Genomic DNA, 144,179 nt, shown 5'->3' with positions numbered 1-144,179 from the left:
GAGGGGCCTGAATGGGCCGGTGAAGAGGGCTCGAGTGTTTGCGCACTTAAAGGGACTGAAGGCGGACGTGGCCATGCTCCAAGAGACACACCTGAAAGTGGCGGACCAGGTCAGGCTAAGAAAGGGATGGGTAGGACAGGTATTCCACTCGGGACTGGACGCGAAGAATAGAGCGGTGGCAATATTGGTGGGAAAGCGGGTGTCATTTGAGGCCAAGACTATTGTAGCGGATAATGGAGGGTGATATGTAATGGTGAGCGGTAGGCTGCAAGGAACGTGGGTGGTGTTGGTAAACGTATACGCCCCGAACTGGGATGATGCAGGATTCATGAAGCGCATGTTGGGGCGCATTCCGGACCTGGAGATAGGAGGCCTGATAATGGGAGGGGGCTTCAATACAGTGTTGTATTGAATACCGCTCCAAATCAAGGACTGGAAAGAGGCCGGTGGCGGCCAAGGTACTTAGGGGGTTTATGGATCAGATGGGGGGAGTGGACCCATGCCGATTTGCAAGGCCGCAGGCCAGGGAATTTTCTTTCTTCTCCCATGTACACAAAGCCTACTCCTGGATAGATTTCTTTGTTCTGGGTAGGGAGCTCATCCCGAGGGTGGAGGGGACGGAATATTCGGCTATAGCCATTTTGGACCATGCCCCGCACTGGGTGGAACTGGAGCTGGGAGAGGAGAGGGACCAATGCCCGTTGTGGCGGCTGGATGTGGGACTGCTGGCGGATGGGGTGGTGTGTGGGAAGGTGAGGGGGTGTATCGAAAGGCACTAGGAGGCCAACGACAACGGGGAGGTGCGGGTGGGGGTGGTATGGGAGGCGTTGAGGGCGGTGATCAGGGGAGAGCTAATATCCATTAGGGCTCATAGGAAGAAGACAGAGGGTATGGAAAGGGAGAGGTTAGTGGGGGAGATTTTGAGAGTGGACAGGAGAAACGCAGAGGCCCCGGAGGAAAGATTACTTGGGGAAAGACGACGGCTCCAGACGGAGTTTGACCTGTTGACCACAGGGAAGGCGGAGGCACAGTGGAGGAAAGCGCAGGGGGTGACCTACGAGTATGGGGAAAAGGCTAGTTAGATGCTGGCACACCAGTTCCGTAAGATGGCAGCGAGGGAAATAGGGGGAGTCAAAGATGGAAGGGGAGCCACCGTTCGGAGTGCGACGAAAATAAACGAGGTATTCAAGGCCTTTTATGAAGAGCTGTACAGATCACAGCCCCCAGCGGGGGAAGAGGGGATGAGACGATTCCTAGATCAGCTGAGATTCCCGAGGGTGGAGGAGCAAGAGGTGGCTGGTTTGGGGGCACCAATTGGGTTGGAGGAGCTGAGCAAGGGTTTGGGGAGCATGCAGGCGGGGAAGGCCCCGGGACCGGACGGAGTCCCGGTGGAGTTCTACAGGAAGTACACAGACCTGTTGGCCCCGCTACTGGTGAGGACCTTTAATGAGGCAAGAGAGGAGGGGACCCTGCCCCCGACAATGTTGGAAGTGACAATTTCTTTGATCCTAAAGCGGGACAGGGACCCACTGCAATGTGGATCGTACAGGCCGATCTCGCTCCTCAATGTGGATGCAAAGTTGCTGGCAAATGTGCTGGCCACGAGGATCGAGGACTGTGTCCCGGGGGTAATCCACGAGGACCAAACGGGATTTGTAAAGGGCAGGCAACTAAACACCAATGTGCGGCGGCTCTTAAACGTGACAATGATGCCATCGGAGGAGGGAGAGGCGGAGATAGTGGCAGCTATGGACGCGGAGAAGGCCTTTGACCGAGTAGAGTGGGAGTACCTCTGGGAGGTGCTGCGTAGGTTTGGGTTCGGGGTAGGGTTTATCAATTGGGTTAAGCTCCTTTACAGAGCCCCGATGGCGAGTGTAGTGACGAACCGGCGGAGGTCGGAGTACTTTCGACTGTACCGAGGGATGAGGCAGGGATGCCCCCTGTCCCCCCTGTTGTCCGCATTGGCGATCGAACCATTGGCCATGTCATTGAGGGAGTCTAATAAATGGAGGGGGGTGGTCCGAGGGGGAGAAGAGCATCGGGTGTCGCTATATGCGGATGACCTGTTGCTGTACGTGGCGGATCCAATGGAGGGGATGGTGGAGGTCATGCAGACTCTAAGGGAGTTTGGGGAGTTTTCGGGCTATAAGTTCAATGTAGGGAAGAGTGAGCTCTTTGTATTACAGGTGGGGGACCAAGAAAGAGGGATAGGGGACCTACCGCTGAGGAGGGCGGAGGGGAGCTTTCAGTATCTGGGGATCCAGATAGCCAGGAGTTGGGGGACCCTACATAAACTGAATCTGACGAGGTTGGTGGAGCAAATGGAGGAGGATTTCAAAAGATGGGACATGTTACCGCTCTCGCTGGCGGGTAGAGTGCAGTCGGTCAAAATGGTGGTCCTTCCGAGGTTTCTGTTTGTGTTTCAGTGCCTTCCCATCGTGATCACTAAGGCCTTTTTTAAGAGAGTAGGCAGGAGTATTATGGGGTTTGTGTGGGCGAATAAGACCCCGAGAGTAAGGAGAGGGTTCCTGGAACGCAGTAGGGACCGAGGAGGGTTGGCGCTGCCAAACCTGGGGAGCTACTACTGGGCAGCAAATGTGGTGATGATCCGCAAGTGGGTTATGGAGGGAGAGGGGGCGGCATGGAAGAGGATGGAGATGGCGTCCTGTAAAGGAACGAGCCTGGGGGCGTTGGTGACGGCACCGCTGCCGCTCTCGCCGACAAAGTATACCACGAGCCCGGTGGTGGCGGCAACGCTAAGGATCTGGGGCCAGTGGAGACGGCACCGGGGTGCAATGGGAGCATCGGTGTGGTCCCCGATCAGGGGTAACCACCAGTTTGTCCCGGGGAAGATGGACGGGGGGTTCCAGAGCTGGCATCGGGCGGGGATTGGAAGAATGGGGGACCTGTTAATCGACGGGACGCTTGCGAGCCGAGGGGCACTGGAGGAGAAGTTCGAGTTACCCCTGGGAAATGCCTTTAGATATATGCAGGTGAGGGCTTTTGTGAGGCGACAGGTGAGGGAATTCCCGTTGCTCCCGGCACAAGAAGTTCAAGATAGGGTGATCTCGGGTGTGTGGGTCGGGGAGGGCAAGGTGTCGGAAATACACCAGGAGTTGAAAGAAGAGGGGGAAGCGCTGGTAGAAGAGTTAAAGGGTAAATGGGAGGAGGAGCTAGGGGAGGAGATCGATGAAGGTCTGTGGGCTGATGCCCTAGGTAGGGTTAATTCCTCCTCCTCATGTGCCAGGCTCAGCCTGATACAATTTAAGGTGGTCCACAGAGCACACTTGATGGGAGCGAGGTTGAGTAGGTTTTTTGGGGTAGAGGACAGGTGTGGAAGGTGCTCAGGGAGTCCGGCGAACCATGTCCATATGTTTTGGTCGTGCCCGGCACTGGAGGGGTTCTGGAGAGGAGTGGCGGGAGCAATATCTCAGGTGGTGAAAGTCCGGGTCAAGCCAAGCTGGGGGCTAGCAATATTTGGAGTAGTGGACGAACCGGGAGTGGCAGGAGGCGAAAGAGGCTGGCTTCCTGGCCTTTGCGTCCCTAGTAGCCCGGCGAAGGATCTTGCTAATGTGGAAGGAGGCGAAGCCCCCCAGCCTGGAGGCCTGGATAAATGATATGGCTGGGTTCATAAAGTTGGAGAGGATTAAGTTCGCCTTGAGAGGGTCTGCACAGGGGTTCTACAGGCGGTGGCAACCGTTCCTAGACTATCTCGCAGAGCGTTAGAGGAAGGTCGGTCAGCGGCAGCAGCAACCCGGGGGGGGCGTGGAGGGGGGGGGGGGGGGGGGGGGTGGTGGAGGGGACGTCCTGGGAGGGGGTGGGGGGGAGGGGGGACTGCCTGGGAGGGTGGATGAGCAAGAGATAACATGAAGGGTTGGGGAAACTGGCACGTACGGGTGAGGGCCAGTGTACAAAGCTGTGTAAATATATCATTTTGCCATGTATGTATCTTGCTCTGCGCGATTTCTCGTTTTTTTTGTTACAGGGGGGGGGGGGAGGTGTTATTGTTTGTAAGGGAGAAAAATTGTGTTAAAAAACTTTAATAAATATATTTTTTTAAAAGTCTTTCTCCAAATGGCAGGCAGTGACTGGTAGGGCATAGCAGAGATTGGTGCCGGAACCCCAGCTCTTCACAATGGGTGTGATCTAACGGAAAGCTATGTAAGTGTCATTTGTGGCGAGTTTTGTGGGGGGTTTCACCCTGGCTCTGTCAGGGGGTTCCCCACTGCTATCTAACAATACTTAGACACTTTTTTGACCCTGGGGAGTGAACTCACGCTTATTTTCATCACTGGGGAGCTGAACCCGCTGGTCAGACCGGCTCCTCCGAGATCTTCAGAGATCAGACCATCATTTTGAAAGGGTGCCCCAAGTGAGCTTGTGTGTCCTCCACACACCCCACCCACGGGCAATGTCATCCCCGCCCCACTCACATGAGCATTACCCCACTACCCTCCCAAATGATGACACCCTTCTATGAGGTTGCTGAGAGCCCTCTTTTCAGGCCTTCCCATGTCCACGTTTGGCATCCCCCTTCCAGGAACCCCACCCTTCACCCCTCCAACCTTCCGGAGGTCCCTTCAAACCCAAGCTGCAACCCCGCCCATCAAAATCGCGCCCCCCCCCTTCCCCCTCCTTTCATGGGCATGGGGCGGGATTCTGCGATCCTGGGGCGTTTTACGACGGCGTCATCTGGCCCCTAGGAGCAGCAATCCTACGCCGCACAGGGGACCAGCATGGCACTGGAGCACCTCACGCAGCTCTAGCTGCCGATATGGGCATCAGCACGGCCGGCGCGCGTCTGCGCATGTGCGTGGGTTGCCTTCTCCACGCGGGCCCCCGGGCAACATGGCGGAGCATGACAGGGGCCCGCATGGCGGAACATAGGCCCCCCCCCACCGGGATAAGCCTGCCCGCCGATTGGTAGGCCCCGATCGTGGGCCTGGCCACCGTGGAGGCCCCCCCGCCCCCCGGAGTCGGATCCCCCCTCCCCCACACCAGGACGGTCCCCACAGCATGAACGCCGAGGTCCCGCCGGGTAGGGCCACATGCGAACGGCGCCGGTGGGACTCGGCCGAACTCCGCAGGTATTCGGCCTGTCGAGCGTGGAGAATCGGTGGGGTTGGGCGCGTTTAATGGCCCCCGACTGGCGCCGCGCCGGCGCCATTGCCTCCGATTCTTCGGTCACCAGAGAATCGGCAGATGGGCGCCGGAGCGGCGTTGCGGCATTAGTGGGCAGCACGGTAGCACAGGTGGATAGCACTTTGGCTTCACAGCGCTAGGGTCCCAGGTTCGATTCCCCGCTGGGTCACTGTCTGTGCAGAGTCTGCACGTTCTCCCCGTGTCTGCGTGGGTTTCCTCTGGGTTCTCCGGTTTCCTCCCACAGTCCAAAGACGTGCAGGTTAGGTGGATTGGCCATGATAAATTGCCCTTAGTGACCAAAATGGTGAGGCTGGGTTATTGGGTTTCGGGGATAGGGTGGAAGTGAGGGCTTAAGTGGGTCGGTGCAGACTCAATGGGCCGAATGGCCTCCTTCTGCACTGTATGTTCTATGTTCTATGATTCGCGCCGGGGCAGGGTCGCAGAATCCCGCCCATGGTTCCCCTTCAGGCCCTAACCCTGGCACCCTGGCACCTGAGCACCCTGGCATCTGGCAGTGTGCCTATTGGCTTTGCAGCACCAGACGGGCACCTTGGCTGTGCCAGCATGGCAGTGCCAAGGTGCTGCGTTTAAGGGGGAGGGCCAGCAGGCCACCCTGCCCTGTCCCATGTGTCTCCAATGGCCCAGGAAATCCCCCTGGGTCCTGTTCCACCTGGTCCACATTTGTGCAGACCAGTACTAAACGGCACCTGGTTGGAGTCTCCGTGTGCGGCAGGTAAATGCCGGGGCTCTGATAGATCCTGGGTGAGGTTAACAAAGTGGGTTTTAATCTTACTTAGGAGTGCGAGGCTTAGTCCAGCCCATTGTGGGAAGGATCCTGATCGCAACGCCTCGCGAGAGATCTCATGGCTGTCGGGAAGCCTGTGGGAGGCCTCTCCTGGCACCTATCGTCTGTATCGTGCTCCCGTTTGGGCACAATGTGGCTGGTAGATCGCGCCCAATATATATTAATGATTTAAATGAGGGAACAAAATATATCTCCAAATTTGCAGATGGCATAATATTGGGTGGGGGGATGAGCAGTGAGGAGGATGCAGAGATCCTTCAGTGTGATTTGGACAAGTTGAGTGAGTGGGCAAATGAATGGCAAATGCAGTTTAATTTGGATAAATGTGAGGTTCTCCACTTTGGTAGCAAAAATGAGAAGACAGATTATTATCAGAGTGGCCATAAATAGGAGAGGGGCATGTGCAACGAGACCTGGGTGTCCTCCCACATCATCTGCTGAAGGTAAACTTACAGGTGCAGCAGGTGGTAACGAACGCAAATGGCATTCATAGCGCGAGGATTTGAGTACTGCAGCAGCGATGTCTTGCTGCAATTATATAGGGCCTTGGTGAGGCCACAACTAGAATATTGTGTGCAGTTTTGGTCTCTTTACCTGAGGAAGGTTGTTCTTGCTATAGCAGGAGTACAGAGAAGGTTAACCAGACTGATACCTGGGATAGCAGGACTGATTTATGAAGAGACTTTGAGTCGGTTAGTATTATAATTGCTGGAGTTCAGAAGAATGAGGGGCGGTCTCGTAGAAACCTACAAAATTCTAACAGGGCTAGACAGAGTAGATGCAAGAAGGATAGGCCCGATGGTGACAGAGTCCTGAACCAGGGGTCACAGTCTGAGGAAATGGAGCAGATCATTTAGGGCTGGGATGAGGACAAATTTCTTTACCCACAGAATGGTGAGCCTGTGGAATTCATTGCCACAGAAAGTAGTTGAGGCCAAAAACACTGGGCTAGATTCTCTGCACCCCGACGCCAAAATCGTGTTCGGCCACGTGGCAGAGAATCCGTTTTCCCGCATGAAATAGGGACCGGCGCCGGTTCCGCTATTCTCCACACCTCCACAGGGCGCGCCGAGTATCTACCACCTCAGGCCAGTGCCTGAGTCCCACCCCTCTATTCTCCGTCCCCGAACGGCCGAATTCCCAACAGCGCGTTTCTAATGTGGTCCTGCCGTTTGGGAAACCCGCGAGGTGGCTGCGGGCTCAGTCCGGGGCTGCCACAGTCGTGGGGCCTCATTCGGGACTGAGGCTATGTGTGCGGGCAGTACGGGTCGAACGAGCAGTTGATAGGGGGCACTATTGTCCACGGGCTGAGTCCGCCATGGAGCACGGTGCGGCGCGGGAGGTTGCCACCCTGCGCATGCGCGGCCTCTGACCTGAAAGTGCGGGGGGCCGTATCGGCAGCTGGAGCTGCAAGCCTTTTGTGGCCTTTTGGCGCCAGTTGTCCTGGCATAGAAGACCATAGTTTTCATGATGCCGTGGGGACATAGTCCCGAAAACGGAGAATCCAACCCACTATGTTTTCAAGGAACAGGTAGGTACAGCACTTAGGAAGAAGGGGCTTTCTGGATAAGGGGGGAAGGCGGAATCAGGCTATTGAGCTGGATCATCAACTATGATCCTAATTAATGGCGGAGCAAGCTCAAAGGGCCGAATGGCCTCCGTCTGCTCCCATTTTCCATGTTTCTATGCTTAGAATAATAGAATCATAGAATCTCGACTGTGCAGAAGGAGGCAATTTAGCCAATCAAGTTTGCAACGACTCTCCGAAAGAGCACCTTAGTCAGGCCCATTCCCCCACCCTGTCCCTGTAAACCCACCCGAACCTTTGGACACTAAGGGGCAATTTAGCATGGCCAATCCACCAACCTGCACATCTTTGGACTGTGTGAGGAAACTGGGGTACACGGGGAGAACGTGCTGATTCCACACAGACAGTCATCCAAGGTCAGAATCGAACCCAGCTCCCTGGCGCTGTGAGGCAGCAATGCTAACCACTGTGCCACCGTTCCACCATATTGCTTCTTTAATTTTCATATATACTTACTGTTGTCTCTCATCCAACAGAGGAATCATCACTCAAACCAAATAGTAACACAGATGGCCCACCATTAACAGCAGAGAAAGATTTGTCAGATGCTGCTGCATCATACCCTTGCCCCGCACCTCGCAACACCTCACACTGGCAGTGACCTCAGCAGGGCACTGCCAGTTTGAGAGATGGATGAGCCAGCTGTGTGTCTGCTTGTTGCTCGTCCATTTATGGTGAGCAGGGATGTCCAAAGAAGCCTGGTGTTGGTGGATGAGCAGCAGCTGTCTGCATCTGGGGTCTTCTCTCAGGGCCCTCCTGATGACAGAGGTTCCTCTGCTCCTCTACCAGTGACAGTACTATCATCAAAATTAACCTGATGCATATAAATATAGAGCAACAGTCACTTTGAGTGCCACAGGCAAAGGACCCCCCCCCGCCCCCCCCCCCCCCCCCCCCCCAACTCCCCACCCATCAGCCCCAACAAAATTGGATACGATCTCAAGGCCGACCATTCCGCAGATGGCTAGTGCTGCCTGACTTGAGAGGCGCATCTTTCTTCTGCACTGCACCTCCGTTGTGTCCGGGTTGTTGGATCTTACTGGGTTGATTCTGCCAGCAGGGTAATGGTGCCTGTATTGGCCCCTTCTCCTTTTCAACCCCTGGCGTCCAATCCCTTCAGGGTGTGCTACTTGCTGTTGTGGGAAGATATGTTGATGCTGATCCTTACCAGCTGGTCTCCTGTCCCTCCTTCGCCTCTCCTTCTCACCTGAGGAGGAACCTCCAGCTGATGGAATAAACCTCATCGTAAATCAATTGGATTGCTGAGGTGCAGAATGGCTGGTTTTATGGCCTGCCTGTTGGTGGCTCTTTAAAGACAGATGCCATGTAACCGCCCAAATAATTGAACAAAATGGCTCAGAAAGCATTCTAGAAGTCAATGCTTCAGCCATATATATGATCTCCCACCTCCTCACTCTTTGGTCCGTCCGCAGTCACGAAGGCGTTGGTGGTACAGTGATATTGTCACTGGACTAGTAATCCAGAGACCTGTGGTAATGTTCTGGGAATGGTGGAATTGGAAAGTGAAGTCAAATGACAACTATGAGAATATTGTTGATTGTCGCAAAAAACAACTTGGTTGACTAGTGCCCTTCAGAGAAGGAAATCTGCCACCCTCACCTGGTCTGGCCTACATGTGATTCCTTGCATTGGAAAGGACAACAGCAAACCCAGCCCTGTCGACATTGTAAAGTCCTCCTTACTAACATCTGGGGGCTTATGCCAAAATTAGGAGTGCTGTTTCATAGACAAGCAACAGTTTGATATAGTCAGATAATGTTCCAGATGCAATCATCACCATCCCTGGGTATGTCCTGTAACACCAACAGGACAGACTTAGCAAAGGTAGTTGCACAGTGGTATATAGTCGGGAGGGAGTTGCCGGGGAGTCCTCAACATTGACTTGGGACCTCATGAAGACTCATGGTATCACGTCCAACATGGACAAAGAAATTGAATGTGATTACAACGCACTGTCCCCCCCCCCCCCCTGTCGTCCCCCCCACCCCCCCCGCCCCGCCCATCCCACACACACACTCAGTTGAACACTACTTTGAGGGTGGTATGGCTGCAGAGTGTATTCCGGGTGAGAGACTTTAATGTCCACCACAACTGGCCGAGTCCTAAAGGACGTAACTGCTGGACAGGATCTGCGGCAGGTGGTAAAGGAACCAACAAGAGGGAAAAATATACTAGACCCCAACCTCACCAACCTGCTTTCCGCAGATGCATTCATTCATGACAGTATCGGAAGCAGTGACCACCACACAGTCCTTGTGGGGACTAAGTTTTGTCCTTACATTGAGGATACGCTCCATCTTGCTAAATGGGGTGGACCTCGAACAGATCGAGCAATTCAAGATTGGACAACCATGAGTCTACTCACCGACAATTTGTAACCTCATAGCCTGGCATATCCTCCACTCTACAATTACCACCAAGCCAGAGATCAACCCTGGTTCAATGAAGAGTGCAGGAGGACATGACAGGAGCAGCACCGGCATACCTAAAAATGGAGCATCAACCTGGTGGAACTACGACACAGGACTACTTGTGTGTCAAACAAAATAAGCAGAAAGTGAAAATAAAGAGTGCTACGTGATCCACAACCAATGGATCAGATCAAAGCTCTGTAGCCCTGCCACATCCAGCCACGAATGGTGGTGGGCAATCAACCAACACACTGGAGGAGGAGGCTCCACAATTATCCTTATTCTCAATTATGAGGGAACCTAGCAGATTAGTGCAAAAGATAAGGCTGAAGCAATTACAGAAACCTTCAGCCAGAAGTGCCGAGTGGATGACCAATCTCCATCTCCTCCGGAGGTCCCCAACATCACAGGTGCCAGCTTTCAGCCAAATCGATTCACTCCATGTGGTGTCAAGAAATGGCAGCTGGCACTGGATACTGCAAAGGCTACGGGCCCTGACAATATTCCGGCAATAGTACTGAAGACTTGTGCCGCATCCCTAGCCAAGCTGTTCCAGTGCAGCTACAACACTGGCTCTAATGTGGAAAATCGCCCAGGTATGTCTTGTCCACAAAAATAAGAAAAACATCCAACCTGGCCAATTACCACCCCATCAGTCTCTGCTCGATTATCAGTAAAGTGATGGAAGGGGTCATCAACAGTTGTATCAAGCAGCACTTGTTTAGCAATAACCTGCTCAATGACACTCAGTTTGGATTCCACCAGGGTCACTCAACTGAAGCAGTGACAAAAAGAGCTGAATTCCAGAGGGGAGAGGAGAGTGACTGCCCTTGACATCAAAGTAGCATTTGACTGCGTGTGACATTAATGAGCCCTTGCAAAACTGGAGTCAATGGGAATCAGAGGGAAAACCTTCTACTCTTTGGAGTCCTGCCGAGCACAAAGGAAAATGGTTGTTGTTGTTGAAGGACAATCATCTCAGCTCCAGGTTATTGACCACCGATGCACAGTGGCAGCAGTGTGTACCATCTGCAAGATGCACCTCAGGGTAGCGGCCTAACCATCTGCAGCTGCTTCATCAATGATCCTCCCTGCACATAAGGTCAGAAGTGGGTATGTTCACTGATGATTGCATGATGTGCAGCACCGCTCATAACACCTCAGTTATTAAAGAAGTCCATGTCACAGTGCAACGAGATCTGGACAATATTCAGACATGGGAGACAAATGGCAAGTGACATTGGCGCCATACAAGTGATAGGCGGTGACTATGTCCAGCAAGAGAGAATATAACCATTCCATGGCATTACCTCGCTGAATGCCCCACTATCAACATCCTAGGGGTTACAATTAACCAGAAACTGAACTGGACTAGCCATATAAATACTGTGGTTATAAGAGCAGGTTAGAGTCTAGGAATCCTGTCACCTCCTGACTCCCCAAAGCCTGTCCAGATTCTACAAGACATAAGTCAGGAGTGTAATGGAATACTCTCCACTTGCCTGGATGAGTGAAGCTCCAACAACACTCATGAAACTTGACACCATCCAGGACAAAGCAACCCACTTGATTGGTACCCCATCCACAAATATTCACTCTGCTCCGATGAACCATGACAGCAGTGGGTACCTTCTACAAGATGCACTTCAGCAACTCACCAAGGTTCCTTTGACTGCACCTTCCAACCCCACAACTGCTATCTTTTAGAAGGACAAGAGCAGCAGACACACCGGACAACCACCATCTAGAATTTCCTCTCCAAGCCAGTCACCATCCTGACTTGAAAATCTATCGCCATTCCTTAACTGTCACTAGGATTGTGGAATGCCCTCTCTAACAGCACTGTGGATGTTCCGACACCACATGGATGGCAGCGATTCAAGAAGGCAGCTCACCAACCATATTGTCAAGGGCAATTAGGGATAGACAATAAATACTGGCCTAGCCAACCACATCCCTATTCCATGAATAAAAGAACAAGACCCCCGCTTTGGATTAAGAAAGTTCTCATTTTGAGGTCTTGCCTGCCCATGCAGCAAATGCACCAACCATAAAATAGTGCACACGACTTAAAATTGCATGCATTGCCTTTTCTATTACTCCGATTGCCACTTTAAGTGACGTTGGGCAAGCTACCAACCTTTGGGTTATCTGCCTCCCAAAATATTGCAATGCAGTGTTATGATGTTGAGACTCCTTCTCAAAGTCTTCATAATCTATTTTACACTGTGTCAGGAGTATTGTGTACCTGCTCCTGCACCATGAAACTCAGATCTATTGTTTTGGTAACTATGGATGTTTATTTCACATTTCGTATTATTTGCTACATGTTGCTTTGATCACATTTGTCTGTTGCCTGAGAACGTAACACCTATTTAAACCAATCACAACCTTTTGTCCTTTGGATTTATTCACTTTGGTGGTGTGATACCTCTGAGGCCACACTTTTAAGGGTAACATCACTGAAAGATGTAACAGCAAGAACGTGTGCTAAAAGCTAAACTTTTAATTATTTAAGAATGTTGCAATATCATCTTCCCAGAGAGAACTGGATCGGTTGGACTCAAATTATTGGAACTGGGGATTTTAAAACATTTTCTTATTTAAATAGCTGAAGGTTATTACAAAGTTGCTGTGTTTTTCACCCAAGTTTAAACATAGCTTAAACATATTGACCCAGAGTTTGTGATCAGATTTGACTGAATGGTGCTCACATCTCATTTTGTTTGACCTACCTACAGACGTTTGTGGCATTTTGCATGGCAACTTACAGTCATTGAGTATCTGAAACAGTGTGGCATCCTCCACATGGGATCTGGGACTTACATGAATAGGGTAAGCAACAATACTCAGATTGAAGAAACTTTACAGAGGAATGCAAAGTCAAAACCAGGAAGTGTAAATTTGACTATTTAATTCAATGTAAAACCATGTTCAGAAGATAAAATAAAGACAATGAAGGAGAGATGGGATTGGTTTTAAATCTTCAACAGTAATAGAAATCTGAAAGAATAAGATTTCGCATTTATAAAAGTTAATTTGCTGTGCCAGAGAGGTTGTTTGGCAGTAATCAGGACTAAACACACCATTAAAATGGATTTACAGTTGAATGGACAAGCCCTAAAATTATCTGGTGTGTTTAATGGGTATTTAATGGGAAAGTACCACAAATCAATGGCATTACATATATTTCAATGCTGCATCTATCAGCGAAGGACTGGTGTAACGTGTTGGGCTGTTTTCTTGTCCAATTCTTACTTGTTACCTAACAAATCATACACAGGTACATTTTCAATAATGTCAAATCAGTTCTTTATTGTGAAACTATATTCACAATTATTGATTGAGTGATTCAGGCACGTTATTAATCATTTTTTTATTTTGATCACTACATTGCATGCATACCACTACATTGCATCAATAAAGCATTCTAAGCCAAGATACTTACAAGCGGCAACAGAATAAAATACTTGGACCTAGTTAAAATGCACACAGCCCTTATGATCTTTTCCATGACCAGGGTCATATTGTCTTTGTAAATTCAGCGTTATTCCCTCTAATCACAAATGATTAAGTTGATAAATTCCAGACTCTGGCTGGACTTTGCAATAGAAATACCAGTGAAACTATCAGCACTCACTGGTATAATGGAGTAAATTGAACAACAAATTCTGGAATGCACAAATGTTCAGTTAAATAACCAGGAAGTTGCTGTCAAATTACCTTGTTCCTCTAGAAGCTGTACTACCTGAGTACCTCAATGTCCTGGACAAGCTATGGAGCCAATTCATGTTGAGTGAAAACAGTTCCCTGATTAGTATGAGCTTGGAAGCAATGCAGTGTGTTAGTGGCTTTAAGACCTATGTATCGCCACAGATAAGGCAGGTGATGGAATGTGTGAAAGTCACTCAGTCATATCTGTAAGTTTATTACCATGATTCCCCGAATGGGGAGGAACTCAGCAACAGTTAACAAGTCTGGCATTTTAGCAGCTGGTGCAGAAATCTGTTTCTCCGAATAATTTTGTGATTTTGAAATACATAATGAGATTAGCAACTACAACGTCAGATAGCTGAATTTAATCTTTGAAATTAGCCACTGGATCTTGAAGCATATACCAAACACCTGTTCTGGGTGCCTGATGTGCAACACTGTCACAGCTGCAGTCAAGTGGAAGACAAAGGAGATGGCAGCAGGGATGTTGCAGGAAGCCATTCTTCTTTCCTGAAGCCTTCTTTGATATCTACATGCATTGACATTCTAAAGGTTCATGCATGCTTGACTGGACAATGATTGTATGGATAATTAGTAATCTGCCAACTCAGACCAGGAGCCATATGAACTTTGAAAAGAGGGGACTTAAGTGGTAATTATAGCTTACACATGAAATGGCTGATGGTATAATCTTCTTGATGTGCAAAACTGGAACGCAATTCTATGAGGGTACTTATGCATGAACACAATTTATACACATCTTATTTACTATGATGGTTTGTTAAAGGAACATCATCTCTGTGAAAAGTGTTTGGAAAACATTGAGGAGGGTCTAAAAATTGACTTATTTGGTTTTTCATGCTTGGGGAGTCACTGTTTACGACTTGCCTGTGCTGATGCCGTTTGAGGTGAACAGCGTGTCAATTTGGTGAGATGCATGTAGCATGGTGCTGAGTGGTGCACTGTACTGCTACTGCACGTCACCAACTGTCTCTGCATCAGCTGGGAGTTTAACACCATACATGGTGAAGCCAACCTTCTGTTCTTCAAGGCAGGCTGTCTCCCTTGGAAGGGAGTTGCTTTGAATAATATTGCTGCAGTTTAAAATATGGAAAATGGAACACCTGGGCAGAGAGAGGATTCCAGGGTAATGGATACAGAACTGGACATATTAGTGCTGGAGGTGGGCAGGAGGGTGGATGCCAGAATTTTGCTCGTGGGGGGCCAGGATGCCCTCAAGGATAATCCTCAAAAGGAAATGGTGGCCAGGGAAGTTGATTTCTAGCATCTGGCCACAAGAACCTGGCAGCAGTGTCCAAGAAATCTTTCTCTTCTCCCAGCTTGCCAGTCTGCTGCTATCTGGCATGATGATAAAGCAAATAGTGTGACTATGGACCACTTATTTTTCACCTTCACCTTCCCTCGCTCACTACCTTGATTTTCTACATTTAGGCACCCAAGAATTGCCACCTGTGAATCACAGCAGCTTAAGGAGGAAGAGAGAGAAAGCAGCAACAAAGCACTGGCACTGCCACTTGGGCAGGATTTTTAGGCCTCGATGGCAGTGAATACAGATGCAGGCAGGCAAAAAGATTTGTACCGCTGGCTGACATGCTATTTTGCTGGCTCTATCCCATCCTGGACCATATTCCCAGCAGCGAGATCAGATTCGGCATGGTTACCCACGAGCAAGCGGCTGGCAGTCAATTAATGGCAACTAAAGGCCTATTGTCAGGGACCTTATGGGATTTTCTGGTTAGTCTCTGGCATTAGGCCAGCTGCCTACAAGGTGACTTTGTAACAGCGACAAGGAGTATATCACTCCAGGCGTGGTTTGAAGCCGTTCTCAACTGTCTGGCTACACAATTGTGGACATGCTGCTGAAAATAAATTAAAAATCCGCAGTTTAAAATGAGAGAGGCGCCCCTCAAAATGATGGCGCTCACTCTCTCCTACTTGGACTGCAGCCTGCTCCTCTTTCCAATAGGAGGTCCTCCTATTAGCCCTCCAGTTTTGAGAGCCTGTCCACCCACCTGCAATTTGACATTGAGCCTGCCCCCTGGCCACCAATTAGCTAATTCAGGGAAAATCACTGCCTGGCGATTCTTCCCCGCACAGTGCAGGGTTCAGATCCCTATTTGACCTTGATGTCAGGGTTCTGCCCCAAAACACAAAATTCTGCCCTTCAGCACATACACCACGAAGAGTGCAGGAGAGCATGCCAGGAGCAACACCAAGCATACCTGAAAAAGAGGTGTCAACCTGGTGAGTCTACAGGACATCCCTACTTGTGTGCCAAATAGCATAAGCAGCAAGTAATAGACAGAGTTAAAAGATTCTACAACTAATGCACCGGATCCAAGCTCTGCAGTCCTCCCACATCCAGTCGTGAATGGTGGTGGACAGTTAAACATCTCATAGGAGGAGGAGACTCCTGTGCCATCTTCAATGATGGAGGAGCCCAGCACATTAGTGCAAAAGACAAGGCTGAAACATTTTCAGGTCCTCAGCATCCCAGATGTCAGTCTTCAGCCAATACGAATCACTCCACGTGGAATCAAGAAACAGCTGAAGACACTATAGACTGCAAAGGCTATGGGCTCTGACAATATCCCGGCAATAGTACTGAAGACTTGTGCTCCAGAACTTGCCGCACCACTAGCTAAGCTATTCCAATACAGCTACAACACTGACATCTACCCGGCAATGTGGAAAATTTCCCATGTGTCCTGTACACAAGAGACAGGACAAATCCAACCCACCAATTACCACCCTCGCAGTCTACTCTCCATCATCAGTAAAGTGATGGAAGGAGTCCTCAACAGTGCTGTTAAATGACACTTACTCTGCAATAACCTGCTCACAGATGCTCTATTTGGTTTCCGCCAAAGTCACTCAACTCCTGACCTCATTGTTGTGAGGCCGGAGTGGGCAGGAGCCCAGAGGGAATCCTGTCCATGCAATTTCATGCAGCCCCCCACCTCAGAATGTCCTGGGGCAGGGAGGGTAAAATTCAGGTTATTATCTATATTCTAATGAAGTAGCATATCTAAGGCATATGATTTGGGAGGTACAGAGTTGCATGGTGATGCGCTGCATTCAGTCTTTCCTGAAGGAGAAATATAAAAAGCCATTAAAGCCATTATGATGCATTCATGCTGTGCATTACTTATCCACGTAAGTGAGCCACAGAGTAGTGTAATGTAGTTTTGCACTCGTGATTCCCCAGATACTGCTGGTTCTTAGGATAAAGTAAAAATGCGTCGCGGCAAGGTGGCACAGTGGTTAACACTGCTGCCTCACAGTGCCAGGGACCTAGGTTCAACTCCGGCCTCGGGTTACTGTCTGCGTGGAGTTTGCACATTCTCTCCCTGCCTGCGCAGGTTTCCTCCGTGTGCTCTAGTTTCCTTCCACAGTCCAAAGATATGTAGGTTAGGTGGATTGGCCATGCTAAATTGCCCCTTCATGTCCAAAGATATACAGGTTAACTGGGATTATGGGGATAGGGCAGGGGAGTGGGCATAGGTAGGGTATTCTTTCAGAGGGTCGATGCAGATCTGATGGGCAGAATGGCCTCCTTCTGCACTGCCCAGATTCTACGGAAATAAAGTAGTTTGAAGTGGCACAGAGTGAAATCCGGTAGCACAGTGGCTTCACAGCGCCAGGGTCCCGGGTTCGATTCCCCGCTGGGTCACTGTCTGTGCGGATTTTGCACGTTCTCTCCTTGTCTGTGTGAGTTTCCTCCGGGTGCTCTGGTTTCCTCTCACAGTCCATAGACGTGCACGTTAGGTGGATTGGCCATGCTAAATTGTCCTTACTGTCCAAAATAAGGTTAGGAGGGGTTATTGGGTTACAGGGATAGGGTGGAAGCAAGGGCATAAGTGGGTCGATGCAGACTCGATGGGCCGAATGGCCTCCTTCTGCGCTGTATGTTCTATGAAAACTGGTGGAGAGTCACCATGATTGCTCTTGCACACATCCTGGAGTCCAGTCAGTAGGAAATACTGGTAGAGGACTGGGATATGACTGCTAACCTGGTTTGCTAGGTAGGTGCGATGGTGTGTGTAATGATATTCAGATATCAATATACATGATCAATGTATGTAAATGTAGTACAATCATTTCAACACTAGATGGCTCACAGTCAAATACTATAAGAACTGATTTCCCACCTTTTCTAAGTCAGATGATGCAGATGATGATGTGATTCAGAGCAGTGAACAAGCAAGACAGAATAGCTAGCGTGAGAGAAGTTAGAAATAGTTTGTTATAATAGTGTATAGTTTTCTGTATTGTACTTTAATTCTTCATTGTTAGTTTAGTATTCAGTAAAATAACTCACAGTTTATTATTTTATTACTCATTAAATAGTTAATCTTTCAACAAGAAGACTATTGGTCATTCTATCATCCTGGTGGATTCAAGAGTAATATATATATTTTAGATAAGTCATTATTTAAAATATAACAACGTGCACACATAAATGTGGGGCTGAAGAGTCAACCCTGTGTGCAGCTACCAATATGGCCATGATTCTCCATTTTGTAGGTTCCTGTTAATTCTCTGGAGAAGATTATAACCAACAACAGGAAGGTAGAAAAATAAATAATCAGAACCGTCATCCCACGCTGCTGTTACACAGCTCCTAGCTGTTGCTTACAGAACAACAAAAGGGGAAAGTCAGCTTCTAATTACTTACAAAAAAGGAAGGAATATATGATTAACTTTAAAAATACCCTACCAATTGTACCGTCATTCATTCAAAGATTTTATATGTGCCAGGTACAGATACCCAAATCTCAGATGTTCATATATTTGTCAAAGCTTATCACAGTATGATCTCATTCTCGCTTCGGGTGGATGATTTGTTGCTTTGGCAACAAGCTTTGCCAATCCCTCATCAATCAACAGGAGGCAAATATTGGGTTTACATGAACTGTATATCCTCTGCTCTCCTATGTGGGGTGCTGTTGGCAGATTAATCAGTGGCAAGAACGGTATGACTATCATGGACGTCAAACAGATTGTACCAGTAGCACAGTAAGCCTCAAGATCTGCATTTCACTCCTATAAAATCATCCTGATGAATTCACAAAGAATTTAGCCAATATTGTTCAAATTTCACTGACTCGATATTATATGACATCTGTAGCGTTTCTTGTTACTTCATAACCTTAATAAAATATCTTTATTTTCATGTAGTTAATACCCTGCTGTTGTGAGATAAATTTGTTCTCATCCAAGACGCTGATTTAAAGTACAATTAAAGGAGAAGGGAAATTGGGCGTCACGGTGGCACAGTTGTTAGTACTGCTGTTTCATTGCTCCGTGGGCCCGGGTTCAATCTGGTTTAGCACAGGGCTAAATCGCTGGCTTTGAAAGCAGACCAAGGCAGGCATGCAGCACGGTTTAATTCCCATACCAGCCTCCCTGAACAGGCGCCAGAATGTGGCGACTAGGGACATTTCACAGTAACTTCATTTGAAGCCTACTTGTGACAATAAACAATTTCTTCTTCTTCTTTTTCTTCTTCAATCCTGGCCCCCAGTCACCGTTTGTATGGGGTTTTCACATTCTCCCCGTGTCTGCATGAATTTCACCCCCACAATCCAAAGATCTGCAGGGTGGGTGGATTGGCCTCGCTAAATTGCCCCTTAATTAAAAAAGATAAGGGAAATCTAGGAGGGAATATTTTTTATTCAAAGTATTGCACCATTTTATGGTGAAAGTAGATGGACTTAACCAAATCAGGGACGGGATTCTCCGGTATCCAGCGGGCGGGCCGTACTGGCGGCAAAGAGTGAATCACCCCGGCGTTGGGCCGCCTGGAAAGCGCGGAATACTCCGCACCTTCGGGGGCTAGGCCAGCGCTGGAGTGATTGGCGCCGCGCCAACCGGCGCCGAAGGGCCTCCGCTGGCCCGGCGCAAGTTGCCGCATGCGCAGGAGCGCCAGCGTGTTCCCAGAACAGCTGGCGGGATTCCCGCGCATGCGCAGGGGGTTCCTTTTCTGCACCGGCCATGGCGGAGCTTTACACAGGCCGGCACAGAGGGAAAGAGTGCCCCCACGCACAGGCCCGCCCGCAGATCGGTGGGCGCCGATCGCGGGCCAGGTCACCACAATGCTATCGTGCTGCCCTTGTAGGTTCCTGTTAATTCTCTGGAGAATTCCGGCCCCCCACCCCCCCACGCCCCGGGGCTGGATGCCCCCCCCCCCGAGGGCTCCGCATGCCGCCCTCAGAGCCAAGTCCCACTGGCATTTGATAAGGTTCCCCATGGTAGGCTTCTGCAGAAAGGATGGAGGCTTGGGATAGTGGGAAATTTGGCCAGTTGGATAACGAACTGGCTAACTGATAGAAGTCAGAGAGTGGTGGTGGATGGCAAATATTCAGCCTGGATCCCAGTTACCAGTGGCGTACCGCAGGGATCAGTTCTGGGTCCTCTGCTGTTTGTGATTTTCATTAATGACTTGGATGAGGGAGTTGAAGGGTGGGTCAGTAAATGTGCAGAGGATACGAAGATTGGTGGAGTTGTGGATAGTAAGAAGGGCTGTTGTCGGCTGCAAAGAGACATAGATAGGATGCAGAGCTGGGCTGAGAAGTGGCAGATGGAGTTTAACCCTGAAAAGTGTGATGTTGTCCATTTTGGAAGGACAAATATGAATGCGGAATACAGGGTTAACGGTAGAGTTCTTGGCAATGTGGAGGAGCAGAGAGATCTTGGGGTCTATGTTCATACATCTTTGAAAGTTGCCACTCAAGTGGATAGAGCTGTGAAGAAGGCCTATGGTGTGCTAGCGTTCATTAACAGAGGGATTGAATTTAAGAGCCGTGAGGTGATGATGCAGCTGGTCAAAACTTTGGTAAGGCCACATTTGGAGTACTGTGTACAGTTCTGGTCGCCTCATTTTAGGAAGGATGTGGAAGCTTTGGAAAAGGTGCAAAGGAGATTTAACAGGATGTTGCCTGGAATGGAGAGTAGGTCTTACGAGGAAAGGTTGAGGGTGCTAGGCCTTTTCTCATTAGAACGGAGAAGGATGAGGGGCGACTTGATAGAGGTTTATAAGATGATCAGGGGAATGGATAGAGTAGACAGTCAGAGACCTTTTTCCCCGGGTGGAACAAACCATTACAAGGAGACATAAATTTAAGGTGAATGGTGGGAGATATAGGGGGGATGTCAGAGGTAGGTTCTTTACCCAGAGAGTAGTGGGGGCATGGAATGCACTGCCTGTGGAAGTAGTTGAGTCGAAAACATTAGGGACCTTTAAGCAGCTATTGGATAGGTACATGGATTACGGTAAAATAATATAGTGTAGATTTATTTGTTCTTAAGGGCAGCACGGTAGCATTGTGGATAGCTCAATTGCTTCCCAGCTCCAGGGTCCCAGGTTCGATTCCGGCTTGGGTCACTGTCTGTGCGGAGTCTGCACATCCTCCCCGTGTCTGCGTGGGTTTCCTCCAGGTTCTCCGGTTTTCTCCCACAGTCCAAAGATGTGCAAGTTAGGTGGATTGGCCATGATAAATTGCCCTTAGTGTCCAAAATTGCCCTTAGTGTTGGGTGGAGGTGTTGACTATGGATAGGGTGCTCTTTCCAAGAGCCGGTGCAGACTCAATGTGCCGAATGGCCTCCTTCTGCACTGTAAATTCAATGATAATCTATGATTAATCTAGGACAAAGGTTCGGCACAACATCGTGGGCCGAAGGGCCTGTTCTGTGCTGTATTTTTCTATGTTCTATGTTCTATGGTACAGACCTTGTGTAATTCACGCCGGCGAGACTGGCCGAAAACGGGTGGCCGCCCGGCCCATCGGGGACCGGAGAATCGCCGTGGGGGGACGGGACATTGCCAACCGCCCCCAACCGGCACAACGCGATCCCCGCCCCAGCCAAAAAAACGGCGCCGGAGAATTCGGCAGCCGGCGTCGGAGCGGCAGGCTGGGATTCACGCCGCCCCCGGCGATTCTCCGACCCGGCGGGGGGTCGGAGAATCCCGCCCTGGTCTACCATATTTTAATTAAAAGCAATTTCATATGTCTCTCCTTCTAGAGCACTTCATGATGCCATGAAGGAGGACTATCCTGGAAAAGTTCAATATTAAACAACTAAAGATGTGAATGGCCTGAAAAATAACTAGAAAACTCGAGTAACTCTTTCGAGCTTTTCCTTTATAAAATAAGGAAATATTTTGTATATCCTATGTAATCCTATGTATGTCATCCTTTTCTGTGGTTTACTTTCCCTTTAAATAATAAAGTCATTACTATGAAGTGCTTGGATGTTGGCATATTTAGGTTCACTTTCACACAGAAATTGAGTACAGCAGTGAATTTCTCATGAATAGTTTATCTTAGTTACTATCCAAGAGGGACATAGTGGTAACTGGAGCAGAACGTTTCAGGTTCTTAGTGCTGGTGTGTAAGTGAAATCTGTATTTTTTTATACATGTGTGATATATGCTTTGATGGAAAATGTCTGGAGACTTAAATTTAACATGCGTTTTCATAATTTTTGACCGATAATTGGTCTGAATTTACAATAGCAAGTGAATGAACAGCATCTGCCATTAATAAAACTTTTGCTTGCCATTTAACTTGTAAGACCTCAATGGGGCAAATTTCTCAAAATGGGAGACCAAAACAGTGAGTGTCCTCAACAGGGAATCTGGGTCCTGTATGAATGGGGCAAGCAAGATCTCCTTGCCCAATCAAGTTGAAGAATCTGGTACAGAAAGCAAAATGAAGGAAGGTATTGTAATCAATGAGGAGTCCCGAAAACATGAGTCAAAAGTAGTTTATTTCCTACTCACAACTAGGAAATGCAGCAACTAAGCAGCAGTCCAAGTCCCAGCCAGGACCTTCCAGGGCTGGCTTTTATCTTGGGGAATTACAAGCCTGCTACTGGGCCTCCGCCACTCAGCAGGATAGCTCGTACATCCCCCATGAGGAGATCAATTGGGTTGTCTCCGTGGGTCTTGTGGGAGGTTATAACATCCCTCCCACCTAAAGTCCGTAAGTCCCTCTGTTGTAGGGAATGCAGGAGGTTTTCTTCTCCTCTTTTCACTCGGTTGTACCTCTGGCTGTTGTGGGGCTGGGTCGGGGGGCATTTTGTGTGTCAGGGAACGTCGATTTCACATCAATCGTCTGTGGGGGACACCATCGGTGACTGTTCCCTGGTGAGGCCATTGTCTGAGAACGTCTGGTGTCTGAGTCTCCATGTCAGGTCCTGAATCCTCCACTTTACTCATCTTAGTGTCGGGGCCCCCAGGGGGATGTCCCCAGGCCGCCTTGTGCTGGGCTGGAAGGGCTGGAAGATGGTTCCTCTGGTTTATTCTGACGCTGGCCCCCTGCTCCGAAGGTGGTCTAGGTGCTTCTGCACCATCCGTTCCTGTGTTCTTACTGAGTACAATACTCGTCCAATCTGTTTCACCATGGTCCCTGGAATCCACTGAGCACCATCTTCAAAGTTTCGGACGTATACTGCGTTCTGCGATCGCAAACCTCTGTCCTGTGTCCGTCTGCTTCGATGCTGCCTCTAAAGGTCCTGTCTTCATTCTACCTTTCTGCTAGTATCGGCGAACATTAGTCTAAGGCGGATTCTAAACCTTCGGCCCATTAGCAGTTCAGCCGGTGAACTGTTCGTAATGTGTGTTGTGGCCCGGTAGCTGAACAAGTGGTGCGACAGCCTCATTTCCACGGTTCCCGTGGTCTGTTTCTTCATACCTTTCTTGAAAGTCGGCACTGCTCTTTCAGCCGACCATTTGAGGAAGGGTGGTATGGGGCAGCCCAGATCTGCTTTACCTTATTTGTCTTCATGAAGCGTGCAAATTCCTCGTCAGTGAATGGGGTACCGTTTTCCAAGGCTAATACCTCTGGGAGGCTAATACCTCTGGGATGCCAAGGGTACTGAAGGAGATGGTGCCCTTTACAGTGGTGGATGGCATTCGATGGAAGCCTAGCCATTTGGAATGCATGTCCACTATCAGCAAGAACATTGAGCCTTAAAATGGTAAAATTTGCATCTAGGCAAATGGTCCGGCCATTCCCGTGGGTGGAGTGATGCAGCTGGCGGGACCTTCTGATGTTCCTGGCACACAGTGCTATTCTGGGCGTGTCGCCCGATCTCGCTATCCAGGCATTTTCATCTTTGATGCCCCCATAGTATCCATTGTGTAGATCTTGGAGTATGGCCTGTCTGCCCTGGCTCGGGATCACAACACAAACTCCCCACAGGAGGATGCTATCCTCCATGCTGAGCTTTTGCTGCTTGGTCTCAAAAGCCTGCAGATCCTGAGGCGGTTTCCCTTGCTGGGCCCATTGAAGACGACATGGCGTAACTTTGCCAATACGGGGTTCTTCTGTGTCGGATTGCATATTCGTGGGGCGGTGACTGGCAAGGTGTTCGTAAAATTTAAGGTCGATACGACCTTGTCAGTCATTGGTGCAGATGCGGGCGCGTGTCTGTTATATTACTATTTTGTAATATATATATTACTCTTTTTGTCGAGCCGAGTTGTTGAAATATAGACATAGTCTTCCAGGAGATGACAAAATAATTTAATGACCAATATGAAATAAACTAGTGAGTTCTTTTTACTTCAATACTGAACTAGTAAACAAACAAATAACTATAGATTAACCTATTAAATAAGATAATGCTATATACTAAGATCTGTTAATTTCCTCTCTCTAGCTATTCCCTTCTGTACTCTCCACGCCCCTAACACACTCTCCTCTAGGAAAGAGAGGGGAAACCTTTTTATAGGTCTTGGTAGTGTGGCCATCTAGTGACCATTTGCCTATACTTGTTGAACATTACTTGATCATGCATTACTATATACAAAGACCATTACAGTGTCTTCAATGGGAGCCAGCTCAGAGCTTCCGCATTTGCAATCTGCGTACCCGGGAAATGCTCAAACATGTACTCTCATGCCGCTAACAATAACACATCGTTGCACCCGGGAAGGTGCTATTGGTGGAATTGACTTGTCCTCTTTCAACAATCCGAGCAAATGCTTGTCGTCCATTTAGATGGTGAACTGACAACCATATATGTACCGATGAAATTTCTTCACCGCAAAGATGACGGCCAGCCTTTCTTTCTAAATCTGGACATAGTTGCGCTCCACAGCAGTCAAAGTCTGCAATGCATAAGCTATCAGTCTCTCCTGTTTGTCGCCCATACAACGAGATAACACTGCCCCAATTCCATGCAGAAAGGCATCACAAGTGGCCAAACAGGGCCTTGAAGGGTTGTTATGGGTCAACAACATTGATTACAACAACCGCCGCTTCACCCTGGTGACGGTACTCTCCACACCTATTCTTGATGTTTCTTCAGTTGCATGTGCAGTGGTGTGATGATGGTCACCAGGTTTGGGATAAATTCACCATAATAATTCACGAGTCTGAAGAGCGCCCGCAATTCGGTCGGGTTCTTTGGCATAGGGGGTGTGGTTAATTGCTTGCACCTTCTCCTCTATTGGGTGCAGGCAGTCTTGGTTGGCACAATGCCCTAAGTCCGTGATTACTTTGGCGTAGAAAATGCATTTTCCTCTCTTAAAGTAGACTCCTGTCTTGGGAAACCAAGTTGCTCGGGTGCTTCTTTTCAGTGGCTCTGGTGACCAGGCTATCATCCAAGTAGACTGCCACTCACGGTAGTCCTTGGAGGGTGTCCTCTGGAAAATGCAGCAGGTTGATTACACTCCGAATGACAACCTTATATATTTATAGAGGCCACTGTGGATATTAATGGTCATGAATTTCTGGAACCCACATCTAGTTCCAATTGGAGGTGTACGTGACTCATATCGAGATTATAAAAAGAGTGTCCTCCAGCCAAATTTGCAAAGAGGTCCTTTGTTCGCGGCATAGGATATCTGTCCAAACGAGAAATCTTGTTCACTGTTTGCTTGTAATCCCCGTTCAGGAGGACGGTTTTGTCTGGTTTCTGTATCTTGGTCATGGCACCTTTGATCTTACCCAGGGCCTCCTGGAAAACCTCCAGGTATTTACCCACCACAAAAAAAATCAATCCAAGAGTGCACCCTTCGCCTTCGGCCTCCTAAACCTCCACCAACTGCCCTCCCACCCTTCTTCTCGACCTACTTCTGGTCTGTGGATCCATCCACCAGCCCCACCAGTGGAGTCAAACTTTTCTCTACTCAGCCTGCATCTTTTTTCTGCAAAACACATTTTAAGAAAAAAGCAAAAGTTTTGGTATTTTGAGCGAGGGTTCCATTCTGGGATCTTCCCGACCAGTTACAACATCAACTAGGATCATAACACTGGACATTCGGCCCATCCACCAAATGGAAAAGCATTCAATTAGCCCCTTAATGGGCTGCTTGATCATTGATGGGCACTACTGACTCTTGCGTGTTTCCCCCCCAATCAAAATATTATGTGGGTGTGCAATGACATCGGGTTGCATGCCTGACACTTCCTTGCATGATATTACACGTTTCCAAGTTGAATGTGCACCAACCCCAGCAACGTAAAATTCTGGTCATGGCTGCCAATGGTGAGGTGAAGGGCGGGATGGGAGGCGAGAGTTAGAGGAACAGAAAGTTTTGGTGGGTTTTCGGACAAGGTGATGTTACAGAGATAATGATGACAAGTCCACAGGGGGATTTAAACATGAAGATGAGAAATTTAGATTTAAGGCATTAGCAGCCAGGAGCCAATACAGATTATTAAGCCTCGCGGAGATAAACCAAAGAAATTTGGTTTGGGATAGGATATGGTCAGCAGAGATTTGGATGAGTTGAAGTTGACAGAATGTGGAGTATAAATAAACAGCAGATATACTCAATGAAAATTGAAAATGATAGATTGGTCGACAGGATTTGCCAAAAGATTGTTCCTTAACTTGGTAACAAAGGGCAAAGTTTATGATTAGGTTATCTCTCTCACCAGCCTCTACAAAATAAACTTTCCACTCAATATAAAGATCAATTGGAGCATTGGAGCATTGTTCAGTATTGCAAACATTGTTATGAGAGGGACAATATGTGGAATTAATGGCAGGGAACATAAATTGAGCTGCAACATGAGACCTAGATAATATATTGTACCTTTTGCGAATGCAGATATCAGTGGAATTTTGGTGGACGGGATCACAATTGGCATATGCTGCTGTGCCCTCACTAATATTTGCCCACAGGCACTGACAGACAGGTAGAGTGAGTAGAAGCAAAATACTGCGGTTTCTGGAAATCTGAAATAAAAACAGAAAGCGATGGAAAAGCTCTGCAGGCCTGTCAGCATCTGTCGAGAGAGAGATAAAGTTAACGTTTCGACTCCAAACTCTGTCGTTCCGTTTTTAGTTCTGTAGAGTAAGCAGCACTCACAGGCTCCCCAGCTTCAATGGGTAAATAAGAGAGTAATGATGGAAAGACATCTCATATTACAAATTATAATGTTCATTTGGTAGTACAGAACTTGAGTTTTATTGAAAAAATACATTATGTTGACACTTTTTGTCTTGCACTCAGCAGGACTATCGCAAGAACACCATTGTCAGGGAAACATCAACTTTATAGTGTATGAGAAGAGGGTGCTGATTGTTTGGCAAGTGAACTCTGATTAGTGGAGACATTGCCATAGTGATTGTGCCAGTTGATGGTGACTGATAGTTAACTGCCAAGCATTTTTTGAAATTTAAGCCAGGCAGCTTGACTTTAATTGGTTACGGCAGTACCCTGTGGAATAAACCAGTGAATGGTTATCAATTAATTTGTTTCGCTGAAATAGATAAAATTTGTCGACATGTTCCTTCTGACTGCAAAGAACAGGGCCCTGTGTATTAATATATGTAGCTTCTGGTACGCGCAAATACACCACACTATGAGCCCGACTGGCAATCTTAAATTGGTTGTCAGCGTCATTTTCGTCCACTGGAAATTATGCTGACAACCAATTTAATATTGTCAGCTGGTGCATTTTCCATGGCAATGCCTCTACTAACCACAGTCCACTTGACAACCAAGCAGCATCTTCTTATTATACAGTGTAAATTTGCCATTTCCTCTCAGATTAATATTCTTGTGATTGCCCTAATGGCTGCAAGATGAAAGACTTCGACAAAATGTCTCTTATCAAGCAATATTTACATTTTTATATGATCAAGCTTTATAAAACAGCAACACATTTGTACTGGATAATTTTGGCAAGACAGAATTGATTTCTTCTTGCCAAATCGGACAGGATTCTCCGTTTGGGAGGCTAAGTGTTGACACTGGGATTGAGTTGCGTACGGTTCATGTACCCGTTGGGGCAGCTATTCAGGGAGCAATTCAGCATATGCTATTGGGATAGCACTTTGCCCATGGAAATCAAGAGCAATTCTCATTCCCGCTGGCGTCTGATTCACTGGGACTGGAATTGCTGCTGGAGAGCTTGACAAGCTGGAGCTGCTTATAAGCACTCCATTCCCCACACAACTCTCGTTCCAACCAAGAAGATAGTTGGTTGGGGGTGGAGTGAAAAACTGGAAAAGCGGGTCGGGTGCCAGGCTGGCAGCGGGGTGAGTGGGGAGTTTGTTGGGGGGTGGGTGATGCACGATCAATTAAAGTCAAAGACGAGGTTGTAACATAACTGAAGGCTTTAATCAACTAGAACTGTTCCCCAGCAGCTTCGGTACAGAAAGTGAAGGCTGCTGGGACGGCACCGGTTCTGATACCCCGCCTGTCAAGGCGGAGCTACGTACCAACAGCCTATGGTAAACTCCTAGATTTAACCAATGGTCTTCAGCCTCTTGGGTATTGTAATACCTGATAATACCACATTCAGCCCCTGTTAAAAAAAGAGTCCAGCGGGGGTGGTGGCCAGTGGTTACAATTGCATCTACATGGTATGATCAGATATGGAGGTACCGTGATACCTCTTTACAGAGTTGTCGAGAATATTTTACAAGCGTGGAAGATATATACATTCAGTGTTCAATTACAGTTACAGTTACAGTGAAACAATCAGTCGGTCGGGTGGCCTGGTCGTCCTCCTGGATCGTCTGGGCTCCGGTGGCAATTCTGGTGGGGTTCCGGCCGTCTGCGACTCCGGGAGCATGGCGTCGATCTCCATGGCAGCTTTGTCACCCCTAGACGGCGCTAGTGGGGCCAACGGTTGGGCCGAGAGGGGGGCACCTGTAGGGGGCATCGGTGGGTGGGATGGCCTAGGTAGGAGTGGCAGGAGGACTGACCCTCCAGTGAGGTGCTGTGGGGGGGGGGGGGGGAGGGGTAATGGTTCGGGTGAGCGTGGGGTTCCGGCAGGCGCCATGTCCCGGAGGGAGACTGTATCTTGCCGGCCGTCAGGGCCGTAGGCATACTAGGGGTTAGCGTGCAGCAGGTGGACCCTCTCGACCAACGGGTCTGACTTGTTCGCCTGCATGTGCTTCCGAAGCAGGATGGGTGCGGGTGTCGCTAGCCAGGCTGGGAGCGAGGTCCCGGAGGAGGACTTCCTGGGGAAGACAAGGAGACGTTCATGAGGTGTCTGATTGGTAGTTGTACAGAGCAGCAACCGGATGGCGGGGAGGGCCTCCAGGAGGAGTTCTAGCCAGCGGGAGATGGGGAGATTCCTGGACCGTAGGGCCAGTAGAACGGTCTTCCAGACCGTTCCGTTCTCCCTCTCTACTTGCCCGTTTCCCCGGGGGTTGTAACTGGTCGTCCTGCTTGAGGCGATGCCCTTGCTGAGCAGGAATTGACGCAGTTCGTCGCTCATAAAGGAGGACCCCCTTTCACTGTGTATGTACACGGGGAACCCGAACAGTGTAAAGATACCCTGGAGGGCCTTGATGACGGTGTTTGCGGTCATGTCGGGGCAAGGGATGGCGAATGGGAACTGGGAGTACTCGTCAACCACGTTCAGGAAATACGTGTTGCGGTCGGTGGAGGGGAGGGGGCCTTTGAAGTCCATACTGAGGCGCTCAAAGGGACGGGAAGCCTTTATCACGTGCGCCCTCTCTAGAGTGCAGTTTGCACTCCGCGCAGATTTGGCAGTCCCTGGTGACTGTCCTGACCTCCTCGATGGAGTAGGGCAAGTTGCGGGTCTTAATGAAGTGGAAAAAACGGGTAACCCCCTGGTGGCAGAGGTCCTCGTGGAGGGCTCGGAGGCGGTCCACTTGTGCGGTGGCACACATGCCGCGGGACAGGGCATCGGAAGGCTTGTTTAGCTTCCCAGGACGGTACAAGATCTCGTAGTTGTCGGTGGAGAGTTCTATCCTCCACCGTAAGATCTTGTCATTCCTTATCTTGCCCCGCTGTGCATTATCAAACCTGAACGCCACCGACCGTTTGTCAGTGAGGAGAGTGAATCTCCTGCCGGCCAGGTAATGCCGCCAATGTCACACAGCTTCTACTGTGGCTTGCGCCTCTTTTTCAACCGAGGAATGGCGAATTTCTGAAGCATGGAGGGTACGGGAGAAGAAGGCCACGGGTCTGCCCGCTTGGTTGAGGGTGGCGGCCAGAGCTACGACGGACGCATCGCACTCGACCTAGAAGGGGAGGGACTCGTCGATGGCACGCATTGTGGCCTTTGCAATGTCTGCTTTGATGCGGCAGAAGACCTGGCGGTTCTCCGTCAACAGGGGGAAGGTTGTGGATTGGATATGGGGTCGGGCTTTGTCTGCGTTGTTGGGGACCCACTGTGCGTAATAACTGAAAAAGCCGAGGCAACGCGTCAGGGCCTTGGAGCAGTGAGGGAGGGGGAACTCCATAAGGGGGCGCATGCATTCAAGGTCGGGGCCTATAACTCCATTTCGCACTACGTAGCCGAGGATGGCTAGGCGGTCGGTGCTAAATGCGCATTTATCCTTATTATACGTTAAGTTAAGGATTTTGCGGTCTGGAGAAATTTCCGGAGGTTAGTGTCGTGGTCCTGCTTGTCATGGCCGCAGATGGTGACGTTATCCAGATACGGGAACGTTGCGCGTAAGCCTTACCAGTAAATCATTCGGTCCATCTCACGTTGGAAGACCGAGATCCCATTCGTGAATCCAAAGGGAACCCTTAAAAATTGGTAGAGCCGCCCATCTGCTTCGAAGGCAGTGTACTTGCGGTCACTAGTGCGGAGGGGTAGCTGATGGTAAGCGGACTTGAGGTCCACCGTGGAGAAGACCTTGTATTGCGCGATCCTGTTCACCAGGTCAGATATGCGGAGGAGAGGGTACGCATCCAGCTGCGTAAACCTGTTGATGGTCTGACTGTAGTCAATGACCATCCTATGTTTCTCCCCGGTCTTCACCACCACTACTTGAGCTCTTCAGGGACTGTTGCTAGCTTCAATGACCCCTTCCCTCAGATGCCTGGTCCTGGGCACTGTACCGTCTGCTCCTGGTGGCGACGGGTTTGCAATCCGGGGTGAGGTTGGCAAACAGGGAAGGCGGGTCGACCTTAAGGGTCGCGAGGCCGCAGACAGTAAGGGGAGGTATAGGGCCGCCAAATTTAAAGGTCAGGATGGACAAAATGGCGGCGTCCATCCGTCCAGCGTGGTGTCCGAGGGGCAAGATGGCCGGGCCCGTGAGACGGACGTGGCCCTAGGATATGGGGGTGGCGGTGAGTGCTGGCCGCCTGGGGCCTGAGGGGAAGATTGCTGCGGCGGTCCAGAGTCGTTAGAGACCGTGGCCACGGCTCGTGCTTGGCAGACCCCCACAAAATGGCCCTTCTTGCCGCATCCTTTGCAGGTGGTGGTGCGGGCTGGACAGCGCGTGCGGGGATGCTTCGCCTGCCCGCAGAAGAAACAGCAGGGCCCGACGGATTTAGCGGGCCGTCTTACAGTGCAGGCCTGCGGGGACATGGGGAATGTCAGTGGGGCTGCCGCTGCGGGATGCCATGCAGCCCAGGGGGCCGCTGCGCGGTCGGGCGCATAGGACTGCGCGTTTCTGGAGGCAACATCCATGTTCCCTGCCAGGGCCCGTGCCTCTCTCAGTCCCAGTGTGTCCTTTTCTAAGAGTCTTTGGCGGATCTCTGAGGAGCTCATACCTGCTACAAAGGCATCCCGGATTAGAAGCTCCGTGTGCTCGCTGCCCGAAACTTGCGGGCAGCCAATGTTTCTGCCCAGCACCAGTAGCGCACGATAGATGTCCTCCAGCGATTCCCCGGGGCTTTGCAGTCTAGTTGTGAGCAGTTGTGACGTGCGTAGACCTGGTTTACAGGGCGGATATAATGTCCTTTAAAAAGTTCGATCGCAGCATCGTAGTCCTCCGCCTCCTCGATGAGGGTGAAGATTCCAGGGCTTACACTCGAGTGTAGGAAATGCAGTTTCTGTTCTCCTGAGGGGGTGCCTCCGGCCGTCTCGAGGTAGCCTTTAAAGCACGCCAGCCAGCGCTTAAATATCACTGCCGATTTCTCCGCGTGGGGGCTGAGTTGTAGACACTCCGGCTTGATTCGGAGATCCATTCTTTCAGCTAAAGTGTAGTCGATTAAATTGATGCACAATCAATTAAACTCAAAGACAAGGTTGCAACATAACTGAAGGCTTTAATCGACTAGAACTGTTCCCCAGCAGCTTCGGTACAGGAAGTGAAGGCTGCTGGGACGGCACCGGTTCTGATACCCCGCCTGTCAAGGCGGAGCTACGTACCAACAGCCAATGGTAAACTCCTAGATTTAACCAATGGTCTTCAGCCTCTCGGGTACTGTAATACCTGATAATACCACAGTGTGCAGGGATTTGTTTCCTGTTGCCACGGTTGGCTTCTTTATTTCTTGGTTATGTTTATATTGAAAATGCCTTCAATAAAATGTTTTTTTTAAAAAAAGGGGCCTAAACTGACAAATGCACCAAGATGTAAGAATCGGCCGCGTTACCTAGATGTCGGGCACGGACCTGCATGATGTGCAGCTGGTGGTCACACCCCAACTGCACATTCAGGGAGTGGAAGCCCTTCCGATTGATGAAGGATATCCCCTGCACATGGGCGACATACGTGCAGTCGATCATCCTAGCGGCAAATCCTGCTGCCTGGGTATCCTGGTGTACCTGATCCGGATTGAAGCTTATATAGTCTACTGCCTGGGTGCATAGGGCAACCATCATAGAGCGAATGCTCCTGTGTATGGATGTCTGAGAGATTCCAGACAGGTGCCCGCTCACCCCCTGGAAAGGCTGTGAGGCATAAATGTTCAGGGCAACCATCACCTTGATGGCCATCGGGAGTGGGTGTCCCCCTCCATAACCCCGTGGCACTATTTAGCATAGATAGTACATGGCTCCCTGCTGAGCTAGAGTTGGAGGCGGAACACCCAGCCCGGCAGCTCCTCGAAGGACAGGCGCCGACAGTATACACGTGGCCTTTGCACCTCCTACTTGGCCTCTTGGATGGACGGCAGTCGAACCTCACCGGATGACCCCTGTTCTTCCGGGGAAGGCTTCTCTTGTGCAGGGTCCTCCCTCAACAGGTCCTATTCCTCCAGCCTTTGTGCATCTGCAACGGCAGCTGCTACCAGGTACATGGTGAGAATTCCTGGCTGTACTCCAAAATTTATTCTCTGTAGATCGGAAAAAGAGAAGACATGTCAGTAAAATGGGTATTCCCTTGCCCATCCAAATCTAACAGGCTACATGGTGACTCTGAGTTGCACTTCAGCTCCACCCTCCACATATCCCCCCAAACTCCATCCCCACCTCTTCACTATTCCATGCCGATATGTTGCCTTCCACATTGCACCCCTGTCCCCATCAGTGAGTGGCACCAGGCCTGTGATGTGGGGAGTCTCTAACCTCACCATTCTTCTCATCAACAAGGGTACAAGTGGCTGACGAAACCCATGACAGCGATAGGTTTTGTGGCCCCTGTCCTATTTTCCCAGTGCGGTCTACTGAGGATGTCCTCACTGAGTGGGCTGTGCATTGTCCGCCAGCAGAGTGGCATCTGGTTGTGCAGTGGAGAGGGTTACTGTGTACCACCAATCACCTTCATGATTAGAGACTTGTGTGTGGGCAGGTCCTACAGATGGGGGTAAGCGAGGGAAGTGTGTATCTTCTGGGAGCTTAGGTGTAGTGTGATGTGGGTCCTGGGTGTGACACATAAGTTGTGACAACCTGTAGGGGGGCAGGATGGATGAGAGCAGGAGTGTGGAGGGCAGGCAGGTCTTGGAGGTAGCTGGTAGCCCTGAGAGTTTGGCTAGTTTATAGTATCGCTGGTGAGGCCTCTGCCCTGAGAGGGGCAGTTTGCCAGAGAGGGTACCAAAGCCTACTGTGCATGTGTCCTTTGTTTAGGGTGAGCTCTGCTATTATCCTGCTTCCCCTGCAGTGGGGCTGTGCTTCTGATGAGTGAACTGAGGAGTAGCAGCACCTGGTGGGCCACTGATTGAGCTTGGCCACACTCATCAGTTGAGTCAGCAGAGTTAGCTGGTGTCTGAGGGTTTCCAGAGGGGTGGCCTGAGTGGGCTCCAAAATGACCAGAGGTTATGTGAACATTTACAGGACACAGTGAGCAGTCAGCAGTGTGAGCAGCCAAGGTTCTGCAACTTGCTCCAAATAGGTGCATTTAAAACACATTCTGCAGCAATGACGGCCTGAGCCAGGCCATCCCGATCCCGGGGCGGACACCCCAGATCCACATGTCACCAAGTCGCTCCCCGCTGTTCCCCCCTGGCCCAGGCAGGCATCCCTGTCGCAAGTGCTACAATTTTGAACACTACTTAAAAGTTTGCTTACCTTCTCTCTCCCCCTCAGTAGCCATGCACCTCGTGTCCCCTTTTGTAAATACTTGTAGTAAATCGTTCCTGTGTGACTTCCGCCTGAGAGGGGAAGAGCATCGTGGATGGGCAGAAAATACTGGGCAGGATTCTCCACTCCCATGCCTGCAGCCCGCGAAACTCGACCGGGTCGTTCCCGCCGCTTGGGAGAATCGCGGGAGGGCGTCGGACCGGCGTCCCCGGAAATTTTGGCGGCCCAGGCGATTCTCCCAACCGGCGTGGGAGTGGAGAATCGCGCCCAACTGTGTCCAACCTGCCAAGTAGATTTAAATACATGCAAATGCTGCTTTTGCATGCCTCCACCGGCGCAGGACGCAAATTTTGTTTTCGCCACCGGGATGGGGCCGGAGCGTGGCAGTGGATTCAGAGCTGGGTGCAAATCTTGATTTTTGTCAGACCCGATTCTCCGCCCGATTGCGATTCACGTTTCTGGAGTCACTAGGCAGAGAATCCAGGCTGTCGTACAATAATGTACTCAGTCCCGTTTCTTCTCCTCATCCTTTCCTTGTTTTGACAGTTCTTGCAGTTTAACAACAGTTGCAAAATATTCGCAGTGCTGACTATCCTGAACATTCGATGCCCACCTCTGCCCCACCCCATAACCACCACTCACACCCTCTCCACTCTACCTTCCCATGCAATCAGCCTCACTCCCCTCTATCTGGATGCAACTGAGGACTAGGCCCCTTGGTAAAACATAATTTGTATGCCTGTCAGATTGAAGGCAGCCTCATTGGGGACAGCTTCTTTTGAAGATCATCAATCAGTTCCTGAAGCACAACGTAACCTTTTCATCAATATCTTCCATCCAAAAAGCCCAATTAATCTTTGTCAATATCATCTCATAATAAAAACTTGTCACAGACATTCTACACTCTGTTCAAATCACGTTTGTGACTGTATGTGCTGTGATATCAGCAGGCAAAGGTGGACATGTTGCCATCACACTTAGCTGTAGGCTTGTAGGGTAAGGTCAATATCTGTGGCTATGTGTTGAAAAGCTGTAGGAATTAGAAAGTTGAAAAAAAGACTTGCATTTAAATAGCACCTTTCATGACCACAGGATTCCAAAAATGCTTCACTGCCAATGAAGTGCGTTTGAAGTGTAATTACTGCTGTCCTGGAGCAACACATCAACCAACTTGAACACAGCAGGAACTAGATACTCTGTTTTTGTGACAATGATTGAGTGATGATCGACAAGGGATAACTCCACTGCTTTTCTTTGATATAGCGATGGGAACTTGTACATCTGAATGGGCAAATAGGGCCTCGGTTTAATATATCATCCATAAATCAGTGCCTCCACGAATACAGCACTCCCTTAGTGCTGCTCTGATGTATTACTGACACCCGCAAGTCATGAAACCTCAAGGGACCGATGGCACTAACAAATGCTTTGTCTTTTGCAGTGAAGCCTTGGAGTGGGATTTGAATCCACAGTGCTTTGAATCGTAGGTAAGATTGTTGCCATCAGTGCCATGGTCGGTTGTCGGGAAATGTGGCATGGACTGTAGCATGTTTGAAAGAATGCTGGGGAAATAGGTAGCATGGTATCCAAGTTTTCTGATGAGTTTCAGGTGACATCCTATGGCCAGGACTCTCTGTTCAGGAACCTATGTGCTTCCGCCAGCAAAGAATCAGGATTGATCTCCACTGGCGCGTGGAGCACCCCCAACGTGCCATTCCATGGCACTTGGAAATTTCTTCTTTGCAAATCGATTTTCCATACCATGGAATGGCATTCCGGGGTCTGTGCTGCAACAAGAAAGGGTCGAGGCCTAATCGCTCTGATCGGTCCCACACCTCTGAGGTCGGAGCGCCCTTTTAAAAGCTTGTCAGTGTGCCAATTATAAAGGTCTGTCTGATGAAGGTGAAAGTTTTGCCTTTAAAATGGTGGAAACCTTTGAACTGGTTTTCACACAGTCAATTTCATTGCCTTTTTAAGTTTTGAAGGCGGTATGGCTAGGAGGCTAAGTGCTTTGAACTGGATTGGTTACTGTCCTGCCCGCCAATAATGTGCAAAATAGCTCCAATGAGCTACTTGCATGGTCCTGCTGGGTTGGTGCAGGAAGCCCAGCTGGGCCGTCGGGAAACCCGCTATGGCCAGCAGGGTGGGCATGGAAACTCGAGACTAGTTTGCCACCTGCTGTGAATCCTGATTTTTTTTTTCCCACCGCGGGATTCTCCCTCCCAATTCGGGATTCATGATCTTAGTGGCGGCGAACAGAGAATCCCGGCCTTATATCCCACTGATTCTCATGAAGTAATTGTATATTGCTTTGCACTTCAGTCGTGGTGGTGGAACTACCAGCCAAAGCTACTGTCGAACACTTGAGTATCACTGTTCCTTTGGATGGTCTGCCTCTTGGCGAACCAAAAAGCTCTCTGCTCCATCCTCTGAATTTTTATGAACGTGTCTGTAGTTCACTCTGGAATTTGTTCTTCTTTCCAAATTTAATTTAATTTACATTTTCATTTCAAATGAGCCAAATATCTTTAATATCTAAGCCTTTCAACTGCTGCAGAATTTGAATTTGTACAGCAACACAATCCCTTCCTGTTTTTCTCACTACTACAGAGACAGCACTGAAGCAGGAGAAACCTGGTTCAGTATAATTAAATAAACTGATCCCAGAAATTAGGGTTGGGTCAATAACACCAGCATCTGGTGGGTGGAAGAATTAATTTCCCACTCCAAGCATCACCAGCATAAATTTTTTTAAAAAGAAGAAAAATTCAACCCGCCACTTGCACAGTGTTTAGAATTGTGCATCTTTACTCCATCCATCGCGTTAGCCAGTACTGGAACTGTTAATTTCCATTATGTTGAAATATACTTGAGCAAAATACATTCAGTTTTAAATATTCTTTTGCTTACAAAGATAACAGCCTTGCAAGAAACATAATCATCTTCAAGTGACCCATGTAAGATTGTGAATACAAACACATTGTAAATGTGATGGTGAATGAACATTTAAGGATGAATTCACAGTCCAGCTGTAATGTCAGTGTGAAGCAGTTTGGCTTTGCACCAACATTGCAGTCGCAGTATAATTGCAAATTGAATTGGGCATCAGAGCTTAAGATGACAGTGGAAGGAAGCTGCTTAAGAGTGTTTGGAGGCAGTAGTCTCAATCTGCTTTGTCTGTGAATCAGTTTGTGTTTTAGCACCTAAGTTACACTTCTCGTTCAGCAATAATATAAAGTAATTTTGGCCTTGCGTTGATGGGAAGCTTATGGAGATGCATGTACAATAACAAAAAAATGGATAAAATAAACATTTGACAGTAAATCAGGAGTCTCTTGAGTAAATTTATTTCAGTGGTGGGATACAAAGATGATGATTATGTCATTCATGACCTAAAATGTTAACACTGTTTCTCTCTCCATAGATGCTCCTTGACCTGCCGAGTATTTCACCATGCTCTGTTACTATTTCAGATTTTCAGCTCCCATGGTATTCTGCTTTCGCTTTTTTGATCTTTGACTCAATCTGACACAATTGCCACTCCACCAGAAGTCCCAGGCCATGATCTCAATGTACTGCTCTGCATTGAGCAGTGTGAAGTTCTTGAACTTGAATGATGGAAATGAAATAAATTCAGGTCACTTCAGTCCAAGCACCTATTTTTGTGACATGCTAAGTGTTCATTACTGTCAGTTAATGCATTTGGCACTGAAAATTAGCAACTGCAAGTGTGGAGTCTCATTCCTCCAGCTTTTAATTGTTGGAGATTTTTTTTAAATTCAGATTTTGCAATTGTAATAATGGTGAAACTTGTAATGATGGTGAGGCTGTCATAATCATTACAACTGTGGAACTGACAGCAACTTCTGGCATTTACCCAAGCGCAGTTTAATTATGGAAACGCAAAAGCTGCTCCTCCTGAGGGTGTACTGTTGAAGTCTCCACACATGAAAATCCTTAGAAGCCATTTGATTTGACATGAACTTCCATTTCCATGCTATTTGTCTAACGGAGAACACTTTGAAGATGTCACACTTTGTTGAATGATGTAAATTAGGTTTTTAATCGCGAACAAAGCCTTAGTTACAGCTGTGCAATCTCTCTGGCTCTGTGGGTTCCTCCATTTTTATGAAAATTCCCACTGATTTAATACATTTTCCAAAGTTTGTTTATGTTATTTTAGCTTCTATCTTAATCGCATGTGTCGTCACAGCACCCTGGGTTAGTCATCAATTCCATCTCCACTTGACCCGGATTCGCAAAACATGTGTAATAAGATTTTATTTAAAATACTGAAGGTCCTTGGCTGAGCCCAATAAACTACAGCCACCAGATTTGTAACTTTAATACAAGTAGCCTTTAATTATGTAGAGTATCATAATTAAATGGACAGAAAATGTAACTATCTAGTACCCCTTTCCCAACCTCCCTCTCCTAACTACCCCAGTCTCTAAAGACACACAGACAAACACTGGAACAGATGAAAGGGTAGTAGAAAGGGAAAGACAATATTAATAAAAATAAAAGGATAAGGATCTTTGATGCTTCTTCCTTCTAGGCTTGAGATAGACTTTTTCTGACAAGGTTGTATATCTTCTTTGCAGACTCCACATTATTTCAGGTTCACAGCAAAGATTGTGCCAGGAACTCACTGTTAGCACAACAATAAAATGGTCCTTTCACTTCAACAAGCAGGCGACAGAGAGAGGGTGTTCTTTCACTTCCAAGGTCTAAATGCTTCTGCACAGTTCTCTCAGAAAGTACCATGCAGGAACCAAGCACTGACTGTTGTCAGGCAGAACTCTGTCCCTGACCAACCCACCAGTTGCCAGTTTAAGCAATCAATCCAACTCCCTCTGAACCTGCTTCCATAGATACATTTGGTGCCAAGGAGTCCGACTTCTCCTCTCAAAAAACAAAACCTGGGAACACAGCATCCTGACAAGCGGGCTGCTTCAATTTTGAATCTTCTGCTTAAAAGCACATACCGATTATGGCCCCAAGGGCCACAGTAATAAAAAACATAAAAGAAATGGGAAGAAGAGAAATAAACAGGAAAGACACTGTACATCAGAATTTATCATTTGCTCTATGTAAAAGGGTCCAGTAGTTATAAGGATTTGTTTGATGTTAGTGATAATTTTTCGGTTTGATTGACTGATTAATCTGCTTGGTGACATCGCTGTTGTTGAATGCCAAAGATCCCCTTGGGCTGACACAGAGTGAAATTAACATTGGGAAAGGTGAAATACACACTTCAGAGACTTTCGAGGGCAGCCTTCAAAGGTCAGTGGCAAGCCTCGTTTCACCACTGGCCACAAAATGGATCGATGCAGTTTTTGACATTTTATTTCTCTTTTGTTCTCACTCAGTTAATCCAGTATCTGTTTCCTCTCTTTATTTCTCTTCCTGCACTTGATTTGACGTTGAATTTACCTACTCTAATTTACACTTCCTTGTTCGAACATTGCACTGGTCATTTTACAATCCTTCAATCTGATTGGTTAAGGAGCAACACAGTCGCTTGCCATATTCGCTTAGGTCACGGATGTTCTGTAGAGGGCGCTGCACTATTTCCCTATCACATTGACAGCAACTTGCAGTGAAATATAACATGAAGTTTGAGCAACCAAGTGCAAGTCTAACTAACAATGTTAACAGTGTTACACTAAGTCCTGATCCAGAAAGATGAATCTGAGATGTTCTTACGAAATTCTTTTGTCTCCCATTTTAATGAAGGCACTTACTGAATTATTTGGGAACTGGTTAATGGCATCATTAAAATAATAAAGAGAGAAGTTCAATACCTGTATGGCACCAACAGTGGAAAGAATAGCTTTAACCACCTTGTTTCACTAATTTTAAAAGATTCACTTCATTAAGGACATAAACCTACTCTGTTCATTACTGCCAGAACAAGTATTAATTGTACATTAAGCAATTTTGTTTTTGCTTCACCATTATAGAAAAGGCCACTAACCTTTGCCAATCCTTCTCAAATTTGGTGGGAATTTCCATTTCTGAGACTAAGTGTTGACAGCAGCCCAGATTGATTCTGGGCTGTCGAACTTTCACGACAGCAAATTCTGGCGTCGAACCTGGATCGATTCAGAAACTGTGGAGGGGCTAGCACTGGCGCCACATGGAACACAATTGATTCCAATGAAAAACCGTGCGGGATTCGCCGGGTCCATGATTGACACTCGTGAGTCTGACAAGCTGCAGCCACATATACACGTTATAATCCCCACACACACTCATCCCAGCCAACACAATGGCACTCACTTGTGCTGGAGCATGCCTATGCTGATGGGTCAGCTGGGGTTAGAGGGCACCTGCGGGGGTGGGGTGGAGGGGGGGGGGGGAGCTTGGGGGGCCACCTAAATGGCCCGTGGCCCTAGATTCACAGTGGCGTGCACAGCTCCCTTTCCGGCTGTGGAAATGGTGTTCCATGTCTGCCCACCTCCTGGCCACCCCCTGCTACTCCCCCTGGCCCTGGCAGAGGCCCCCCAATCAGCGAAACAACTGTCAGTAAATTATGGTGAAGTTGGACACTTTCCATACATCCTCTCCGTCTATTGCCACGACGCCGGTTTGATGATTTTTAAAAACACAAGTGAACCGCGCCATCGGGAACTCGGCCCATCGGAGGCGGAGAATCGTGTAGGCCCCGGAGAATACTGGGTCAGGTCTGCTAATGATATGCAAACGGTGTTTACTGTATGTGCATTCCGGAATGCATTGACGTTGCCGTCGCGGTGACGTAGAATTGCGATTTGATGTCAAATCGGTGCCTGCCGCGATTCTGCCATTGGAACCTATTCTCCGCCCATTTGCGTTTCCCGATTTCGGTGACAGCCAACGGAGTAATCCGCCCATTCTTCTTTACAACAAACTGACCTAACAAATCGACCCAGTGCTGTTTTTTTTTAAAAATTGTTCGTTAACAATAATTTTCCTGGTGAAATTAATCCAATTCCGCTGTCTGGAGGCCTCCTGGGAAGAGAAATGATGCAGGAAAGCAAGTTCCAATTAAGAGAAATAAACTGACTGTGGCGATATGCATATGCACAGTAATGTATGTAGTTATCTATACAAACTCTGACCAGCAGGTGGCGATAGAGATCCACCATGTGACTCCAGAGATCCGGGAGTTGGTAGTAAGTCATATCAGAGGACAGTCGCATTAGAAGTAGCTCCAAGAGAATTCACTTATCGTTAACGTTTGTATTATAGTTCATTAGTTATCTTTCCACGTGTTCATTTTGTCAATAAACTATCTTACTAGTAAAGGACTAGACGTTCTGTGTGCATCTTTACCATGGCCGCAACACAAACATAACATGGTATCAAGTGTGTTGAATAATTGAAGATAACGATGGAGAAGACGGGATGAAACAGACTGAAGAAAGAAAAAAGAAAACTCTTCCACCTACCTGGTAAACTATTGGAAACTGGACCACGGAAAGACTGTGAAGCTCGAGATGGGAGGTCTAAAGGCACCTCGGCAGCTTCAAGTCACCTGTAATGTCGATGAGAATAGGCGTTTTTTTAACCAGCAATTCAAACTCTATGTTGGAGCCCTTGGCCGACAGGCACAGCCTGACTAGTGGTGTATTACGTTGCTGCTTACGGTAGCAAGTCGTCCAGCCATTGAAATATATAATATATTCATGTTCGACAGCGAGGCGGGCAACAAGAGTTTCGATGAAGTAACAAAATACTTTGATCGACATTGTTTCCCCAAAGAAAAATGAAACGTTTGAGCGGTATATCTTTCACACGGGTACTCAGAATGCAGGCGAATCGCAGACTGTGCGGTTGAAGGCACAGTCGTGCAATTTTAATACCTTAAAGCCGTCAATGATCTGCGATCAGAGTATCTTCGGCATGTCATATGACAATGTGCTTGAGAAGCTATTGAGTGAAGGTGAGCTGCAACTTCACAGCAGAATAACGCGCTCAATCTGAAACATTTTGGCACCAATGTAGCAAAAGATGCCAGTGTCATAAGCATAGTGATGCAGTGAGATAAGAAATGTGGTCTCAGTGCGGGTGGCCATTTTAAGCAGCCAACTAGATTGCCATTTTATGCCAAAGATGCGGCAATCGACATTTGCCACAATAATGTCCTGCCTTTGGGAACGAGTGTTCCAAGTGTGGAAGGACAAATCATTTTGCTAGGCAATGTTTTTCACGTCCAACAGTGGACCAAACAAGACCAGTTAACTTAATTAATAAGATATGCATCGAAGACCTGGCTTCTGAGTAGTCTGAACAGGCAAAATGTCAAATTCTTCCTCACAATTTCCAGCAATAGTGATGCTGATACGAATACCATAGAAGATAGATGGACAATTCCTTTGATGGTTAATAGCATATTAATCAAATGCAAGCTCGACACGGGAGCGAAGGCCAACCTTATCACTTTGTCAGCTTCAAAAGGGCTGAAAACTAAACAGAAAATAGTTCATTGATCAGTACTACCAAAGAACTATAATGGTCATCAGATCACAATGCTAGGAGCATGTGAGCTTGCAGTAACTGTCAAAGACAGAACTTGTATCATTGCATTTCCCATAGTGGAAACAGAGGGCAAATCTCTCATATGCGTGGAAGCATGTGAGGTGCTTGGGCTCATTAAGCGGGTTTACAGTGCAGAAAGCATGATACTCCACAAACATGTATCCATAGAAACATCATAAAGGACTTTCCGTAGATATTTCAAGTCTTTAGCATTCTGCCGTTCACGTACCGCACCCAATTGAAGGAGAATGCGAAGCCAGTCATACACCCGTTGAGACGTGTACCAGCTCCTTTGAAGGAAAAGTTGAAGGCCAAGTTAGACTGAATGACAGCTCTAGAAGTTCTCAAATGCATAGAGAACCTACAAACTGAGTTAACTCTATGGTGTGCATCAAGAAGACGAATAATGACATCCGAATATGCATGGACACCAAAGAGATAAAGAGAGAGCACGACCCGATTTTGGAGAGGGAGGAAATAACATGCGAGATGGCTGGAGCGACATGTATCAGCAAGTGAGACGCATCACAAGGTTTTTTTGCAGCTTAAACTGGACAAAGCGAGCACAAAGCTGTGTACGTTTAACATATCCTTTTGGGCGCTATTGTTTCCTTCGGATACCATTTGGCATAATTTCCGCATCGGAAATTTTCCATGTTGCCATGGAGAACATAGTTGAAGGGTTACCAGGCATCTGAGTCTATGTGGATGACATAAAAATTTTGGGGTCCACACGTGACGAGCATGCCAGAAGGTTTCTCAGGGTCTTAAAAAGTTCAAAGAAGAATGGCCTAAATTGACAGCATCACCTTCTTGTGGGATAGGCTCTCTGCACAAGGTGTGCACACAGATCAAGCAAAGATAAAGGCAATTTTGACAATGCCACATCCCACAGATAAAAAAGGCACCCTACGGATGTTAGGGATGATCTAGTTTGTCGGAAAATTCATTCCCAACCTGGCATCAAAAATGTCTCAAATCTGAGACATGATCAAAAAGGACGCAGTGTTCCAATAGTCCCCCAGACATTAGCAGGAATAGCAAGCATTGTAAGTCTCTTTGACTACAGCGCTAGTTCTAACTTTTTTTGACCCTGTGAAACGAAACAAAATTTTAACGGATGCACCTAAGGATGACCTGGGAGCAGTGTTACTGTGGCAGAATGCAGAAGACAGCTGGCTGACTATGGCATACGCATCCAGAGCAATGTCAGGGATGGAGCGCAGGTATGCGCAAATTGAAAAAGCATGCCTTGGGTTAATCAATGGTTTAGCCAAGTTCCATGATTATGACTATGGTCTCCTGATGTTTCTTGTGCCAACTGACCACAGGCCACTCGTCCCAATTTTACAGAAGAATTTGAGTGAAATGTCCCTGAGGATCCAGCGCATGATGATGAAACTCCAGCGCTACAATTTCGACCTGATCTACGCACCAGGCAAGGATATCATTGTTACTGACGCCCTTTCTGTACCCATGGGCATTAAAGAGATACACCTGGTTAATGAGGACGTGCAAGTCGATGTTAATCTCGTCACTGCGTCTCTTCCAGGCTATGATGAGAAGTTGCGACTAATAAAGGAACAAACAGCCAGGGACATAGTCCTACAAAAAGTAATAAAGTATCTCCAGAAGGAATGGCCTCTAGGTTCCTACTCGGGCTCTTACAATGTGAGATGAATGGATTTCTACTGTGACAGCACAGGATTGTGATTCTGCATTACTTGAGGTCACTCATTCTCAAGAAGCCCCATAAAGGGCACCTGGGCATTGAGAAGTGCAAGCGCAGGGCCAGGCATACAGTATATAGGCCAGCCATCCCCCAAGACATTGTAGTCATTGTTGATAATTGTGACACTTGTCAGAAGTTCCAGTGCAAGCAGAGCAAAGAGCCGATGCACATGGGTGAATTCATCCCAACTCCTTGGCAGAGGTGGGCATGGATCCTTTTCACTTCAATCGAAAAGAATATCTTTTGGTCCTCGACTATTTCTCTAATTACCCGGAAGTAGCACAGTTAGCGAGCTCGACTGCTCGGTGTGTTATCCAACATGTTTAGAAATTTTTGCCCGGCATGGGATACAAAACATTGTTATGACTGACAATTGTCCCTTCTTCAAGAACTATGAGTGGACTGAGTTCGCCGTTGTTATGACTTTAAGCACATTACTTCAAGTCCTTTATATCCTCAGTTGAATGGGAAGGCAGAAAATGGTGTGCACACAGTTAAACAGCTGCTGAAAAAAGCCATCGACAGCCAAGAAGACATGTATCTGACATTTTTGAGCTACCGTTCAGCACCACTAATCAATGGGCGTCACCATCACAGTTGCTGATGAACAGGCAGCTACGAACGGCCTCGCCTTCCATTACAACTGACCCTGTGGATCGAGGACTGGAGAGGAAACTACTTCTTCAGAAAAGGAGGCAGAAAGTGTTCTACGATAGATCCACAAGGAAGCTCCAGCCACTGCATCCAGGTGACACGGTTAGACTAGAGCGAAACAGATGGTCAAGGCTGGCAAAGATACTGCAACAGGCAGGTCCACATTTGTTTCTCATCATCACTGAGGATGGCTCAGTCTTGCGGAGAAACTAAAGAGATCTGTTGAAACTTTAACCTGCCTTCATTTTGAGTCCAACAGAAGAGTTGGTATATAATCCCAAAACACTCAAAGAGGATACAGACTGACAATTAGACCCAGCACTCAGAGAAACATCCACACATCCACAGCAACAAATACAGAACAAGCAGGAACACCAACAGTAAAACACAACTGCCTATTCAGCCATTGCTCAAGAGATCAACCAGACTACATCGTAAACCTGAGAGACTGAATTTGGCGTGAATTGTGTACAGTTACATGTTTGAAATTGTTATGCATAGCATGTTTGGTGAAGCACAGTTACATTTGTAAATGTTAACATTTCCAAAGGAAGGGGGATGTGGTGATATGCATATGCACAGTAATGTGTATAGTTATCTATACGGCCTCTGACTAACAGGTGGTGATAGAGATCCACCATGTGACTCCAGAGATCCGGCAGTCGGTAGTAAGTCGTATCAGAGGACAGTCGCATTAGACGTAGCTGCAGGAGAATTCACTTATCGTTACCGTTTGTAGTATAGGTTTTAATTATTTTTCCCCCCGCCCCGCCGGCCCCCCCCCGCCCCGCCGCCCCCCCCCGCCCCGCCGCCCCCCCCCCCGCCCCGCCGCCCCCCCCCCGCCCCGCCGCCCCCCCCCGCCCCGCCGGCCCCCCCCCCGCCCCGCCGGCCCCCCCCCGCCCCGCCGGCCCCCCCCCCGCCCCGCCGGCCCCCCCCACACCCCGCCCCTCTCCCGCCCCCCCCGCCCCGCCTACTTGTGACAATAAGTGATTTTCATTTTTTCATCAAGCCAGATTGCCTGCAGCTCGATCCACAATCAGGCAACGCCAAAAAGGACTTTGAACATTTACTAGCCTGTTTCAAAGTTTACATCAGGTCTGCACCAGACCCAATTCCGGAAGCTCAGAAGATTCAGACCCTCTACACGTGGCTGAGCTCCAACGTCTTTCCACTTATCCAGGACGCGCCGACCTACGAAGACGCCATGGCGCTACTGAAGGAAAACTACGCTCAGTGGACTAACACGCTCTTCGTCAGACATATCCTCTCCACTCGTAGTCAACTTCCTGGTGAGTCAGTGGAAGATTTCTGGCATGCTCTAATTCCCCTAGTCAGAGACTGTGACCGTCAAGCCGTCACGGCCTTGGAACACTCGAACTTGCTCATGAGACGCTTTTGTTATGGGGATAGGGTCGGATTACATCCGCCAGCGCCTCTCAGAAGGGCCACGCTCGACCTCGAGGCAACCAAAAAGCTAGAGCTCTCGCTGACGGTCGCTTCACGCAACATCCAGGCCTACACCCCCGGCCGCGCGGCCCACCCCTCCTACGCATCGTGGACTCCGTAGACGGCCGCCCCATCAGGGACCCCACTCAGCCAACCCCATGCCTGTGCCGTGCGGCAGCCAACCAACCCCGGGGGCCCCAAATGTTACTTCTGTGGGCAGCCAAAACACCCCCGACAACGCTGCCTGGCCCAGAGCGCCCTTTGCAAGGCCTGCGGCAAGAAGGGACACTACGCTACGGTGTGCCAGAGCCGCGCATTCGCCGCTATTGTTCTGACCCCTCCCCCACGTGCGGCCCGTGGGTGCCGCCATCTTTCGACCCCATCACGTGCGGCCCATGGGCGCAGCCATCTTGTCCTCCCCAGGATCATCAGGCGCCGCCACCTTGTTTCCCCCACGACACATGCGGCCCGTGGGCGCCGCCATTGTACCAGGACCCATGCCCCCCGGGCACCTCATCGTCTGCCACCATCGACGACCAGCTGCGTCTTGCCTTGGTCACAATTGACCAGTCCCGCCCACGCAACCTAGCATCGTCCTCTACCAACGTGAAAATCGATGGGCATGAGATCTCCTGCCTGCTGGACTCTGGGAGCGCCGAGAGCTTCATCCATCCCGATACGGTAAGGCGCTGCTCCCTCGCGTTACACCCCGGCAACCAGAGAATCTCCCTGGCCTCCAGGTCCCACTCCGTGGCGATCCGGGGGTACTGTATAGCCACTCTCACTGTCTAGGACGTGGAGATCAGTGGCTTCCATCTCTACGTCCTCCCCAACCTCTGCGCTGCCTTGCTACTCGCTCTGGACTTCCAGTGCAACCTCCAGAGCCTAACATTGAAATTCGGCGGGCCCCTACCACCCCTTACTGTGTGCGGCCTCGCGACCCTAAAGGTCGACCCACCTTCCATATTTGCAAACTTAACCCCAGATTGCAAACCTGTCGCCACCTGGAGCAGAAGGCACAGCGCCCAGGACAGGACCTTCATCAGGTCCAAAGTCCAGCGACTGTTTCGGGAAGGCATCATCGAGGCCAGCAACAGCCCCTGGAGAGCCCAAGTGGTAGTAACTGGGGAGAAACAGAGAATGGTCATGGACTACAGTCAGACAATCAATAGGTACACGCAGCTCGATGCGAACTCCTGCCCACGCATGTCTGATATGGTCAATCAGATTGCACAGTACCGGGTCTTCTCAACTTTCGACCTAAAATCCGTCTACCAACAGCTCCCCATCCGTAAGGCGGACCGCCCAGACACTGCCTTCGAGGCACATGGCCGCCTTTACCACTTTCTTAGGGTTCCCTTTGGCGTCACCAACGGGGTCTCGGTTTTCCAACGGGAAATGGACCGAATGCTTGACCGGTACGGGCTGCGGGACACTTTCCTATACCTAGACAATGTCACCATCTGCGGCCATGATCAGCAGAACCATGACGCCAACCTTGCCAAATTTCTCCACACCGCCACTCTCCTCAACCTAACTTATAACAAGGAGAAGTGCGTGTTCAGCATGAACTGCTTAGCCATCCTCGGCTATGTGGTCCAGAACGGAGTACTGGGGCCCGATCCCGACCGCATGCGCCCCCTCATGGAACTCCCCCTCCCCCACTGCCCCAAGGAACCTCAAACGTTGCCTGGGGTTCTTTTCTTACTACGCCCAGTGGGTCCCAAATTATGCGGACAAGGCCCGCCCACTCATTAAATCCACTCTTTTTCCCGTAACGGCCGAGGCTCACCAGGCCTTCAACCGTATTAAGGCTGACATCGCCAAGCCGCGATGCACGCAGTCGATGAGACGTTACCATTTCAAGTTGAGAGCGACGCATCATACGTCGCTCTAGCTGCCGCCCTCAACCAGGCAGGCAGGCCTGTGGCATTCTTTTCACGAACCCTTCATGCCTCCGAAATTCGACATTCCTCTGTCGAAAAAGAGGCCCAAGCCAACGTTGAAGCTGTGCGGCATTGGAAGCATTATCTGGCCGGCAGGAGATTCACTCTCCTCACTGACCAACGGTCGGTAGCCTTCATGTTTAACAACACACAGTGGGGCAAGATCAAGAACGATAAAATCTTGAGGTGGAGGATCGAGCTCTCCACCTACAACTACAAGATTTTGTATCGCCCCAGTAAGCTCAGCGAGCCCCCCGATGCCCTATCCCGAGGTACATGTGCCAGCGCACAGGTGGACCGACTCCGGACTCTGCACGACAACCTTTGTCACCCGGGAGTCACACGTTTGTACCACTTCATCATGGCCCACAATCTGCCCTACTCCGTCGAGGAAGTCAAAGCAATCACCAGAGATTGCCAGGTCTGCGCGGAGTGCAAACCGCACTTCTACCAGCCAGACCGTTCGCGCCTGCTGAAGGCCTCCCGCCCCTTTGAACACCTCAGCGTGGACTTCAAAGGGCCCCTCCCCTCCACCAACTGTAACACCTACTTCCTCAGTGTGGTTGATGAATATTCCAGATTCCCCTTCGCCATCCCATGCCCCGACATGACGTCTGCCACCATCATCAAAGCCTTCAACACCATTTTCGCTCTGTTCGGCTTCCCCGCCTACATCCACAGTGACAGGGGATCCTCATTCATGAGCGATGAGCTGCGACAGTTCCTGCTCAACAAGGGTATTGCCTCGAGCAGGTTGACCAGCTATAAGCCCGGGGAAATGGACAGGTGGAGAGGGAGAATGGGACAGTCTGGCGGGCCGTCCAGCTGGCCCTACGGTCCAGAAATCTCCCGGCCTCATGCTGGCAGGAGGTCCTCCCCGACGCACTGCACTCCATTCGGTCACTCCTATGCACTGCGACTAATGACACACCCCATGAATGTCTCTTTGCCTTCCCCAGGAAGTCCACCTCCGGGGTGTCGCTCCCGACTTGGTTCTCAGCTCCAGGACCCGTACTCCTCCGTAAGCACGTACGACTCCACAAGGCGGACCCGTTGGTTGAGAGGGTACAGCTACTCCACGCCAATCCACAGTACGCCTACGTAGCGTACTCCGACGGCCGCCAAGATATTGTCTCCCTCAGGAACCTGGCACCAGCTGGTTTCATACACACACACCCCTCCGGCATGGCACCACCCTCCCCTCACCCGGTGCACCCAGCCACAACCCCCGCCCCAGGACAATCCGTCCTCCCCCTACCCACGCCCGAGGATGAAGAGGATTTCAGCACGTTCCCGGAGTCACCGAAGACCAGACCGACACCGGAATCTCTGCGGCACTCTCGGGCAGCACGGTAGCATTGTGGATAGCACAAATGCTTCACAGCTCCAGGGTCCCAAGTTCGATTCCGGCTTGGGTCACTGTCTGTGCGGAGTCTGCACATCCTCCCCGTGTGTGCGTGGGTTTCCTCCGGGTGCTCCGGTTTCCTCCCACAGTCCAAAGATGTGCGGGGGTTAGGTGGATTGGCCATGATAAATTGCCCTTAGTATCCAAAATTGCCCTTCGTGTTGGGTGGGGTTACTGGGTTATGGGGATAGGGTGGAGGTGTGGACCTTGGGCAGGGTGCTCTTTCCAAGAGCCGGTGCAGACTCGATGGGCCGAATGGCCTCCTTCTGCACTGTAAATTCTATTCTATGACAGCAGACCAAGGCTCTGGACCGACTGAACCTGTAACTTAATTGGGACTCTTAAAAAAAAACATCATCCTTCTGTATAACTCTCCTCCACCCCCGCTGGACTCAATTTTTAAAAAAACTTTAAAACATCTACTTGTATATTGTTCTCCACCACCCCCGCCGGACTCAATTTTAACAGGGGGTGAATGTGGTAGTCACCACTGATGTATATATTAGGTACTTTGTGGTAAGGCCCTGTACGACAGATACTGGGGTAGTTCCCTGCCTGCTGGCTCCGCCCAGTAGGCGGAGTATAAATATGTGTGCTCCTCATACAGCAGCCATTTCGCCAGCTGTTGTAGGAGGCCACCCATCTTAGTGTAATAAAGCCTTGATTGCATTCAACTCTCGTCTTTGTGTAATTGATCATGCATCAGCGTGCAGCACCTGTAGACGCAGGCCGAAACTGCACAGGTGGCGTCGCGGTGGAGGCAATGGGTGCAACGGTGTCGGACATGGGTCACAGTATGCAAGGCCTGGGGCTTTCCGTGCAGGCGGCGTCCGTGGCCCAGGACATGGCTGCCCTCTCACAGGAAGCCATGAGCCAGAGCCAGCTGCAGATCGCAGTGGCGCTCAACGGTGTGGCCCAGTCTCAGCAGGCGATTGGTGAGGGCATCGGCGCCATTACCCAGGTGCTGGCCGGCGTCGCCCAGGATGGCCAACTCCCTGAGCTCCATGGCTGCAAACTTGCAGACCCTCGTCGATACCAGGGTGGGCATCCAGGACTGGCACTGCCAGGTGCCTAGGGTGCCACGGGTGCTGGATCCATTTACACCCCCGACCCATGGAGAGGCCCAGGGGCCACTGGGCACCCCGAGGGAGGAGGTGGTGCTGGGGCCCGATCCAGGTCCCCCTCCAGGGGAGGTCTCAGAACATTGCGACGCCTCAGAGTACCCCCCCCCCTTCCCTCCCAGGTGCATCTGGTGGGAAACGGGCAGAACAGGCTGGCACCACGCCATCCCCCGGTCGCCGAGCCGCAGCCTGGTCCATCCAAGCCGGGCCGCCCCAGGAAACAGCTGCCAAAGGGGTCCCAAGTCACTGGGCAGGAATCACAGGCGTCCACATCCAGTTCTGCTGTACCATCTGGGGAACCACCTAGACGTAGTCATAGGGCCTGTAAGGCCAGAAAATTAGACACTGAGTAAGTTGGCACGGGTGCTAGGCACAGACTAGTTATAGGGGCTAGGGCACGTGTATGAACTGTTTGTAATTAAAGTCACTTTTACACGTCCAGAAGCTGCCTCTGTGCTCTGTCCGATGCGTGCGGGGGTGGGGTGTGAGGTGAGCGCCAGTGTGTGTGAGGGGTGGTAGGACGTCGAGCTCAGGTGAGTGTGGCATGCGCCCCCCACCCCCCCCCCGGGCCGTCCTTGTCATCCCGCTCCCAGGCAGACGACGGGACAGAGTGTCCAGGCCGCATGCAGGGACCTCCCAGGTGGAGCGTGTTACTGTGGCCATGAGTCAGACATTGTCTAAGGATGTAGATCCCAGAGCTCATCGCAGAGCGGGTTGTCATCATCCTCCATGCCATGCAATAGACCCGCTTCCACTTGAGAGCGTGAGACCCGTGCCTGTTGTGCTGCGGATGGATGTTTCATGGAAGGGTGGTGTGCATGCGGGTGGTCGGTGGTGGGTGGGGTGAGGGTAGTCTGTGGTGGGTGGGGTGAGGATGGTGGGGTGGTGCCATACTGTGCTGTCCATGCCCATGCTCAGCGAATTTACCCCCCCCCCCACCTCGTCTGTGAACCGTATGGGTATCAACTGTCCCTGTGCCCGCTGGCCAAGCAGGTATCAGTGGGCAGCCTCCTGTCTCTGTCCAGCCCATCTGTCCCGTACATTACCCACCCACGCCACATCCTCCTCATCTGGGGAGACGTGCCCTTTGTTGTGTTGCTCCCCCTCCCCCTCCAGCACATCGCCCCTCTGCTGGGCTATATTTTCCAGGACCCAGCAGACCACAACGATGCGGCTGACTCTATCCGACGGGTACTGGATGGCCCCTCCAGAGAATTCCAAGCACCTGAAGCGCACCTTCAGCAGCCCAAAGCACCTCACGAATGCATGGTCGCTGCATGGGCATCGTTGTAGCGGTTCTCCGTGTCTGTCTGTGGCCCCCGTGTAGGCGTCATCAGCACGACGACAATGGGTAACCCTTGACACCCAGCAACCAGCCCCGCAGCTGGGGGGTGGGTGGATGGGGGTGTCCCTCGAACATGGCGGGGCCGAATGATTGGGCCAATATGAATGAGTCATGCATACTGCCCATGTACCGGCCGCAGACGTGCAGGATCTTCATCCGGTGGTCACAGATCACCTGAATATTCATGGAGTAGGGCCCCTTCCTGTTCATGAACACGGCCCTGTTATCCGCTGGTGGCCGTGCACCGCATCGATCATCCCCTGTACCATGGAGATCCTGGCAACCACGGCAAAGCCCGCTGCCCGTGCATCCTGGTGGGCACGGTCCACAGGGAACTGGATGTAGCGCTCCGCAATGTCGTACAGGGCATCAGTCACTGCACGGATGCACCGATACACCGATGCCTGGGAAATGCCGGACAGGTCCCCACTCGGCGACTGGAACGACTCCATGACATAAAAGTTCAGGGCGACCTTGATGGCCACAGGGAGAGGGTGTCCCCCTCCAGTTCCACGCACTGCCAGGTGTGCCATTCAGGTGGCAGATATGGCAGACGGTTTCCAGGCTCATCCTGAGTCTCCTCCTGCATGCCCAGTGCGTGAGGTCCTGGTACAACGTGCGGCACCGGGATACACGGGGCCTTCATCGGGCGCCTCCGTCGCCGTGGCACCACCACCACCTCCTCCTCATCCTCCTCCTCCTCATCCTGTCGGGCGAGCAGCCTGCCAGCCTGGGCGGCTGCCACCTGCCCCTCTGCAGCATGGTCCTCTGCGGCAGCCTCCGCCGCCTCTCTGGCACGTCCCTGCTCCAGGTCCCATAGGGCTACATGCAGGACAGCGGCCCCCGCCACGGCGGCCAACATTGCTGGGTGATGGCCAAATAAAACGGTCTGTATAGGGTGGGGGTAGACGACATATCATCATTGTACACCCCCCTCCGCAGCCTCAGGGTCGGAGAATCCCGACCATAGAGTTTACAACTTAGTTTTTCTGTTATTTAAATGATTTCTGTCACTGCTTACCTGTTTGATTTGCTTTTATTATCCAATTTATGTAGAATTTAATTTTTATTTATTGTTTCATGTGTCATGACACCCTGGACTAGTTCATGGTTAATTCCAGTCCCACTTGACCCAAAGCCGCAACACAGATGAAATTTGATTTTTTATTAATATCCATCCGTGGCTTTGGTAAACTCGCTTTTGGCAAAACACATGACTAAATCGGCCAACTGCAGTTGCTTAAATAACTCATCCAATTGTTCTACATGCTCATTCCATGTGTCACTGCAAACTACCACATTGTCCAAATAGAACACACAGTTAGGCACCCCAACTGCTACTTGGTACACAAGTCGCTGAAATGTAACTGCCGCATTTTGATATCTGAACGGCATCACTTTAAACTGATACAATCCCTTGGAGTCACAAAGCCCTGGGCATTAAAGGAACCTGCCAATACCCTACTAATAGATTGATTTTCAAAAAGAATGAGGTACTGCCTATCCTAGCGATACAGATCTGCAACCTGTGAATCCGTTTTGGTGATGGTATTGACTTCGCAGTAGTCGATATAGTTCAGGGTTATCCCATCCGGCTTACGTACTAACACGATCAATGAACTCCAGCTATTCTTACTCGGCTCAATTAAATGGTTCTCCAACAAGTATTGGATTTCCGCTTCTAGCTGAACTCATTTCCGTGGTTTCAGTCGATATGGATGCTGTTTTATCAGGTTGGAGTGACCTACGTCTACATCATGTTCAGTGAATGTAGTGCACCCTCATGTGCTCCTACAAATCCTCTTATGCATTAGGAGATATTTTTGTTGCTTTTCTTCTAAGTATGCAAACTCAGTATCTAATAGTTCTAGTATTGCAGTATTTGTTAAGTCATACCACAGGAGGGTCATTCTGTGAACTGTCGATCTCTTCCCCTACCTCACTCTTACTATCTGTCCTATTCCACTACTTCTTCACACTGGTACTTCCCATGTTCTTTCCTATGAGATATTTCTTCAACAAATCTATGTGGCAAATCGGTCCTTCTTCCTATAGTCTGGAATATCTATTTGGTTAAATCACCTTACTCATCATCCTAACTACTTTATAGGGGCCTCTGAATTTCGCTTTTAGAGGTTCACCCTGCAAAGGCAACAATACCAGGACCTCACCTCCAGCTTAGAATGTTCTGGACCTGGCATGTTTGTCTGCCCACATTTTCATTCTTACGCTCGAAACCTTTGAATGCTTTTGGGATACTAGTCGAGTTCCTGTGAGTCTTTACAGAAATGTGGGCGTGTAATCCAACATTGCGGATTTGTCCTTTTATTTTATAAACTTCTCTTTCATCAACTTTAATGGACCCCATACTTCACAGCCATAAACCGATTCAAATAGACTAAACACAGTAGATTATTTCGAAGAATCCATGGATAATCTAGCAATACCCAACTAAATGGTTCTTCAAACACTGGCATGCAGACTTACTTTTGTAGACTAATCCCATGTTGCGGTTTACCTATTACCTGACAGGTATGACATTTTCTACCGAATTGATCTATATCCTTATGCAACCCTGGCCAGGAAAAGTGTCTGTTGACTGATTCCTGAGTTTTCCGAATTCCCACATGTCCTGCCATTGGTAGCTCATGTGCTACTCGCACTATTTCCCTGTGATAGTTGGGCGATACTACAATCTGATGAACAAGCACCCACTCCTCGTCCACAGGTTTATGAGGATGTCTCCACTTCCTTATCAGAACTCGGTTCTTAATGTAAAAGTACTCTGGAATCCCTTCAGCCTCAACGTCTGTAAGAATCGACTTTACTATTCGAAGTAACTATGGGTCTTCCTCCTGGGCCTCAATTACGAAACTCCTACCAAATACATCCTCAGAATTATCCTCATCCACAAGGATAGTTTCGGCTATTCTACCATCTGAAAGTGGTGTGACTTCAATCTCTGGTGGTGGTGGGCTTTGTTTAGTCACTGCCCTGGTCACCACACATGATGGAAAAATATCTGGAAACTGTTCCAGTAACTGCCCTGTCTTCTTATCTTCCCTCGGACTCTGTAATCATGGGTGAAGCTACAACTTTCACTCCTGTCAAACCATTCCCTAAAAGTAAGTCTACTCCGTCTACTGGTAACTTCTTAACTGCTGCGACAGCTACTGGATTTGATAATAAATCATATTCCAATTGCACTTTACATAATGGAACTGGGATAAAATCTCCACTTCTCCCATTCATTAACACCTTAGCTTTCATTGAACTCTCCATAGGGAAAACCAAATCCCTCTCCAATAAGAGAGTTTGCGTAGCACCTGCATCCCTCAAAATAATTATGGTTTGACTACATAATTTGCTGAAAATGGGGTGATCTCCCCTTCGACAAAAACCTGTTTACTTCAGGTCTAGTCCTAGTCTTAGTTAGAGCTGCAGTTTGCCTTGTAGTATTCTCCCCTTTGTTCCCTTTGTGGAATCCTCTATGAACCACAACCAGTCTCATGGGCTTTCCGCATAACTTCCAACATGCTGAAAAAAATGTGTCCGACTTTATTGCAAAGGTAACACCTTTTGAGCCTCACCTCCACGCTCAACATTGTCCTTCCATGTCTGAGTAAGAGATCTCAGGACATTCCCATCTATCCATTCCTTACTTTGGCTACCTGCCTTCCTTTCACTCTCCCACTTCCTATTCTTTTCAAAATGATGAGTGACAGAGCAAAGGGATCAGCTCATATTCATCATCTCTTTTTGCTGCTTGTCTAGTGGCTATAATCCTTTGGTCTTCAACATGGGTTTTTATCATAGAAGGTAAGTGAATTCTTAAAGTCTTCCAACAGATGATTTCTCTCAGAGCCTCATAGGTTGTTTCAACTCCCAGTGCTCATATCCGTCTATTACATTTTTTTGCTTAACCCTGTCAAATTGAACATAAGTCTGTCCCAGTTGTTTCCTTAAATTCTAAAACGTTTGCCTATATGCCTCCAGAACTAATTTGTATGCACCTAGAATAGCCTTTTTTACCTCATCATAATCCTTAGACAACCCTTCTGACAAGGAAGTATAGGCTTCCTGTGCCTGCCCCATCAATTTACTTTGTATGGAAAATGTCCACTTTTCTTTTAGCCACTCCATTTGAGTTGCTATTTTCTCAAATGCCATGAAGAATGTCTCTACATCCCTTTCCTCAAATGTTGGTAGGGCCTGTTCATATTTAAACATATCCCCACTAGGATTTGGACTGGGAAGGGTTACTCCTCCCTCTTGACTTTCCTCATCTTCTGTCTTTATCTCAAACCTTTTAAGTTGATATTCTCTCTTCCCCTTTCCCTTATTAAACTTTCAATTTCCACATCAAATTTCAAATTTCCTGATTTCAATTACCTTTTGAAAAGCTCTTCCTCTTTTTCTCACATATCCATTTTTAATAATTCCCTCTCATGTTCAAATTGCAACCAAATTCTCTCCATATTGTTTTCCCTACCAAAAAGTACATCTAATGCTACATTAACTGGACAACTTGCTCATGGGTTCTCCTGTGTTTCTAACAGACCCAATCATTCAACTAATTTATCATGTATAGCTTTAACCAACACTCCAACTTTTAATTCATGTGCCAATTCAATTAACTTGTCTTTTCAAAGCCCTTCTAACTAAACCAAAGACAAGTCCTTCACCTAACGAAAGGCCTTAGCAGCTTCCAAAGTCATCATGTTATGCTATTAAAAATCTGGTTCCTCTTTAATACATTCTGTACCCCAAATTGTCACTGTCGACCATTCCAAAGATCCCTGGACGATGCCCCCAACTATGTTATGACACCCTGCTCTAGTGCTCGGTCAATTTCAGCCCCACTTCACCTGGAGTCACAACACAGGGGAAATTAGATTTTATAATAACACCCGTGGCTTTGGTTTTATTAAATAGTCCACAGTCTTAGCATTGTTGCCTCATAGCGCTGAGGTCCCAGGTTCGATCTCGGTCCTGGGTCACTGTGTGGAGTTTGCACATTTTCCCCGTGTCTGCGTGAGTTTCACCCTCCAAACACAAAAAGATGTGCAGGGTAGGTGGATTGGCCACTCTTTTGAGGTCCACCAACAAAACATAAGAAAGGGAAACTAACTGAGGGACAAAGCAAAAAAGGGCCGTTCCTGTTAGGGGCACTGCCCGAACATAACAAAGATCAACGGAAACTTAAAAAACATCAAATAAGAGTGCAGTTAAAGGGGTCAATAAAGTACCCCAACCACTGCGGTGCCCACCGGGCACGGAAGGCCTCGATGGTGCCCGTGGATGTCATGCTCCCTTTCCAGGGACACCCGGCCGCGAATGCAGCCGTGGAAGAGAGGCAGACAGTCTGGCCGGACGACCCCCTTGGTTGCCCGCTGTCTGGACCGTCAAATGGCGCGCTTTGCCAGGCCCAGGAGCAGGTTCACAAGGAGGTCCTCCGCCTTCCCCGTCCATCTCCGCACCGGGTGCCCATAGATTAGGAGCATGGGGCTGAAGTGCAAACAAAACTCCAGCAAAACATTGGTTAGGAAACTAAAAAGGGAGTGCAGCCTAATACATGTAACATAGACATGGTCCACAGACTCCACAAGAATGCAAAAATGGCAGGCTTCTTGGGGAGTCCGTGAACAGGTGCAGTCAGTGATTGTACGGCACTGCTGCATGCAACACCCTCCACCCCAGGTCCCCAAGATTGAGGATGAGGACTCCTCCATAAAGGGACCTCCGCCGCTGGATGGTAACAAGGCATGCCATGGCGTGTCCGGACGACTGGCGAGGGTAAGGAGGTGAAGGATGTGCAGCAGCAGCCAGTACAGGAAACGCCTCCACACAGTGCGAAAAGGCACGGAGGGTATTTCCGCGAGGCGGCTAGGATTGTGGGGCACCAGCCCCCGAGGGAGGTTTTGGGGCCTGGGACCAATGTGGAATTCCGTCTGGGCAGTGGCTCGTCCAGACGGGATACCACCACACAACTGCATGGCCTCCAAACCACGAGTGCCATCGGGTCAGAGCACGACCGTTTTGAGGTCTCGAATGGCATTGGCTGCGAGCCGGATGTCCACCGCTGCACATTGTGCTAACCCATGTGGTGTCACCCAGCCCACTCCTCCACCACCCAGCACGTCCTCAACCCTGGTCACCCCGGCAGTCACAGCTCGCTCCTCCGCCAGCCACTCAAAATGGTATTAGTGGAAGTGCGGATTCCTGAGCAGCGTCTCCCTGACGACAGCCACCACTCCTGACGGGGAAGGAGCTGCGGTGTGAGGCAACCATGTTCCAGACTTTGAACAGGTCATGGTAAAAGACAGGCAGCGCCTGCAGAGGGTAAAGAAGACTCTGCAGATCTATGAACATGAGCTGTACGTCATAATTCAGGCTGTGCAGCTGGCGGAAGAAATGCGTCGCCAGGGCACCCCATCGTGGAGGGGGCTCAACGTAAAGGTATTGTTGCAGGGTCTGAAGGCTGAAGGTCGCCACCTGGGTGTGAAGGCACACCAGCGCCTCGCCGCTGATGCACAATCAATTGCACAAAGACTAAAGTTGGGTACAACTGCGGCTTTCTTACAGTCGGATGCGTGGCCTCCTGCTGCAGCTGGCGAAATGGCAGGGTACTGGAGGTCATGCATATTTATACAGTTCTCCGTAGGTGGAGCCAGCCGGCAGGAGGTACCGGCGAAACTGTAGTGCAGGTCCTACCTTACATCTCCTATTACAGTGGTTCACCACATTCACCCCCTGTTAAAAATGAGTCCTGCGGGGGTGACGTGAAACTATATACAATTCGTGGAATTATGTACAGTGGTAGGGAAAGAAAAGTCCATGTTGGCCGTCCGGAGTCCGTCAAAGGTTCAGCCGGTCTGGTGCTTTGGTGCTTCGTTGGGATCGGCGTAACGGTGGCGGCGAAGTCTGTCCTGGCGGTGGTGGAGGTGGCACCGATGACGGTGGTGGCAGTGCTGATGCTGGCCAGTCATCGGGGAACTCCGGGAGCGTGCAGAAGTCCTCTTCGTCCTCTTGTGCGGAAAAGGGGAGGGGGGGGTGCTCTGGTGGGGTCAATATTGGCGGCGCGGTGGGAGGTGGGGGGGGGGGGGGCGGTGCATTGGTGGGGTGGTGTGTTGGGGTGGAACCTGACGGTGCTAGGTCCCTGAGTGAGACAGTATCTTGGCGGCCAACGGGGAACTCAACATAGGCATATTGAGGGTTAGCGTGGAGCAGGTGAAGCATGTCCACCAAGGGGTCCGCCTTGGTGCCTACGGAGAAGGACCAGTCCTGGAGCAGCGAGCCAAGTCGGGAGCGACATCCCAGATGTGGACTTCCTGGGGAAGGTAAAAACACGTTCATGGGGTGTGTTATTAGTGGCGGTGCACAATAGTGACCGGATGGAGTGTAGAGCGTCAGGGTGGACCTCCTGCCAGCGAGAGGCTGGGAGGTTCATGGACCGTAGGGCCAGCTGGGCGGCCCTCCAAACCGTCCCATTCTCCCGTTCTACTTGCTCGTTTCCCCGGGGATTAGGCTGTCCTGCTGGAGGCTATATCCCTGCTGAGCAGGAACTGACACAGCTCATCGCTCATGAATGAGGATCCCCTGTCACTGTGGATGTAGGCAGGGAAACCGAACAGAGCGAAGATGGTGCTGAGGGCCTTGATGACGGTGGCAGACATCATATCGGGGCATGGGATGGTGAAGGGGAATCTGGAGTACTCATCGACCACACTGAGAATGTACGTGTTACGGTCGGTGGAGGGGAGGGGCCCTTTGAAATCCACGCTGAGGCGTTCAAAGGGGAGGGAAGCCTTCACCAGGCGCGCACGGTCTGGCCGGTAGAAGTGCAGCTTTCACTCCGCACAGACCTGGCAGTCCCTGGTGATTGTCCGTACTTCCTCGACGGAGTAGGGCAGATTGCGAGCTGTGACCAGATGGTACAATCAAGTGACCCCCGGGTGACAAAGGCTGTCGTGTAGGGCCCGGAGTTGGTCCACTTGTGTGCTGGCACATGCACCTTGGGAGAGGGCGTCTGGGGGCTCGTTGAGTTTACCGGGGCAATACAAGATCTCGTAATTATAGGTGGAGAGCTCGATTCTCCACCGCAAGTTTTTATAATTTTTGATCTTGCCCCGCTGTGTGTTATTGAACATGAAGGCTACCGACCGTTGGTCCGTAAGGAGAGTGAATCTCTTACCGGCCAGGTAATGCCTCCAATGCTGCACAGCTTCAACGATCGCTTGGGCCTCCTTTTCGATGGATGAGTGTCGAATTTCAGAGGCATGAAGGGTGCGGGAAAAGAATGCCACGGGTCTGCCTGCCTGGTTTAGAGTGGCGGCAAGGGCGACGTCTGAAGCATCGCTCTCCACTTGGAAAGGCAGTGACTCATCCACTGCACGCATCCCGGCCTTGGCGATGTCTGCTCTGACGTGGGCAAAAGCGTGTTGTGCCTCGGCCGCGAAGGGGAATTGGGTGGATTAGATGAGTGGACGGGCCTTGTCCGTATAGTTTGTGACCCACTGAGCGTAGTAGGAAAAGAGCCCCAGGCAGTGTTTGAGGGCCTTGGGGCAGTGGGGGAGGAGAGGTTCCATGAGGGGGCACATGCGGTCGGGGTCGGGCCCGAGAAGTCCGTTTTGGACTATATAGCCGAGAATGGCTAACCGGGTCGTGCTGAACACACACCTCTCTTTGTTGTAGGTCAGGTTGAGAAGAGTGGCAGTGCAGAGGAATTTATTGAGGTTGGCATCGTGGTCCTGCTGGTCATGGCCGCAGATGGTGACATTATCTAAGTACGGAAAGGTGGCCCTCAAACCGTACTGGTCAACCATTCGGTCCATCTCTCTTTGGAAGACCAAGATCCCATTTGTGACACCGAAAGAGACCCTAAGGAACTGGTAGAGAGACCGTCCACCTCGAAGGCAGTGTATGGCCGGTCCGACTTCCGGATGGGGAGCTGGTGGTAGGCGGATTTCAGGTCAATTGTTGAGAAGACCCGGTACTGCGCAATCTGTTTGACCATATCAGATATGCGTGGGAGGGGGTACGCGTCGAGCTGCGTGTACCGATTGTTGGTCTGGCTGTAGTCCACGACCATCCTGTGTTTCTCCCCAGTTTTAACCACTACCACTTGGGCTCTCCAGGGGCTGTTATTGGCCTTGATAATACCCTCCTTAAGCAGCTGCTGGACTTCGGACCTGATGAAGGTCTTGTCCTCAGTGCTGTAACGTCTGCTCCTAGTGGCAATGGGCTTGCAATCCGCAGTTAGATTGGCAAAAAGGGAGGGGGGGATCGACCTTGAGGGTCGTGAGGCCGCATACGGTAAGGGGGGGTAAGGGCCCGCCGAATGAGAGGGTGAGGCTCTGGAGATTGCACTGGAAGTCCGGGCCCAACAGGAGTGCAGCGCAGAGATTAGGAAGGACATAGAAGCGGAAGTTACTAAATTCTACGCCCTGGACCGTGAAGGTGACTGTACAAAAGCCTCGGCGTGGGATCCGGATGCGAGGGAGATCCTTTGATTGGCAGGGTGGACCGCGAGGGAGCAGCGCTTTACCGTATCAGGGTGAACAAAGCTTTCGGTGCTCCCGGAGTCCAGCAGGCACGAGGTCGCGTGGCCGTTGAGTTTAACCGTCGTCAACGCGGTGGCCAGGTTGTGCGGGCGAGATTGGTCCAGCGTCATCGAAGCGAGCAGCGGGTAGCGTGTGCAGTCCCAATGTCGGGATGTCCGGAGACCCTGTGGGGGACAAGATGGCGGCGCCCCTGGTGCGCACATTGCGGGGTCGGGACAAGATGACTGTAATAAATTGATGCACAATCAATTGCACAAAGACTAAAGTTGGGTACAACTGTGGCTTTATTACAGTCAGATGCGTGGCCTCCTGCTGCAACTGGCGAAATGGCAGGGCACTGGAGGTCATGTATATTTATACAGTTCTCCGTGGGCGGAGCCAGCCGGCAGGAGCTACCGGCGAATCTATAGTGCAGGTCCTACCTTACATCTCCTATTACAGTGGACCACCACAGCCGCCCTCCCTAAGCGGGAGAGTCAGAACCTCAGCAGTGACCCAGTGCAGGCTCTTGTCCCAGAAGAACTCGACAAACATTCTCTGGATCTTCTTGACAAAGTCAGGGGGAGGGGTCAAAGTGACCAGCCGGTACCACAACATGGAGGCTATCAGCTGATTTATGACGAGAACTCGACCCCTGTAAGACAGCACTCGGAGCAGTCCTGTCCAGCGTCTCAAGCGGGCGGTGACCTTAGTCGCCAGCTCCTGCCAGCTAGCCGGCCAGGATTCCTCAGCCAGGCAAAGATGGACTCCCAAATAGAGGAGGCTGGTCCTGCTCCAGGTGAAAGACCTGAGCTCCTCTGGGAGGGGGTCCGTCTGCCACGGACTGACCAGGAGTTCGGAATATTTGGCCCAGTTGATCCTGGCAGAGGACGCATTGGAGGACACAGCCTGGCACTCTCGCATCCTCCACAGGTCAGCAGGGTCAGTGAACATGAGGAGCACGTCATCAGGGTAGGCCGAAAGGACCACCCCAATGCCCGAACCACGCAGAAACAGTCCCGATTGCCCCCTCCGCAGGAGACGCAGGAAAGGTTCCACGCAAAAAGAATAAAGTTGGCCATACAAAGGGCAGCCCTGGCGCACTCCTCTCTCAAAGCGAAGGGGCTCCGTCAGTGACCCGTTAACCTTATCAAAACATTCTGCGGCAGTGTACAGAAGTCGGATCCGGGCGACAATTTGCATCCCGAACCCGAATGCTTGCAGAGTCCCGAATAAATATTTGTGATCCACCCTGTCGAATGCCTTCTCCTGATCAAGGGACAGGAATGCGCTCGACATACCAGCCCTCTAGGAATAATGGATCAGGTCTCGGGCCAGATGAATGTTGTCATGGATTGTGCGGCCCGGGACCGTGTAGGACTGGTCAGGGTGGATCATGTGGTCCAGTACGGTGCCAAGGCGCAAACTCATTGCCTTGGCCAAAATCTTGTAATCCGTGCTGAGGATGGAGACCCGACGGTAGTTTAAGGTGGCGGAGATCCCCCCTCTTTGGCAGCAAGGTAATGGTGGCTGCGCGATGAGAGGGGCATCTCCCCGGTTGCGTAACCTTCCCCCAGGACCCCTGCATAGTCGCTCCCCAGGACGTCCCAGAATGCTCTGATGAACTCCACGGTCAGCCTGGCCAGCCCTGGTGTTTTGCCCCTGGACAGGCTGTTGAGAGTGCCGGTCTGCTCCCCCAGGCTTATAGGGGTATCAAGCCTACCGGCGCCCTCCGGGCGATAGCGGCAGGTCCTCCCACAAAACTCTGCAAGCATCCTCGCTGGACGGATCCGGAGAGAAGAGAGCACTGTTGTAGAAGCTTCAGATTTGGGCCCGAACCTCCTCCGGATCCAAGATGAGGGACCTGTCGTTGGCCAGCAGCGTAAGGAGCTGCTGACGGACCCGGCGTCTTTTTTCCAGTGAGGCCGCGGCCCATGTCCGTAAGGATCTGGATCTGCGACCTCACATATGCACCCCGGGACCCGACAAGTTGCAGGTCCCGCAGCGTGCTCTTCTTCTCTCTGTACAGCAGCCACAGGGCTGGGTCTTCATCGGGCTGACCGAGACGTGACTCCAGGTCGAGCACCTCCTTTTCCAACTCCTCGACCGTGGACTTCCACCTCTTTATCGACCCCCTCGCATACTCCTGACAAAAGGTACGCACATGAGTCTTGCCCACGTCCCACCATAGCCTCAAAGAGGGTAAGCCTCCCACATCCTTCTCCAGCCGGTCCAGACATGACGTAACGAGCCCAGGAACCGTTCGTCCTCCAGCAGCAGGTTGTTACGATGCCAGTACGCGGACCGCAACTGAGCGTGAGACAGGGTGAGCCCCGCCCATACGAGACGGTGGTCCGAGCACGGCACCTGCTGCACAGAGGCCGTCGGGACACGGGGCAGGTACGCCCTGGAAATGTAGAGGCGGTCGATTCTGGACGCTCCAACCCCAGGCCTCACAAAAGTGAAGACGCTGGAGTCAGGATAGAGAGTCCGCCAGACGCCCACCAAGTCAAAGAACCCGACCAGGTTCCTTAACTTCACCACTGCACGAGAGCTGCACTGGGTACCAAGGCGGTCCTTTGTCCCGAGGGTGCAATTATAATCCCCCATTAGGACGATGCACACGCCCGCGGTGTTGGTGCTAAGATGAGTGGATGCTCATTTGAAGAAAGTCATCTGCTGCTGGCCAGCCTGGGGAGCGTAGACATTCACAAAGTGAAGTACCTCGACCCCCTCGCGGACTGTCAAGTGCAGCAGCCGGCCTGGCACTGGCTCCTTGACCCCCAAGGTCTCTGGCCGACAATGTGGGGCCAACAAGATAGCCACATCGCCTAAACGTGAGATTAGATGACTCATGTAGAAGCCCCCTCACCACTCCAGGAGACATGTGACTTTGTCTCCTGGAGCGGTGAGGGTTTCTTGCAGGACGCATGCCGCATACTTCCCATCCTGGAGGACCGAGAGGTTCTGGAACCTGCAGAGCGCGTCCTTGCTGCCGTTAATGTTGAGGCTGGCTTTGGTCACCTCCATGTCAGTAGTAAAGTGCTACCTTCACCTTTTCAGTGCTCATAAAGAGCAGAGGAGCGCAGGCTCCTCTGCTCCCTCAGGAGTCCGGCGAGGAAAGATTTCTGCCAGCGCTGCTCAGAAGCGTCCGCGTCTCCCGCCTCTTTAATGTAGGAAGACCGAATGAGCAGCGCCAAGTCCGGCCACCGGTCGAGGGCCAGCTGCACTCGGTTTTGGTGACCGCGGTTTGCACGCAGAAATCTGGAGTTCCCCTCAGGGGATGAGGGGTGACTCGGTGTCAGCCACGAGGGAGTCCACCATCGCGCTGCTGGACCCAAAATCATCCCCCGTGACCTCAACCAAGCAACCGTCCTCCTCCGTCCGGGCAGTCGCCGTCTGGGACCGAGTCCTCTGCCACATGGAGTGTGGCGGACGGCACGGTCCCACCAACCAGTCCTGGGTCTGCCTAGTTCTCAGCCCCCGGTTCGCCGACAGACGGGTTCCTCGCAGACACCTCTAATTGTATCAGGCCAGAGGGCGTGTTGTAATGTCAAGGGGCACGGGTCGGGCGCCACCTGCTCCGTTACAGGGGAGGGGGGGGTTCTCTCCCTCCGTCCAAGGAGTGGCACCGCTTGCAGGGGGTGTCCTGCGCTGAATAAATCTCCATTCTCGCAATGCCCCCCCCTTTCCTCAATACTTTGTCCCCGGGTTAGAGATGTTGCCGTCTTTTGTGCCGGCCTGGGAGCACGCGCATCACCCGCCCCCTTGCTGACCCGTGGCAAAACGACGACGGGCCCAGTACCCGACGCTGAGGCGTCAATGGGCCCGGGATGAGCTTGAGTGTCTGCGGTGGCCCCCAGGCCTGAGTCCTGGGGCGCAGGGGTCTCTGGGGTGATGGGGTTGGGGTTATTTGCAGTCAATCCTCGCCTTCTTTCGGGTCTTGCGGCCTGGTGGATGCCCTCCCTACTACACTCCGGCAGCCGACTAGCCAGTCTGCGCCAGCATGGTATCCGCCTGTAGGGTTGGGGTGGTAATGCCATGGAGGGGGAGGGGCCGGCGGTGCCACTCGCAGCCACCTTGATGTCAATGGTGGCTTTGGAAGCGGGGCAGTTCTTCCGCATATGCCCCTCCTTCTTGTAGGCGTGGCACCGCATGCCATCTGCAGACCAGAAGATGCGGAAGGTCTCCCCTAGATGGGAGAACTCGAATCCCCCCTCGAATACATCCTCCTGGGCAAAGCGGGTGAAAGTCTGCTGCCGGAAGGAATAGATGTGCCTGAGGGGGGCGTCCTTCCGAGAGGGAGCGGCGCCACCTCAGAACGAACCTCCCCCAGTAGTTGGAGGTGGGGGAGAAGGAGCTCGGTAGGGTGGTAAGGCGGGACATTGGACAATATGACCAGCTCTGCAGGGTCCTCAAGAGGGTCCACTGCCACATAGGTCCCGCCCACCACGAGCCCCTTTTCAAGGACGAGGTGAACCGCTCTCTCAGCCCTCAGGAAGAACACGACTTTCCCATACATTCGAGAGCCAGCCACAATGGCCGAAGGGCCAACGACCTCGGCCATTGCGCGAACCATCGCCTCCATGGTGACGGTGGGGTGAGCGTAGCACTTTACGCCCAGCTTTCGGGTCAGCAACCGGAAAGATGGCGGGGCTGCGAGAGCAGTGGAGGCCGAGGAGGCTACCACCCCCGCATAGGTGGCTCTGGTCGGCCCCGCCACTGGCGTAGGTGGAGTGGCCATCAGGGCAAGTGCCACGCCCACCCCAATGTGGACTTTGTCACGTTGGAATTTAATTGACAAAATAGATAGTGGGAAGGGGGTTGTCAGGGGAAGAGCGAGGTGGAATGACATACTCTCCCCCTTGGAAGGTATACAGGGGAGCAAAGCAGGGAAGGGAAGAGAAGAGAGAACAAGGAGCACTGTTGGAGGAGGTCAGCAACACAGGAGGGTGGGGCACCGTGGATGGAATGTAGCGCGAGGTGAGAGACTCCTGATACTCCGGGTGAAACTGGAGGGTAGGAGGATTGGGGATCTTCAACCCAGGAGGGGGCCCAGCAAAAAAAAAAACAACACAGTCCATGCTCCCACCCTAGGTCACCACACTGAGGTAAATGACACTGGTTTAAAGAAGTCTTCGGCCCAAGTAGGGCTCAGCAAAATACAGTGTGTGCTGCACCCTGGAACGATCACCTAATGGAACCGATCTCCTCCCTGCTGGTGTAAGGGATCTTCAGCCCGGGAGGCGCCCAGCAACCACTCAATTTCCACATCCCGGAACAGGCACACTAGATGGAATGAGGAAGGCCTGACAGTTGGAAGAACTGGGCCGTGCCCTCAGCCCAGGAGGGGCCCAGCAAAAAAACAGTACAAAGCGGCTTTACTCCCACCTTGTTTTTGCAGCCACCTTCTTGTTGTTATTGTTTCCTCTCTCCTTCCTCTCCCCTTCTGCTCTCCTCCCTCTCTCCTTCCTGCAGGCAAGTCAGCAACAGCCAGCACTCTGCGACAGAGAGCAGCTGCAGCCACTCAAGATGGATTGGCCATGCTAAATTGCCCTTTAATTGAAAAAAATGAACTGGGTATTCTAAATTTATTTATTTTTTAAAATTGTTTCCAGTCAGCAGGTTTGTAAAATTTAAGCACAAGTTACCTTTTATTATTAACAGTAATTATAATTAAATGGGCAAAAAATACATTTGACTGTACTTCTGACTTCCAACCCCACCCTGCCCTTTCTAACCATCCACTCTCTTCATACACACACAGACAAATATCACAGAGGGAAAAGGGTGGCTTTGAGGTAAATAATATATACTAAAATAAAAGGATTGGATCTTTGATTCAGATGGATGCTTGCAGTTACTTTCTTTCTGAAGGTTGAGCCTTTATTTGGATGCTTTCTTTTCCTTCAGCTTGTAATGATCTTCATTGCAGATGCACGGAGACAGCAGGCAACCAGCAGCAGGGAAGGGAGAAAACACAGCTCCTCTTCCTTCGAGTGTCGCAAGGTTTCTGGCAGGTTCTGTCTGAAAAAAACATCCGGCAGGAACCAATTGCTGACTGTTGTCAGGCAGAATACTGTCCCTGGACAACCCACCGCTGCCAGTTGGTCGATCCAAAATCGTTCCTAAGTTTCACCCAGCGCCGACAAGTCAGGGTTCTCCTCTCCAAAATACAAAGCTAGGAACACACTGTCCTGACAAATACTCTTCTGCTTAAAGGTACATCCGAATATGGGTCCACGTGCCAAAATAATAAAACGAAATAAATGAGAACAAAGGAAATAAACAGGAAAACACATGGCATGTGAGCATAACTGGCAAGGCCAGCATTTGTTCTCCACTAATTGCCTTGCTGGACCATTTCAGAGAGAAGTTAAGTTAACCACATTACTTGGATCCCAAGTCACTTGAATAAGGGTAGCAGATTTCCTTCCTTAAAGTTCTTTAGTTTTTACAGCAATCAATGATAGTTTCATGGTCACTATTACTGAGCCTAGCTTTATGTTCCAGATTTTATTAACTGAACTTAAATTCCACCAGCTGACGTGGTGGGATTTGAACCCCTGCCCCCAGAGCATTAGCCTGGGTGTCTGGATCACTTGTTCAGTAACAGGACCACTACACCACCCTCTCCAATCTTCCTGGGCATATTCTGATAAATTGCATCTTCAGAATCTTGGGCCTGTTTTCTTCTTTCTGTTAAGGAAAGGAAAAAAATCAGCTTATATCTCCTTTGTATCATTATTTACCAGATATGATCACAAGATGTAATACCCAAAACAAATTAATTCAACCACCACTGGAAATGCAACATACTGATGACACGTTGCTACTGCAAACATCATTACATTTCATCGATAAACAAGCTTTGAGCTGTTGACTTTATGACACGGAATGAGAGCTCTAGGTACAGCCCCCTGATAAAAGACAAGAAAGAGATGTTCAGGGCTTGCACTTGCATATGCAAATCAGGGGCGAGACTCTCCGAGCTTCCACGCCGAAATCACGATCGGCACGGGGGCATAGAATGGGCGTCAAACCCGATCTCGGGTCCGACACCTCTCCTACGATTCTCCGGTCCCCAGAGAATCGCCACCAATCGCGGGCGTGTGGTTGGCGTGGCGCCGGTCAGGGGCCATTGAAAGAGGTCCCCGCGGCGATTCACCGAGTGCAGCTGGCCGAGTTGCCAATGGCGTGGTTCTCTCATGGTCCCACCCGCCAGGAACTCGGAGTGGCGGCTGCGGACTGAGTCCGCAGCCACCCTGGTGGGGGGCAGGGGGATCCTTCACCGGGGGGGGGCCTCCAGGACGGCCAGTCTACCGGTCAGGGGCCACCGATCCGCGGGTGCGCGCTAACTCGGGGGGGGGGGGGGGCTATCTTCTTGGTGCCGGTCCGCGGTGTGGATCCGCCATGTTGCGCGGAGCGACCAACGCAGGCCGCCGCCGTGAGCATGCACGGACCCCCGACCAGAAGTGCAGGGCCCCGTATCGGCAGCCAAAGCTGCAAGGAGCACTCCGGGGCCCTGCTAGCCCCCTCCAGGTAAGTGAATCGTACCGGACTTTCTTCAGGAATGGGACATTGCCCTATTATTGGAGAATCCCGCCCCAAATGTCTAATGCCTGTTTGAGGACCTCTTCTCAGGTTTGGGTTTCCTTGTAGGTAGCTATTGCTGGGCTTGCAGCATTCAACAAAATTTCATATTATGTAACTTAACCTGGGTTCCTTAAAGGGACCACTAGAGGTTGTCACCAAAAAGATAAGCTGGTTGTAAGAGACTTTCTGGAATTTGGAACCAGAAAGTGTCTCAGTTGTCAGATAAAACAAAAACATCGCAGGTTGGTGCAAAGCAACCTTCAGACCGGAGACATTTTCTTTTTCAATTTATTGGAGGAAATTATATTCATAAACAACAGACAGATGATATGAGAGCTGCAAGAGTTCTCACATTGCATTTCTGATGAAAGGTCATCAACCTGAAATGCTATCTCTGGGCGTGATTTAACAGCCTCGTCGCATTAGACTTGGTGGCGTGACGAGGCCGTTGAAGATTTGCGAAGCTCGAGGCATCTCGCGATGTCAGTGCTGGGGGAGACCTCACGAGATGTCGCGATCTGGATCTCGCCTGCACTGGGCAAGATCCAGATCAGTATATTTTAATGGGCTAGGGAGTTCCGCTCTCCATTGCTGAAAAATCTTTAAGTGTGGCCTTGACCGGGGAGAAACTCCCTAAGGCCCAAGAAAATGACCAAGGGTGGTACGTAATTTCAAGCAGAGCCTTGCTGTGGGCGGGTTTAGCAGGGCGGGTGTTCTCCGCAAACGACCCTGCCCTCGAACAGGACTCTGCTATTTGTTCGGGGCTTGGCGGGGAAGGCTCCCCAGAATTTGCATTTACCTTCATTTCCTGCACTGAGGATCTCCGCCCGCCAGTGCAGAAAGAGATGGGGGAGCCATTTTTAAATGCCGCCCAGATCTCTTGATCCCTCAGCATGACCCCCAGATTCCGCCAAAGCCCCAATTTAGCTGTTGGGGGGCCCTCAAGCCACCCACACTCGACCTCATAATGGCAGATCACCCATGGTGCCGATCCCCAGAGTGGGCAAAGTACCACCTTGGCACTGCCACCCTGGCACCCTGGCAGTGCCATTTGGGAGTGCCTGGGTTGCACCCAGCTGGGACTGCCAAAATACTCAGCTGGCAGTGCAAAGGTACCTGGATGGCATCAGCAGTGTCAGTGTGCCACCCTGATCAGAGGTTGACCACCCAGGGGCCTCCGATCGCCTGGGAGACTCCCCAAGTACCATTCCACCTGGTGCCCATTTGTGGAGACCAGTGCTAAATGGCACCCAGATGGGGTCTCCTCATCGAGCGGATTCGAGCCCAGGTGCTGATTAGATCCGGCCATACTGCACACTTAAATATGCATATTTAGGCCCCACAATTGTCGGCGGGATCCAGATCACGATGTCTCGCGAGATCCCGTTAGATTTCGTGAGGAGTACTGAGCTGGGTAAATCTTGTGAGAGGCCTCTCATGGGGCGGGATTCTCCGACTCCCCACCGGGCCGGAGAATCGCCGGGAGGCGGCGTGAATCCCGCCCCGCCGCCCCGACGTTGGCTGCCAGATTCTCCGGCGTGGGTTTTTCGGCGGGGGCGGGAATTGCGCCGTGCCGGTCGGGGGCCATTGGCAGCAGCCTGCCCAGCGATTCTCCGGCCCGCGATGGACTGAGTGGCCGCCCGTTTTCGGCGGGTCCCGTCGGCATGAAATACATCAGGTCCGTACCGACGGGACCTGGCTCTGCGGGCAGCCTGCGGAGTACTCAAGGGGCGCAGGGGGATCTGGCCCCGGGGGGCCCCAGCAGTGGCCTGGCCCACGATCGGGGCCCACTGATCCGCGGGCGGACACGTGAAGTGCAGACACTCTTTCCCTCCACGTCGGCCGGTGTAACGGTCCGCCATGGCCGGCGTGGAGAAGAACCCCCCTGCGCATGCGCTGGGATGATGCCAGCACACGCTGGCGCTCCGGCACATGCAGCAACACGCGCCGGCTGGCGGAGGCTCTTCGGCGGCGGTTGTGCGGCGCCAAGGCCTTCCGCACCTTCAGGGCGGCCCGACACTGGAGTGGTTCACACCACTCCTCGGCGCCGGTACGGCCCGCCCCGCCGGTTAGGGGAGAATCCTGCCCATGGGATTTACCGGCCGCATCACGTCCGGAGTCGGGCGCGGTGCAGGCGTTAGATTTCGCTCGAAGTTAGGGTGAATACCGGTTTGGATCTCACCCAAAAAGGCTGTGAGAAACATTCCACCAAACATGTCCAAAATGACACTTAGAAATGTTTTGGTTGAATCGCGCCCTCTGTTTCTCTCTCTAGAGATGTTGTCTGACCTGCTCAGTGTTTCCAGCATTTTCTGTTTGTGGCTTATGTTACAATTTTCGAGGTCAGGGGCGTCATTCTCCGACCCCCTACCGGGTCGGAGAATGGCCGTTGGCCGCCGTGAATCCCGCCCCCGCACCCACCGAAGTCTCCGGTACCGGAGTTTGGGCATGGGCGGGAATCGGGCCGCACCAGTTGGCGGGACCCCCCCCCCGCTCAATTCTCCGGCTCGGATGGGCCGAAGTCCCACCCAGAAATTGCCTGTCCCGCCGACGTAAATCAAAGCTGGTATTTACCCGGCGGCGTGGGCGGGCTCCGGGGTCCTGGGGGGGGGGGGGGGGGCGCGGGGCGATCTGACCCCGGGGGGTGCCCCCACGGTGGCCTGGCCCGCGATCGGGGCCCACTGATCCGCGGGCGGGCCTGTGCCATGGGGGCACTCTTTCCCTTCCGCCTCCGCCACGGTCTCCACCATGGCGGAGGAGGAAGTGACTCTCCCCACTGCGCATGCGCGGGAATCTGTCGGCGGCCGCTGACGGTCCCGCGCATGCGCCGCATTTCCGCGCCAGCTGGCGGGGCAACAAACGCCATTTCCACCAGCTGGCGGGGCGGAAGTCCCTCCGGCGCCGGCCTAGCCCCTCAATGTTGGGGCTCGGCCCCCAAAGATGCGGAGCATTCCGCACCTTTGGGCCGGCGCGATGCCCGTCTGATTGCCGTCGTTTTTGGCGCCAGTCGGCGGACATCGCGCCGTTGGGGGAGAATTTCACCCCAGGTGCTGAACCATTAACTCTGGGTCTTCCCTAACTTCCTGTGACACTAGCCGCATTTTATTCTCGAGCTGACAGTCTATTACATTATGCTGTGCTTTTTATGACATTTAATTCTGGTTTACATTAACTTACATCAGCTCAGCATTCCAAACTAATTAACTTCTATGTTATCAGTGGGTGAAAGTGATTGGCCTTACTCATCCAACGTTATTGTGGCCTTAAGACAGTAATATAGATAAGCTTATCGAGAAGGATGCTTCAGCAACTCAAATAACAGGCATCTACCCTCAAGACTCTGGCTGTACCAGCTACAATAGCCTTAAATATCTGAGTGGAATTTTGGACATTTTTGAGGATGCTTTTGTCAGCATATTCTGGAAAAGCAATCTGCTTATTATGAAATTGAGCCTTTAATTAAAAATGGATTCTTCATTCGACTTTTGGTGCCTACTTCCACAGTGTCTGCGATTTCTGACAAATTCCACAGAATGTTAGAGGTTTTATGCTCATGTCTAATTACAAATCTACACATTGACACTTAAAGATTCAAAAATAGTGCTCTCTGCAGATAAGTGACAATGACATGGCTTGCGCAGATTAGACCGTTATCAAATACATTAATCCATGCTGAGTTGCTTCAGTGATCGGAATGTTATTTTGGGAGTCAAAATTCATGGACGAGGAAAATAGAAAACATATTCCTGGAAAATTTAAATCTGGGCATCAGCAGAGGACAAGATCAGCTTGGGGCCAAATAAGTTTACACATGTAGAATGGTCATAGGTGTAAAGTAGCAGGAAGTTACAGATCTGTGTTATAGCATTGTAACTGACTTGAAGAAAGAAAAGATGAGAAAACCCGCAACTTCCAGGGGTGTCAAATTGGGCTGGGCACCCCAAGGATGCGCTGAGGAACCCCTCTGGAAGGTTCCTAGGTAAGATTTGCTCAGCAATCACCAGAAGCGAAAACTTCCCCTGCCCTGGACTGGGAACCATCCGGAAAATATGATTTAAATCGCAAACTTTGGATAGCTTTGATTGGGTTACATCAATAGTTACCCAGAAAAGGTCAAAAGAATTAAAACTTCAGCTAACTTCTGGGTAACTATGCACAGATCCATGGAACTGTCAAACACTCCTGACTACTTCTCTCCTACCCCCGAACAGGGCTTCCCACCACCCTGTCCCCCCAGGGGTCTCCCCACAACCCCCAGGCTACAGCACCACATGGCTCACCAAACTTGGAAGGTACTACACCCCAAGACAGGACCACGCCAACCCACAGGATTCCCCCATCCCTACGGGGAGTCTTTCCTCACCCTTTCCACCCCAAAGGCTAACACAACCCAATCCTACCCAAATCTCACCGCTAACCCCTACAGGTCTGACCCCGACCCGATTCTCATCCCAACTCCTATCCCCACTTCAGGCCCCACCCAACCTGAATCTCACCCCTTACACCCCCAGGCCTGACCTGACGTGACTTTCATCCCCAACCCCCCATCAGGTGACCCCTGACCCTGTCTCCTGCCCCATTACCCCACCCAAACCTGACCCCCACCCCACAGATATCTAAAACCCACTCTCTGAGGCCAGACCTGACCTGACACTGTGCTGAGGCCTGACACCCACCCCAACATCCTGAGACTTGACAATCACCCATCCACCCCGAGGTCCAACACTCATTTACCTTACGCACATACTTTCTCCCCGGCCTGAGTCAGAAGGTTGGGTGACTCAAAATGGAAGAACAATTAAGGTAAAAAAACGAAGAAGTTCAGGCAGATTTTCCTGTCAGAATTTTCCAGAAATGCAGTGTGCTGGAACAGGTCAGAACAATCTTTGTCATCGTCCCCACCCCCATTTCCTATCGGCAAAAATGTTGTATTCTGGGTGTGTTCCCAATAGATATTGTTGTTGATATCTGATTCCATTACTCATGTGTCTTAGTGGAATGACTTATGATTGTATGAATGTAACTTTTAGGTTGGAGATTGAAGTGTCAAATGTAAGTTAAATGAAAACACTTCATTTAGAATCTAATAAACAACAGTGAAGTGAATTGTATTTTAAAAGTTATTTTGTTCAATGAACAAAGAAAATTACAGCACAGGAACAGGCCCTACTGCCCTCCCAGCCTGCGCCGATCCAGATCCTTTATCTAAACCTGTCACCTATTTTTCAAGGATCTACTTCCCTCTGTTCCCCACCTGTTCATATATCTGTCTAGATGCATCTTAAATTATGCTATTGTGCCCGCCTCTAGCACCTCCGCTAGCAAAGCGTTCCAGGCACCCACCACCCTCTGCGTAATAAACTTTCCACTCACATCTCCCTTAAACTTTCCCCCTCTCACCTTGAAATCGTGACCCCTTGTAATTGACACCCCCACTCTTGGAAAAAGCTTGTTGTTATCCACCCCGTCCATACCTCTCATAATTTTGTAGACCTCAATCAGGTCCCCCCTCAATCTCCGTCTTTCCAACGAAAACAATCCTAATCTACTCAAATCAAATAAATTTGTGTTAATTATGTTGAAAAAGGTAATTTATGTTTATCTTTCATGATCAGCGTTAGAAGTGTGAAAACACTGAAAAATGTTTGACCCATCTCTGGACCTCTTGGTAGAGCCAAGCAGTCTGTAGAGGGGGCACTTATATCCACTAGAGATATAAATTATTCATATGGGTCACAGAATCAATTAGGTTGTTTTGAAGGTAAGATAATTAGTTTACGTTTCTGCCACATTGTCAGGGAGAATGGGGATGCAGGGGTTAGAGGATGGGTGGAAGTTTTCTACAAAATGGCAAAGTGTCAGGTTCTGACTAAACATTGATGTGTTTCTTTCCAGAAACACAGCCAGGTTTCAACTTCAGATCTTCTGACATTTTGTCAAACAAAAGCAGGAGGGGAACATGTTTTGCATGTCATCATTCCGGTGAAGTGGGGCCTCATAGAGCCAGCAAGCCTGGCTCCACAAGATCAGGGTGCAATATTTAACGGGTGCCTGATTTCAAAGTCAAAGTTTCATGGGCAAAATCATTTTTAACTAAACTGCTTTGAGAAAAACTGTTAGTCTGTCCATAGACATAGGAACATAGGAACAGGAATAGGCCATTCAGCTCCTCAAGCCTGTCCCACCATTTAATGAGATCATGACTGATCTGTGAACTAACTCCCTCTACCTGTCTTGGGCCCATACCCCTTAATATAATAATAATATTCTTTATTGTCACAAGTAGACTTACATTAACACTGCAATGAAGTTACTGTGAAAATCCCCTAGTCACCACATTCAAGCGCCTGTTCGGGTATACAGAGGGAGAATTCGGAATGTCCAAATTACCTAATAGCACATCTTTCAGGACTTATGGGAGAAAACCGGTGAACTCTGCACAGACAGTGACCCAAGCCGGGAATCGAACCTAGGACCGTGGAGTTGTGAAGCCATAGTGCTAACCACTGTGCTACACTGCTGCCCATACCATGGCTTAACAAAAATCTATCTTTCTCTGAGTTAAAATTAACAACTGATCTAACTTCAACTGCTGTTGGTGGAAAGAGTTCCATCTCTCCTGAATGGTCTAGCCCTAATTTTTAGACTATAATGACTCTGGTTTTAGAATCTCCAACCAGTGGAAATAGTTTATCTTTATCTACCCTGTCTTTCCCTGTTAATATCTTCAATACTTACATCAGATCACCCTTTAACCTTCTAAATTCTAGCGAAAACAGGTCTAATTTGAGTAATCTCCCCTGATAACTTCACCCATGTAGTCCAGAAATCATTTTTGTAAACCTATGTTTAACTATAAACACAGAGGCAAAGTAATTGTTCAAATGTCTGCCATTTCCCTATTATCACTGACAATATCTCAATTTTCAGCTTTTAGTTCTTGACCCCCCACTTTCCCTTTTCTATAACTATGAAATTTCTTCTTGTTAATTTTGATGCCCTTTGCAAGTTTCCTTTCATAATCCATTTCAATAGATCTAATAAGCTGCTTTGTGACCCTTTATTAGTCTTTGTATCTATCTCATTCATCCAGATCTATGTTAAGTTTTACATTTTTGCAAGCCTTTTCTTTTAGCTTTACGCTGTCTCTCACCTCTTTAGTTGTCCATGGCTTTTCGTTTATTGAAGTGGAGCCTTTTCCTCTCAGGAATATACACTTGCTCTGTATCTCATTAAATATTTCTTTAAATGTTCTCCACAATCTTCAATCGTTTGACCCATTTTACCGTGGACAGTCTTTGTCTCATCCTATTAAAGTCAGCATTAACCATGTCTAAAATTTTAGTCTCTGAGTCGTGCATTTCACCTTCAAATGCTACACTGAACTCAATCACGTTGTGATCACTATTTGATAAATGTTCGTGCACATTTAGGCTATTAATTAAATTTGGCTCATTACTCATAACTAAATCTAATATTGCCTGTACCTTTGTTGCATCTGGAACATATTGCTTCAGGAAACGACCTCACTTACATTCCAGAACTTCACGACCTTTCTGACAGGTGCTTGTCTGCCTCTTCCAATCTATGTGTAAGTTGAAATTCTCCATTAATACTACTCTGCTTTGCTACACACTTGCTTAATTTCTGCATTTATGCAATCTAACACCTCAGAACTGATATTAGGAGGTCGATGCACAACACCCATTACAGTTTTATACCCTTTTTTGTTCCTCAGTTCCATCCATGTGGTCTCAACTGGATGCTTTCCCCTCATTGTATCCTCCCTCACCATTGAGGTGATAGTATTTCTAATCAGTAAGGCGACTCCACCCCCTGTGCCATCTTCCCTGTCCCTCCTGTAAACTTTATAACCAAGTATAGTCCCCAGTCCCAATAATCCTGCAGTCATGTCTCTGTAATAGCTACTATATCATAATCTTCAATTTGCATTTACGTCTGCAATTCAATTAGTTTATTCCTTACACTCCGTGCGTTAATATATAGAACACTTAATTGGGCTAGTTCCACTAACTTATCCCTCAGCACTGATGTTTTATTTGCCTGTTTATTATTTTTCACTTTTGGTTTAACCAGTATATTTCTTGTAGTTTGCCATTAGTTGCACTTGCATCTTACGAAAGCTACACACAATGAGTGGGATTTTCCGGTCCGCCAGCCGTGTTTTCCTCAGCGGCATGCTCTTGCCAACGGTGGGACTCTCCATTCCCGTCACCTGCCAATGGGATTTCCCATTGTGGCCACCACACACCTCCGGGAAACCTGCGGGCGTGGGTGCACTGCCGGCAGAACGGAGAATCCCTCCGGCGGAGAATCTCGCTCCATGTCTCGAATTATCTGGTCCCCAGGGGACCTTCTTTATATAAACAACATTTCATTAGCCCTACTTCAGGTAAACAATATACATTGTTGGAATGGACGATGATGTATTTTTTACAATACTTTAATTATACCTCTGTAGCCAAAGTGTCTGCTGGTCTTGTACAATAGGATTTTTGAAAACATTACTGCAGTCGTCATGCAAAAACTAACCTGGGCTTTTAACCCTTACAACACCAAATACAGAGAATATAATATACATCTGAATGTCCTACAGTCATCATACAAATGCTAATTGAAGGATCCCCATAAAACCATGTGCCTCAGAAGAGGAACTGGAACACTGAGGAACACTGAGGAAAAATCAAAGGAAATTCTGGAGGACTATGCCATCTCTTTGGTTTGGTCACAGGAAATGTGAATGAACCTTCAAGATTTCATTTTTTTTCTTTTAAATAAATATAGAGTACCCAATTTATTTTTTCCAATTGAGGGGCAATTTAGCATGGCCAAACCACCTACCCTGTACATCTTTGGGTTGTGGAGGTGAAACCCACGTAAACACGGGGAGAATGTTCAAACTCCACACGGATAGTGACCCAGAGCCAGGATCGAACCTGGGACCTCGGTGCCATGAGGCAGCAATGCTAACCACTGCGCCACCGTGCTGCCCCCTTCAAGATTTCACAATGTATAAGGGAACGCTTGGTGAGGGTGTGCGGCAGGAAGTCAAATGTGAATTATAATACTGATAAGTCTTGATAAACTAGTGTTAAATTAGTGGTGTTTGCTTTATTTAATTTTTTTCAATACAATTTTTATTTTCTAATGTGAAAAATTATGGCATAGTTTTTAATTAATGGGTGTTTGGATTTCTTAACATTAAAAGTCACTACTGGGATTGTAAAATTATGGCAGCCTACAATTGGGTTTAAACTTACAGGGTGGACGGAATCCAGTGCCTCTGTAGCCTTTCGTGCAGCAGCTAATTAGCAGGAAAATAAACTGTTTCCACACAATTTCCATGCATGCTTCTGTCATTGGGCCTCGAGGTGCATTGGGAACCCAATAATAGGAGCTTGTCCAAAACTGTGTCAAAACAGTGTATTTGTTGGTTATTGGAAGCAGGTGAGGTATTTTATTAGAATCATCACATTTAAAGTTGAAGGAGCTTAACTTTAGTGCTGCAGTTATGAGATTATGCTGTCCTCTTCTTTGTTCTTGTTTTGTTATTGATGTGCATTTACCTATGTTTCAGGACCAGTCTTTCAACTCGAATTGTACTTTAAAAGTTATATTGTTCAAAGAACAAAGAACAAAGAAAATTACTGCACAGGAACAGGCCCTTTGGCCCTCCCAGCCTGCGCCGATCCAGATCCTTTATCTAAACCTGTCACCTATTTTCCAAGGACCAACTTCCCTCTGTTCCCCACCTGTTCATATATCTGTCTAGATGCATCTTAAATTATGCTATTGTGCCCGCCTCCAGCACCTCCGCTTGCAAAGCATTCCAGGCACCCACCACCCTCTGCGTAAAAAAATTTCCACGCACATCTCCCTTAAAATTTCCCCCTCTCACCTTCAAATCGTGACCCCGTGTAATTGACACCCCCACTCTTGGAAAAAGCTTGTTGCTATCCACCCTGTCCATACCTTTCATAATTTTGTAGACCTCAATCAGGTCCCCCCTCAATCTCCGTCTTTCCAACGAAAACAATCCTAATCTACTCAACCTTTCTTCATAGCTAGCACCCTCCACACCAGGCAACATCCTGGTGAACCTTCTCTGCACCCTCTCGAAAGCATCCACATCCTTCTGGTAATGTGGCGACCAGAACTGCACGCAGTATTCCAAATGTGGCCTAACCAAAGTCCTATACAACTGTAACATGACCTGCCGACTCTTGTACTCAATACCCCGTCCGATGAAGGCAAGCATGCTGTATGCCTTCTTGACCACTCTATCAACCTGCGTTGCCACCTTCAGGGTACAATGGACCTGAACTCCCAGATCTCTCTGTACATCAATTTTCCCAGGACTCTTCCATTGACCGTATAGTCCGCTCTTGAATTAGATCTTCCAAAATGCATCAACTCGCATTTGCCTGGATTGAACTCCATCTGCCATTTCTCTGCCCAACTCTCCAATCTATTTATAATTTGCTGTATTCCCTGACAGTCCTCCTCGTTATCTGCAACTCCATAAATCTTAGTATCATCTGCAAACTTGCTAATCAGACCACCTATACCTTCGTCCAGATCATTTATGTATATCACAAACAACAGTGGTCCGAGCACGGATCCCTGTGGAACACCACCAGTCACCTTTCTCCTTTTGAGACACTCCCTTCCACCACTACTCTCTGTCTCCTGTTGCCCAGCCAGTTCTTTATCCATCTAGCTAGTACACCCTGAACCCCATACGACTTCACTTTTTCCATCAACCTGCCATGGGAAACTTTATTAAACACCTTACTGAAGTCCATGTATATGACATCTACAGCCCTTCCCTCATCAATTAACGTTGTCAGTCCCTCAAAGAATTCTATTAGGTTTGTAAGACATGACCTTCCCTGCACAAAACCATGCTGCCTATCACTGATAAGTCTATTTTCTTCCAAATGTGAATAGATCCTATCCCTCAGTATCTTCTCCAACAGTTTGCCTACCACTGACGTCAAGCTCACAGGTCTATAATTCCCTGGATTTTCCCTGCTATCCTTCTTAAACAAAGGGACAACATTAGCAATTCTCCAGTCCTCTGGGACCTCACCCGTGCTCAAGGATGCTGCAAAGATATCTGTTAAGGCCCCAGCTATTTCTTCCCTCGCTTCCCTCAGTAACCTGGGATAGGTCCCATCTGGACCTGGGGACTTGTCCACCTTAATGCCTTTTAGAATACCCAAACCTACCCCCTTCCTTATGCCGACTTGACCTAGAGTATTAAGAATCGCACCCATTTCCTCTGACTCCACGCATAAATTCCCTCTTTTGTCTTTGAGTGGGCAAATCCTTTCTCTAGTTACCCTCTTGCTCCTTATATATGAATAAAAGGCTTTGGGATTTTCCTTAACCCTGTTAGCCAAAGATATTTCATGACCCCTTTTAGCCCTCTTTATTGCACGTTTGAGATTTGTCCTACTTTCCCGATATTCCTCCAAAGCTTCATCAGATTTAAGTCGCCTAGATCTTATTTATGCTTCCTTTTTCATCTTAGCTAGTCTCACAATTCCACCCGTCATCTATGGTTCCCTAATCTTGCCATTTCTATCCCTCATTTTCACAGGGACATGTCTGTCCTGCACTCTAATCAACCTCTCCTGAAAAGACTCCCACATTTCAAATGTGGATTTACCCTTAAAGAGCTGCTCCCAATCCACATTCCCTAGCTCCTGCCGAATTTTGTTATACTTGGCCTTTCCCCAATTTAGCACTCTTTCTTTAGGACCACTCTTGTCTTTGTCAATGAGTATTCTAAAACTTACGGAATTGTGATCGCTATTCCCAAAGTAATCACCGACTGAAACTTTAACCAGCTGGTCGGGATCATTCCCCAATACCAGGTCCAGTATGGCCCCTTCCCGAGTTGGACTATTTACATACTGCTCTAAAAAACTCTCCTGGATGCTCCTTACAAATTCTGCTCCATCAACGCCTCCAACACTACATGAGTCACATTCAATGTTTCGGAAGTTAAAATCTCCCATCACGACCACCCTATTGCTCCTACATTTTTCTATAATCTGTCTACATATTTGTACCTCTACTTCACGCTCGCTTTTGGGAGGCCTGTAGTAAAGTCCCAACAATGTTACTGCACCCTTCCTATTTCTTAGCTCTACCCATATTGCCTCAGTGCTCAAAACCTCCATCATGCTCTCCTTAATCATAGCTGTGATATCATCGCTGACCAGTAATGCAACTCCTCCACCCCTTTTACCTCCCTCTCTATCCCTCCTGAAGAATCTATACCCTGGGATATTTAGTTGCCAGTCTTGCCCTTCCCTCAACCAAGTCTCCGTAATACCAATAACATCATATTCCCAGGTACTAATCCAAGCCCTAAGTTCATCTGCCTTACCTGCTACACTTCTCGCATTGAAACAAATGCACCTCAGACCACCTGTCCCTTTGCGTTCATCATCTCTTCCCTGTCTACTCTTCCCTTAGTCACATTGAGTTTATTATCTAGTACCTTACTGGCTTTAGTTGCTGCCTCTTTACTGACCTCTAACTTCCTAATCTGGTTCCCATCCCCCTGCCACATTTGTTTAAAACCTCCCCAACAGTGTTAACAAAAGCACCCCCTAGGACATTGGTTCCAGTCCTGCCCAGCTGTAGACCATCCCGATTTGTAATGGTCCCACCGCCCCCAGAACCAGTTCCAATGCCCCAAAAATCTGAACCCCTCCCACCTGCACCATCTCTCAAGCCACGTATTCATTCTGACTATTCTTGAATTTCTACTCTGACTGTCTCGTGGCACTGGTAGCAATCCTGAGATTACTACCTTTGAGGTCCTACTTTTTACCTTATCTCCTAACTCCCTAAATTCGGATTGTAGGACCTCATCCCGTTTTTGTACCTATATCGTTGGTGCCTATATGCACCATGACAACTGTCTGTTCACCCTCCCCCTTCAGTATGTCCTGCAGCTGATCTGAGACATCCCTGACCCGTGCACCGGGAGGCAACATACCATTCGAGAGTCTCGTTTTCAACCACATAAACGCCTGTCTACTCCCCTTACGATTGAATCCCCTATGACTATAGCCCTGCCAGTCTTTTTCCCGCCTTTCTCTGCAGCAGAGCCAGCCACGGTGCCATCAGCCTGGCTACTACTGCCTTCCCCTGGTGAGTCATCTCCCCCAACAGTATCCAAAGCGGTATACCTGTTTTGGAGGGAGATGACCGCAGGGGCCACCTGCACTGCCTTCCTGCTCTTTCTCTGCCTTTTGGTCACCCATTCCCTGTCTCCCTCACCAATCCTAATCTGCGGTGTGACCAACTCAGCGAACATGCTACCCACGACCTCCTCAGCATCGCGGATGCTCCAAAGTGAGTCCATCCGCAGCTCCAGAGCCATCATGTGGTCAAACAGGAGCTGCAGCTGGACACATTTCCCGCACATGAAGGAGTCAGGGGCATCGGCCGCGTCCCTGAACTCCCACATTGAGCACGAGGAGCATAACACGGGTCTGGGATCTCCTGCTATTTTTACACTTTACCTTAACTGATTACAAATATAATATCAAACAATGAATAAGTGAAAGGAATAAGGATTTTACTTACCAATCACAATACTTACCAATCCACGAAGAGTTAAATTTCTCCCAGCTACTTACCTTCCCGATAGACCCCTGGCCACTGCTCCTGCCGAAAAGCTGAAGGCTGCTTCTCCTGCAAGGTAAGTTTTTAAAGGGCAAACTTACCTTCCCGACAGACCCGTGGCCACTGTGCCCGCCAAAAATCTGAAGCTATAATCCCGCTATAAAGGCGGGAAAAAGACATGCGGTAAAAGAAAAAGAAAAGAGAGAGCCTACCTGATATTCACTCACCCCCTTAGGTTAGAGAAGGTGGAAGGGTGGGACACACTACAAGTGTAGTGTCTCGGGTTTAGCAACCACCCAATTTAAATAGAGGTAAAAATGAAACACTTAAGCCCCTACCTGATTCCAAGTTGCACTCTGGCTCCCTCTCTCTCTCCCGCTCCCTGAAATAAAGGCGCCTGGAGCCTGGGGGCAAGTTTAAACACCTACTTGAATCCCAAGCTGCACTCGCTGCGCTCCGGCTCCCTCTCTCTGTCTCGCTCCCGAAAATGAAGGCCGCTGGAACCTGGGGGCAAGTTTAAACACCTACCTGAATCCCAAGCTGCACTCGCTGCGCTCCGGCTCACTCTCTCTCTCCCGCTCCCGAAAATGAAGACTGCAGGAACCTGGTGGCAAGTTTAAATACCTAACTGAATCTGAAGCTGCACTCACTGAGTTCCGACTCAATCTCTCTGTCCCGCTCCTGAAAATGAAGACCGCTGGAATCTGGAGGCAAGTTTAAACACCTACCTGAATCCCAAGCTGCACTCGCTGCGCTCCGGCTCCCTCTCCCTCTTCCGCTCCCGAAAATGAAGGCTGCTGGAACGTTGGGGCAGGTTTAAAAACCTACCTGAATCCCAAGCTGCACTCGCTGCGCTCCGGCTCCCTCTCTCTCACCCGCTCCCGGAAATGAAGGCCGCTGGACCCTGGGGGCAAGTTTAAACACCTACCTGAATCCCGAGCTGCACTCGCTGCGCTCCGGCTCCCTCTCTCTCTTCCGCTCCCGAAAACGAAGGCCTCTGGAACCTGGGAGCAAGTTTTAACACCTACCTGAATCCCAAGCTGCACCCGCTGCGCTCCGGCACCCTCTCTCTCCCCTTCTCCTGAAAATGAAGGCCGCTGGAACCTGGGGGCAAGTTTAAAACCATACCTGAATCCCAAGCTGCACTCGCTGCGCTCCGGCTCCCTCTCTCTCACCCGCTCCCGAAAATAAAGGCTGCTGGAACCTGGGGGCAAGTTTAAACACCGACCTGAATCTCAAGCTGCACTCGTTGCGCTCCGGCTCCCTCGCTCTCTCCCGCTCCCGGAAAGGAAGGCTGCTGGAACCTGGGGGCAAGTTTTAACACCTACCTGAATCCCACGCTGCACTCGCTGCACTCCGGCTCCCTCTCTCTCTCCCGCTCCCGAAAACGAAGGCCGCTGGAACCTGGGGGCAAGTTTAAACACCTCCCTGAATCACAAGCTGCACTCGCTGCGCTCAGGCCCCCTCTCTCTCTCGCGCTCCCGGAAATGATGGCCGCTGGAACCTGGGGGCAAGTTTAAACACGTACCTGAATCCCAAGCTACACTCGCTGTGCTCCGGCTCCCTCTCTCTCTCCCGCTCCCAAATATGAAGGCCGCTGGAACCTGAGGGAAAGTTTAAACACCTACCTGAATCCCAAGCTGCACTCGCTACGCTCCGGCTCCCTCTCTCTCTCCCGCTCCTGAAAATGAAGGCCGCTGGAACCTGGGGGCAAGTTTAAACACCTACCTGAATCCCAAGCTGCACTTGCTGCTCTCCGGCTCCCCTTCCCCCACTCCCGGTAATGCTAATTTCAGTTATTTAGATTTGCTTACTTCCAAATATCTTTTTGGTTACAATGATAGCTGCCAACGTTTCCTTCGAAAAAAATTATTCATACAGGTTGTCATTTTTTTTACAGTTAGCAGCTGCCTTTTTGTTGTCCCCATAATTTACAGAGAAATGCAATGTTTTTAAGTGGTTACTTATCTGTGCACCTGAAATTGACTGCACATAGGCAGGAGGGCTCAGATCCTGCTAGATTACTTCATTTGATTATACATTTGCCATTTGCAATGTTAAAAATATCACAGCTTGATTCTAGTTAACAATGTGATGAATATACTCATTGCCGAGTTAGAAAGCTTATGCCACAAAATTCAATTGCGACGCACCCCAGGGGGCCATTTGGTACTGAAGTGGTGTCTGTGCTGCATGCAGACGTCATTGGTGCAGGTCATGCCAGCTAATATTTTGGGTAGGTAGTTAGTGAGTTATTAGCGACGTGCCTTGGAGTATGCAAAGTAGACAGATCATGATAACAGCCAGCATAATGCTGATTTCACATCAACAATGACACTTTTGACCTCAACGCTTCAGTTAACGCCTTCTAATTTTCTACACAGTTGAACATGTGCTCAAGAGCAGGAAAGACCCCCCTGGGCAAGCGGCAATGGTTCTGTGGAGTACAAACCTGCTGTTCTCTCTCAGAATGGCAGCATTTGTAATCCCACCATTGCCACTCTGCCAGTGTCCTTGTTCATAATTATCAGTCAGCCAGCTCGACTGCTATCACCCATGTCTAAGGCATGTTGCCACTCAATGATTGACTGCACATTGCAGCCATGGTAATGAGTTTGCATATTGCCTGCATTTGAAGGAAGAGGCAAGACATAATCACACATTGTAGAATCCATAGAATCTCGATAGTGCAGCAGGAGGTCATTCAGGTCATTGAGTCTGCACCAACCCAAGCCCACCCACCCTATTCCCGTAACCCTACCTAAGCTACACATCTTTGGATATTGTGAAACAATTTAGCATGGCCAATCCACCTAACCTACACCTTTGGACTGCGGGAGGAAACTGGAGTATCTGAGGGAAAGCCACGCAGACACAGTCACCCAAGGCCAGAATAGAACCCGCGAACCTGCCGCTGTGAGACAGTAGTGCTAACCACTGTGCTGCCCTTTGTGTTATAAGACACAGTATTTTGCACTTACCTGAGTTTGCTATTTTTTTCATTTTTTTCTTGATAATGCAGATCACCAGTATAGCTGTCGCACCAACAGCCAAGGCTGAAGCACATATTATTAAAACTGCCAAAGAAAGAAAAGATGCCAATAACTTGCCCAAGCTAATCACAGAAGCAAAATTCTGCAGATGTTGAAAATCTGAAATAAAATAGAAGTTGCTGGAAATATTCAGTAGCTCACACCCTGGACCACTTATTAAGCACCTCCAGCAGCATCTGCCTCCTTTCCAACAGCATATTCCTGTGCCCTTATACTTCCTCCCACCCCACTGTCCAGGGCCTAAAACACTCCTCCCGGGTGGTACACAATTTACTTGTACTTCTCTCAAATGAATATGTTGTATTCACTGCGCATGTTATGTTCTCTTCTGCACTAGGGAGTCCAAATACAGATTGTTTGAATGCCTTGTGGAAAACTTCTATTCAGTCCATAAGCTTCTGGTCACCTGCTGTTTTAATTCTCCATTCCACTCCCCTCTGTTCCCAGCCTCCTACATTGAAAGCACCATAACTTCAAATAACAGCACTTCATATCGCCGTTCAGTACTTTGCAGCCTTCTGGGCTCAACATTGAGTTCAACAGTTTATAATTCTTCACCCATATTCTTCACACAGCAGCCGTTAATTATTGCGCAATTCCAATTTACACCTCCTCTGGCCTCATCTTTTGTTCCACAACCACCTTCCTTTGCATTGCTCCTGCCCATCATCCTAACACAGACCTCTCTTTTTATTCCCCTTCTACAAACTGCCCCCATCACTTCTTTCCCTGCCTCTGTAATTCTTTACAACCTGCTATGTCTAACTTTTTCCAGTTTTGACAAAAAAATGATTGACCTGTAAAGTTAACTCTGTTTCTCTCTCCACAGGTTCTGACAAACTTTTTTATTATATAGAATTTACAGTGCAGAAGGAGGCCATTCGGCCCATCGAGTCTGCACCGGCTCTTGGAAAGAGCACCCTACCCAATGTCAACATCTCCACCCTATCCCCATAACCCAGTAACCCCACCCAACACGGAGGGCAATTTTGGACACTAAGGGCAATTTATCATGGCCAATCCACCTAACCTGCACATCTTTGGGCTGTGGGAGGAAACCGGAGCACACGGAGGAAACCCACGCACACACGGGGAGGACGTGCAGACTCCGCACAGACAGCAACCCAAGCCGGAATCGAACCTGGGACCCTGGAGCTGTGAAGCAATTGTGCTATCCACAATGCTACCGTGCTGCCCTTGTGGAGTATTTCCACGATAGTAACAGAATTGGTTACCAGTTAACATTCATTAATCAAACTGGACTTTCATCCTCAAGCTGGGTATCAGAAATTGGGAAAATGCCCAGCTCGGGAGGTGGGGTGTGGTCTTCAGTTGGACCAACTGACCTGGGAAAAAGTTCGAAAGCAGCCACAGGGCTGTTGGGTGTTTTTAAAGGCTCCACCTCGGTGCTGTGGGACTTCATCCCAGTTACAATAGAAAGGGAAAAGGCCTCCAGCCCTCACCCCCTCACTCTCTGCACACTACCCATGCCGTATCTATGGCACCTTATGACACCCATTCCCAATGACCCCAATACCCTCCTTGCCAACAATTCCCTCCACCCACCCTCAATTTCCCCTCAGGCTCCCTTTGTCAAAATATATCCTTGACCAAACCCTCATCACCCCACATGCCCCCCCATTCCGAGGTATTCTCCCCACCCAACCCTGTGTCTGTTCATAACTCTCGCACCAACGTACGGCAATTCCTTGTCCATCCACTCACTAAACACAGTATAGAGTCAATGAATCCAACGGAGACAACAATGTGAATTTAAAAAGCTTTAAAAAAGTAATTTATTGATAACCTTGCACTTCCTTAAATAAGTCCTTATTACTACAGAGCAATTAAGGGTCAGTCATCAAGATCCTTTAACGTATCAACACAAAATAACGACAAAAGGCCTTGAAACCTCCTTACCTTGCTTAAATTAACATTGTGCAATTGACAGCATAGATCAGAGTGCTAGAGCTGTCAGTCATGCATTGTTTTCCCTGCGGCACAGGTTTTTCAGTACTCTAAAGGATGTTTGGCCTCATTATATATTCTTGACTGAAAGTTCAGACCTGAACCAGCCAACACGCTTAAAAGAACTTTAACGATCGGAAACCACAAGAATGGGGTCAGAAATCTCAGAATTGTATCCTGGCCACCATTTATAAAGCTTCTCCGAGTTTCCCTGACTCTGTAAAAATCCAACCCATCATGTTTTATTATGTATTTATCATCATCCCTTAATGAACAGACAATTCCATTTTATTTTAAATGTAATGAAATATTAACAGGGCTATTTCTGATCATTTGCATGAGTACATTACCGAAGCTCAAATAATAACATTTGACTGACAATTAAACTGTTTTTCTTTTCACTACCGTTTTTCCCAGAACCCCATTCATTTTAATTGACAGAACGTTTAAAAATTAGCAAATGCATAGCATGAAATGCCGGTCTTTTAAGATGTGTCTGAGCTGTGCCCCATGTCTAAATATTTAGGTTTGCCATTGGAGCAAACAAAATGGTTTTAGAAATGTGTCTTTTATATACCCAAAAGAAGAGAATTACAAACAGTTGTGAAGGTCTGTTTTAAGTTATGCCTAATATCATTCCTGAACAAAAAAAAGTGGGAAAAATTACCTGCCTCCTGTCAGGACTTACATAAAACACCCACTTGAACATTAAAACCCTGTGGACAACAATGAGAACTAATCTGTCTGGTTAACATGATTAAAGACCAATCAATAACCCTGGCATTAGTTTTGCTCAATTCCTGACAAGAGCATTGTCAATAAAATAAAAGCTATCAGGTAAGCGCAATCATTCTGTGCAGGTTGGCTAATACCCTGCTTATTCTCGCTTCAGACTTAGTTCCATAATTTTTTTAATTTAAACCATATTGAATAGGAACTCATTTTGGATGCCAACAGTTAGGAGCAAATGCAAAACTTATGGAAATCTTTTAGAAACAAAGAAAACCTGTGTGCTATTATCTAAGGATACGTTCTTGGTAATTTGACTTACTGAATTTTATTTGCGATGTCATCATCTTGACATTTTCTTCTGTAGCCAAGGCTGTGAATGCATAAAATATAAAATTACTACAATGATTGTAGTTATTAAGTACAAGCCTGAAGCTGCCTTCTAAAAATTATGAAGAAGTGACCTGGAAATTTGGAAAAATGAAAAACATGTAAAAAAAAAATATTGTCCTGGTAAAGGTTAAAATATTTTAATCAGAAAAATAATTTCACCAGTTCTCGAAAATATAGAAAAACTTGCATTTATATTGTGCTTCTTTACAGCTCCAAAGTACTTTGCAGTCAATGGAATACTTTCCTTGTGTAATTATTGTTGCAATGTCGGAACACAACGGCCAAGTTAAAACAGTGCCATGGGATTTTACATCCACCCGTCGAGGGCAGTAGGGACTGGGCTTGCTGTAGCAGCACAACATTCCCTCAGCACTACAGTGAGAGTGTCAGCCTAGGTTTTGTGCTCAAGTCTCTAGGATGGGACCTGAATTCATAGTTTTGACTCTGTGAGAACAATTCTACCACAGAGCCATGGCTGACATTGGAGGTATGCAGTGGAATGGACATTTAATCATGTCTCAATGAAACTAGGAGTAATGAACAGAGGACATTCTTGTGAATGGATTTTTGATGCCACTACACCAGAGAAAATCTCACTTCCTGGCTGTAAATGGAAGAAATGCAACCGCCCACTAATTCTGAATAAAATGCCTTTGATAAATGTATTACATGAAAATTGCTGAAGTGTATCATCCAGATAAAATATTTTACAATTTACCTATTCACCCTGAATAGTGGTGTGATGGCTAACTGGTGTAGGATAAATGCATCCTGGCAGCTTCCTGTTTGTCATGTGTCGATAAACAAAGAATCACTCACTGGGCACCACAGACGGTCTTACCATTCAGTAAACAGAACTCCTTTCCGTTTATGTATGTTAATAGGTTAAACTTGGAAGTTTTGGAGCTGCATGATTCCATCATTTTCCCTTAGGGAAGCCAACAAGCCGGTAAAGTGAATGATCCTGCCTCTATTCTGCACGGGACATGCTACAGCTCATGAACTCTGGTGCACAACAAGAATTGTATTTGTCACCTGCCAAATGCAGGCCCTCACGATTCCATGGCATCTTCCCTCACCATTACTGACTGGAAGGATCCAGTAATTATACAGGACAATGGTGGCCTTCATTTGTTAACAATGACAGTCTGTGGGATATTCAAAGTAGCTTGTGGTGTTCTTCCGAATGTAATGCAGCTAATGGTTTGTTTCATGTAGTGCGGTCTCCAGACACACACAGTTCCTCAGGAAGTTAAGTAACGCAAACTGTATGCGCATGTGTTTCCTCCCTAAAATATGGCTCTATGCTGAAAATATAGTGTATGAGCGGGAATACGCCATGAAAATTCGCTGCCAATATATTTAAACAATAAATTGTTTACTGTAATATCTATCATTAAACATTTGCAAGAGTGAAAAGTAGAGGATTAATTTACCCAAATAGCTACAAAATTCATTATAGCCTTTCAATTTATATTCTGCTCTTTATATTATCTATGGAAAGTCTGTTGTACATGTAGCAGGAATATACTTTCAAAGCCAACCATTATATTTTCTCAATAGCAGAAGGTCCGGATTAAAAAGATTAGAATACAAACATACCAAGGGAAACAGTAAGGTTCTGAGTTGCATTAAATGCCGGGTGATTTATGATGCAGGTTTGCTTTTGTCCGGTGAAGTTGATGGGTGCATGGTAGTGACTTTCCACAGTCACGGTACCATCAACATTATCAACCAAAATCTGCGTGGAGTTTCCAAAAGTATTCTCTTTCCAGGTAATAGTTGCAGCTGGTTTACTCTTTGCTGCAATACACTGAACCTTTTTCAGCCCATTTGGTAAGGATTTGAAATTCAATGAAATAATTGGTGGAACTGTAAATAAAAGAGATCAATCTGTTTACAAATTATATGAACAATGTGGTGAGCCTAGCAATTTTATATATAAATATAAAATATAATATTGAGCATTTATTCCTGAGTAGAACACGCTTGAGTTTCAGTTTACTTTCCTAACTTGGTCTGTCAGAACAATGCCTTGTAAACTGCATTATGATCCCTGTAGACACAGACAACCTTTGAAATAGAAATTTGAATTTCCGATGACCAACACTTTTACTGTAGTAAACTAAAATCAGCATTGACCAAACATTACTTAGGGGCTGCTTTAGCACAGTGGGCTAAAACAGCTGGCTTGTAATGCAGAACAAAGCCAGCAGCGCGGTTCATTTCCCGTACCGGCCTCCCCGAACAGGCGTCGGAATGTGGCGAATAGGGGCTTTTCACAGTAACTTCATTGAAGCCTACTTGTGACAATAAGCAATTATTATATCATTATTAGTAGACAACTAATGCTGTAAACTACGGATCATATATTCCTATTTAGTTTCCGAATGTAACCAGTAACCTCATGCCAGTTTTGTACGTAATGCCACATATTAAGCAGCATTACAGTCTTTCAAGGAACCAGTCCAAAGTTATTTCCAGCTTCCAACAGGCCAGATTCTCCATTGACAGTTATTTTTCTCAGTCTTTTGAGAACATCTGAACTAATTTCCAGCATCAAAGCTCACTACCGGTGATTCCTTCTGCTGCCCAAGCCAGGCCAAGTCTTCCAGTCTCCTTTAGTTGCCATGGGTTAGGTGTCGCTTTGACCAGAGAATGTGTTCCCACCCACATTCAGCCAAGTAGCAGAGAACAGCCTTTTCGCCTCTGGTTCACAACAGCTGCCATTTCCTTGTTTCTCACTCTGTGACACCGTCCCTTTCTTTCTATCCAGGCTAAGTCAACAATAGCAAGGTCAGCTGCTTTGACTTCATGTTTAGGTGTGAAAACTGGCACTTGGCTTTCAATAGGACCTGACCTGGAACAAAGTTCCCATGGCAACCAGGTCACATTGGCTAATCGGCAGCAGAACTAGTAGGAGGTCACATAATTTATTTTACCTGCTTTGTCATAACAAATATCTGGGGTGAGATTCTCCGACCCCCCCCCGCCAGGTCGGAGAATCGCCGGGGGCTGGCGTGAATCCCCCCCCCCACCCCCGTGATTCTCCGGCCTGGATGGGCCGAAGTCCCACTGCTAGAATGCCTGTCCCGCCGGCGTGGATTAAACCACCTACCTTACCGGCGGGGCAAGGCGGCGCGGGCGGGCTCCGGGGTCCTGGGGGGGGCGCGGGGCGATCTGGCCCTGGGGGGTGCCCCCACGGTGGCCTGGCCCGCGATCGGGGCCCACCGATCTGCGGGCGGGCCTGTGCCGTGGGGGCACTCCTTTCCTTCCGCCTTCGCCACGGTCTCCACCATAGCGGAGGCGGAAGAGACTCCCTCCACAGCGCATACGCGGGGATGCTGTGAGCGGCCGCTAACGCTCCCGCGCATGCGCCGCCCGGCAATGTCATTTCCGCGCCAGCTGGCGGGGCACTTCCGCCAGCTGGCGGGGCAGAAATCAGTCCGGCGCGGGCCTAGCCCCTGAAGGTGAGGGCTCGGCCCCCCAAGATGCGGAGGATTCCGCACCCTTGGGGCGGCGCGATGCCTGACTGATTTGCACCGTTTTTGGCGCCGGTCGGCAGACATCGCGCCGATACCGGAGAATTTCGCCCCTGATCTGTTCTCAACTTTATTTGAAAGACCTCCATTCAAAATAGAATCAGGATTTGAACCGATTTCTGAAAAATAGTCAGAAAGCTTATATTGTCCTGTATGATACTCTTTCTTAGCAGCAAGACTGAAAAGTAAGCGGGGTTTTAAAAGAGAATTGACACATCAAGGCTTCTAAGCTTTGCTAATTTGAGATTTCCCAGAAAATATTTTCAAAGCAACTTTCCTTGACACATCTATCGGTGAACTCTCTGAGATTGTTCTTGGTTTCACTAAAGTACTTTCGCTTTGTTAGGCAGAAAAATATTATGTTTGTTTTCTCTCATTGTTATGTGTTAGAGAATACATTCCTGCTAATTTAGTGCCAAATGATGTGTAGTGACATCAGCAGTGTTTGTGCGGCTTTGGGCGGATCACCATTTTTGATTGTATGAGCAACACCTCTTAATAAACCACTCATTGTGTTTTAACAACATAAATCCAGAGTATGGACACCTCTATACTTTTTCTCTATGTGGCAAACAAGAAATATAACATACAGAAGCACAAAGTATATTGAGGACAGCGGCCCAAAATACTGCAAAGCTTCATTGGAATAGATAACTGAAATGGAACAATTAAGAATCGCAAAACCTTCTTTTTCTTAGGTGGTCTTCTCAGGCGATTCTTTGGAATCAAGAATGACTTGCTTCCACTCTGATAATGGTTCTTAATAAATTGCTTTAAGTTAACAGATGCAATATCAGCATCTCTAATATGGTCTGATATTAATATCTCTATTAAGGTCTTATCAGTATCTCTGTAAAAGTCTGATATCAGTTCGTCTATAAAAGTACAATATCAGTACCTCTATAATGGTCTGGTATCAGTGTCTCTATTAAGGTTCGATATCAGTATCTCTGTAAAAGTCTGATATCAGGAGCTCTATAATGGTCTGGTATCAGTATCTCTATTAAGGTCCGATTTTAGTATCTCTATTAAGGTCAGCTATTAGTACCTCTGTAAAAGCCCTATATCAGTACCTCTATAAAGGTCTGATATCTGTATCTCTATTAAGATCTGCTATTAGTACCTCTGTAAAAGTACCTCTATTAAGGTCCGATGAAAATATTTCTCCAGCGGTTGAATTGGAACAAAGACATTAATTATTTTTATGGCCTTGTTGTTCACGATATAGCTGTCTTTCGTTTTTAATTTGTTCTGTAGATGTATGAATTTGAATAACAAATACTGAAGAATGAACTTTTAAGAATTATTAAACTTGATATGAGCGGAAATTGAGCTTTGTGGCAACTGAAACACCATCTTTTATCCAATGATCCTACTTCAATTTTGTTTGGGTAATTCAGCTCACAATAGTAGCAGACACTCAGGTGTGTTGACAGACTCTCATTTGCACTAGCAGTGACTCACTCATGGTGGCAAACTATTTGCTTGTAGTGATACAGAACAAACTTGTGTTGGCAGGCAGCCTGCACACACTGGCAGACTGTACACTCATAACAACATATAACTTGATCGTATTGGCAAACAAATCTCTCGTGTTGGCATACATCTAATCCTGGTGGGTGACTCCCTAACTCATTTGCACTGGCTCGGTCTTTCAAATTGTCTGATGAAATTTGGATACGCTACTTAAGAAATATCCTGTTAGAAACCAACCAATAGGAATACAGAAAATTGTTAACGTTAATACTTCCAACAAATATTTATTTTCTTTATTTACTTATTTTTCAAAAAATATTTGTATTCTCCTTTACCACATTTGCATCCAAATTTACACCCATCAACAAACAATGAAAGGTAACAAATACAATGTCAATCCCCTGGCCAACAATTCCTTCCTCCCACCAACCCCCAAACAATCCTCAACATTGTAAATACAAACATCAAAGAAAAAGAATCAGGGGCGTCATTCTCCGACCCCCCGCCGGGTCGGAGAATGGCCGTTGGCCGCCGTGAATCCCGCCCCCGCCCCTGCCGAAGTCTCCGGTACCGGAGATTGGGCGGGGGCGGGAATCGGGCCGCACGGTTGGCGGGACCCCCCCGCTCAATTCTCCGGCCCGGATGGGCCGAAGTCCCGCCCAGAAATTGCCTGTCCCGCCGGCGTAAATCAAAGCTGGTATTTACCGGCGGGACCAGGCGGCGTGGGCGGGCTCCGGGGTCCTGGGGGGGCGCGGGGCGGTCTGACCCCGGGGGGGTGCCCCCACGGTGGCCTGGCCCGCGATCGGGGCCCACCGTTCCGCGGGCGGGCCTGTGCCGTGGGGGCACTCTTTCCCTTCCGCCTCCTCCACGGCCTCCACCATGGCGGAGGCGGAAGAGACTCTCCCCATTGCGCATGCGCGGGAAACTGTCAGCGGCCGCTGACGCTCCCGCGCATGCGCCGCATTGCCGCGCCAGCTGGCGGGGCAACAAACACCATTTCCGCCAGCTGGCGGGGCGGAAATCCCTCCGGCGCCGGCCTAGCTCCTCAATTTTGGGGCTCGGCCCCCAAAGATGCGGAGCATTCCGCACCTTTGGGCCGGCGCGATGCCCGTCTGATTGGCGCCAGTCGGCGGACATCGCGCCGTTGGGGGAGAAATTTGCCCCAGGAATCAACCATCATCCTATACATAGTCACCAACAACATACACAGTCCAACCTCCCCACCCCCCGACCCCAACCGTCCCCCCACCCCCTAATTTTTGATGTCATTCAATTCTTGAAAGTGCATGATAAACAAAGCCCTTGAATTGTAGAACTCTTCCATCCTTCCCCCCAACTCAAACTTCACTTTCTCAAGTGTTAAAAATGCCAACAGATCTCCCCGCCATGCCAGGGCACAGGGTGGAGAAACTGACCTCCACCCCAGCAGGAGTCGCCTGAATATGGCTTCCAGGGGACCCGGTTCAAGATTACCATGAAGACCTCCCTCCAATACCCCTCCAGCTTTGGACAGAACCAAAACATGTGAATGTGATTTGCGGATCCCCCCACAATGTTCACAAACATCCTCTACCCCCTCAAAGAGTCGGCTCATCCTTGCCTTTGTGAGGTGCACGCTATACCCCACCTTCAGCTGGTTCAGCCTCAACCTTGCACAAGAAGTTGAAGCATTCACCCTCCTGAGCACCTCACACCACAACCCCTCCTCCGTGCCCTCTCCCAACTCTTCCTCCCATTTTGTCTTAATCCCCCCCCAGTGGTGTCTTCTCTCCTTCCAGAATCGCCCCATAAATCGCCGACACCACCCCCCTCTCCACCATCGCCCCCCAAAAACAAATCCTTTAGTGCCCTGGTTCCCTTCTCCTCCCATCTCCAAAAACTCCCATCCCACTTCCCTGGCTCAAATTTATGATTCCCCGAAATGGCATTTCCCTTGACCCCGCCCCAGCCTAAAGTGCTGGCGCAACCGCCTCCAGATTTTCAACGTCCAACAAATATTTCTTATCTAATTTATGACTTTGTCCATGAGGATAGTATGTCAAATTCAGTGCTCATATGGCCACATATATTTAAACTACAGTAAATGTGATCTTGAATATACAAGCGGCAGGATTTTCCATTGGCTGCCGCAGAAATCGAAAACGCGATTGGGCGGAGAATCAGTTTCTACGCTGAAATCGCAGCGGACGCTGATTTGACACCAAATCGCAATTCTCCATCACCTCGCCAGCGGAATCAATGCGGTCCACAATGCACATACAGTATATTATTAGCGGGCCTGACTGGATATTCTCCGAGACCTCCGTGATTCTCCACCTCCGATGGGCTGAGTTCCCGATGGCACGGTTCACCTGTGCTTTTAAAAATTGTGAAACCGGCATCGAGGCTGATAAGGGAAGAGAGAGGAGGTAGGATAAGAAGAGGCACGACCGTGGGCTGCTGGGACGGACACTGGCCAGGCTGGCTGGGGTGGGGGGGGGGGGGGGCCTGCCACGCCAGCGGGGGAGGGGGGTGATAGGGAGATGGGCCATGTGGTCGGGTGACACCCCCCATGGGACTGGGGCGGTGTCCAGTCACAAACCGGCATGGTCGCGGCCGCAATGCAGCCGTCTTGTTGCTGCGCACCCCACTGACCACCCACCTTGGCCCCTGGTTCTGCAGAGTGACACCAGCCTTATGGGTGCCCCCACCCCCGCACCCCACGCTCTGCCACACCAACCCCACTCGGCCGCCACCAGCCAGCAGGGCATCAGGCGGCCCACTCAAAGGCAACGCCCACTGTAGCCCCTACAGGGGCGCTGAGTAGGGGTCGTGGAGTCTACCCCAGGCAAAGGCAGTGCAAGCCGACGTTACCCCTGGCATCAGGATGGGAGCCTGGGCCAGAAGCCCCCACAGTGCCGGCAAAGACTAGGAGGTGATCAGCGGGATGCATGTCCCCCTACGAGCACCAGCAGATGACAGGCTGCTCTACACAAACCGAAAGGGGTTCCTCTTGATGACCGTGCAGCTGATATGTGACCATTAGCTGCGCATCATGTACATCTGTGCCCGATACCCAGGAAGTGTGCATGACACCTTAATTCTGGCACACTCAATGATTCCTAACATGTTAGAGACACCCCTCCCCCAGCTGGGGTATTGACTCCTGGGCGATAGGGGTTATCTATTGCAGTCGTGGCTGATGACATCTTTCTGAAGACCGACGTGGAAAGCCGCAACAACACCTCCCATGCAGCGACTAGGAGCATGATCGTGCGGTGATTCGGCCTCCGGAAGATGGGGTTGAGGTGCCTGGACCGCTCTGGAGGGGCCCTCCAGTATGTCGCCCACATCATGGCGGCCTGCTGCGTCCTCCACTACATCTCACAGCAACAAAGTGACATGTTGGAGGAGGAGGATGAATGCCAGGTTTCGTCCAATGAGCAGGTTACGCGGGAGGGGGAGGGTGGACAGGACATGAAGCCCAGGCAGGCGCGGGAGGCTGCATGACGTGTGCGCCAGGACTAACGCGCACAAGATGCTCTAATCGCCTCCAGGTACACCCACTAGGGAGGGACACTGGCCAGTGGCATGGGTGCCACACCCCACCCCCTCATTCCTCACTCCCTCCCTCGGCCACCCCCTCGTCTGCAACCCACTCTGTGATACATACCTTGGGTTGATAGTAACACGGGGTCTGGTCCATGGGATGAAGGATGGTGACAACCCGCTCTGCGATGAGCTCTGGTGCTCCGCATTGCCTGACAACGTCTGACTCCTGCCCACGGTAGCACTTTCCACCGTCCACCTGGGTGATCTCTGCATGTGAGCTGCCCATTCTATCACATGGTTCCATCGGATCCCTGGGATGACGATGGTGGGGGCATTCGGGGATGGGGGTGGGTGAGGAGCCAAGGACACCCATAACTTCTCCCCATTCCCCCCTGCCCCACATGCTCTCTGAGCCCAGCCCGGACCAGCTCACCCCTCACATCAATCTGAGGCAGGTTGTGACAGGTGTTTAATGTGACAACATCTGTAAAGCTTTGTGCCCTAACCCCTACCACTAAACTCTCCCCTGCACCTGTACCAACTTAACTGGTGCCTTACAGGCCCTAACGATACATCTTGGTGGATCCCCAAATGGTACATCAGGGGTGGAGGCGGACTGCTGTGATTCCCAACCCGCATCCCTGTTGGTGGCCAATTCTGGGGCGACCGGGCCTGGATGGGCCCGGCTGCTCTTTGGGTGACTCAGGTGGCGTGGTGCCACCCTGTTCTGCCCGTTTCCCACCAGATGTGCCCGGGGCAGAAGGAGTACCCGATAGCTCCCAGGCTACTCCATGGGATTGGGTGCAAGTGGATCTATCCCCTGAGGCTAATTCAGTAACCCACCTAACCTTTTGGACACTAAGGGGCAACTCAGCATGGCCAATCCTCCGAACCTGCACAGTGGAAGGAAACCAGAGCATCCAGAGGAAACCCACGGAGAGAACGTGCAAACTCAACACAGACAATCAACAAGACTGGAATTAAACCCAAGTCCCTGGTGCTGTGAGGCACCAGTGCTAACCACTGTGCCCCCATGCCACAAGGCTGTTTGCTGTACTGGGTATCAAAAGCAAGATGCGTCCCACAGACTAATTCACCACATCCGATAACACAACTTCAGCAAATGATAGTTCTCTCTGCATTAAACACTCTGTAATATTATGTCCACAGATCCAACTGACAGCATTATCTACAGAACGCAGTAAGCAGAAGTGGTGCTTGGTAAAGTTTCACCCCTGACTTTCCATTGTGGATTTTTTGGATTGATTTGGAAGATTCCATTTTTAAGTACTTCCAAATGACAAGCTTGTGCGGCAAAACTGGTATAGTTTTGAAATGTGCATTTTTGGTTTTCTCGTTCTCTTATGTTTGTGAGAACTCAGAAGATTCATCTTGGAATCTAGTGCAGTTTCATCAGCTTTTATATGTTTAGCATATATAAGGGGTGGGATTCTCCGGTCTACAAAGCCAAAATCCCGTTCGGCGATCAGCCGGAGAGTTCATGTTGCCGGCAGAATCGGGAGCGACGCCGCTTTTGCGATGCGCCACTAGGAGTACACCGCATGTCGTATGGATGGCCTCAGGACATTACCGGAGGCCCTCCCCCCAATGCTCGACCCCTGACCGGACAAGTTCCCAACGGCTTGGGTCTCTCATGCTATTTCTTTTCGGGAATTCGGCGTGGCGGCTGCGAACTGAGTCCAGCACCGCCACAATCGGGAGAGAGCCGATTCGCGGGCGGGGGGTGGGGAGGGGGGGTGTTGGCAGGGGCTGGAACCACTGGTAGGGGGTGGTCCTGGGATGGCGAGCCTGGCCAAAGGGGGGGGCACTATTTGGCATGCCGAGTCCGCGCACGACCGCCGCCATGTTGCATGGCGCGACCGCTGCCGGCCGCCGCTATGCGCATGCATGGCCAAGGACCCTGCAATTCTCTGGCTGTATCGGCAGCTAGAGCCGGGTGCATTATGCTGCATGCCTTCTAGCCCCCCCACTAGATGGAGGATCGGTAGCTGTTTTGGGACAGTTTTCGGTCAGGATATCGTCTCCAAATCGGAGAACCAAGCCCATGGATTTTAACCTCTTTGTCCGCAATTTTCCTCATTCTCATGCGGGCAGCATGGTAGCACAAGTGGATAGCATTGTGGCTTCACAGCGCCAGGGTCCCAGGTTCGATTCCCCTCTGGGTCACTGCCTGTGCGGAGTCTGCACGTTCGCCCCGTGTCTGCGTGGGTTTCCTCCGGGTGCTCCGGTTTCCTCCCACAGTCCAAAGATGTGCAGGTTAGGTGGATTGGCCGGAATAAAATTGCCCTTAGTGAACAAAAAGGTTAGGAGGGTTTATTGGGTTATGGGGATAGGGTGGAAGTGAGGGCTTAAGTGGGTTGGTGTAGACTCAATGGGCCAAATGGCCTCTTTCTGCACTGTATGTTCTATGTTCTCCATTCATCACCTTCATGGCTGGAGCAAAGGTGGATAAATGGAGTCAATCGACAGATTGTAGAAGAACTTTGAGTGAGTGAATGGCCAACTTTTTTCTTGTGATTTGTTTTGTTGGCAACATTTACTTTATTGCAGGGTTTGCTTACAGATATTGGGCGGAATTCTCCCAAAATATTGCATCAGTTTGGGCGAGAAAACTGGTGCGAATTGCATCGGCTGTACTGGCAGAATTCCCAACGTGATCTTCCCACACCTAGTCATTGTTTTCGAGGGGGAAATGGTTTCCACTAGCACTGAGAGGGGTGGGACCTAAACACATCTGCAAGCCTGGCTTCACAGAGATCGGTGCACCGTTTGTAAAGGGCGGCCCGATCTCAGTGACAGTACAGGCAGGCCCCCCACTCCGTGCGCTAGGTGCAATGCTGCCGGACAATTGCCCCCTTTTTAAATTGCGACATCTTCAGTCTTAGTTTTTTGATCCACAGAATTAAAATCACAGCTGGTTTTATATCAGTGCCTTCCTCCAGGGCACAAATAATAAAGGTACAGATAGGTCAGTTAGATTGATTAAGGAGAGTTTTCTGAAATATAATCCCTAAACTCAATGTCCTTTTGATGTATGCACTCTCCTACAATTTCTTTGTAAAGGTTACGTACCTCTTGGTTTATTAGTAATCAACTTGTGTTATCTATAAAATGGAGACATTCTTATCTGCAAATTGCATAGCTGTTAAATTTAGATATGAAATGACATTTATTTTCCCCTGACAATTCTGAAAAGTGCCAGAAGGATGCAGTCCATTTTAGGTGTTAATTGGGATTCTAATGAAGCAATATTGAAGATGGCAGCACAGCTTTTTCTGCATTTTACTGGCTGTAGAATTAATAACCAGCAATTTGTTTCTATATTTCTCAAAGTGGTTTTGTCTTATCGCGTCTCTTTTAAAAATTATACTGTTGAAAGAATTATGATCAACTTTAACATCCATTCTTTCCAGTGGATTTTTTTTTAGGTGTATTGAACTTTCAATCTCATTATAATAACAAAGATACCATGAGGAGAGAAATATCATTGCTCACATAGAAGTACAATCAGACGAGCATACAAAGTCATTTGCAAGGCATGCGGCTAATTAAAGCCTGTGTAGCCAATTTTGCAAATGCCTCCTGTATGTTATCTGAAGACATTATCCAATGGTTTATCTTTCCAGACAAATAGGGGCCAGAGAAAATGACAGTTAATACCGAGCAGCCTGAAAAGATGATGCAGGGAGCAAATAAACCCTATTTCAAAAGCTAAGACTGCTGAGGCATTTCTGGTTAATTTCTGGAGTTTAGTTTGCTCCTTCACACCATGTGTAAGAGGTTGCAATATTCGATTGATTTACTCTGTGATAAATTTCAGGGATCAGGCAAATCATTGTGGAATATTTTTAAAATCTTTTTGGACATGAAATAACTTTGCAACATCTCTGGCGTTCCGAAGAGAATACATTGGGCGTCATTCTCCGACCCCCCGCCGGGTCGGAGAATGGCCGTTGGCCGCCGTGAATCCTGCCCCCGCCCCCGCCGAAGTCTCCGCTCCCGGAGATTGGGCGGGCGCGGGAATCCGGCCGCGCCGGTTAGCGGGAACCCCCATTGGATTCTCCGGCCCGGATGGGCCAAAGTCCCGCTGACGTAAATCAAAACTGGTATTTACCGGCGGGACCAGATGGCGTGGGCGGGCTCCGGGGTCCTGGGGGGGAGCGCGGGGCGATCTGACCCCGGGGGGTGCCCCCACGGTGGCCTGGCCCGCGATCGGGGCCCACCGATCCGCGAGCGGGCCTGTGCCGTGGGGGCACTCTTTCCCTTCCGCCTCCGCTACGGCCTCCACCATGGCGGAGGCGGAAGAGACTCTCCCCACTGTGCATGCGCGGGAAACTGACAGCGGCCGCTGACACTCCCGCGCATGCACTGGGAAACTGACAGCGGCCGCTGACGCTCCCGCGCATGCGCCGCATTTCCGCGCCAGCTGGCGGGGAAACAAACGCCATTTCCGCCAGCTGGCGGGGCGGAAATCCCTCCGGCGTCGGCCTAGCCCCTCAATGTTGGGGCTAGGCCGCCAAAGATGCGGAGCCTTCCGCACCTTTGGGCCGGCGCGATGCCCGTCTGATTTGCGCCGGCTTTGGCGCCAGTCGACGGACATCCCGCCGTTGGGGGAGAATTTCACCCATTATCTCTTTTTATATTTTTTTCCAGTTCTATATTCTGGAGGGAAAGTACTTGGAGATGAAAGCCTCCAGGTCAGAATCATGCTGTGCAACATGAGAAACAAACATATTGACATTGCACTCTAAAGAGCTGTCTATACCTGAAATGTTAACATCACAATTCTGTTAAGGATGTGGGCCAAGACTTTACTTATCAGATGCTGGCAAGCTTGCAGACTGTATCTGCATTTTCCATTCATTGCCAGCATTTGCTTTTTATTTGTACATAGTTCCCATGCATTGCAGTCACTTTATTTAGCTATTTTCATAACATTAATGGAGTAAATTTTCAGTTTTATCACCTGGCCATGATCATTTGGCGAAGGAAAGGAGGGAAATTCCAACGGGCATGATTACACAGCAGTAATGCAACAAACTGAATTGTTTTGCCATTGATATTAAAGGACAAACATCAGGCTCTGTAAGAGAGAAATGAGTCTTCATGGAAGATCCGCCTTTCTGCAATTTACTCAAGTAATGTTAAACGCCCTGATAGTAAATCTGAAATATCGTCCCATGTCTTTTCATTACTTCAAATACATTTGTTGGTCATTTAAAGGAAACAGATGTGCAGAAGGAGAAAGGAGAACAAAATTGGCACTGACTGTCGGAAAGATGAAAGAACGAACAAATCCAAAGGGTTCAGGGAGCAAAATAAGATTATCAAAAAAATAAATGCACTCATTGCTGTCAATAAAGGTTTTGGGCAACAGGCATACATTTCTAATGGGGAAATGATCTAAAACATCAACACAACCATGGCTCAGGTAGGACTGTAATGTGAGCATTGCTGGTTAGAAAAATATTCATGAGACACACAGTAGGAGACAAGGAAGGAGGAGCAGTAAATGTAAAGCAGTGTTAATCAAATATTCCATTAAATTACTAGTACTTGATAACTGCTGAAAAAAGAGATTTCTTTCGGTAAAAGGTTTTCGCCTTGAACTCATCAGGACAATTTGCAAGAATACCAATGCCAGAGGAAACAACAAATTTATACTGTCTGAGAACAGAGTGCTGATCTGTTGGCAAGTAGGCTATGATTGGTAGAGACATTGCCATGAAGAATGCACCAGTTTATGGTGACTGGCAGTTAACTTCCAGGCATTTTTTGAAATTGATACCAAGGCTGCTTGACTCTGATTGGTCAAAGCATTGCCCTGAGGAACGAACCAATGAATGGCTGTCACTTATTTTGTTTAGCTGAAAAAGGCACAATGTGTGTACATCTTCATCCAGTCTGCAAAGAGCAGGGTCCTATGTATTAATATATGTAGCTTCCAATACATGCAAATGAACCACATTGTGAGCCTGATGGACAATAGCGTCCATATATTTCTTAGGACACTGAGGATTATTCAGCAAATGTTATCCCAATACAGAAATACATCAAATGTTTATACTGTGTTTTGAGTTTTGCAAGAAAACGCTGGTTGAGTATGGATTATGAACAGCAGAAGGAGCATTCTGTTTGATACAATGTTGGAAATGTAGGCTCCAAAGATTGGCAGATCAGTTTAGAGTTAAAAATCAGAAATATACTGTTACTCCTGGGAGTATATAATAGACTACACCGGGAAGGAAATAGAAGTAATGGTAAGTAGATAAATGAGAGAAAATGCAGGAACAAGAAGGTCTTAATACTTTGTGATATTAATTTTCCAAGGATAGACTTGCCAGGTTTCTACAATATGCCCAGCATTGATTCAATAGGGTAGATATTTGTTTCAGACTGGGTGTAGAATAGTTTGGCGTGAATATTACTTGCCTCTTAACCTAAATGGTGTCCAGATCTTCCTGCATATGAACACAGAATGCTTCAGTATCTGAGGAGTCACAAATCAAGCTAAATATTGTGCAATCATTAGGAAACATCCCCATTTCTGACCATAGTATGGACCGAATGTCATTGGTGAAGCAACTGAAGATGGTTTTGCCTATGACACTCCCTGAACACCTCCTGAAGTGATGTCTTGGGACTGAGATGATTGACCTCCAATAGCCACAACCATCTTACTTTGTGCTAGGTACGAGTCCAACCAGTGGAAAGTTTTACCCATGATTTCCATTGACTCCAGTTTTTCTTGGGATCCTTGATGCCACACTCGGCCAAATGCTGATGTCAAGGACAATCACTCTGACATCACTTCTTGAGTTCAGCTCCTTTGTCCATATTCGAACCAAAACTGAAATGAGGTCAAGGGCTGAGTGGTCCTGGGGCAACCCAAACTGAACTTCTTTGAGCAGTTATTGTTGAGTAATGTGTCACTTGGTAGCATTATCAATGACATTTCCATCACTTTTCTGATGATAGAGAGTAGACTGATAGGTTGATAATTAGCTGGGTTGGATTTGTCCTGATTTTTGTGGACAGGTCAAGAGGGCATACCTGGGCAATGTTCCACATTGCCGCGTAGTTGCCAGTGTTATAGCTGTACTGTCACAACTTAGCTTGGGGCGTGGCTAATTGTGCAGTGCATGTCTTCAATACAATTGCTGGAATGTTTTCAGGTTCTGTGGCCTTTGCAGTATCCAGTGCCTTCAGCCATTTCTTGATATCATATAGAGTGCATGAAACATCATCTTTGATTAGCAGGTCAAACAGAATTAAATACTATCCGATCACCTCCCTTCATGCTTGAGTGATTTTGAAGTGGTCAGCTGGAAATTGACAGCATTCATGGGCGTCATTCTCCGCCGGCGGGAGTCTCCGTTTTGCCGGCGCCCGGGGGTTTCCCGATGGCGTGGGGCTGCCCCACAATGGGAAACCCCATTGACCGGCCGGTGTTACGGAGACTCCCGCCGGCCGGTCGGGGCAGAAATGTGGCGGGGCGGGTAGGAGAATTTTGCCCCAGATCTTTTTGATGTGGTTGCTGTTTACAAACATTGCAGTTCATTGCACTTTAGAGCTACTCGCCCATGAAAGAACTTGAATGGAGCAAAGATGACAGCTGTGTGTGTGCCTGTGTGTGTGTAAGCTGTCAATCAGAGCCTATGAAGGGAAACAAATGAATGGCTTACAGTTCAAGGATCTGAGGGGGTTTAAACACAGCTGACTGGCCTTCTCTTTTGAGGAATTGACACATGATGCTCCCTGTGTCTGAACCAGCAGGTGTGTTGCCCAGGTGAGTGTTACAACAGTAATTGTTTTCATTGCCTCTGTTTGGAATGCTCTCTAGCTTCCAACAGGGGTCTCTTTTCTGTTGGGTTTCCTGACTGGAGTTTCTTTTCAGTGGGGGTGTCTTTATTTGGGGTGTTTCTGAGGGGGTCTCCATATTTTGGGGTCTCTGGGGTCACTTTATTTAGGGGGTCTCAAGGGGGCGGTGGAGTGTCTGGTGGGGGTGGGGTGGGCAGGTCTTGCATTGTGGGGGGTGTGACAATATGTATATTGTAAGGATAATGAAGGGTTAACAATTTACTGTCACTGCACCCAACATCTAGATGCCGATCAAGCGCATACACGTGGATCATGTGATATTCTTGATTCGGGGAGAAGGTTGTGAGGCGAGATAGTGAATAGTTGTTTCTTCAGGAGCTCTGTAATTAGAATCTTGGGCGAAATTCTCCGGAACCGGCGCGATGTCAGCCGACTGGCGCCCAAAACGGCGCCAATCAGACGGGCATCGCGCCGCCCCAAAGGTGCGGAATGCTCCGCATCTTTGGGGGCCGAGCCCCAACATTGAGGGGCTAGGCCGACGCCAGAGGAATTTCCGCCCCGCCAGCTGGCGGAAAAGGCCTTTGTTGCCCCGCCAGCTGGCGCGGAAATGACATCTCCGGGCGCGCATGCGCGGGAGCGCCAGCGGCCACTGACAGTTTCCCACACATGCGCAGTGGAGGGAGTCTCTTCCACCTCCGCCATGGTGGAGACCGTGGCGGAGGCGGAAGGGAAAGAGTGCCCCCACGGCACAGGCCCGCCCGCGGATCGGTGGGCCCCGATCGCGGGCCAGGCCACTGTGGAGGCACCCCCCTGGGTCAGATCGCCCTGCGTCCCCCCCCCAGGACCCCAGAGCCCGCCCACGCCGCCTTGTCCTGCCAGTAAGGTAGGTGATTTAATTTACGCCGGCGGGACAGGCAATTTAACGGCGGGACTTCGGCCCACCCGGGCCGGAGAATCGAGCGGGGGGGCCCGCCAAGCGGCGCGGCGTGATTCCCGCCCCCACCGAATATCCGGTGCCGGAGACTTCGGCAACCGGCGGGGGCGGGATTCACGCCAGCCCCCGGCGATTCTCCGACCTGGCGGGGGGTCGGAGAATGTCGCCCCATATTTTTAGTGAATTTATAATCTTTTATATCTTAACAAGCAAGTCAAATCTATTTATTTGTAGTGTAAACAAATTAGCTTTGTTCAAAACTTAGCTTGGTATTCTTTGTGAGACACTACATTTCGAAACCATCCTCATTTAGAAAGCAAAGAACATCACATGATACCAGCAGTGGAAATCAGAAGGTACCACGAGTGCATGCTGAGATAAGTAGAAAGGTTCAGCAAGAGAAGAGAAATTTCAAAAATTTTCTGTGAAACAAAACTTGAAAAAAATTTCTAACCAGAGTCTGCCTTCAACAATGACATTGAAGCAAATCCCAGTCGAAGCGAGGTGAAAGGTCTGCAAACTCCACAGCAATTTCGTACTTCGGCTAAAGTAGACATTAACTGGCGCAATTTCAAGCAGCAGTTTGAATTGTATATCTCTGCCCTAGACCAAGAAGCGGCCAGCGACCAGTGCAAAATGACACTGTTTCTAACGGTGGCTGACTCACAAGCCCTCGAAAACTTTAACTTGTTCCGGTTTGGGGATGAGGCAGATAAAAAAAAGTTATTGAAAAGTTTGACAAGCAATGCCAGTTGCAACAAAATGAAACTTTTGAACGGTATGTGTTCAGGCAAAGAGTGCAAAGAGCAGGTGAAACGCTTGACTGCTTCACAACGGATCTGAGACTAAAAGTGCAAACATGTAATTTTTTGATTCTCCTAGACTCACTTTTGCGAGGTCTACGGAGTAAAAAGTGACAAACTGCGGGAAAGGTTATTGCGACAGTCTGACTTGACATTAGAAGGCATAATCAGTATGTGTAGCGCAAGTGAACTTGCCAAAAATCAATTCTCACAAATGTTGGTCAGAGAAAGTGGCGCGAAAACCAACAATGTGGGCGACGCCATTAATGCAGTGGCGCACCTAAAGAAGAAACATGCTCCAAATGGCAACCATTTTACGCATGACGTCATGAGCGTCATGACGTGTAAACGATGTGGCAACGCGCATCAGATCAAAAAATGCCCGACATATGGAAAAACCTGTGCGAAATGTCACAAGCTAAAACACTATGCATCTCGATGTAGATCGAGAACAAATTTGCAGCAGTTTAAATGCTTAGTGCAGTAAACAAAGGAAGAGCTGTGCAAGAAATAAGCATTAAAGAAAATGTTAAACACACGATCAAACCTGACTCGGAGGAAGATATATTTGACTTAGAGGATTCCTTCTTTGTTGAAACAGTGGAAAGCCTAGAAAACGCACATCAAAATATTACCAATTCGGAAACTTTAAAACAGATTACCATTGTTCAAAATACTGATGATTGGACGATTCCTTTAATAATACATGGAACCAACATAAAGATGAAATTGGATACCGGAGCAAGAGCTAATCTCATTAATCAGACAGACATAGCCAGATTAAAGGTAAAACCAGTGATTGGCGAGAATGATTGTCAACTGCGAGATTATAATGGCAACTTGATAACCACAATGGGTACCTGCTACTTAACTGTTGAGGTTAAAGAGAAAAAGATTCCGATTAAATTCGGGATCGTTGAACTAATGAAATCAACATTACTTGGTGTTGAGGCATGTGAGATTTTGCAGCTCGTGAAACACATTTATGGCTCGGACAGGATTTCATCCAATTGCAATGACCAGGTTGAGGCGATTATTCAGAAATTTCCTCACGTCTTTCATGGTATGGGAATGCTACCCTTTGAATGCAAAATCCAGTTAAAAGCGAATGCCAAACCAGTAATTCATCCACCTAAGAGGGTACCAGCTACTTGGAGGGAATGTTTAAAAGTGGAACTTGAGCATATCCAGCAGTTGGGAATAATCACCAAAGTGGAAGAACCAACTGACTGGGTCAATTCTATGATTTGTGTGAAGAAAGCCAACGGTGACCTGAGAATCTGTATCGATCCCAAGAATCTGAATCAGAATATTAAGCAAGAACACTACCCAATTCCTAAAAGGGAGTAAATTACTCGTAAAAAACTCTGCACGTTTAACACACCATACGGGAGATACTGCTTCAACAGAATGCCTTTTGGGATTATTTTAGCTTCTGAAACTTTTCATCGGGCTATGGAACAGATGGCCAAAGGTATCACGGGTGTACAAGTGTACGTGGATGACATCATCATTTTATCATCAAATGAAGAGGAACATATTGCATGACTTCTGCAAGTTATGAAGTGAATTGAAAAGTTTGGTCTCAAACTGAACAGAACCAAATGCCAATTTGGCATCCCATTCACCGTCATGAGTGACAATGGACCGTGTTTTGATAGCAGCAAATGGACTGAGTTTTACAAACAGTATGACTTCCAGCATGTAACCTCCAGCCTACTTCATCCACAGTCCAATGGAAAGGCTGAGAAGGGAGTGCGTATTGCCAAGAAGTCACTTAAGAAAGCTTGGGATTCCAAATGCAACCCAAACTTCGCTTTGTTAAGTTACAGTGTGACACCACTTGCGACAGGATACTCACCAGTACAGTTGCTGATGAATCGAAAGGTACGTACCACGTTACCGTGTCTTACTACAACAAATCCTGAGAAGGAAGACGCAATCCAAAAAATCAAACAGAACAATCGGAAACAACAACCGTACTATGATAGAACAGCAAAAACATCTATTACTGCTAGAATAAGGTGATACTGTCAGAATACAACTTCCAAATGGATTGTTGAGTATGACACATATAATGCGCCAGGCAGCTCCACATTCCGATGTAGTAGTAACGGAAGAGGGTTCGATCTTAAGGAGAAACCGCAGAGCACTTCAAAGGTGAAGACGACTCAACCCACATTTCCAAACATCACAATTGATACAGAGCTACTCAAAGCAACTCCAACAGTATGTCAGGAAAATATTGTTCCAGCAGCGAACATAACAACAGCGGCATTGGAACAAACACAACGGCAAGAAAATATTGCACTGAGAAGACCTACACATCTCAGTACAAAAACAGACTAAATTTGTGAATAAAGAATGAAAAAATTGTTAATTGCTGGACGATAAAGTAGTGAAACCATGTATAGCCTTAACAAGAATCATGTACTGTAAATATGTTTGAATTCACATCCAAACAACTACAAAGAAAGCGGGATGTGGCAATAGGTATATTGTAACAATAATGAAGGGCTAACAATTTACTGTAACTGCATCCAACCACTAGATGCCGGTCAATCGCATACACGTGGTACTTTTGATTCGGGGAGGAGGTTGTTAGGCAAGATAGAGAATAGTCGTGTCATTAGGAGCTCTGTAATTAGAATCATAGTTTTAGTGAATCTGTAATCTTTTATATCTTAGCAGGCAAGTCGAATCAATTTAGTTGTCGTGTAAATAAATTAGCTTTGTCCAAAACTTAGCTTGATGTTCTTTGTGAGACACTGCACTTCGAAGCCATCCTCATTCAGAAAGCAAAGAACATCACAGAGGGGCTAACTCTTGGATTGACTTTGGGGAAAACTACCTTAAGGAGTACCCCTTGGTCCACCATGAGGTCCAGCATATCAGGGCCACATTTGTCCATACCTGTAGTAATTCTTGCCTATGCGATTCCTAGCCGAGAAGACTGGAGAGTCACGCAGGCCCAGGGAATATGGTACTTGGCCTGCTAAGTGGGCGCAAATGAGTCATTAAGCTCAATTGAGACATTAAGGTCATTAAGATGCTGGCACGCAGGTGCAAACCTCTATTCCGCCAGTAGTGGGGCCAGAGTATCGGAAAGGCCCAGCGCCAATCCCGTTTTCTCCCAAATGCTGGATTCTCCACCTTACTGGGAACTCCGCTACCGACGGCGCAAGGTGAAGAATTTCATGCCATATCTTTTCCATTAATTGCTGGCCTACATAATTCAATTAGTGCTGTAATAGTACCTCTTAGCGCTAATAGATAGATTCATATGTTCACTGCTACAGGATGCCTCTTTCTCCAACACTGTAATGCTTTCCTTAATCATTGCAACAACCCTTCCTTCTTTCCTGCCTTTCATATCTTTCCTGAAAACCTTGTATCCATAAATATGTAGTACCCAGTGCTGACCCTTTTTGAGACAGGTCTCTGTTATCGCCACAACATCATACTCCCATATGATTATTTGTGCCTACATGCATTGTATATTTGCATATACGCACTGTAAACATGAATTAGACATTACTGTATTCTTCATTATCTGGACCCACTTAAAATTCTACTATTTCTTACTCTAGTGCTATCTGTCTCTCCCAATCCTTTTGTGTACGTTGGTTCTCCTTCCTGATGTCACATCCTGGTTCCCATCTCACTGCCGTGTTACTTTAAACCATCTCCAATAGCCCTGGCAAACTGTCCGGTGAAGATATTTTTTCTCAGCCCTGTAGAGGTACAACCCATCCAGCATGTTATTACGCTCCCAGACCTTCCCCAACAGTGGCTAAGATACTGGACAGAAAACCCAGTATTTTATTTAAATTTTGTCAGATATGTGGGGAAATGCCCCAGGAGTGATTACACAAATAAATAGGGATATGGGACGGGATTCTCCCATCGGGCGGCTAAGTGTCGACGTCGGCGTAAAAACGGGAGTGTTTTACTCTGGCGTCGGCACCCGTTCCGGGACCCCATTCTCTGACCCACAGGGGGCTAGCACGGCGCTGGAGCGGCCCATGCCGCTCCAGCTGCCGATCCCGGCGTGAACCTGGGATGCGCGCATGCGCAGTTGGGCCGGCGGCAACTCGTGCATGCGCAGTGGCCTTCTTCCCCGCGCCAAATGGCGTAGGGCTACAGGAGACAGCACGGAAGAAAGGAGGCCCCAGCCATAGAGGCCGGTCCGCCGATCGGTGGGCTACGATTCCGGGGGCAGGCCACTACGGAGGCCCTCCACGGGGTTGGACCCCCCCTACCATCCGACAGGCCACCCCCGGACCCTTCAACGCCGAGGTCCCGCCGGCTCAGAGGATGTTAGAACGGTGCCGGCGGGAGTTGGATTTTTTGTGACGGCCGCTCGCCCCACCTGGGCCGGAAAATCAGCGCATACCCCGACCGGCGCCGCGCCGACCATGCCGGAGCCAATGGCGCTGATTCTCCGCTCTGCGGAGAATTGCATCCCGGCATCGGAGGCGGCGTAGCGCGATCCGCGCGGCGCCGTATTGATTCTCCGACTCAGCGGGGGGTCGGAGAATTCCGCCCATGGTATATTACAACAAACGTTATTACTAACACAGTATTAAAATCTTCATCACCACACCTGAAAATCGTTTACAGTTACCCCTCAAACTATACGATTCCCTTAATTGCTATCTTTATTCCCACTTAAACAACAAGAAAATAAACTATCTCAGCTCTCAAACTACCCTAAATACCAAAGGCACAGAAAAATACTCGCTTTACAGAGTTGTTCTTTGAGTAAGAGATCTCTTGACACTGATTTACAGAAAATGATCTAACTCCCATCAGATCCATGCAGGAACTCTGGTTGTATGTCTTCAAAAGCTGTTGCAGCTGGATTTTTTCAGCTCCTCCTTGTCCTCAGATAAGTCTGCAGTGCTTTAAAGACTGTTAATCCCTTTTTAACAACTGCAGAGAGAAAAACCTGACTTGCGGTCCCAGCTTAGTTTGCAACAAAACTGAACTGAAAATGCATTCTCAAAAATGCTTGATACCTTAGCTCCACCCAGCAATGACATCATCTCACCAACCTGAAAACTATTTAACTCCCCAGGCTCATTCAAACCATGATGCAATAGAGGAAACGTTTTACATCTGGCTCCCAAAATCTTTTTTTGTATTTCAAACCAAGATTCTTTAAAAACAAGCAGTCGGAAACGCTAACCCAGGCTGTTAACCCCTACTTCACCAAGTATTATAATACAATGTATCTAAAATTCCTATATTCATCACAAGGTCCACGTTCCACAATAATACACTGAGGATTCAGAGATTGAGTGGAAGCAGCTTGCTGTGTAAAAATTCAAAGTAGCAGTAATCGGAATGATCATTGATGGATCTATCCCTGCACTGGAATTGGTCTGCCTGCAAGAGTGTGCAGAGCTATAGGGCACAATGGTTAGCACTGTTATTTCACAGCACCAGGGTCCCAGGTTCAATTCCCGGCTTGGGTCACTGTCTGTGCGGAGTCTGCATGTTCTCCCTGTGTCTGCGTGCGTTTCCACCGGGTGCTTCGGTTTCCTCCCACAAGATGTGGGCTGGGATTCTCCAATCCCGCGGCCAGGTTCCGACGCCGGTGTGAAAAGCGGCACGAGCCACTCCGGCGTCAACAGGCCTCAACATCCAGGTATTCACCCCTTCCTTGGGGGGCTAGTACCGTGCCGGAGTGGTGTCCGCAGCTGCGCTGACCACAAGCTGGCAGGCCACGGCTGGCGCGAGTTTATGGATGCACGCCACGGCCGGCGTGATTCCATGCATGCGCATGGGTTCCCATCGCCGCGCCGGCCCCTGGCGCAGCCCTACAGTGGCCGGCGCAGAGGCACAAAGGCCCCGATGGTGGGCCAGGCCACCGTGAGGCTCCCTCCTGGGGTCAGATCCCCCCGCCCCCCCCACCGGGATGGCCCCCGCAGGCAGAACTCCGAGATCCCGCCGGGTAGGACCATACGTAACCTATGCCGGTGGGACTCGGCCGAACTGGGCGGGCACTCGGCCCGTTGAGGCGCGGAGAATTGCCGGGGGGTGCTTCCAAGGGCCCCCGACCGGCGCGGCGGCAATCCCGCGGGCGCCCGCGAATCGGCGTAGGAGAATCGGCGGGCCGGCTTCGGAACAGCGTCGCGCAATTCTCGTGCCCCCCCCAGCGATTCTCCAACCCGGCGCACGGTCGGAGAATCCCGGCTGGGCTGTTTGGTAATTTGGACATTCTGAATTCACCCTCCGTGTACCGGAACAGGCGCCGGAATGTGGCAACTAGGGGCTTTTCACAATAACTTCATTGCAGTGTTAATGTAAGCCAACTTGTGAGAATAAATATTATTAAAATAAAGAATCTTAGTCAACAGTAGCAGGGTTTTTCAGACAGAACCATAGAAGAAATCCGAACCTTGTACATCCATGTGTAAAAATGTATCTGTATTAAGCATCTAAGGCACCATCTCACTTGCCTGACATACTTCCTCTAATCTTCCTGCTTTGGAATTTTCCCAAAGAAAGTTCAATAGTTAGACACAAAGTGGTAGTCCAGCATTTAGACCAAAAACAATCACTGACAAATTTGCAATAGAAATTTAAATTGCAGCAGGAGACTTCTGTCAAGTTTCATTAAGTTTGTTTGTCCACCAAGACCAAAACTTTGCAGAAAAGATCTTGTCAAGGAAAAAGGTAGGAACAGCAATGTGCCTCAGCACCAAGATCCTACCTGAATTGAATTATCGAATCATAGAATGGTGACAGGACAGAAATAGGCCATTCAACCCATTGTCTTTGTGCCAGCTGTCTCCAAGAATAACTCAATTAGTCCCACTCCCCCTTTGGTCCTGCAGGGATCTACCGGGACTATAGAATGGTCCTATGTTACAACACCACACATAAAGCAGTTCTTTTGGGACATGGCTTCTTAAAAGTGTCAGTTTTATAAAGATGCACAACTATGCAGGTGCTATTCCTACCTCCTTATCACATGATGGAAAGAATTAAATTACTGTCTGCTGAAATGTCAGTGCACTTCAGGCATCTGCCATCACATTATTGGAACTGTTGTGTGCTTCTAGCACTAGCACACCATAAATCATTGTTTTGCATATGCACCAAAAAGCAATATAAAGTAATGTTTACTGTGAGCTTAATAGTAATGTAAACATTAATATATCTATAAAATTAAATAAGGATTGGTGTGGGCAGAATGGGTTTTGATTCATTAGGCCAGTACTGAGAAAGTGGGAGCTGTACCATCGATATATGTTTTTGTGCATAGTCATAGAATTCCGACAGTGCAGAAGGAATCTTTTCAGGCCATCGAGTGTGCACTGACCCTCAGAAGGAGCACCCTACCTCTGCTCCACACCGCCCCCCCCCCCGCCCCCTCGTCCCCGTCCCGATCTCTGTAACGCCACCTAAGTTTTTGGACACTAATTAGGCAATTTAGCATGGTCTATCCACCTAACCTGCACATCTTTGGACTGTGAGAGTAAACCAGAGCACGCAGAGGAAACCCATGCAGACACGGGGAGAAAATGCAAACTCCACAGTGACAGTCACCGAAGGTCGAAATCGAACCCGGCGCCCTGGCACTTTGAGGCAGCAGTGCTAACTGTCATAATATCCACTCATGTATATAATGAGATGCAGACAGACAGTGATTGACACACAGGATAACCAATGAACACACACGACACATAACAACCAATCACCAGACAGGACACCACTACTATAAAGCATACAGGGCATTAAGACTCTCCCTCTCTCTACAGGACACAGCTACTGAGATAGTAAGAGTGCACAAGCCAGTGAGCACTATCACCATGAGGTACAGAGTTAATCTGGTCAAGCCAGTAGGAGGTTATCAGTTAGATTGATAGTGTGTCAAATCACAGCAGACTCTATACAGCAATCAGGAAGTTCAATAAAACAGTGTTGGACCATCTCCTGTGTCAGAAGCCTGTTTCTAGTTTCACTGCATCCAGTTGCAGTCAACGCTGAACCAACTTACATAACTCATCATGGTACCAGAGTGCTATTAAACCTAATTAACCTACCTCGAGTGCATCTGCAACGACCAGCAAGCAGCCATCCAGCGGCATGGAAAACATCCAGCCTCCTTCGCAACTCCGGATCTCCGGCAACCTCGGCGCCAACTGGAAAGTCTTCAAACAAAAGTTCCTCCTGTACATCGAGGCCTCCGACCTCGAGGCAGCATCAGATGCCAGAAAGATAGCGCTGTTCCTGTCTACAGCAGGGGATCACGCCATCCACATCTATAACTCGCTTACGTTTGCCGATGGCAAAGGCAAGACAAAGTTCAAGACAGTTCTGCTGAAATTCGACAGCCACTGCGACATTGAGGTGAATGAGAGCTTTGAACGGTACATCTTCCAACAGAGGCTTCAGGGTAAGGATGAACCTTTTCAGTCCTTCGTGACCCATCTCCACATCCTAGCGCAGTCATGTAATTATGACTCGATGACTGATTCCATGATCCGGGATCAGATCGTTTTCGGGTTCCAGTCCGACTCCCTGCGGGAGCAGCTCCTCAAAATCAAACAGTTGACCCTCTCCATCGCCATCGGAATGTGCGTTGTCCATGAGCATGCCAGAAATCGCTACTCCCGCATCAGGGTGGCAGAAACTGCAAAATTGACCTCCCATGAGGCAGAAAGGGTGCAGGCCACAGCAAAAATGCAAGGCCTGAGCATCGAGGAGAGTGGCTGTTTTGCACGCTTTTCTCGGGCCTCACGCATGTGCACCAAGACCGGGTGGATGATGAGGCCGAAGATCCTGAGGCGCATGCGCGAACGTCGGCCGACCGCACTGCGCATGCGCAATGGCGCAAAGAATGTGCTGACGTCAGCGTCATGACGTGTCTGAATTGTGACTCCGCCCATTTAAAGCAGCACTGTCCAGCCAAAGGCAGGCGATGTCTATAGTGTGGAAAGCCTGGCCACTACACGGCCTTCTGCAGGTCCGCTCCACGAACAACAGCCAGCGATCCCAGCTGCAGCGTAGACGTGTCTGCTGCGTACAACAAGGCATGCAGGATTCTGATCAGACAGCCCAACGGACCCCGATGCTGACTGCCACGAGTCTCCATATCGTGTGGGCATCATCACCACACGCGAGTTGGTCTCTACCGTGCCTGCCAACCGCCTTTCAATCCTCAGTGTGGATCATGACGACGAGTGGTGTGCCGTCTTCACGGTCAACCAGTCTCGCATCCGATTTAAATTGGACACTGGCGCGTCTGCGAACCTCATATCGGACCTCGACAGCATCCGACACCAACCTAGCATTCTTCCACCAGCCTGCCAGCTCCTTGACTACAATGGTAATGCCATAGCTGCCAGTGGGTCGTGTCAGCTACGTGTCTCTCACAAGGCAATCAAGGTGAATTTGAGATTCGAGATCGTCCGGCCTGACAAGGCATCCATGCTCGGTGCTCGCGCATGCAAACGCCTAAATCTGGGACAGCGAGTTCATGCCATGTCCTCAACACCGGCGACGGCCTCGCCCAATGCAGATCTCCAGGCTGAGATAGACGACATTCTCACACAATACCACAGTGTGTTTGATGGGATGGGCATGCTCCCATATCGCTACAAGATATTGCTCAAGCCGAATGCCACCCCAGTCATCCATGCACCACGCCGGGTGCCGGCTCCTCTCAAGGATCGTCTGAAAACGCAGCTACGAGAGTTCCAAGACCAGGGCACCATCTCAAAGGTCACGGAACCCACAGACTGGGTCAGCTCCATGGTCTGCGTCAAGAAACCCTCTGGCGAACTCCCCATTTGCATTGATCCCAAAGACCTGAATCGCAACATCATGCGAGAGCCCGAAGCGTGAAGAATTGACCTGTGAGATGGCTCACGCCAAATTCTTTACCAAACTGGACGCCTCCCGTGGCTTCTGGCAAATTCAGCTGGATGAGTCCAGTCGGAAGCTGTGCACTTTTAACACTCCGTTCAGCAGGTATTGCTACAACCGCTGCCTTTTGGTATCGTATCAGCTTCCAAAGTATTTCATCGCATAATGGAGGAGGGCATCGAGGGGGTGCAAGTCTATGTGGACGATGTGATCATCTGGTCGACGACACCCGAGGATCACATTGCTCGCCTCAAACAGGTTTTCCAGAGGATTCATGAAAATGGCCTCCAGATCAACAGGGCCAAATGTACGTTTGGGCGGTCCGCTATCAAGTTTTTAGGTGACCACATTTCACAGTAAGGTGTGACAATGTGCTGGCAATCAATGCCATGAAGACACCAGAGGACAAAAAGGTGGTCCTCCGCTTCCTTGGGATGATAAATTTTCTCAGAAAATTCATTCCCAACATGGCATCCCACACCACGGCCCTCCAGCATTTCGTTAAAAAGTCGACAGTGTTCCAGTGGCTTCCCGCACATCAAGCGGAGTGGCTTTAGCTGAAGGCGAAGCTCACCACAGCCCCAGTACTGGCGTTCTTTGACCCAACCAAGGCTATCAAGATATACACAGATGCAAGCCAGGACGGCATTGGGGAGGTCCTCCTCCAGTGAGACGATTCCTCGTCCTGGGCTCCAGTGGCATATGCCTTCAGGGCCATGACTCCGACCGAACAACGGAATGCCCAGATCGAAAAGGAGTGTCTGAGTCTCCTGACAGAAATAGTCAAGTTTCATGGCTACGTATACGGTCTGCCGAAGTTCACGGTGGAAACAGACCACAGGCCTTTAGTCCACATAATCCAGAAGGATTTAAATGACATGACACCTCGGCTGCAGCGAATTCTTCTTCGTCTCCACCGATATGACTTTGAACTCGTCTATACACCGGGTATGTGGGGGGTGTAGGAATGCTGGGCCTAGAAAGAGCGGCGACCGACCGGGCCTGGCACACAGCAGCAAAATGTCCCTTCTTTCCATAGCCGTTGCAGGTTGCGCTCCGTGCCGGGCAGCGCTGCCGGGGGTGTTTGTTCTGCCCGCAGAAGCAGCATTTGGGCCCCCTGGGGTTGGCTGTCTGCCGTGCGGCACAGGCATGCGGTGGGCTGGGGTCGGTAACTGGTGGGGTCCACGATGCCCATGAGGGTGCCGTGCGGTCGGGGGTTTACGACTGGACGTTACGGGAGGCCACTGTTCACGAAATCGCGAGCTGCCTGGTTCCCGCAATATCAAGCGTACCCCCCTCCAATAGGCGCTGGCGGCTGTATGCCGACCCCATGCCCGTAACAAAAGCGTCTCTGATTAAAAGTTCTGTATGCTGGACTGCCGAAACTGCCTGGCAGTCACAGTTCCTCGCCAGGATGTGCAGGGCATGCCAGAAATCGTCTAGGGACTCACCGGGGAGTTGCTGTCTCGTGGACAAGAGGTGCCTGCCGTATAGTTTGTTGACCGGCCGAACGCAATGTCCTTTCAGGAGCTCCATTGCTTCAGCGTAAGTAGGCGCATCCCGATGAGAGGATAAATGTCAGGGCTCACCCGTGAATAAAGGACCTGGAGCTTCTGTGCGTCCGAGGGTTCTTCAGCAGATGTTTGGAGGTAGCTTTCGAAGCAGGCTAGCCAGTGGTCAAAAGCAGAGATAGCATTGGCTGCTTGAGGGCTCAGCTGTAGGCGACCAGGCTTGATGCGAAGTTCCATCGTTTTAAAATCTTTGCGCAATAAATTGATGCACTATTAATTACTACAAAGACGAGAGTAGTGAATAATCGAGGCTTTATTGAGCAAAGATGTGTGGCCTCCTGTAGCTGCTACCAGAATGGAAGCAGCACCAGCGAGCACACACATTTATATGCCGCCTACTGGGTGGAGCCAGCAGGCAGGGATTTACCCATGTACCTCTAGTACAGGAGTCTTACTGTACTACATCTAATGTACATCTAATACAGTTAGTGGTGACTACCACACTGCAAAAGACTCAGGCTAGCTGGAGAGACTGTACACCATCTGTGCCAGATGATGGCGCAGCTGCACGGTAGCACAGTGGGTAGCACGTTGCTTCAGGTTCGATTCTCGGCTTAGGCCACTGTGCGGAGTCTGCTTGTTCTCCCTCTGTCCGCGTGGGTTTCCTCCGGGTGCTCCGGTTTCCTCCCACAAGTCCTGAAAGATGTGCTGTTAGGTAATTTGGACATTCTAAATTCTCCCTCCGTGTACGTGAACAGGCGCCGGAATGTGGCAACTAGGGGATTTTCACAGTAACTTCATTGCATTCTTAATGTAAGCCCACTTGTGACAATAAAAGATTATTAAAGCTGGCACGCAAGAGATTGGAGGAGAATACCCGCTCCCGGTGGCCATCAAGATAACAGTGGCCCTGCACTTTCATGCCTCTGGGTCTTTCTGGGGGCAGAGCAGGGACCTGTTTGGGATATTCCAGACATCCGTACACAGGCGCATCCACGCTGTGACAGATCCCCTATATGCCCAGGTAGCGGACTATATCAACCTCAATCTAGACCAAGCCCACCAGTATGCCCAGGTACCAGGAGCCGGTACATGTCTGCTTGTGACTGGGCTCCCCTATCCTGAGTGACAGCCATCGACTGCACAGATTGCCCCAGGCCTTGGGAGTCTTGACCCACAGCTGTGACTTTTTGACCCAAGTTTTCCAACACGGACGCCACCGGTTCAGTGTTGGCCAGGATACATGCATTGTCGGCACCGTCTCATGCGCCTGAAGAATATTTGGACTCGTCCAGCTGCACCTGCAGGTGCTGGAATGTTGCTAACACCCCTTCCTGTAGATCCTGGATCTGCATCTGTATCTCCATCAGTGAACGATACCTGTCTGGATGACAGCTGGTTCCTGGGATCGGACAGCCCACCAACTGCCCACTCACTCAGGAGTGTCCATATCCACCAATATGCTGCAGCATGTATGATGTGCACACTAGAAACTGACCCAGGAGCTCTTCACTAAAATGCCCACCGAGGTGATAGTCTCTGCGGTGGTGGAGGGTACAGGTGAATGCAGTGCCCAGAAGTCGGTTTCATTCCTGGAGTGGCCCTCCAGGGTGTGCTGGGATTGTGGCTGGGGGAGAGGCACCCCAGTCATAGAACATAGAACGATACAGCGCAGTACAGGCCCTTCGGCCCACGATGTTGCACCGACATGGGAAGTCAAAAAACAAAAGCCATCTAACCTACACTATGCCATTATCATCCATATGCTTATCCAATAAACTTTTAAATGCCCTCAATGTTGGCGAGTTCACTACTATTGCAGGTAGGGCATTCCACGGCCTCACCACTCTTTGCGTAAAGAACCTACCTCTGTCCTATATCTATTACCCCTCAGTTTAAGGCTATGTCCCCTCATGCTAGCCATTTTCATCCGCGGGAGAAGGCTCTCACTGTCCACCCTATCTAACCCTCTGATCATTTTGTATGCCTCGATTAAGTCTCCTCTTAACCTTCTTCTCTCTAACGAAAACAACCTCAAGTCCATCAGCCTTTCCTCATAAGATTTTCCCTCCATACCAGGCAACATCCTGGTAAATCTCCTCGGCACCCGTTCCAATGCTTCCACGTCCTTCCTATAATGAGGTGACCAGAACTGTACGCAATACTCCAAATGTGGCCGTACCAGAGTTTTGTACAGCTGCAACATGACCTCATGACTCCGGAACTCAATCCCTCTACCAATAAAGGCCAACACACCATAGGCCTTCTTCACAACCCTATCAACCTGGGTGGCAACTTTCAGGGATCGAGGTACATGGACACCGCGATCCCTCTGCTCATCCACACTTCCAAGAATTTTACCATTAGCCAAATATTCCGCATTCCTGTTATTCCTTCCAAAGTGAATCACCTCACACTTCTCTACATTAAACTCCATTTGCCACCTCTCAGCCCAGCTCTACAGCTTATCTACGTCCCTCTGTAACCTGCAACATCCTTCCGCACTGTCGACAACACCACCGACTTTAGTGTTGTCTGCAAATTTACTCATCCACCCTTCTGCGCCCTCCTCTAGGTCATTTATAAAAATGACAAACAGCAACGGCCCCAGAACAGATCCTTGTGGTACGCCACTTGTAACTGAACTCCATTCTGAACATTTCCCATCAACCACCACCCTCTGTCTTCTTTCAGCTAGCCAATTTCTGATCCACATCTCTAAATCACCCTCAATCCCCAGCCTCCGTATTTTCTGCAATAGCCTACCGTGGGGAACCTTATCAAACGCTTTACTGAAATCCATATACACCACATCAACTGCTCCAGCCTCGTCTACCTGTTCAGTCACCTTCTCAAAGAACTCGATAAGGTTTGTGAGGCATGACCTACCCTTCACAAAGCCATGCTGACTATCCCTAATCATATTATTCCTATCTAGATGATTATAAATCTTGTCTCTTATAATCCCCTCCAAGACTTTACCCACAACAGACGTGAGGCTCACCGGTCTATAGTTGCCGGGGTTGTCTCTACTCCCCTTCTTGAACAAAGGGACCACGCTTGCTATCCTCCAGTCCTCTGGCACTATCCCTGTAGCCAATGATGACATAAAAATCAAAGCCAAAGGTTCAACAATCTCTTCCCTGGCTTCCCAGAGAATCCTCGGATAAATCCCATCAGGCCCCGGGGATTTAACTATTTTCAGCCTGTCCAGAATTGCCAACACCTCTTCCCTACGTACCTCAATGCCATCTATTCTAATAGCCTGGGTCTCAGCATTCTCCTCCACAACATTCTCTTTTTCCTGAGTGAATACTGACGAAAAATATTCATTTAGTATCTCGCCTATCTCTTCAGACTCCACACACAACTTCCCATCCCTGTCCTTGACTGGCCCTACTCTTACCCTAGTCATTCTTTTATTCCTGACATACCTATAGAAAGCTTTTGGGTTTTCCTTGATCCTACCTGCCAAATACTTCTCATGTCCCCTCCTTGCTCGTCTTAGCTCTCTCTTTAGATCCTTCCTCGCTACCTTGTAACTATCAAGCGCCCCAACTGAAACTTCACACCTCATCTTCACATAGGCCTCCTTCTTCCTCTTAACAAGAGATTCCACTTCTTTGGTAAACCACGGTTCCCTCGCTCGACGCCTTCCTCCCTGCCTGACCGGTACGTACTTATCAAGAACACGCAGTAGCTGTTCCTTGAAAAAGCTCCACATATCCAGTGTGCCCAACACTTGCAGCCTACTTCTCCAACCTACCCCTCCCAAGTCATGTCTAATGGCATCATAATTGCCCTTCCCCCAGCTATAACTCTTGCCCTGCGGGGTATACTTATCCCTTTCCATCACTAACGTAAACGTCACCGAATTGTGGTCACTGTCCCCAAAGTGCTCACCTACCTCCAAATCTAACACCTGGCCTGGTTCATTACCCAAAACCAAATCCAATGTGGCCTTGCCTCTTGTTGGCCTGTCAACATATTGTGTCAGGAAACCCTCCTGCACACATTGTACAAAAAACGACCCATCTAATGTACTCGAACTATATCTTTTCCAGTCAATATTTGGAAAGTTAAAGTCTCCCATAATAACTAACCTGTTACTTTCGCTCTTATCCAGAATCATCTTCGCCATCCTTTCCTCTACATCCCTAGAACTATTAGGAGGCCTATAGAAAACTCCCAACAGGGTGACCTCTCCTTTCCTGTTTCTAACCTCAGCCCATACTACCTACCTGCTACCTGGTCTGATGGTGATCTAGCAAGACAAGAGACATGGTGAGATCTTGGGAAGGTGTGGCCTGTGGGAGAGGGGTGACTCACTTGCTATAGTGACATCATTTTGCACTAGCGGCTCAATTGGTTGTTGCATGGCAACCTTTGACTTAGAGACTGCCCTTTCCAGCACCTCATCGGCTAAATCCATCATCTTCTGCTCGGCGATGGTGAGAGCCCAAAGGTTCAGGACGCCCCCTCCAGTCTTCTCCAGCTCTCTTCTGTTATGGGCCGTCTTTTCCAAGGAGACATATAAAGGACATGGTGAGACACATGGAGAAGATGGGTTTTGATTGCCTCTAGGGGGGCTGGGAGGAGTGAGGGACAGGAGAGATGCCAGGGGAACAGAGGTGGTGACTCACCTAAGCTGCCCGAGGGAGATTGTTCATCAACTTGCAGCACTGCGTGCCAGCCCACTTGGTGTGGCTCGCAGCACTCACCACCTCCGCCCAGGCCCGGTTCAGGATAGCGGGTTGGGGCCTCCTGCCCACCCTGCGAAAGGGAGTGTCCCGTCTTTCCTCCACCGCATCCAACATTCGGTCCAGCTCTGCACCTGGAAATCGAGAGGGGGGGGGGGGGGGGTAGGGGGGGGGGGGGGGGTGCAGCTCTTCTCTGAGCCATATTCTTGGCTGGAAAAAAAGTGTGTGGGGAGTGGAGTGCTTTTAAGTAACTCCAGCTAGTCAAGCTCAAAATTAGAAATCATAGAATCATAGAATTTACAGTGCAGAAGGAGGCCATTCGGCCCATCGAGTCTGCACCGGCTCTTAGAAAGAGCACCCTACCCAAGCCCACACCTCCACCCTATCCCCATAACCCAGTAACCCCACCCAACACTAAGGGCAATTTTGGACACTAAGGGCAATTTAGCATGGCCAATCCACCTAACCTGCACATCTTTGGAATGTGGGAGGAAACCGGAGCACCCGGAGGAAACCCACACAGACACGGGGAGAATGTGCAGACTCCGCACAGACAGTGACCCAAGCCGGGATTCGAACCTGGGACCCTGGAGCTGTGAAGCAATTGTGCTACCCACAATGCTGCCGCGCTGCTCTCCAGCACCAATTTAGCCCCAGCGAATCCGACGCCAGCGGGAATGAGAATTGCTCTAGATTCACATGGATAGAGTGCGGCCCATTAGCATGCCCTGAATTGCCCCGGAAATAAAGCCCCCAACGGCAATATGAACCGAATGCAATTTAGTTCTGACATCATGGCTTAGTCTCCCAAACGGAGAAATTCACCCATGGTAAGAAGTCACTTGTGTGAATAGTTCATAGATCCTCTAAAAATAGCTACACTACAGGGCGGAGTATAAAGAAATAAATAACGGAGTTTGTAAGAAATGTACTGAAATAATCATGGGTGAAGTATATATATATTGGACAAATCAAATTGGCAAAAGTAGTCTAGAAGATATGTTTGTAGAGTGTACTAGGGCCAATTTCTCACAGCAGCATGTTCTATGTCCAACCAGAGGGCAGCTTTTATAGAAATGTTGTTGTGCAATGAGACAGGATTAATTAATGACCTCATAGTAAAAGAGCCTCTCAGTAGCAGCGATTGTAACATGATTAAATTTTGCATTCAGTGTAAGGTGGGAAGTGTGGGTCTAGGACTAGTGTTTTAAACTTAAATAAAGGCAATTAAAATGGTTTAAAGACAGAACTGGCTCAAGTGAACAGGTAAACTAGGTTAAAGTGCAGGATAGCAGAGGTGTAGTGGCAACCAATTAAGAATATATTTCACAATACTCAACAAAGATACATTTCAGTGGGAAGGAAAAACTCTAGGGGATGGACGTACCATCTGATGCTAAATAAGAAAGCAAAGGAGTGTATCAAATTGAAAGAAAAAGAATAATAAACAGAGAGAAATAAGCAAAAGATATCTAGAAATATAAAAACAGACAGATATCGAGAAATATTAAAACAGACAGTGAAAATTTCTGCAAGTATTTGAAAAGGAACATAATAACCAAAGTGAGCACTGGTCCTATGGAGAGTAAGTCTTGGAAATTAATAATGAGAAATAAGGAAATAATGTAAAACTTTGAGGAAGACACAGCTAACATCCAAGAAACACTCAGAAATCAAGAGATGAAAGAGAATGGAGGAACCCGAAAAAATTACAATCACCAGGGAAAATCTCCTGAGAAAACTATTAAAACCAAAGGCTGACAGGTCTATAGGACTGATGGCCTGCATCCTAGGGTCACAAAATAAATGGGTGATATGATAGTAGTTGCATTGGTTGTAATTTTCCAAACTTTCAGGAGGTTCTGGAAAAGTTAAATTGGAAAATAGTGAATGTAACCCCTCTATTCAAGAAAGGAGGGAAATAGAAAGAAGAAAACTACAGGTCATTTAGCCTACCATCTGTTTTAGGGAATCTATTATTAAGGAGGTTAATAATGTTTTGAAAATTTTAATGCACTCAGGCAGAGTCAACATAGTTTTGTGAAAGGGAAACTGTGTTTGACTAAGTTATTAGAGTTTCATAGATTTCATAGAATTTACAGTGCAGAAGGAGGCCATTCGGCCCATCGAGTCTGCACCGGCTCTTGGAAAGAGCACCCTATCTGAGGTCCACACCTCTACCCTATCCCCATAACCCAGTAACCCCATCCAACACTACTGGCAATTTTGGACACTAAGGGCAATTTATCATGGCCAATCTTTGTGAATGTAACAAGTAACATGGATGAAGGAGAACCTGTAGATGTGGTGCACCTGGAGTTGGAAAAGGCATTTGATAAAGTGCCATATGGAAGGTTACTTCATAAAATAAGAGCTCATTGTGTAGGGGGTAACATGTTGACATGGAAAGAGTATTGGTTAGCTAATAGGAAGCATAAAGCAGGGAGAAATGGATCGCTTTGGGTTGGCAAGCTGTCACTAGGGATTAGGGCTAGGGCTCCATTGCAAAGAGCGGCATGCCCTATATCAACAGAGTTTTCATAGAGTTGAGCCAGGTTTTTAAAGAGATGTGGTTCATTATCCCTCAGAGGAGTCATGAACCTTAGACTGCATGAGAGACCTTTTAAAAAGTGAGTTCAAATGCACCCTGTGCCAAATCATAAACCACCCAACTCCACCAAGCCTCTCCTTAAGGCCTCTCACACCCTCAATCTAACCATCGTCCCATGACATTCAAAGGCATTACCATTGTCAAATCCCCCATTATCAACATCCTGGGGCTTACCATTGACCAGAAACTGAACTGGAGTAGCCATATAAATGCTATAGCCACAAAAGTAAGTCAGAGGCTAGGAATACTGCTGTGGGAAACTGACGTCCTGACTCCCCAAAGCCTATCCACCATCTACAAGGCACAAGTCAGGAGTGTGATGGAATACTCCACCTGGATGAGTGCAGCTCCAACAACACTCAAGAAGTTCGACACCATCCAGGAAAAAGCAGCCGACATAATTGCTACCCCTTCCACAAACATTGACTTTCCCTAGCTGCACAGTGGCAGCAGTGTGTACCATCTACAAGACACACTGCAGGAACTTACCATCACATCTTAGACAGCACCTTCCAAACTCTCGACCATTATTATCTAGAAGGACAAGAGCAGACACATGGGAACAAAATCACGTGGAAGTTCCCATCCAAGCCACTCACCATTCTGACTTGGAAATAAATCACTTTTACTTCACTGTCACTGTCACAACATCCTTCCTAACAGCACATGGACGACAATTGTTCAAGAAGACATCTCACCACCACCTTCTCAAGGACAATTAGGGGTGGGTAATAAATGTTGGCCTATCCAGTGATCCCCACATCCCATGAATGAATAAAACAATAATTCCCAATCTATGGCACTTCCATGCCCAGTGCATTGTATAGACTCAATTAACCCCATAGTGACAGTCCGCTTTGCAAAAAATAGTAATTAATTTAAATCTTTCTACTTAAAAAAAAGACATTGCACTATAAGGCAATAAAACTTCAAAATGTCAATAACAAAAACTGTCAGCCCTTGAAGCCACTTAATCATGTTCATATGAACATTATAAAATTGACCGCAGATATCAAAGACCCTTGTGGTGATATCCACCTATATTAAAGGCTGATCAGAACTGATTTTATATTAAATCATATATTCACTTTATATTAAAAGCTGATCAGAGCTGATGCTATATTAAATCATGTATTTAACCCGATATTAAAAATTGATGACTGATGAGTCCATTATCAATGTAAACCATTACTTATCGCAATAATGTTTTTTAATATGTATTACCTTTGTAAGAGTCCAGATGCAGTGAACTCATTAAGTCTTGTGGCCTTGTCTGGAAATAGGCCTTGCCACTAAGGGAGGTTATTGCTTGTCTAGTGGCCTTGCCACTAAGGGAGGCTACTGCTTGGCAAGAGACCCTGCCAAGAAGGGAGGCTGGTGTTTTTCTGGAGATAGCTACCGGAGGTATCAACCTCGTATCTTTAGAAACAGGTGCCCTGTTAGGCCTCCCTGAAACTAAGGTCTTCCCAACCAAGAGAGAGACTGTTCTTTGTCTCAAAATATCTGTGGGGAGTTAGCTTGTTTTTCCGAAGCTGGGGCTTTGCTAAAACTCCCCTCGAACTCCCTAGCTCTCCCTGAGTGTAAAAACAATATAAATATTCAAGCAAAAGCTGCGAAAGTTAGAGTTTCGCCTGGAGAGCTGTTTAGGAGATTACTGGGTGTTTAAACTGCAATTTCGACTCGTAGAATTCTGCTCGTGATTGAGCATCGAATTCCGAGACAACTAGTCGTTGTGAGTATGAAATGTTTGTAGCTTATTCAATTATGTCGTTAAGAAGGTCACAGACTAACTCATCACGTATCCTGTATCTGTCAAACTGTATCATTTATCAAAAAACTTGTATTATCCTTTTTTCTTTAAATAAATTGTGTATATATTTTACCATACAGATCCGTGTCTAGTTTAATAAATAAGAGTGACATTTAGCTAAGACTCATCATATTCTCACTCTTTGAGGCTATCTGGAGGGTTACTTGCCCATGCCTAGCTCTCAAGAATTAGAACTATTTAGTCGATGTTAAGGATAAGATAGTCATCTAAGTCACAGTGTCCCCTGTACACTGAAGGTAGTGAACGCAAGGCACATTATGTATACTATAATTAGATCTCCCATATAGCGAGTCTTACTTTAGATATTCACAAGACCTTGTCTGGTAGCTTACAACCTTGACTATTCAGGCAGCTCTTAGATAAATACTCCTCAACTGTCACACCCTAAGCTGTCAATCAAGTAATGTGTTCTCTGGGGAACAGCTGTTTCAGCACGATTAATAGTTGTCCGGGCTTTCAGCCAAGCATACATAATGAGGGGACATGGGGGTTGTGTGGAGGGTCACAGCTTGATATTCGGAGTGTGAGGGGCCATGGGCTGGGTGAAAGGGCATAGCTTACCATCCGGAGTGCGTGGGACCATGTGGAAGGGTAGACCTTGGCATTGGGGGTATGAAGGGCCATAGGGTTGAGTGGGGGGCATGCGCTGGCATGGATGGAGGGTGGGGAATATGTGGGGTTGTTAACAGTGTGAAGGGTGAGGGGTGGCAGACCTTTGAGTTTGTCCCATTGCGCTGAGATGGACATTTTAAACAGCTTGCTTCCACATCCAGCACTGCCAGTGGCTGCTTCTGAACATCACCCAGGTCGGCTGACCTGCCTTCAGCCTGCACTCGGCTCTCCCGCACTGAAGAGCCCGCGTTTGTGGGCACTTTCTCCAGTCGGGGGAAGGCCGAGTCGTGAATTTTCCCAACTCCTGCCACCCTCCTCAAGGATGAAAACTCAGACTCTTATCTGGAGGACCGTGTACAATTTTGGTCTCCTTACTTAAGAAAGGATATTATCCCATTAGAAGCAGTTCAGAGAAGACCCACTTGACTGATTCCTGGGATGAAAGGGTTATCTTTCAAGGAGCAGTTGGGCAGTTTAGGCCTGTGCTGATTGGAGTTTAGATGAATGAGAGTTTATCTTATTGAAACATATAAGATCATGAGGGGACTTGACAGATGCTGAAAGGATGTTTCAGCCTGTGGGAAAGAGGAGACACGAGTTAAATTCAGGACTCTTCCATTTAAGACAGTGATGAGGAGATTCTTTCTCTCTCTCAGATGGTTGTCAGTCTGTGGAATTCTTTGCCCCAGAGAGCAGTGGAGGCAGGGTCATAGAATATTTCGAAGGCTGAGTTAGATAATCCTTGACTAACAAGGAAATCAAAAGTTATCGGGGGAGAGAGTAAAGAAGAGTTGAGACAAGAAATCAGCCATGCCCTTATCAAATGTCAGAGCAAGCTGGTGGGGCGGAATGGCCTAATCCTGCTCCTAATTCTTGTGTTTTTGTGTGTTAAAGAGCCTTTAGTCTCAATCTTAAATCATGCGAATGTCTTCAATTCATTAATATTCTTCTTATTAAAGAGTACTTTTAATATATATTTAAATTGACACACAATGCTCCAGTAATTTTAAGTGATAAAATCACGAGTTCTGCGGTGAGTTTGATGTTAATCTTACCTATGACGAACAAAGAAAAGCGGTTTCGAAAAATTCCCTGGAAAGCTGTAATTTCACATGTATAATTTCCTTCATCAGTCAGGTTTACAGGGTGTATCTGAAGACAAGTTCCATTACAAGATGAAATTGTTAGTCTGTCGTCTTTGAGGGATTTAAACAAGCCATAATCAGCATTGTAGGATGCGATGTCTTGGTACCCTGCCGTTATTGATCGACTCCATTTGATCAGTAGAATTTCTTTCAAGGACTGATTAGTCGAGCAGTTTAAATTAATCTTGTTGCCCAGGACGGTGGTTACATGGGCAGCATGTACTTCATGTTCTACAAAGGCAAAGAAGAGGCTGCACATGAAAAAGTAGCAATACTTGGTAAATATTGAAATAGTTTGCATCAGAGGCAAATTAGTTTTAACCTTAGACTGGGACAAAATAATTGTCAAGAGCCAAAGTTAAGGGATTAACATAAAATAAATCAGTATTTCCCCATCTCCGATTCCCCAGCCACTCTTTTCTCGGTAGCGGGCCGTTCTCTGGCGGTAGGATTCATTTTTCCCATTGCTTGCCAATGAAACCACCCCACGCTGCCAGGAAACCTCCAAGTGTGGTGGGGGCACACAGTCAGCAGGAAAAGTGTATCGCAACGGCAGGAGAATTCCAGCTCGGGTTTTTTTTAAGTACACATTTTATTTATTATTGTTCTTATTCACAAATACCATAATATCACAAATGAGATTTATTTAATGGGTACATAAAAATTAGTAGCCTATTCTAATCACGGCTCAGAGCACAGGTAGTGACAATTCAATACAAATTGTGAACCGTTTGTGTAAAGGAACTGGCTTTAGGAGATTGCTTACATTGTTTTGGGACTTTTCACCACATAACAAATTATAAATAGCAGGGGAAAATTTGCTTGAATAGAAATAAGTGAGCAGACAGTTTCAAAGAAATGTATGCATCATTCAAATGCTTATATATGTATAAATATATCACATTTGCCTTTATCAGCAGTCTGGCAGTTTAAATGGACGCTCTCATTTCTAAGATATGAAGCTATCACTTTAGATAACAAAGGAAGTGAGATATTCGAACTCAATTGATAAATTGCTACAATAGCACCAATATAACTAAATATAAAAAGTGGATATATTGGACATCATAGATTGTTTCAATAATATTGATTTAAAATGGAATGTATTCACATTACAGAAGACATATCAGCACTCTGTTGGGTACACTTTTTAATCCAGCAAATAGGCTCAATCAAATAATGTACATATTTGGCATAATATTATGTTGGGTCTATTTGTTGAATAAATAACATCCAATGAAATACTGATTTATTTTATGTCTATATTAAGATTCTTGTTGGCTCTTTGAGAAATTTCTTCTTTTGTGATGCGTCATTGGAAGCAACTTGAAAGGTTGTCAAAATGTCTGTTATCCTTAAAAGAAACATGGTACACACCGAGTAAAACATCCTGCGAATAGTTGGAGGCTTTTTCTGTGAGGTGGAATTGGTGATAAGCTTTGAAAACAGTGTGATCTGCAGCAGACTTGTGCTATACTTCCTCTTTGCCTTTGGAAGCAGAAAATGGTCCCAGGTGCAGTATTAACATGAGGTTTGAAATGTTGCACCACACTGGAGTGCGATGACATCTTTTTTTTCTCTCACAATAATTTCCATATCAATTGCAAGACGCTAAATTAACCAATCTACACTACAAATTGTGTCCTTTTGCCAAGATTTTGCTTATTTTTTGAAAATGAAGTCAAGGTCTAATTCAGTACATCAATAATCCCTTTTCCGTGTATCCCAAAGTTATTGAAGGCCAAAATATCACACACACACACGCAGCTCGGTGGAACTATTTCAAGAAAAACAAGTTAGATTCATGTTTCGGAGAAATCTAACACTCTGGTTCAAATTAAATAATTTTCAATTTTAGAATATTTCCTGTTTTTGTCAGAATGCCAGATTACACAGGTTGCATGTTAACGATGAATTAAACATCTACCTACACAACTTTATTCATCTCCACCATTATAATTTTTAAATGAAACATTTTAGTATGAGTCTAATCTGCAATAATAAGTATGTGTTGTTCTTTTCTATCACAGATTCAATTCGAAAACTCGAAACACAAAATTAATACCAAAGTTTTAGAACTCCACTATTCATAGAATCACAGAACCATAAAATGGTTTCAGCACAGAAGAGGCCATAGGGCCTGTTGTGTTGTGCCAGCTCTCTGCAATAGCAACTCACCTAGCCGTGCTCCCTTGCCATTTCTCCACTGTTTACATTTGTAATGTTTTCTCTTCAGATAATTAGCCAGGAAAAATAAATAGGAAGTATCAACCTTGTTTTATTTATAAAGTTGCATTCCATTTAAGAAAAGCAGATACACATCCCACAAGAACTCAATGGTTAAGTAATAATAATAATCTTTATTAGTGTTACAAGTAGGCTTACATTAACACTGCATTGAAGCTACTGTGTAAATCCCCTAGTTGCCATATTACATCGCCTGTTCGGGTACACGGAGGGCGAATTCAGAATGTCCAATTCACCTAACAGCATGTCTTTCGGGACTTGTGGGGGGAAACCGGAACACCCGGATTAAACCCATTCAGACATGGGGAGAACGTGCAGACTCCGCACAGGCAGTGACTCAAGCCGGGGATTGAACCCAGGTCCCTGGTGCTGTGAAGCAATAGTGCTAATCACTGTGCTACCGTGGTGCCCTAATATGAATACTTACAAAACAAATTAAATTTCATCCTCAACCCATTAAGTGGGCAAGTATGATTTTTAAAAATGATGCACTAAAGCATAGAAAATAGGACTTTTTTTAAGCAGAAAAGTTAAAAGGGGTGAAATGTGTGAATGCAGGATTCTGCAAGTCTGAATTCAGCATCTTAAGTAGCTGTTTACAAAAAAACAAGGGTTTGATAATGGTTCTTCTGTCTTATCAGAAGGTCTTTTAAATCAAGACTCTGAAAATGGGTTGTAAATTAGTTAGCTTTGAAAGGTCAAGTAATCAGTACACTGGTATTTCAAAGGGTGCAGTTATAAAACTGATTAAATTTAAAATAGAACATTTTGCAAAAGGTAAAGAGATACTGTACCAAACCAACAGGCAGTTATGAAGAAAGTCGCAATGATAGCAGCTTTCATACTGGTATCCTTCAAGTCATTCATTTCCGCATAAACAGCATATCTTGCTCGCCAACTTCTCTGCAAACAGTTTCCATTACTTCACATTTATGCAGTTGATTTCCTTCAAACAAGATACAAAACCTTTGGAGTCAGCAAGATTTACATTTTACATATCTAACTTCCTCTTGTGATAAGAGATCATTAAAATAATGAAATATGCAGTTTCTGCACCTGAAACCTCATCATGAAAAATGGTTTTGAGAATAATATTTCCCAGACTGAGAAAGAAAATGGTTAGAATTAAACCATTAGGAGCTAAGAATCACCTTGGACTGATTCCAGGAGAATGAAATGTCCCCTTAAAGGACAGTGCATAATATATACGTGAAGCATGTTTTCAATTGTACCAAAAGAAAAAAGGGACTGTTATGTTTTATGGCTTGAAGCACAGGTTACCTCCAAAGACAGTGTTTCGTCAATTAGTGCTTTTAGTCTTTTGATACGGTAAAAATCAAAAATGTGAAATCTTTGGGTGGTACGGTGGCACAGTGGTTCACACCACTGCCTAACGGCACCGAGAACCCGGGTTCGATCCCAGCCCCGGGTCACTGTCTATGTGGAGTTTGCACATTCTCCCCGTGTCTGTGTAGGTCTCACCCTCACAACCCAAAGATGTGCAGGGTGGGTGGCCACGCTAAATTGCCCCTTAATTAGAAAAAAAAGAATTGGATACTTTAAATTTAAAAAAATTTGAAATCTTGTTGTATCAATTTTTTAATTGTTGCAGGGAAGTTTGAATTTCTTTTTCAATGTTATCGATCTCTACGGAGTTCATAATGGGATGCAGGAGGGGGTGAACAGTTTTTGGGCAAGGGAAGGATGAGCGTTGTTGACTGGCGAGGGGGTGAACTTTGCGAGGGATGTGAAAGTGGTGAACATTTTGGGAATCAAGCTGTGCGGTTTCGGAGGTTTTTTGGGTCTATCTGAACACAGTGCAAGTCAATGAAGCAAAACCAGACCAGTTAAGGGACATGCTTTCAGTTCATGATGGAAAAGGATGGCTTTGCTGGAATTTACACTTGACACCTGCCCCCTCCCCCAACTCTGTCGCTGGATTCAAACTGGAGCCAGAACCTAAAGGTGCATGGGCGCAAGATTAAATGATTAATGGGTAGTTTCAATCACAGTCAGCAGTGGCACATCCATTCTGCTGCTGGCTGGAAAATCTGGGTCATTGAATTAAATGGCAAACCAGGTCAGAAAGCAAAAGAGAGAGATTAAAAGATTGTATTAAGACACAGAAAGAACAGTAAAAAAAAAGTAAGCATTTTACCTTCTTTAAATCTCCAACAATAATTACAAATTGATGGAATTATCGTCTGCACTTGTAAAAGTTAATTCTCAGTTTCACGTATCATGCCATTAAAATGATACTTACACCGAAATTGACATGCCCTAATTTTTTCTCATTGGTTTAGCGTATGTATCAGATACGTACAGCAACTCCATAATGTTCACGCCCCTTAGTGAGATAGCGTTTTCAGGAAATGTTTGGAAGAGCAGGGCACCTTAGACAGCAACTTCTTCAGTTCCACATTGTTGTAACCCCAATGGGTTGCAACAATCAGGACAATACGATTTCCCATGACCTCCCCGGAATATGAACTTCCCCTTTAAAGGGGGCATGACTTCCTCTTTAAGGGAGTGGACTTCCCTTCTACAAAGGGAGCCCCAGCTGTATAAGAACACTGGCCTCGGTTCAGATCGGGGAAAGAGACCCTTAGGGGAGTGGAAATGCATTAAGATTGTATTGAAATAAACCTGGATCGTCTATGCATTCTACTTAGCGTGGATTCAACACACATTTAACAGAGGCCTGTTAAGGGGCTCAAAGGTACACATTGTATTCTTCTCTTTGAAGTTTTAGTGTGAGTCATCCTAAAGTCTGTATAAAAGACAGACAGAAAGTGCACTTAGTAAGCATTATGCTGGTCAAGGAGACACAGCCTGAGTGAGTGAGACACAGACAGAGTGAGAATTTGGTAATTTGGTGCAGTGAGGTAACCAGGAAAGGTAAGTGGTTAATCTAATTGTGCTGTTTTTCAGTTAAAAGTGCAGTGTAGATTAGTGTCTGATTGGCTGAAGCTGCCCCCACCCTAATTGCTGAGAGGCAGTTATCTGGCAGTCACCTGAGGCCTGTTAAGGGGCACACAGGTACACATTGTATTCTTCGCTTTGAAGTTTTAGTGTGAGTCATCCTAAAGTCTGTATAAAAGACAGACAGAAAGCGCACTTAGTAAGCATTGCGCAGGTCAAGGAGACACAGCCTGAGTGAGTGCGACACAGACAGAGTGAGAATTTGGTAATTTGGTGCAGTGAGGTAATTCGGTGAAGAGTGGGAGAAGGTGCTTTTTCCCGACTGTTTTGTTCTCTATCTTTCTTCGGGCCTAATTTTGGGAGCATTCAGAGGGGGAGGAGCAGTCTCTGTGAGTATAAAAACCTAACGGTAAGTTCCTGTTTTACAGTTTTTTCCCCCAAAAGGGACGTCAGAGGGAAGCTGTGATCTGATTGGTTGATAGCAAATCTGCCCCAAATTTAAAAAAAAACCCAGCTAAACTCGTAAACTTAAATTAAACTAATTAATTGATTAGTGATGGCTGGTCAGGTGATGTGCTTGAGCTGCTTGATGTGGGAGCTGGCAGATCCCATTGCGAGCTGCAGCGACCACATCTGCAGCAAGTATTGGCTGCTCGAAGAGCTCCGGCTCAGAGTTGATGAGCTGGAGTCTGAGCTTCAAACACTGAGGCACGTCCAGGAGGGGGAGACTTACCTGGACACTGTGTTTCAGGAGGCAGTCACACCTGTCAGAGTAAGTAGTTTAAATCCTGCCAGTGGCCAGGGACAGCAGGGTGTGACTGCAAGTCAGACATGTAAAGGGAACCAGCAGTCAGGAACTCAGGAGCCTCAGCCCTTGACCCTGCCCAACAGGTACTAGGCACTTGCTCCCTGTGTGGATGGCGAACAGGGCTGCAGGAAGGATGACCAAGGCACCATGGTTCAGCAGGCCATTCAAGGGGAGGGAGTAAATAGGCAAGTTGTAGTTGTAGGGAATTCTATTATCAGGGGGATAGATAGTATCCTTTGTGAGCAGGATAAAGAGTCCCGCATGGTATGTTGCCTGCCCAGTGCTAGGGTGCGGGACATCTCTGACCGGCTTGAAAGGATACTGGAGAGGGAGGGGGAGGATCCAGTTGTTGTGGTCCATGTCGGTACCAACAACATAGGCAAGTCTAGAAAAGAGGACCTGTTTAGAGATTATAAAGAGCTAGGATTCAAATTAAAAAAACAGGTCCTCAAGGGTCATAATCTCCGGATTACTGCCCGAGCCACGTGCAAATTGGCATCGGGAGGCAAGAATAAGGGAAGTTAACACGTGGCTGAAAGAGTGGTGTGGGAAAGAGGGGTTCCTTTTCATGGGACACTGGCATCAGTTTTGGTACAGGGGGGACCTATACCGTTGGGATGGTCTCCACCTGAACCGAGCTGGGACCAGTGTTCTGGCGAAAAGAGTAAATCGGGTGGTCAATAGGACTTTAAACTGGAGATTGGGGGGGGAAGGGAAAGTCAGGGAACCAAGAGGTGAAGTAATCAGTGGGAAGCGTAGCTGCTTAGGAATACAAAAAAGCACGAAAAGACAGAACTCAGGAGAGGTTACGATAGTCCCCGTCCCACAAAATATGACACAGTGTATGGAAAGGCTCAGTAAACCAAGGTCCACCACACTAAGGAAACAAAAAGGGACGGTCAATAGAGAATTAAAGGTGCTATATTTAAATGCGCGCAGTGTACGGAACAAGGTAGATGAGCTTGTGGCCCAGATTGTGACTGGCAGGTATGATGTGGTAGGCATCACAGAGACTTGGTTGCAGGGGGTTCAGGACTGGCATTTAAACATCCAGGGATTCACAACCTATCGAAAAGACAGAGAGGTGGGCAGAGGGGGCGGGGTTGCCTTGTTAATTAGGAATTAAATTAAATCAATAGCACTAAACGACACAGGGTCAGATGATGTGGAGTCTGTGTGGGTAGAGTTGAGGAACCACAAAGGCAAAAAAACCATAATGGGAGTTATGTACAGGCCTCCTAACAGTGGTCAGGACCAGGGGCACAAAATGCAGCACGAAATAGAAAGTGCATGTCAGAAAGGCAAGGTCACAGTGATCATGGGGGACTTCAATATGCAGGTGGACTGGGTAAATAATGCTGCCAGTGGACTCAAGGAAAGGGAATTCATTGAATGTTTACAGGAGGGCTTTTTGGAACAGCTTGTGATGGAGCCCACGAGGGAACAGGCCATTCTGGACTTAGTGTTATGTAATGAGCCAGGCTTGATTAAACATCTTAAAGTAAGGGAACACTTAGGAGGCAGTGATCATAATATGGTAGAATTCAATCTCCAATTTGAAAGAACGAAGGTAGAATCAGATGTAAAGGTGTTACAGTTAAATAAAGGTAACTACAGGGGCATGAGGGAGGAACTGATAAAAATCGACTGGGAGTAGAGCCTAGTGGGAAAGACAGTAGAACAGCAATGGCAGGAGTTTCTGGGAGTAATTGAGGACACAGTACAGAGGTTCATCCCAAAGAAAAGAAAGGTTATCAGAGGGGGGATTAGGCAGCCATGGCTGACAAAGGAAGTTAGGGAATGCATCAAAGCAAAAGAGAAAGCCTATAATGTGGCAAAGTGTAGTGGGAAGTCAGAAGATTGGGAAGGCTACAAAAACAAACAGAGGATAACAAAGAGATAAATAAGGAAAGAGAGGATCAAATATGAAGGTAGGCCAGCCAGTAACATTAGGAATAATAGCAAAAGTTTCTTTAACTACCTTATAAACAAACGGGAGGCAAAAGTAAACATTGGGCCGCTCCAAAATGACGCTGGTAATCTAGAGATTGGAGACAAGGAAATAGCTGAGGAACTAAATAAGTACTTTGCGTCAGTCTTCACAGTAGAAGGCATGAGTAATATCCTAACAATTCAGGAGTCAGGGGGCAGATTTGAATAAGGTAGCCATTACAAAGGAGAACTTGCTAGAGAAACTAAGAGGTCTAAAAATTGATAAATCTCCGAGCCCAGATGGGCTACATCCTAGAGTTCTAAAGGAGATAGCTGAAGAAATAGTGGAGGCGTTAGTTATGATCTTTCAAAAGTCACTGGCGTCAGGGAAAGTCCCAGAGGATTGGAAAATCGCTGTTGTAACCGCCCTGTTCAAGAAGGGAACAAGGATAAAGATAGAAAATTATAGGCCAATTAACCTAACCTCGGTTGTTGGCAAGATTCTAGAATCCATTGTTAAGGATGAGATTTCTAAATTCTTGGAAGTGCAGGGTCGGATTAGGACAAGTCAGCATGGATTTAGTAAGGGGAGGTCGTGCCTGACAAATCTGTTAGAGTTCTTTGAAGAGATAACAAATAGGTTAGACCAAGGAGAGCCAATGGATGTTATCTATCTTGACTTCCAAAAGGCCTTTGAAAAGGTGCCTCACGGGGGACTGCTGAGTAAAATAAGGGCCCATGGTATTCGAGGAAAGGTACTAACATGGATTGACGATTGGCTGTCAGGCAGAAGGCAGAGAGTTGGGATAAAAGGTTCTTTTTCGGAATGGCAACCGGTGACGAGTGGTGTCCCGCAGGGTTCAGTGTTGGGGCCACAACTGTTCTCTTTATATATTAACGATCTAGATGACAGGACTGGGGGCATTCTGGCTAGGTTTGCCGATGATACAAAGATAGGTGGAGGGGCAGGTAGTATGGAGGAGGTGGGGAGGCTGCAGAAAGATTTAGACAGTTTAGGAGAGTGGTCCAAGAAATGGCTGATGAAATTCAACGTGGGCAAGTGCGAGGTCTTGCACTTTGGAAAAAAGAATAGAGGCATGGACTATTTTCTAAACGGTGACAAAATTCATAATGCTGAAGTGCAAAGGGACTTGGGAGTCCTAGTCCAGGATTCTCTAAAGGTAAACTTGCAGGTTGAGTCCGTAATTAAGAAAGCAAATGCAATGTTGTCATTTATCTCAAGAGGCTTGGAATATAAAAGCAGGGATGTACTTCTGAAGCTTTATAAAGCATTAGTTAGGCCCCATTTAGAATACTGTGAGCAATTTTGGGCCCCACACCTCAGGAAGGACATACTGGCACTGGAGCGGGTCCAGCGGAGATTCACACGGATGATCCCAGGAACGGTAGGCCTAACATACGATGAGCGTCTGAGGATCCTGGGATCATATTCATTGGAGTTTAGGAGGTTGAGGGGAGATCTAATAGAAACTTACAAGATAATGAATGGCTTAGATAGGGTGGACGTAGGGAAGTTGTTTCCATTAGCAGGGGAGACTAGGACCCAGGGGCACAGCCTTAGAATAAAAGGGAGTCACTTTAGAACAGAGATGAGGAGAAATCTCTTCAGCCAGAGAGTGGTGGGTCTGTGGAATTCATTGCCACAGAGGGCGGTGGAGGCCGGGGCGTTGAGTGTCTTTAAGACAGAAGTTGATAAATTCTTGATTTCTCGAGGAATTAAGGGCTATGGAGAGAGAGCGGGTAAATGGAGTTGAAATCAGCCATGATTGAATGGTGGAGTGGACTCGATGGGCCGAATGGCCTTACTTCCGCTCCTATGTCTTATGGTCTTAAATGCACATATTTTTACCTGACTTCTATGTAAATAATGGGTGAGCAATGTTGCCTTCAGTGTTATTCCGATTGCAAACTCTGACCTATTATAAATTAACATAAAAGTCCCTTCTAAGTCAATTAGGGAAAAAAATTGAAACATGACATGCATTTTCATGTAACCAAACATTCCAAAGTATTTTGTGAGAGGACAAAATAAGCATAGATGGCATAGATGAAGTTGATGAAATAGGTTTTCAGTACACATTTGAAGGTCCACACAGATGATGCAAGGTAGGTATTGTTTTGTTATTGCTCACAATCTTCCCAGACTTAGAAAATCCATTGGAGGTTGGAGTGAACTGTGCCGTGAATGAAGCACATAGGGACCTGAAGACGCCAGCAGGTGGCCCGATCTTAGACGAACGCTCCAGCAGCACCCGCCCCCCCCCCCCCCCCCCCCGCCCACACACACTTCTCCCCAATTCCCACCTAGACACCCCGCTGTGGAATTGCAGGAGCCTGGAGAATCCGGCTTACAACAGATCAGGCATATTTAAATTAAATTTAAATATGCCAATTTTATTCACACCCATCATGTCAGCTGGAGCGAGCTGGGAGCATCTGAAACTTTTTGGTGATTGGGGCGAGTCCTGTTTTGGGCATCTCCCGGAATTCCCCCGACATGGGATTTGCATCGGGGGTGCAACCCACCCGGACAATCGCTCCCAAGAATTGTCATGACTCAGAAAAATGGAGGATGCAAATTATGATTCAGAGCTGGAAGAGATTGTAGAAGGAGTGAAAGTGGTCCTGGAAGGAATATTTGTGCCTTTGTATAAATGGAAGAAACATATCGTGAGGAAAACTTGGCGTATTATGGAAGCATTGTCTACATTTTTCTGCATAACAATCGCTTGACAATTACTTTTCAAACTCAATGGAAAATGTCCATTTGTCCAGAAGATATTTTCCGAGAAATGTGGAAGGCAATTTCACATGAGTTTTAATCCGGAGTCAGATATACATTGCTGTTAGCAGTTCTAAGCTGTGACTTTTACATTACACAAAAAGTAATAGCAGGTGCTTATGGAAAGGGATGCAATGCCTCCTAATACAGTTAAATACTATCAGATTGAGTGTCTACAAAAAAAATAATCTGGTTAAAGCCTCCATCCTTCATTGCCTTAATGATATTAAGTCTGTTACTTGTGATGAGAGTTTCTGGTAACATGTTGAGATATGTCAATTTACTGAACAAAATGTGTATCATTTACTGGCAAACTGACCTACAGGAGTGCAATAGCATTTCACACAGCTTCTTTGCAGGCCTAATTTACCCTATCATGTCAGTCCGTATGCAGCCAGGGAGACATATTAACACTATGATGGCCAATATGTAGATGGTGATTGTTACATTTTTGGGCTCGAATGTTTTCCAGAATCAGTACCTCAGTTCATCTCTAAAAAGTTGGCCCTTCACTCCTTTAACCAAAGTACATAAAAAATTGAAGCAAGAGTAGGCCAAATGACTCTCAAGCCCTTGTCTGAAGTCTACTTACCTGCCCTCTCCCTGTATCTCTTGACACCTTCTATCCAAAATATTTCTGTATTATTGATGTGATTCTTGAATACATACACATTAATATCTTAATACTTTGTGCAGAACCCAGGAATCAAAGGGAAAATCATCACTACAGTTTTTGGGCATGTTAGAGGCTCATGGCCTGAAGAAAGAGAAAGATAGAGCAGGGTTAGAGGGTGAGGAAATGTAGCAGGGTCTAAAGGATGGAAGAATAGCGGAGGCTGTGAGACCAGGATTAAGGCTAAAGGAAACAACAGGGGCGAAATTCTCCGGAAACGGCGCGATGTCCGCCGACTGCGGAATGCTCCGCATCTTTGGGGGCTGAGCCCCAACATTGAGGGGCTAGGTCGGCGGCGGACGAATTTCCGCCCCGCCAGCTGGCAGAAAAGGCCTTTGGTGCCCCGCCAGCTGGCGCGGAAATGACATCTCCGGGCGGCGCATGCGCGGGAGCGTCAGCGGCCGCTGACGGCATTCCCGCGCATGCGCAGTGGAGGGAGTCTCTTCTGCCTCCGCCATGGTGGAGACCGTGGCGGAGGCGGAAGGGAAAGAGTGCCCCCACGGCACAGGCCCGCCCGCGGATCGGTGGGCCCCGATCGCGGGCCAGGCCACCGTGGGGGCACCCCCCTGAGCCAGATCGCCCCGCGCCCCCCCCAGGACCCCGGAGCCCGCCCGCACCACCTTGTCCTGCCGGTAAGGTAGGTGGTTTAATTTACGCCGACGGGACAGGCATTTTAGCGGCGGGACTTCGGCCCATCTGGGCCGGAGAATCGAGCAGGGGGCCCTGCCAACCGGCGCGGCATGGTTCCCGCCCCCGCCGAATATCCGGTGCTGGAGACTTCGGCAACCGGCGGGGGCGGGATTCACGCCAGCCCCCGGCGATTCTCCGACCCGGCGGGGGGTCGGAGAATCTCGCCCCAGACTTTTTTCCATCAGCAGCGTAAATACCTGGAGAAGGGAGGACTGAAAGGAGGAAAGGAAGAAGGGGAAATGAAGGATGGGGAGCATGGATGGGGTACGGTATGGGGAGGACGATGAGGGTTTGGGGCCAGGCGATGATGATTGGAAGGGAGGGAAGACTGTAGGAAGAAGATGATGAGGAAAAGGAGATGTCAGAAGAAAGGGAATGTGCTTGGAAGAAAGAGGGAGGGAATAGGCACCAAGAAGAGAAAGATGAGTTATTCAGAAATTTAAACAAGGTACTGAGGAAAGTGAATTGAATGAAGATGGATGAGTTATGAATTTAAAACAATTAAAACAGAATCGGAGAAACAGCACCATGTAAAGCAAATAAAATTGGTCATGGAGATGAATGAATACAATAAATTGAACAGAAAGTTGACAAAATTCCCTAAATAATGATGTGGAGATAATTGCTACTTAATATAACCAGTGGAAACAAGTTTCTGTTGGTCACCCATTTTCACCCTGTCCAAAATTGGCAGAAATTGAGGTGCAGGGTTAATTTAATTTCTAGCTCTGGTGTTAGTAAATCAAAAGAACTGTTATACATGAGTAATACTAATTAAGTAAACACCAAGCTTTCAGTTAACAATATTGGGGACGGAATTCTCTCAGCCCACGCCGGCCCAGAGAATCGCCGGGCGGGGCGGGAATCGCACGATGCCGCCCCCGACGCCGGTCCGCCGATTCTCCGGAGAGCGGAGCGGAGCTCTACGCGATTCTCCACCCGGGATGGGCCGAGCGGCCACAAAAACAATCTGAGTCCCACCGGCGCCGTCCACGTGTGGTCTTACCCGCCGGGACCTCGCCGTGCATCCAACCGGGGGTGGCCTGGTGAGGGGGTGGGGGTGGGGGGCCTGACCCCGGGGGATGCCTCGCTGTGGCCTGGCCCGCGATCGGGGCCTACCAATCAGTGGGCCGGCCTCTCGGGCTGGGGGCCTCTTTTGTTCCGTGCCGGCCCCTGTAGCCCTACACCATGTTGCGTCGGGGCCGGCGCGGAGAGGGGAGGAACCGCGCATACGCGCAATCGCGCCGGTCGCACTGCGCCTGCACGCATTGTCACTGGTGGCAGCGCGCATGCGCAGATCCGCGGTGCCCATTTGATGCCGGTATTAGCAGCTGGAGTGGCGTGGGTCTCTCCAGTGCCGTGCTGGCCCTGTAGGGGTCATAATCGCTGCTCCTGGGGGCATGTTGACACCGTCGTGAAACGTGACGCCGTTTACGGCGGTGTCAAGGGTCTTCACTGGGAGAATTAAGAGTGGGGTTTCAGTGGTGAAAATTATTGAAATAAGGACAAGGACACTTTTGGGAAAAATGAATTTAAAGTTCCAGGGATTAGATTTAACAATAATTGAGGGAATGGGCCAAGTACTGGCAAAAGGGATTAGGGAGGCAGGTCAGGTATTTTTATGTGTCGGTGCAGACTCAATGGACTGAAAGGCCTCTTCTGCACTGTATTATTCTGTGATTCTGTGACTTCTACCTCTCTGCATATTCATTACCCACCGGCATGATGTCACACTGGCGCGATTTACAACAGCTGGAGAAAATAGTGAACATAGCAATCTCACCTCTGAAGGGGATATCCTTTTGGCCTTAGCGGGCCTTCAGTTTTGTGTACTACTAGGGGTGCACATCTCCAAAAATCTGTCCTGGTACACCCACGTCTACGCTACCACCAAGAAAGCACAACAGCGCCTATACTTCCTCAGGAAACTAAGGAAATTCAGCATGTCCACATTGACTCTTACCAACTTTTACAGATGCACCATAGAAAGCATCCTATTGGGCTGCATCACAGCCTGGTATGGCAACTGCTCGGCCCAGGACCGCAAGAAACTTCAGAGAGTCGTGAACACCGCCCAGTCCATCACACGAACCTGCCTCCCATCCATTGACTCCATCTACACCTCCCGCTGCCTGGGGAAAGCGGGCAGCATTATCAAAGATCCCTCCCACCCGGCTTACTCACTCTTCCAACTTCTTCCATCGGGCAGA

At 48.4% G+C, this 144,179-nt stretch overlaps 1 protein-coding gene across 1 annotated transcript; it reads right to left on the bottom strand.

Moving 5' to 3' along the window:
• Window positions 1–68,565: 68,565 nt before the first annotated feature.
• On the bottom strand, window positions 68,566–133,081 carry LOC140428752 (cell surface glycoprotein CD200 receptor 1-B-like). The gene is made up of 6 exons (XM_072515459.1): window positions 132,936–133,081; window positions 129,805–130,125; window positions 91,077–91,346; window positions 89,404–89,454; window positions 86,313–86,408; window positions 68,566–68,763 (listed from the first exon to the last, which is right to left on the bottom strand). Exons 1-6 carry the CDS (start codon window positions 133,006–133,008, stop codon window positions 68,663–68,665), a joined length of 912 nt encoding a protein of 303 aa, XP_072371560.1. The 5' UTR covers window positions 133,009–133,081; the 3' UTR covers window positions 68,566–68,662.
• Between the last annotated feature and the right edge of the window lie 11,098 nt (window positions 133,082–144,179).

The sequence above is a fragment of the Scyliorhinus torazame genome, chromosome 8 (assembly GCF_047496885.1).
Source record: "Scyliorhinus torazame isolate Kashiwa2021f chromosome 8, sScyTor2.1, whole genome shotgun sequence".
Lineage (NCBI taxonomy): Eukaryota > Metazoa > Chordata > Chondrichthyes > Carcharhiniformes > Scyliorhinidae > Scyliorhinus > Scyliorhinus torazame.
The sequence above is the reverse complement of the archived record's forward strand: the minus strand, read 5'-3'. Positions and strand labels throughout refer to the sequence as shown.

What these genes read in the sequence shown, in the direction of transcription:
- LOC140428752 (XM_072515459.1), bottom strand. Translation starts at nt 133,008, where the DNA reads ATGAATGACTTGAAGGATACCAGTATGAAAGCTGCTATCATTGCGACT. An exon ending in GAACCTTACTGTTTCCCTTG is followed by an intron (nt 89,455 to 91,076) that starts GTATGTTTGTAT and finishes ATGCATTCACAG; the next exon opens with CCTTGGCTACAGAAGAAAAT. An exon ending in GAAAAAAATAGCAAACTCAG is followed by an intron (nt 68,764 to 86,312) that starts GTAAGTGCAAAA and finishes TTTCCTTAACAG; the next exon opens with AAAGAAGAAAACAGGCCCAA.